This window comes from Schistocerca cancellata, chromosome 1 (assembly GCF_023864275.1).
Source record: "Schistocerca cancellata isolate TAMUIC-IGC-003103 chromosome 1, iqSchCanc2.1, whole genome shotgun sequence".
NCBI lineage: Eukaryota > Metazoa > Arthropoda > Insecta > Orthoptera > Acrididae > Schistocerca > Schistocerca cancellata.
Window position 1 is genome coordinate 1,040,187,146 of NC_064626.1, and position 144,179 is coordinate 1,040,331,324.

The 144,179-nt window shown below is 43.3% G+C and overlaps 1 protein-coding gene across 3 annotated transcripts; it reads right to left on the minus strand.

The window, feature by feature from the left end:
- Positions 1–4,463: 4,463 nt before the first annotated feature.
- Positions 4,464–117,710, minus strand: LOC126090020 (solute carrier organic anion transporter family member 74D-like). 3 transcript variants are annotated; one of them, XM_049906954.1, is made up of 14 exons: positions 117,547–117,710; positions 114,267–114,414; positions 110,574–110,793; positions 95,016–95,246; positions 88,896–89,117; positions 77,553–77,693; positions 71,933–72,061; positions 64,331–64,495; positions 59,747–59,942; positions 51,776–51,923; positions 47,913–48,073; positions 23,193–23,296; positions 11,963–12,064; positions 4,464–6,705 (listed from the first exon to the last, which is right to left on the minus strand). In XM_049906954.1, exons 2-14 carry the CDS (start codon positions 114,369–114,371, stop codon positions 6,563–6,565), a joined length of 2,067 nt encoding a protein of 688 aa, XP_049762911.1. In that variant the 5' UTR covers positions 114,372–114,414; positions 117,547–117,710; the 3' UTR covers positions 4,464–6,562. The 3 variants fall into 3 exon arrangements, with proteins under 3 accessions (XP_049762911.1, XP_049762912.1, XP_049762913.1); XM_049906955.1 differs by lacking the exon at positions 11,963–12,064; XM_049906956.1 differs by lacking the exons at positions 88,896–89,117; positions 95,016–95,246.
- Between the last annotated feature and the right edge of the window lie 26,469 nt (positions 117,711–144,179).

A 144,179-nucleotide genomic window follows, 5' to 3' on the forward strand; every position in this document is an offset into this window, starting at 1 on the left:
CAGCTTTTGACAGTGAGGGAAGGTAGAGTCATTACAGTAGTGAACCGTGATAACAGGTACACCCATGATGGGCAAAAATATAAATCGAAAGAGGAAATACACCCAATGATATTTACAAAGTAGTTAAATCGAGTTTTACCAGCACATCTTGAAGATGCAGACAAAAATCCAATCCGCAGCAGACAGAATGGAAGGCGACGGTTTCATTTGCAGAGTTTAAGAAGAAAGAAGAATTACAATCAGTTTTACGGTAAATTTCTGAGAAAAAGTTCCATCAGCTTACAACACTTGATGGTTCACTACATCGCAAATCTGTTAACACGGGGGGGGGGGGGGGGTACCTTGAGAGAATTCACAGAGCATTTGTGAGAACCGAAAAAAACCTTAGAGCAGATATTAAATAATGACATAATGATATCTACAAGAAACAGGAGGTTGAGTTGAAAGACAGAGAAAAAAATATCTGGCAGCCTGGTTAATTGTACTCTCATTGAGGTGCAGGAAGTTAGAATCTATTATCTTATGAGAAAAGAAACAAACAAACGAACAACCCAGGAGAGAAATAACTATCATTAAAATCGATTTAGTAACACATCATATTACAGAGTGCCAACAGCTTCCCGCAGTGGTAACATCGGTTATTGTCAGATCATCAAAGGCAGGTGCTGTCGGACTTGGCTGGTATTTGGAGGGTGACCGTCCAGGTATACTGAGCGCTACTGGCAAGCAGTGTGCGCTCAGCCCTTGTGAGGCCAATTTTGGAGCTACTTGACTGAGACAGAGCGGCTTTGGTCACGAGAACTGACAACGCCCAGGAGAGCAGCGTGCTGACCACATGCACATATCTGAACACAATGACGACTATCAGCTGAGCAGATACATGGCGGTCGGTCTGTACCTTTGGGCTTTCCAAGACATGTTCGGATGGAATTCAGTTCAGAGTTGTATTAGAGAGGGGCAGATGATTGTCAGTGGTATAGGAAGCATGGAAATGGCTGTTAGTTTCATCACACTCAGAGGAGAAACGAAAATTCAAGAAATTATGTGAGGAGAGTAGACAGATGAGTGCGTAATCAGGTACTAGTCGAGGAGGGAGAGAAACTAGGTTACTAATCAAGATGTGTCGACTGATTGTTGATGCGCTTGTAGACAAATGAAATGAAACATGCGCTATATCTCAGAAATTGTACGAACATACGTTATGTAGAAGCATCAAATTACCCGATCTTCCAGTAAGAGGTGTGAGAAGTTGTAAATGCTGTAGGTGACAAGAATAAACTCATTAAACAGTAAGCGCTAACTATCTTAAGGAGTAGAAGTGAAAGAATATGAATCTACGTTTTTGGTAGTGACAGCTTCGAATATGTCCGCTATTTCAGGGATGCACTGAAGTGGAAGCGTTAGTGAGTTTCAATGAAGGCGCTGTTGAAGTGAAAGGGAGAATAGGAGAGAAGAAGAGATTAACCTTTATAGAAGGGAACGCAGCAGAGTCGTGGGAAGGACCTTCCTCTTGAAAAGGAGCCTGTGATTCGACACCGAAGTGAGGAGCCAAAGGAGAAATAAATGAAGACTTCTGTGGGAAATTAGCACATGGGAGTCAACATTGGAAGCATATGATAGGCAAGAAGTTTTCTCTACGCAGCTGAGTATCATGAAAAGGATGCATTGCAGACTGAAGATAAAGGGCCATAAATCATTCAGTGTTAGACAACATCCCATTTCTCAAGAAGAAAGGAGAGTGGTAGAAGAAGAGATAATGAGGATAATGAACTATGGAGTTATAGAAAGAGCCAATAGTAAATGTAATAGTCTCTTTTTTGTATTGTATAAACGGATGAGAAGCTGAAGATAGTTTTGGATGTGCACGTGGTGGACAGAATCATCGAGCTGGAGTGAAGCAAACCAGAAACCATAAAAGAACTGATCCAGAAATTTCGAGGCGCAAAGATACACAATAGATCTGAACAAACTTTCGGTTGTTAGCAGATAACTTCAGCGCCAGACTCTTCTCAGCACAGGACTCGCATTCGGGAGGACGACGGTTCAATCCCGTCTCCGGCCATCCTGATTTAGGTTTTCCGTGATTTCCCTAAATCGTTTCAGGCAAATGCCGGGATGGTTCCTTTGAAAGGGCACGGCCGATTTCCTTCCCAATCCTTCCCTAACCCGAGCTTGCGCTCCGTCTCTAATGACCTCGTTGTCGACGGGACGTTAAACACTAACCACCACCAACCACCACCATCTTCTCAGCACAGAAACTTTACTTACGCTGGAAGGAGCTGTTAATTAAAAGTTCGTCATTTGGACTTAACGAGTCTGTCTCTGACTTCATCAGGGCTTGAGATAAAATTCTAGGTGACGAAGTACTTAAAAGTCACTTTCTGCCTGTATGATATGTCTGTTTCAAGGGAGGAACATTTGTACAAATTAGATGCAATCATAGAACAATTCAAGCGGCAACGTGGGTGATGGCAAATTTGGATACACTGGAATTTGGTAAATCACAGTTAAAGTTTCTGGACCACATAATTTGATAGGAAGATATTTACACAGGCCCAAGTAAATTGGAAGCTATCCTACATTTTCCCATCTTCAGTAATAAGGAATTCAGAGAACTTTTCAGTATGTGTAAGTTTCCACACGTTTGAGGAAGCTAATGAAGGTATGACCCTGGAATGCGGAATGTCAAGAGGACTTTGAGAGAATTAAAGAAAGTATGAGTAATGCAGCACTTGGGCAAAAAGACTGATTCTGAAGTGATATACACACCTGGTAAATCCAACCTAATACCCAGTATTTAAGCAAGACTGCTGACTTATTTCTGGAGAGTGACACTGAGCAGGCTGCAAGATGAAAAAATTAGGATCAACCTAATGGAAGGAATACGAGACAAGGAATTCATAAAAAGACTCTTGAGAAATATACATCAAGAGCCAAATGAAGATGCAAACTAGAAGTAATTAAGAGTAAATACAGATGTGCTGGAGAAGAAAATATTCGTACCTGTTACTACACCTGCAACAGAATTCTATACAAGAGGAACCAGGAACACGAAGAAATCTGGAAACTTTGTGTATCAGAATATGTAGAGGATAAATTAATTTGGTGTATACATTATAGTAACGCCCAGTATGGACCAAAGAAGTGTCTTTAGAAACTGAAATGAGTTTGTCCTTTTAATAACATGACGAACCACATGCTTAAATTACTGAATGCTTGTGACACCTGCCAAAAGACTAAAACAACCAGACTCCAATATAAGCATCATGTGCACCCAATCGCACTTCGTATGAACATCAGTTAAAGATATTGTAGCCATAGATTAGTTTGAGCTTTTGCAAAGAGCATGGGGGAAATTCATATTTTAGTTGTTGAATAACTAGTTTCTCAATTTGTTTTAAAAATTTTACCTGTTCAAGAAATCTACCTGCAAAGCAAGCAAGAGGTTACCTAAATAATGTATGTACATACACGCGTATTCTGAGTTATAACGGGTCACAATTTCGATTCAAACTGTGGGCGTAAATGCTCAGTAGATATCAGATAGAGCAGACTTCCGTGTCTTGGTAAAGGCCAGCATCCAACCCTGCTGCATGAAAGATGAAAGTGATGAATTGTTTCACAGGAAGCATGGTTTATGAAAGGAGTATTTAGAGAAGTTTGAACATGTTATGAACCATCTATCACATAATTCCATAAAATATGTGCCATGTGAGATATTACTTAATCAGGAAACTGGTAGCATTTTCTGATAATTTTTGTAATACCCACCTGGGAATGGTACAACTTGGGAGGAGTTACAACTAGTGGACCTGAGCATGAAGGAAAAAGCAAAGAGGAAATAAGAGAGACATGATAAAGCAAATTGGGTGGGAGATATAATATGAAAGGTACACAGCAGGTTAAAGAAAATAAATTCTGAGATACATAAGTTCAGTCATGTCTATAAAGGACTGCATAAGATCGAAAAGACTGAAAATCTGTACACTGTGGAAGCAGAGTATATGTAAACAAAGAGAGGTCATAGTGAGGAACATGTTGAAAACATAAAAGGTTTTATATACATGAAGATGGTGGAATATATTGAGAATAAGGAACCAGCAACTCCTGTGTTGTTATACCAACTGGCTATTGGTATATTCAAAGCTAACTGAGACCTTACTTCCTGTTTCAAGTTTGACTCCTCTCCAATCACTGAAATTCTTAGGCTAAAGTTGTAGAAATTGCTAGGTAGATTAAGCAGTGGTTGTCCAAACATTTCTGTCGGAAACAGTTTTAATAAGACATATGACATATGTGTCACAATTATATGAAGGTAATATTAATGTAGTACTAATATTATCTGTATCTCTATATAAGTACTTATATGTAAATCATGAAGGAAAAGGTATGTTGATAACAAGGAAAGTTATACACTGGAAGAGCAGAGGAATATTGATTTAATGGTCTATCTAGCTACTGATATTGATAATGGATGTATTTAGAAGAGGCTTAAGTAGAATTCTGTCACTATTTAATGAGTAATCAATACCAATATTGCAGATCCTGAACTATATATCAATAAAAACGAGAAAACATTATACTAGCCTATTGGCAATAACAATAACTATTTAAATACAATAAAATACCCTATGACAGAGTAAAATCGCTGTTTCTGCTGAAATTTCTCTCTGGGCAATGACATTATTCATAATTGTGTACATTGTTGTCTGAGATATACTTAGTGGGCTAACTTAGTATCTACATTTTTAACTGACTTAGAGGTAAGTATGTAACTGTCAACTAAATGTAAAAGCTGATATACTAAAAGTATGATGTGTTCCATATCAATAATATGATAGAGATAAGAATGGAACAGTTACTAGATTGTTGGATTTCTTCTCTCTCTTTAATGTGAGCTGAAATAACGACTGTCTGAAAGGTAGCAGGATCGACAGCAAAAAAAACCTGCTGAAACGAAGGCAAACCAAAGGGGCCAATGAAATAAGTGAGTGATTTTACAATGTGCTGCAAAAAGGTGACCATCAACGAATATTTGTTTGATGGCCCACACTAACTTTTGAGAGAAGAGACTCATTACAAGTGAGTGTAAAACAAAAAAACAAAACAATTCATCTGTGAATACAATTTCCTTTTTATTAAGATTTCTTTTATAATATTTTTGTAGAAACAGTTCACTACTGTAGTGAGAGGTAATTTGTGCACAAAACATTGTAATTTTATTCCTTATTCTTAAATTAATGTTCTTTATCTTCCTTTTTGTAATAATTAATAACATTTTCTATTTTCTTTTAAGAAGTCTTTTAGGGTGGGAAGATAAGGGATCCATGATCCATTACTCAGAGATGAGTCAATTACACATGTCACTAATAGGAAAATGATTGTTGAATGTCGAGAACACTAAAACAGTGAGACTGCGCTAGAAGGCGAATCGTTGTTGAGGTGGTGTAGTGGGAGGTGGTGTATTTGAAGTCATGTCGGCTAAGTATGTCCCCATCGCTATGGGTTGATCCTCAGTAAATCGTTATCATTATACCAGTTAATGACAAAAAGCACTTGGTTTTACAAAATACCAAATATAAAAGTACTAAGTTCCGATGCTATGTGTTCGCGACAACTGCGCCAGCAAACGGATTGCAGAGTGGACTAAAGGTACCCATCAGCACAACAGCACGTGACAAAATTTCGATGTACTGGAAGTATGCTGAGTTTATATAGAACTGAATATGTAAACGAATGTGGCAGGTATCTTCCATTGTGTTTAATAAGAATATATCATTTTATACAGCGCAAATTCGCAGTGATCTTGATTATATCAAAGCCTATATTTTGCCGAGTGTAATACCATCAAGCAGCCAAAACTGGTTGTAACATCTCCGTTGCCAAAATTGATCCTCTTAACCATTGGGTAATGGTCGCATTGGTCAAAGGCTAGGTTGATATGTTATTTCAGAACTTAACAACCTAAATTTAAACGGTGCTGTTACAAGATGACGGATTTGTTCTTTGTAACAGAGATGTGGTCAGTCTGTGAATGGGCACCATTACTGGAATGCTTTCTGCAGCTGGTCAGTCCGTCAACCTATCCCTCAGGGAAGCAACTATGAAGTAGATCTTCTTGCCACTGTTGACACTCTCAGCTGGTACGCTACATTAATGAAATAAGTTAGAAAAATTTTGGAAACTGATGGGTGTAAAAATTTGAACTGATTTACTAAACTGTTGTTTGACCTGGACCTTAACACGCATGACTCTTCACTTGAACCCGCGACTGCTTGTCTAGAAAGCAAGTTAGGAAGCCCTCTTCCAGATGACCAGTACTACAAGGGCAGAAGAACATCAGTCTTTTGAGGGAGTCACGACGTAACATTTTTCGTTAAAGGATCAATTCGTCATATCTATCAGCTCACAAGACACCATTACCTTTCCTCAAAGTCTGGAAGGGATTTTGGAACCCACTTTGGACGAAACCCTAGGCTTTGTAACAGCACGCTCTCGTTGACAGTTACTATGAGCGAGGAGTCCTTCAGGAAGTGACATCATCTGTCTGGAGAGGCTGTGCTCACGACAGTGCAGCGGCAAGGGTAGACAGTTTCAAGTCGCGGTCTTCTCCACCGGCGACATTCTCACCCTCGTCGTACAACCGTACGTCCTTAGCGTAGTACCACACGCCGATGTCCAGAAACGTGCCCGAAAACAGGAAACCTGTGAATATATGGTACTCATCAAGCGTTCCGCAACTCCAAAAATAAAATCATTTTAATTTTGCCAAGATTGGAAAACGTACAGTACAACCACATACTTGATTCTCGGTCCCTAGAAATGATTTTATTACACAGTATAAGTACGAATGATACTATACATCCGCTTGTGGTAAACTAGCTCATTACAAGTGAAACTAACTTACCTCTTCGTATTATTGCCCCAATCATCAATCACTCCATATATGAGAAGACACTTAATAAACAAACACAAGCTTAAATTCTACCAATTTATCCACGTTCCTTATTTATCCACCTCCAAAAGAAACAAATTCACACCATGAATAATAATCTGAAAAATCTTGTCACTAAGATTCTCACAAGAGCCTTCCCCGACAGACCGTGCTGCGCTCGCACTTCAACTCTCGCTCTCTTCGTTGGAACTAAAAGACTGTCAACAATACTTAAGACGTTGAGAGCTCGCAAAAGCATAAAGCACTCTCGAAACTTTTAGATAACAGAGATACTAGAAGACGCGCACAGCTTATAAAGACTCTGCAGTCAGGGAACAGCCGCTTGCGATGTTTCAAGGGCGTCTCTTTTGTAAGAAATTCTTAAAAAGTGACGTTCGTAGTGATGAAAATTTCTGCTACAGTCTGGGCAGAAAATATGTCACGGTACATCAATAGCATCTATATCAGTGCTTTTTGATATGACGTCATCAATACTTGAGTAAACTAATTTACATATTTCTCGGTGCATGTCTGCTTAAAAGTTGCACGGCGAGGACAGGTTCAGTTCTACGTTGAGCAGTGTGCTAGGAATGCCAGATCTTTCGAGAGATTAGTAGAGAGGAAGCTTATCGAAGAAATTAATTGTAATTTGTTTTATGTGAAAGGTACGTAAGATGAATTTTTTGTATTCCATTTAACTAGTATTACACAGATACTAGAAAACGAACACAACAAGTGTGGAAGTCGGGATCACCATCATTAGTTATTTCAAGGGTGTCTCTTTACTAGGGATTTCTTGAAAACTGATGCTCGTAATAATGACGATTTCTAACACAGTCTGCGTAGAAAAGATCCCATGAAAGATCGGAAGCATCCATATCAGTGACCAGTACTTGGTACTACGCCCAACGTAAGCGTGATAACCAACATTCTCAACTAATATTACGAAACATTGACGTTTTTCAGGACACTCCGTCCTAGTATATAGAAACCAAACAACAGTGGGCATAAAAACGCATTCCACTTGTGCTCTTACTAAGTATGACAATTAATGTAATATCTTCACTTTTATGTCACTTCTAGTCCGAAGCTTTAGATATATACGAGAAGACTGCAATATAACGAATAATTCTGCTTTCACATTGCCAAGCCTCTGCAGGCTTTGATTTTCAAAGTTGAGCAAGCTACTCACATGGCACAAGTCAGTTATTTTCCTATTACCTCTTATTCCAGCGAGTAATCAAGGGTCTGGTTTGTCCCCTCCTGTATACCATATAGTCATTTATTTAGTTCTACACTACAAGCCATTAAAATTGCTACACTAAGAAGAAATGAAGATGATAAAAGGGTATTCATTGGACAAATATATTATACTAGAACTGACATGTGATTACATTTTCACGCAATTTCGGTGCATAAATCTTGAGAAATCAGTACCCAGAACAACCACCTCTGCCCGTAATAACGGCCTTGATACGCCTGGGCATTGAGTCAAACAGAGCTTGGATGGCGTGTACAGGTACAGCTGCCCATGCAGCTTCAACACGATGCCACAGTTCATCAAGAGTAGTGACTGGCGTATTGTGACGAGCTAGGTGATCGGCCACCATTGACCAGACGTTTTCAATTGGTGAGAGATCTGGAGAATGTGGTGGCCAGGGCAGCAGTCTAACATTTTCTGTATCCAGAAAGGCCCGTACAGGACCTGCAACATGCGGTCGTACATTATTCTGCTGAAATGTAGGGTTTCGCAGGGATCGAATGAAGTGCAGAGCCACGGTTCGTAACACATCCGAAATGTAACCAATGGCACCCCATAACATCACGCCGGGTGATACGCCTGTATGGCGATGACGAATACACGCTTCCAATGTCCATTTACCGCGATGTCACCAAACACGGATGCGACCATCATGATGCTATAAACAGAACCCGGATTCATCCAAAAAAAATGACGTTTTGCCATTCGTGCAGCCAGGTTCGTCTTTGAGTACACTATCGCAGGCGCTCCTGTCTGTGATGCAGCCATGGTCTACGAGCTGATAGTCCATGCTGCTGCAAACGTCGTCGAACTGTTCGTGCTGATGGTTGGTGTCTTGCAAACGTCCCCATGTGTTGACTCAGGGATCGAGACGTGGCTGCACGATCCGTTACAGCCATGTGGATAAGATGCCTGTCATCTCGACTGCTAGTGATACGAGGCCGTTGGGATCCAGTACGGCGTTCCGTATTACTCTCCTGAATCCACCGATTCCATATTCTGCTAACAGTCATTGGATCTCGACCAACGCGAGCAGCAATGTCGCGATGCGATAAATCACAATTGCGATAGGCCACAATCCGGCCTTTACCAAAGTCGGAAACTTGATGGTACGCATTTCTCCTCCTTACACGAGGCATCACAACGACGTTTCAACAGGCAACGGCGGTCAACTGCTGTTTGTGTCTGAGAAATCGGTTGGAAACTTTCCTCATGTCAGCACGTTGTAGGTGTCGCCACCGGCGCCAATTTTGTGTGAATGCTCTGAAAAGCTAATCATTTGCATATCACAGATCTTCTTCTTGTCGGTTAAATTTCGCGTCTGTAACACGTCATCTTCGTGGTGTAGCAATTTTAATGGCTAGTAGTGTATTAACTGTACAATATTAACATATGTAGGAGTTATTTTACAACAGACTACCTAACAAGTTTATTATAAACCTTTAGATTTATGTCACACGGCGATTTATACATTTAAGCGTTTTTCACACAGCTATTACTATTTATACATTTCAGTCCTTTGCACAGGGTCACAAGACGAGAAGTTACTGTAAAAGGAACTCCTATATGACATACAGCTCATTTTCATTAACATCTATCCTAGTGAGACATTTTATTAACATAGTAACGTATTTCTTGCGACTGCTTGTCCTCCCATTTCAAAATGGCTCGAAGTGGTTCCTGTAATAATGCTGAAGAATTCTTTTCAAGTGAGCATTCTATAGACTCAATTCCCGGTCTTTTTGTGTTTTAACTCGTCACAAGCTCTCTATTCCCCACACACTATTCTCTTCAGGAGTACCTAAAGTTTTGGAATGACATTCATTATTGTGATGCAGTCAGCTGTGCCAGTTACTTTGTATACCGTCCATTCCCCTTATGTATCGAAATATACCTCTCGATAATTTAAAAGATTCAGCATCTACCGTTCTCTAACGTAAGGGAGCAGATAGCCAATTCTCCCTTTGTGATTCTTCAAATTCTTCCGTCGTGTTAATTGATCGAACAGTTCACCGGTGAACGGCCGGTTCATAGTGTCCAACGGGCACAATATTTCGGCAATCAGACATTTCGCCATCGTCAGGTGCGCTGACGAACTGAGCTGCTGGGGGCGCGCAGCCAACTAATATCCCTTGTCTCCGAGAACCCTTCCGTCCACTGTCCGCCCATGTCCGCGGGTCGGCAGTTGCGGCGTCTGTGATGGCGTTGATGTACGGTCTCTGTCAGCTGCGGTCGCCAGATCGTTGCATTCGCTGAGAGTCTTCTTAATTAAACTCAGCGCTTGAACCAATCCTTGCTTAGATTATAGCCGCAGTCACGGTTGATGAGATCGTCCCTGGTAGAGAGTCCTAGGTATCTTTAGCGACGCTGTCCCAGTATTTGAAAGTCTGTGCCACAGTCCGGTAAGTTCGTATTCCATGACACGATTGTCGGACAAACAGTGCCCTGCTACCGCTGACTTGTTGGGATACATCGGGCGAGTGTGCCTCTGGTGTCCTCGGCAACGGTCATCGACGGTGCGCACTCTATAATATATGTCTTCCCATGCTGACATGGAATTTGGTATACATCGGCCTTCCGCAAAACTAGGTTTATCTTTGAGCCTTGCCAATAATGCTCGTGTTTTATTGGGTGGGCAAAAGACGGTTTTTACTCTGCGCATCTTCAATATGCGTCCGATTTTTCCCGATACGGCGCCAGTGTATGATATAAAGGCAATGGCTGCCTCATCCTCCGTGACTTCTTCCATCTCCACAGACTGCACTGTTATGGCGGGGCAGAGAGCGCGCATAATCTGCCATTCTGGATACCAGCTTTTTCGGAATACAGTTCTGAGGTGTTCCAGCTCCTGAGACAGACTCTCTGCGTCTGAAATGGTGCGCGTCCTGTGTACCAGTGTTTTTAGTCCCCCATTCCTCTGCGAAGGGCGGTGGAAATTTTCTGCATGCAAACACAGGTCAGTGAACGTTTTCTTCCAATGCACACCGTGGCCCAGCTCTTCTATTGACAATGGCGTCCAGGCATGGTAATCTTCCTTCTGATTCAGTCTCCGTAGCGAATTTTATAGGGGATATATGGAGTTCTAATGTGTGAGAAAGTCAAGGAGTTTGTCCCTTCCATGGGACTATATGACGACTGTGTCATCCATATTGCGGATACAACACGTGGGTTTTCATTTGGAGGACTTCAGGACTTCCTCCTCGAAGTATTCCACATACAAATTCTCGACTACAGGGAAGAGTGGGATGTCCATTGCGACTGCTTCTGTTTGTTCGTAGTATTCTCCACTAAACTGGAAACACGTGGAGGTCAGGATTTCCCTGAAAAGGTCGGTAGTCTTCTCGTCATATTTCTGACCAATAAGTTCTAAACACTCTAGTAGAGGTACTGTGTTGAGAAATGAAACGACTGGAAAACTGACCAGTATATCTAAGTCTTTCACCCTGAAGCTGTCGAGGCGTTTCAAAAAATCCACAGAATGGCTGATACCATGAGCGCACCTGTCTGATCGTCACAATATTGTGCCCGTTGGTAATATGAGCCGGCAGTACATCCTTGGACAGTTCGATCATTTCTCACGTTAATTTTCAGTACCCCTTAAGTCCGCTATTATCCTTTGTCGTCCGTACTGTTACCCACTTCATACGTGTTCTTAATTTGCTTCTTGTGATCTGACCTATGTTTGCTATATTACCTCTATAAAGTCCTTTCCGATAGTTCTTACCTGAAGCAAACAAGAAATCTTCGAGCTTTTAGTTATGACTCACCTGCCGCCAAGATGTTTGGGGCGTGACGCATGCGGGCCATGTCGTAGAGCCAGCAGTTGCCGCGTGACCCGCACGTCTCACTCCACACCCAGCAGCTAGAGTCTGCGAAAGTAAGATGGGCCCTCCAGCAGCAGAACTTCCATCGTCATTGTAAACAATCTGATTTGTATTAACAACAAAAATCAATAATATTTCTGCTAAACATAAAGCAATGCACACTGAAGTTGGGATGTTGTCGAATCTGCACGATATGAAAACCTGCTCCAGGGTAGTCTTTGAACAGCAGACCGGTGTGTGTATGAAGCGAGGACGGTATTGGCAGTTGGTGCAATGAAAATTACGGAAGTCATCCAACACATTTTGCAGGCATTTCAAACACGGAGGTGTCCAGGTGATCTAATGTGATTCCTTCTCTTGTTACCCGATCGCAGCAGCAATTTCGAACCAAAGTTACGGCGCGTTCCCCTTACTAATGCACTGAATGTCCAGTTATGAACACCAAGGGAAAAATGACTCACTCGAATCTTTTAATTTAAGTTGTATTGTGTTTGCAGTACAAGAACGAAGAAAGAGAAAGCGTCACAACTGAAACTATTAAACCAATACATGAAGACCTTAATCTCGACAATGAAACTGGTTAGATTCCCTACTATAATACGAGAGAGACAAAGAAACATAACTGTTCCGCAGAGCCAGAATAACAATTCTTTCTCGTAGAAGGTACTTTTGCCTATGAAGTCTACAACTGGTAATTAAAAGTTGCTAAGTGAAGTCGTGAAATGTTAAGAATTGCTGCTTGATAATAATTAATAGGTCTGAGTAGTTCCAGCAATTTTTTAGTTCGTGAAGTCACCATAGTTCTTCGCGTCGATTCCCTAAGAAAAGCCGAAAAATGAAAATTAGAGCTGCATTGTAAGAACGTATCAGATTACTACGAGGAAACGTAGGATTTCTTAATGCAGCTACATGGGTAGCGGAGGCTGTGTGGTGTGGGCTAGGCGGTATTTTACGCTAGAGCGTCTCTGGAAAGTACAGCAACGAATTCAGGCTCAAACGCTACACGCGAAACACAGGATGAGCGTCAACCTAGGAACCAAAGGCATAATGGTCGTAAATAGTCGTAGCTGTGTTGGGAAAGAACCAGAGCTACAAGCACTAATAGAAAGCCCTGTAGCTGAAACCGCTGTAGGCATTGAAAGCTGACTAAAGTCGAGGATAAACGACTCAGACGGTGTTCACAAAGGCTACACTAAATAGAGTTTGTGGCTGCGTGTTTGTTGCTTTCAGTAGCCAGCAGTTTATCTTCTAGTAAAACTGAAGTACATAGCTCCTGTGAGTTAGTATGGGTAGAGGTTATAATAAATTATTAATTGATTCCTTTTACATGACTTCCGACTCAGATGATACAGTTGCTGAACAGTTCAAAGAAAACATGAGTCTCACTTCAAATAGTACCGCACTTATACAATTGCAGTTGGTTGCGACTTCAGTCTTCCCTCGATATGTTCGCGAAGATACATGTTTAAAATCGGTGTTACGCATAAAACACCGTCTGAAATCATACTAAATAATTTCTCCTAAAATCAGTTTGAACAATTACTGCAGGAACCCACTTGAAGTGTAAATGGTTGCAGAATGTGCTGGACCTCTGAGCAACAAATAATCCTGGGCAAATAGGGAGCATCATGAGGGATACAGCGACTTTGACCGCAAGGTTGTTGTAGCGAAGTTTTAAACTGTGTCATCAAAAACCACAAAAATAAACGCAACTATATCACTTTAAAAAAGCAGATAAAAATTCACTTCTCACCTCCCTAAGGGAAAATCTCCAGTCCTTACAAACTAAGCATAGACCAGATGTGGTTTAAATTCAATGAAATAGTGTCACCGGCAAATGAGGGATTTTGAGGGGTGGCCAACCTGGCCTACTAGCTACCATCCTTGAATAAAGATAGGACAGATGAAGACGCTAGTGACAGACAGGGTATAGCAAATACACATAGAATCACAAGGTCGGTGAAAGAAGTGATTTATTCACTGGGAATGTGGTGATGGAGGTGTAGAAAGATGAACAGCAGGCAGTTCGTGGCAGACGGTAACGAGGCAGTACTGTACTTCGCCGGGACCCGCTCATCGTCGTCTTTCGGAGCACGCTTGTGAAGCACAGCGACGAGAAAGTGGCCATGCCAGCTGGACTGGCGCAATTCACGGCATTGCCCGACACTGGACAACGCGCCCACACCGCGCTACAGTGGTAAGAATACGAACCCCGCCACTGTCTTCTCCAGCCCTGCCCGCAGACAACATAGGAGTTTGAGAATGGACGAGCAAAAACACGACACTGACGAAAGGAAGTCCGGAGAAAAGTCCTTTCGCTGTAGAGACGTATGGGCTACAGCAATTGCGAGAGCATGGGCGGCAGCATAAGGCAGGGAACAGAGGATGCGTCGAGAAGTAATTAATGAATGTGATATCAGGTGATGGATTCTGGACCTCTCGACGATGCACAAACCGCTGCCCTACCATAATTTGCATATAAATTTTATTTCGAAGTGTCTAAGGATACAACTGCGAATTAAATCAGCTAAATAATTACAGAAACGAAAGAAACCTTGTAGTAGTACTTACCTACATACACAGGAACGTACATCAGTAAACAGATCTCTGATGCCTTCATTCTGAGAAGAATTAATAAGTTGCAGAAAATGGCGGTGGCCGTTAGAAAGATTCAAGTATAAACGGAGCGACTTCTCTAAACTGAGGCGCGTACGAACGCAGAACATCCCGCAGTTCCAACGGTCGAGGCTGCGCCAGGTTAGAAAACGCCTGGAGCGAAAAGCAAGCAGCTTGTCTACGGCCCAGCAGGCGACAGCTAGCCGCTTGACTACCAAACGAGTAGGCACTGGAACTACTTTCTTCAGGTGTAGACACACTAGTGTGAGATGCTGACCAGCTAAGAAGAAAAGAAAACCCCAAGCGTTGCCACTCCAGCCATTCCGGAACGTCTTCTTGGAAGGTCCACTACCTGCCGTATCGTCTGCCATCGCCAATTGTCCATACGTAAGCACCGCCAAGCGACTGTTGAGCTTAACGGTTCGTGACTTCAGGCACAGTTTAATAATAATGCTCGATTCGATCGCCGTTTTGGTCGTTTGGCGGTCCCGAGTACTTCGCGATAATAAGAGAGAGCAGCAGCGTCGGCCATGCGATAAGGTTCGCCGAATTCTCTCTCTGAGGTGTCCTCAGTTAAACTTGGGTCGCACAATAGATGAATGCTATTTCTATACGTCATTTTGTGAATGTGTCTACATGAGTGGAGGCTGCTCTCGGTTAAGGGGATGCTGTTCTCTGCTAATTTCGAAATATATCTCACTGTACTAGCTTCTAACTCATTTATTTGTGTTTCAATTTCTACCCCTTCCCCCAGTATCCACTCAGATCAGTGCCTCCCTCCAAGTAGGGTCGTAGTCCATGCACTTCCATGTCATACTGGGTAGAATAATAACATAAGGCCCCGATGGCCTATGGCCCACTAACTGGGGTAACCTCTCTGAGATATGAAAACTGTGGCAATCATTTTAGGTGTGGTAGCGCAAGATTACCAAAAAACATTGCTAGCTGGGACATTATAATAATGTGGCCGACTCTCCCAGACAATTCCAAAAGAACGGAACCTATTTTTCCTTTTTTATTCCTGCGGTGGTGAAATCACGACTATGGGAAGAAAACGTCTTATCAGTGGTGGAGCCGGCCGTTGTGGCCGAGCGGTTCTAAACACTTCAGTCCGGAACCGCGCTGCTGCTACGGTCGCAGGTTCGAATCCTGCCTCAGGTATGGCTGTGTGTGATGTCCTTAGGTTAGTTAGGTTTAAGTAGTTCTAAGTCTAGGAGGTCTGATGACCTCAGATGTTAAGTCCCATAGTGCTCAGAGCCATTTGAACCATCAGTGGTGGTTGGGCGGTGACTCAGATATTACGTCACACTTTGGAATGGAAAAACACTCTAAAGAAGTAGACTGGAGAAGGAGGAAGTATATGCTGTTTTAGCATAATAGTGGCAAAGCAGGGATTTGTACACAAGTCAGACTAGAGGCGCGAAAGAGCTACGAACAGTGCAGTCCCTGGACGCAGACAGCAAGAGAGATACGGTCACGTAAAATGGAACATACAGGCTGGAGGTGTAGAGAACAACACTACTACTTGATTTTTGGAAGTCGGTCGGTGAACGAAAAGGAGCGAGACCACAAACGCGCAGAACATTAAGAGTTGGTTTTAGTATGCAGTGGAAGAACACAGAGCGTATTACTCAAATGGGAGATAGGGAGTAGGACAGATTAACATTCGAACCGAGGGAGTGGAGGTAGGTAGAACACACGCCCGGCAGCAGTGACGAAAGGCCACCACGAGCTCTACGGCTCGACGGCAGACGATGCATCTCACGCTAAGAGTACATTGCAACAGCTTCACGCACGTGACAGATAGGCGCAGAGTTTCGCTAGTTCAAGGAGAAGTGGCTGCCCACGCAATGGTCTTTCTGCCTCACTAATAATATTACCTTCATTCATTATCAGTTCAATGCCATGCATTCATTTCTTATCTACTACAAAACATCGTGTGTCTCTGAAAGTTCGCAGTTTATCCTCTTAAAATGCTCACTGTTCACCAAACCTTGCCAACACTTAACGATGATTCTTAATCTGAACTGTTGTTTGAGACTGTGAATCATAAATCCTGGCAAAATATAACGTTATTACTCGAATAAATTTTAGATATTGTAATTGGTGACTGATTTCATAGCTATGTCATAGTAAAGAGTTAGAGAAGAGTTAAAGAGATAACATTCAGGACATGTTGCTTAAGGCCATTAACACCATTCCGCATTATTCATAATCCTTCGCGTAAGTTAATTAATTATCGTTGTACCCCGAGGAGAGATCTAACATTGGGGGTCGGCCTCATCAGATGCGATTGTGCACGCAGCTCGTGATCTAGTGGCAGCCGGCACGGTAGCTCAGCGTGTTCTATCAGAGGCTTAGCTGCCCTCTGTAATAAAAAAAACTGAGTGAATGGAGCAATAATGAACTTCAACGGGCGTCAGAGAACGTCGGCCACGAACAATTGCAACGAACTATAACGAACAAAATGAGACAAAAAAGTGGCTAGCGTTGCTGCTTCTGGATCATAGGGTTCCGGGTTCGATTCTCGGCCTGGTTGGGTATTTTGTCTGCCCAGGGACTGGGTGCTTGTGTTGTCCTCATCATTTTATCTTCATCGTCATTCGTAACAGTGGCTCGATTGGACTATGTAAAAATTGGGACTTTGTACGGGCGCCGTTGACCGCGCAGTTGAGAGCCCCACAAACCAGACATTATGATCATCATCCGATTGTGGAAACCCATCTAACGTAGAAGTTACTCTGTCATCTGGTGTGGTCTTGAAGTTTATACCGAGTAAATTAGTAAGAAACGGAACAGTTTTCCCGTCGTACACAACAGAACACTGTTGCAGAAGCAATGATAAAAGGATGCCAAATTTAAAAGAACGCATATCTCCAACATTGGCGCTGCTGTACTTGAGCTGGAAACTTAGCGTGGGCTTCAGTGCGAGATACTTTTTATAGTTTTCACAGTAAAACTCTGTGTCGAAATCTGACAGAAAAATCCAAAAAGATTCTGGTACACCAGCGGCAAGAGACAGTTCCTTCACTGTGTGACAGCAATGGAAATGTTACCAATGACAGTGCCACTAAGGCGGTCTTCCTATACACGTTTTCCAAAATTTCTTCGCCACGGAAGACGAATTAAATATTTCATAATTCGAATCAGGAACAGCTGCCAACATAACACAGAAATAGATATCCACGGTGTAGCGAAGCAGCTTAAATTGCTTAATAAAGCAAGTCTTGTGGTCCAGTCCTCCCCGAATATGCCGATATAATAGCTCCTAACTTAACAATCATATACAGCCACCAACTCGTTGTAAAACCCTTACCTAAGGAATGGAAAGTTGCAGGTTACAAGAATACTCACGAAATCAAATAGAAGTAATTCCCTAAATTACAGACCCATATCACTGACGTCGGTTTACAGTACAATCGAATATTATGAATTACGACCTACTGTCATGTAGTCAGCATAGGTCCAGGAAATATAGCTCCTGTAAAACACAACTAGCTCTTTTCACATGAAATAACGGGGGCTATCCACAGGTGGTCTCAATTTTGATTGCATATTTCCAGATTTCCATACACCGTTCCTCACAAGCGGCTTCTAAACAAACTGCGTGCCTATGGAGTACCATCGTCTCACTTGTGTGACCTGAATTCGTGGTTTCCTGTCGGAAAGGACTCAGCACGCACTAGTTTACAGTCATCGAGTAAAACCACAGTGATATCTAGTGTTTCACAAGGAAGTGTTGTTGGCTCTCTGCTGTTCCTAGTCTATACTGGCTGTCTCTCCTAAGATACGTCAGGAGCGTATTCTCTGGTATTTCGGCAGATATTTACAATATCGTTTTCACATTGTGTAACTGGAGTCAGACCAAACAAATAATGGTTGTCACGTCTTTCGTGCGAACCTCAGTGTCCACAGAAAGCCTCGGTTTGATTCCCATTCCAAAAAAAAATGATTTTTAAATCGGAAGTTTACAAGCCCATGCCATTGAGGGTTCCAAAATTAGCCTAGTCTAATATTTGTTTCATCGACATGTATTAACAGCGACAGTAAAACTCGAAGAATAAACCACAATCCAGCAGCGACTGAGCAGCGCTGCATTCTTGGCGGTAGCAGTCAGTGGGGGCCAGGGTGGTGCTGCCACTTCTGTTATTCTTCGAGTTTTTCCGTCGCTGTGAATGCATATCGATGAAACAAATATTGCACTAGGCTAATCTGGGGTCACTCTATTGAATTGGCACGTGAATTCCGCTTTAAAAACCGTTTTGATTGTAACGGGAAGTAAACCGACGCTTTCCGTCAAGACTGGGCGTTGTGACAAAGACGTGACTAGCACCATTTGTTTGTGCTGACTCCAGCTACACATTGCAAAAGCTAAATTGCAAATATCTGCTTAAACATCAGAAAAAATGCGCTCTTTAGGCAACAATATGAGCAGACCCCTTAGAGTGTACGCAGATGGTACTGTCATTTACTGTATAGTGAAATGAGAACGAAGGACTTCAGGTAATCCATACAGCCTACGAGATCTAGGAAAACATTAAACAGACTGGAGTTGTCTCAAACGATATTTTAATCAGCCTGGATGTGTTCTCACTATTTACGGAAGCTCCTGAGGTGGACACAGCGAAATTTTAGGAATAGCTTTGGGTTCTCCGTTACCTCCAGCAATGGCTATCCTTTTTATGGAAAATTCTGAGGATTGTGCATTAAATTTGGCTCCCCTCCGTTCATCTTCATTTTATCGTTATTTTGACGACACGGTTATGGTATGGCCACATGGCGTAAAAGCTCTGGAGTACTTGCATGAACATATGAGCGTACGTTTCCAAACATCCAGTTTACTGTCGAGACAGAGAAAGAGGGAAGGCTGCTATTTTTATACATTTTGGTACAACAAAATTCGGATGGCTGTCTCGGCCACACAGTGTTCCTCAAGCAGACGCACATGGGTCTACATCTTAGCGTCCGAGCACCCAGAATTTTCACCATGCAGTCCAGAAGAGAGCAGCTTTAAATACACTTGTACACAGAAGAAAAACTCTTCTAACGAGGACCACTTGGATGCCGAAGATAATCGTCTGAAGTATATGTTCCGAAAGAAAGGCTATGTGTCACGTACTATGAATACAGCATTCTGCAAGAAAAGGAACGGCGAAAACGTGGAATATTCACGTGATGAGCCACCGATTGCATTCCTTTTCTTCTGCAGCGCTGCATCTAGCAAAGTAGACATAGTTCTGGGAAGACGAGGTATCAGGTTTATTTTGCGACCTCCTGTGAAGATAAAGGAGATGCTACGCCCTGTTAAGGACAGTGTCGGCCTCAGGATCCTGAACTGGAGAAATTTGCGGTTCCTGAGCACAGCCTCAGAAACAAACATAAAATACTGTTTGACGAACCAAAAGGTTTGTCCCAGACTACTATATACTTAAGATTCCGTAATTAAAGAGGCTGTAGAGATAAGAATGTGTGAGAACCATGACAGCGGGTATATAGTTTTAGCGGTGCGGGTAAGCAACCTCTCGATGCAGAGAAGACCCACAGATACTCGTCGCAATGTTTTCACTACTGCGGGAGCGGTGGCTCCACCAGCGCAGACGTAGACATCATCTGCGACAGCAGGATGTAATTACCGACCAATCAGGAGCCGTGTTTGGGCAATGTAAGCGGCAGTACTGGCTGTCAGTTGCTCCTGATGAAGACGATGGAGGTAATCGTAGAAAGCTCATGAACTGACACAGCAAGAAATCCGATTACGTCTAGTGAAATCCTCATAAGATCACAAACAACTGAAAATGGCTTAGACAAGATAACTGTATGGTGCAAAGCGTGGCAGTTGACTATAAATACTCAAAAGCGTAAGTACTAAAAGGAATCCTTTACATTTCGTTTACACGATAATTCACACAAAGTTAAAGGCTGTCAATTCAGATAAATAACTAGGAATTACAAATACGAGAACTTCAACTGGAACGATGCCAGAGATGATGATGTTTGGAAGGCGAATCAGAGAGCGCGTTTTATTGGAAGAACACTTAGAAAATGCCACAAGTCTTGTAAAAAGGCTGCCTACGATAAGCTTGTCCGTCCTCTCTTGGAGCACTCCAACACTGTATGGGATCCATACCAGAGTGAATTGATGGAGGACATCGAAAAAGTTCAAAAAAAGGCGACTCATGTTGTGATATAGCGAAATAGGAGAGAGTGTCATCGATATGAGTTCGGGTAGGAATCATTGAAGCAAAGGCATATTTCACTGCGGCGAAATATTTTCACGAAATTTAAATCATAAAATTTCTTCTCCTAGTGCGAAAATATGTTTCTCATATCAGACTACCATAAAGTGAACGAAATCAGAGTTCGCATGTAAAGATTTAAGTGTTCGCTTTTCCCGTGTACTCTTCGAGAGTGGAACGGTAGAGAGTAGTCTGACCGTGGATCGATGAACAATCTGCCAGGCACTTAAGTGTGAATTACAGAATAGTATTTTAGATGTACACTGGTATTACAAACTTAAAGACAAAAGTTACTGTCACATGATGTGTTACTGCTAAGTAACATAGGTCGATGGAACTTGAGCCATACACAGAAATAACTACCACTGAAACAAAAACTCAATGAGAAGAACAGAAATAACACCTTCATTTAAAGACAACAATTACACTCAAGTCACCGCAATTCATAATGGTCCCCTGGACACCACAAAATGCTGGAGTTGGTTTTCAATAGGTATGTGATCACCAAAGACGGCAACGCTTGTTCTGCAAAGTGCTCCCATGCTGTCGGGTTGGTAAGGAGTTCTTGTGGAAAGCCATTTCATTCATCCAGCAGGATGGTTGACAACTGCTAAATGGTGTACATGGTCGTACCGCAATATGTCTCCCCAACGCATCCCCTACATGTTCGATGGGATTTAAGTCGGGGGAACGGGCAGGCCAGGGGAAGGAGTGCAGTGTCACAATGAAGTTGACCGCTTAGTGTGCTGTCTTCAAAACTTTTGAGGTCAGTACGCCCACAACACATGGACCACCATAATGATTATTTTCGAGAATTTTCATGGTTGCGTGTCCCCATCGTTCGCCATATGAGGGTACGTTCAGAATCATGAAGAAAATTACCGATCAACGTTATTGTGACACTGTACTCCCTCCCAATGTGCATCTTTTCTAGGGATACATACAGCCCAGCAGCCTCAGATTTAGCGTGTAATATGCGTGATCTCTTGAAATTTATTGTGTTGAAATCTAAACTTTACGTCAGCTACTTGATATTTTGAATTATTTTGAAACAACGAAAATTTAATTTCTTTTGACTACATGATCTGTCACTATTATTGTGACTGCTACAGGTACGTGTTGTGCATGTTAGTGTGAACAACCTTCTCTGTATTGTTGTTGCTTGATAGTGTTATTCTTGGCTTCATTAGCAATCCTGATATACAGTCAAGATTATAATACACCATTTCGCTCACCTTTTGGAGGTCCTCATTATCCGCTATGATTTATTTCTGTAAATACACACAGAATCATGTTTTTGTCCTCGAAAAAGAAATAAAGCCTCAGTATCAGCTGGAGCTTTACTTAGCTGAGCCATAACAAACCCAAATCCCTAGCCCTTTGATCACTCAGCATTTTTGCAACCAGTTCTAAAATGTAGACTGTGAATTGTGAAAACCACAGCCAAGTTTACACACTGAACAATTTCAAATATTTTTTATAAATCTTTGCGTATGATAGATGTTAATGCACGTATGATCTACTAGATTTCGGGTATGCAGCGACAGAAACCCTATTTCTTCACCCGGTCTGTCGGCCGTGTATCGTCCGACCTTCTTCTGAGTGAGCCGATAGTCTGAAGTACAGCTCCCGCTCCGTTAAACCCATGGACGGCCACAGATACACAAACACCAGAGATTTTTTCCGGCGGCGGCATGGAACAATGCATAAATTGAGCCTGTGGTTACACGATTGATCCATGTTGGGATATCGATGTATCATTGGAAGCTGCGCTGTACCAAAGTCTTTAACACTACTTAAAAAATTTCCGGATTCCATGTTTTGTCGAGGCTGAGACTGCTACCTCTATTGACTAAATTCCTTAACAAACAAATTTCCACTACTTCTTTTACTACCGACTCCCATAAAGTTTAAGTTGACCAAAGAATTTCGATGTTTCATACAGCACAGGGTGATTGGTGTCATTGTGGTGCACCGCCATAGCCAGTTCAATCACTGTAAGAGCCGGAACTACCTTCGGTGATCCGTAAGGCTGCGGTTTACAAAAGCCCTGCGAATCTGGTGTTTTCTTCATCCAGCAGATGCCGCGAACAGGCCATGAAAGATGTAAATGAACCTTGCAGCACCGAGTTGAACGAGTGCTCGAAGGCTGTTCAAACTATATTCACAGGAAGTATTAGACTACAATACAAAGAAAGTGTGACACCCTTAATTCCACGTCTGAGGCCATCGTGCACATTTCTTGAATATTTGACCATCCAACATCAATTACGTAGAAGTAATCGGTAGTGGAAAAATATATACCTCTTATCTATACTAACCAATGATCATTCCATAGATTATTGGTGCTGGAATGTATGCCAAACCAGTCAACATCGCCTCTGCAAAAGCTACTGCCTGGGCTTTGTCAATCTCGTCCACGCACCTGAAAGAGAAATCTATTTTACTTTCACATGTTTTAGATTACTAGGTAACTCGGTCTCTTTGTTAGTAAGAAAGAGCGTGCAAGTTGTAAATGCACTGTAGAGTTTTAAACGTATATAAATTGAAAACACATATTATAAAGATGAATGTTTGTGTATGTGTTATACATCATCTTCACATCACTGGACCGATTTCAATCTAAATTGGTACACATATCACATACTCTACAGAAAGAATCGTTGTGGGGTAAGAAACACTTATCAAAAGTGGCAGGTCTGGCGGTGATAAACGAGTGTAGCCCACGACACACGAATAACCAGACTACATTCATTCAGTATTTGAGAATGAAAGCACTTACTGACTTGCAACGAACTTTACGCATCACTTAAAGCATTTATGAAATTTATCTCGCTGACAAAGCCCTTAACATGATGAAACAATTTCATCACTTACTACATTTTCGGTCTTCATGGACTAAAATTGCCGCATCAGGCATGACACTTCAATTTTTTACTTCTTTACTACTAACTGTATTCGCGATACATTTTGCATACGGTATTCATATACCATTGAATGGGCCTGCAAAATTATATCATAGTAGATACATATCTCAGGAGATATATTATCAGATGCGCTGAGTGTATGAAAAACTGCTGCATCATGCATGACATTTAAATTTATTACTTCTCGGGTATTAATTCTACTCGCAACACCTTGCGCAGACATCATACAAATATGCCGCTGATGCACCTATTAGATTATATAAATCATTGTACGATACATACTTCAGGATATATGACGTCATAAACACTGAGATGTTGAGAAACTGCTTGCGCAGACATCATACAAATATGCCGCTGATGCACCTATTAGATTATATAAATCATTGTACGATACATACTTCAGGATATATGACGTCATAAACACTGATATGTTGAGAAACTGCTGGGCGAAATTCGCTAGAGATACAGGTGTTCTATCTGAACAAATACGTGGAATATGCTTAATATGTGTGAAACATGTAAGACAAGTACATACATAAACAAAGCCACAGGTAAAAAGCTTTTGGATTGATTTCAGTCAAATTTGGTACAGATGCTACTTAGTATCTGGGAAGAGATGAGGGGTGGGATGATAACGGGAGAGATGGGCAGACAAATGGGGGGAAGAAGAGACGAACCCAGGTAGTGGAAAGAGGAGGCGGACAGAGAGAGGGGGGGGGGGCGGGAAATGAGCAGGAAGGGAAGAGGAGGATACGGAGAGAGAGAGGGGAAAGGAGGGGATGGGGAGAAGAAGGAAATAGGAAGAGATGGACAGAGTGGGAGAGGAGGAAGATACGGGCAGAGGCTGATGGAGGCGACGGACCGAGGGGATAGGAGGAGATGGACAGAGAGATGGGGAGGAGGGGATGGACGGAAATAGAGGGGGAGGAGGAGATGGATAAAGAGGGGGGAAGTGGAGATGAACAGAGGGAAGGGGAAGGAGGAGATGGATTAATATAACATTGGAACAGATACATACCCGGACAATGCTGGGTACTCAGCTAGTTTAAGAATAGAATCGTGTGCAAGAATAGTGCAGTGTGGCACATTTTGCGTCACCTTGCTGCACTCCGGCAGTCTTTTAACGTAAAACATTATTCGTGCAGACCCGTGAAAACTGCATGTGTCTCTGCTTGTTTAGTGCTGCCCTCTGGCAGTAATTCGGTCACTATTACAGCAGGCAATACAGACTGCCATATACAACATTATTCCACGCAATTTTACAAAATGTACCATACAGTGTAACTCGTGCACACTCTTCAATACGACTATCGGCTCCAAATGTGCTCCATTGGAGACAGATCTTGTATGTGACCGAGGTTTGTCCTACTGGAAAATACCCCCTGGAATGCTATTTATGAATGGCGGCACAAGAGGTCGAATCACCAGACTGACGTAAAAATTTGCAGATATGGTGCGTGATAATACCAAGAGAGGGCTCCTGCTGTCATACGAAATCGCACCCCAGACCATATCTTCAGGTGTATGCCCATTGTGTCTAGCATGCAGACAGCTTTGTTGCAGGCCACAAATGGCCTCCTCCTTACCAACACACGACCGTCACTGGCACCTATAAACATCAGCTCCCATCATATGACACAACAGAACTCCGCCATGCCCTCCAAAGAACTCTCGTTTGACAACACTGAAGTCGCAAATGGTGGTGGTTTTGGATCAGTGGAATTCACGTTGCAGGGAATCAGGCTCGAAGTGTCCTTGCAGTAATCGATTTGTAACAGTTCGTTTGGTCACGGTGGTGCCAATTGCTGTTCAGATTGCTACTGCAGATGCTGTACGATGCGCCAGAGCCATACGCCGAGCGTTATGGTCTTCTACATCTACATCTACATCTATACTCCGCGAGCCACCTTACGGTGTGTGGCGGAGGGTACTTATTGTACCACTATCTGATCCCCCCTTCCCTGTTCCATTCACGAATTGTGCGTGGGAAGAACGACTGCTTGTAAGTCTCCGTATTTGCTCTAATTTCTCGGATCTTTTCGTTGTGATCATTACGCGAGATATATGTGGGCGGTAGTAATATGTTGCCCATCTCTTCCCGGAATGTGCTCTCTCGTAATTTCGATAATAAACCTCTCCGTATTGCGTAACGCCTTTCTTGAAGTGTCCGCCACTGGAGCTTGTTCAGCATCTCCGTAACGCTCTCGCGCTGACTAAATGTCCCCATGACGAATCGCGCTGCTTTTCGCTGGATCATGTCTATCTCTTCTATTAATCCAACCTGGTAAGGGTTCCATACTGATGAGCAATACTCAAGAATCGGACGAACAAGCGTTTTGTAAGCTACTTCTTTCGTCGATGAGTCACATTTTCTTAGAATTCTTCCTATGAATCTCAACCTGGCGCCTGCTTTTCCCACTATTTGATTTATGTGATCATTCCACTTCAGATCGCTCCGGATAGTAACTCCTAAGTATTTTACAGTCGTTACCGCTTCCAATGATTTACCACCTATGGCATAATCGTACTGGAATGGATTTCTGCCCCTATGTATGCGCATTATATTACATTTATCTACGTTTAGGGAAAGCTGCCAGCTGTCGCACCATGCATTAATCCTCTGCAGGTCTTCCTGGAGTACGTACGAGTCTTCTGATGTTGCTACTTTCTTGTAGACAACCGTGTCATCTGCAAATAGCCTCACGGAGCTACCGATGTTGTCAACTAAGTCATTTATGTATATTGTAAACAATAAAGGTCCTATCACGCTTCCTTGCGGTACTCCCGAAATTACCTCTACATCTGCAGATTTTGTACCGTTAAGAATGACATGTTGTGTTCTTTCTTCTAGGAAATCCTGAATCCAATCACAAACCTGGTCCGATATTCCGTAAGCTCGTATTTTTTTCACTAAACGTAAGTGCGGAACCGTATCAAATGCCTTCCTGAAGTCCAGGAATACGGCATCAATCTGCTCGCCAGTGTCTACGGCACTGTGAATTTCTTGGGCAAATAGGGCGAGCTGAGTTTCACATGATCTCTGTTTGCGGAATCCATGTTGGTTATGATGAAGGAGATTTGTATTATCTAAGAACGTCATAATACGAGAACACAAAACATGTTCCATTATTCTACAACAGATTGACGTAAGCGAAATAGGCCTATAATTATTCGCATCTGATTTATGACCCTTCTTGAAAATGGGAACGACCTGCGCTTTCTTCCAGTCGCTAGGTACTTTACGTTCTTCCAGCGATCTACGATAAATTGCTGATAGAAAGGGGGCAAGTTCTTTAGCATAATCACTGTAGAATCTTAAGGGTATCTCGTCTGGTCCGGATGCTTTTCCGCTACTAAGTGATAGCAGTTGTTTTTCAATTCCGATATCGTTTATTTCAATATTTCAATATTCTCGCGGTAGTGCCACGTGGCCATCTGGAGCACGGTCTGCTTGTGGTTCAGCGTCGTCCGCCAACAGCTAGAGTAGCGACAAGCTGCCAGAGTGCCGTCTACTCTTTAATGAGGAATGCTCACAGCCAGAAGGTTCAATGTGGTGTAAGTGTGTGAAGCAAGCTTTTAACCATGCCACAGAGACACACTCGTGCTTCCCAGAGCCAACTGACTGGTTTCAGACTGTGGCCTTTCAACTGGCTGGAAGGTCCATTTAGAGAATTGCTACACAAGCTGAACGAGCTGCGTCAGTGGTGCTACAATGCTTATATCAGTAGTCAAGTGAATATTCTCATCCAGGTTCTGGACTTCACGCAGTAAAGACGTCAGCCAGAATCATCGTATTGTAAGCGTATCAGTGGCAGATACCAGAGCACAGTTAAGAGGTCTTTTTGGCCCAGGCATTTCAACATGAACAGTTGTGATCCAGTATTTAGCAGCGGAACTATGGGCATGCACACCTCTAGCCTGTCTTCCACATGTGCACGGCTTGACTGGTGCCATCAGAGGATCACTTGTGAAACGGAACGGCATGCCGTCGTCTTCAGCAATGGACTCAGATTCTGCGTGCAAGCAAGTGATGGTCGTTTGCATGCACGATGCAGATCTGCAGCGGATAGGCACTTGGTGCAGGGAGTGGCAACTGACCCTTAACATAGACAAATGTAATGTATTGCGAATACATAGAGAGAAGGATCCTTTATGGTATGATTATATGATAGCGGAACAAACACTGGTAGCAGTTACCTCTGCAAAATATCTGGGAGTATGTGTACGGAACGATTTGAAGTGGAATGATCATATAAAATTAATTGTTGGTAAGGCGGGTGCTAGGTTGAGATTCATTGGGAGAGTCCTTAGAAAATGCAGTCCATCAACAAAGGAGGTGGCTTACAAAACACTCGTTCGACCTACACTTGAGTATTTCTCATCAGTGTGGGATCCGTACCAGATCGGGTTGACACAGGAGATAGAGGAGATCCAAAGAAGAGCGGCGCGTTTTGTCACAGGGTTATTTGGTAAGCGTGATAGCGTTACGGAGATGTTTAGCAAACTCAAGTGGCAGACTCTGCAAGAGAGGCGCTCTGCATCGCGGTGTAGCTTGCTGTCCATGTTTCGAGAGGGTGCGTTTCTGGATGAGGTATCGACTGTATTGCGTCCACCTACTTATACCTCCCGAGGAGATCACGAATGTAAAATCAGAGAGATTCGAGCGCGCACGGAGGCTTTCCGGCAGTCGTTCTTCCCGCGAACCATACGCGACTGGAACAGGAAAGGGAAGTAATGTGAGTGGCACGTAAAGTGGCCTCCGCCACACACCGTTGGGTGGCTTGCGGAGTATAAATGTAGATGTAGATGTACACCTGCTGAGAGATATCTCGTTGAGTGCCTTCGTCCAAGACAGAGTGCCCCATGTGACGTTACACGTATTTCAGAGAGCTGATCAGCCACCCAGAATAGTATGAGGTAAGATGAATTTATTATGTGGTTTAACGCTAGCGATCCCATATCTCAGGCCGTGCCACGGCAGTTCAAGCTTCCAGATAGGTGACCGTTAAAAGCAATTATAGGCGCAAAGACCAGCAGCGTCGCCAGAAATGGGGAAAAACCCAGAAGGGGGATTTTGACAGCTGCCTGCCGCGTGGCCTTTGTGTAGGAGACAATGCTCCAAGACATGGCAGAGCGCTAGACAAGGTGAAAGATAGCTTCTTACACTTCTCTGACATTCAACAATAATTGACATCAAATATTAACGCAGATCTGAAGACACATGCGATCTCAGAAAAATGAGGCACATCCAGTTACACTACATTATCTCAATCTCTTTAAAACTACAGAAGTCAATACTTCACAGTGAATTAACATACTCATATTGAACCTCTGAATTAACATCTTTTTAAATGCTTCATTTCAACAAATACCAGATGATAGCATTGCACTGTAGCCATCCTCCCTGACAGCTCCATATCTGTACCTATTTTGTTTATTGTTTATTGATTCACAATACCTTTTATATCTTTTGTCATTACGCTAATGTTTGTTAGGACATCGTAATATCCACATTTACACAGCTAATGAATACAATGTGAATACGTCACATATTGTCAATTGTGGTTATTTAATGAACAGTTTCCTATTTTGCAAGTAATTTTATTTAAATGTTTACTGCAAGTGCTATTAAAAACTGTGCTAATTCAAAAACGGTAAATCGCGTTGTTGAGAAGAGAAACAAAAGACCTTGTGTCAAGAACAAACAGTTGTTTAAAAGATATTTAACAACAATCTGTTGTGATTTATCATGAGCACATGTGCAAGAATGGTGGCTTTTTTTATTTATAAACCGATTATTACTTATATTTACTGTAAATGATCTCAGTGTGACCGAATGCTTATAACATTTCTTCATTTAAATATGGTTGCAATATTTTAGTTTAGTACAGGAGGTGGTTAAGATGAGTCAAGTCATGTCTGTCGAACCTGAGAATGACGTATTTTTGGTGAAGATAGTCTTCAGCCAATGGAAAAGCAGACGGTAGCCAAACTATGGGAGTCAAATGGACACAGACCGCCGGCCGGAGTGGCCGAGCGGTTCTAGGCGCTAGTCTGGAACCGCGCGACCGCTACGGTCGCAGGTTCGAATCCTGATGACCTCAGAAGTTATGTCCCATAGTTCTCAGAGCCATTTGACCCATTTTTGAGACAGACCTTTTCAGTGGAGAGCTCAAGGGAGCGATTCTGGGCACTTCTACATTCGTTCTTAAAGAAGGTAGACCTGCCTATGATACAGTGTTTTATTTGGTCGTGTGGCTGCAACCATACTTTAACTTTGGAAGTGACTTTATATTTTGGGGTGTGTGAATGTACTCCACAGTAGGACTATTTCCTCTTGATTTGTGTAGCTGATAGTAGCCAGAGTGTGAGTTACTAATCTCTGCATCATGTGTGTTAATTCGTGAATTTCTGATCTGTTTCAAGCTGGTGAATATTTCGTGTACAGTGATTACGAAATGAAGTTTGTTTTTGCGTATCTTCGACGAATGTTTAATTTGGGAATTTTGTTAGCATTCTCGTAACACTCTCATCATAACTTTACTGCATCTGATAGTACTTTATGTCTGTATTCTCAGTGTATATTGTGGTACAAATTCCCGTTTATTTGTGATGTCATGTGTAGAATAAAAATTATTCAATATAATTCTATGTCATTTACTTCAACTACAGACGTTAGAACAGAACCCTTGTTATTAGATCATTCATCTAACTTTTATTTTGTATTTCTGTATATTTTATTAACTCGCAATTCTAGCCAGTGTGTAGGCTATTTGACTGTAGGATTATAGTTACATATTATTATTTATAGAGAATTAGTTGCGGGGAATGAAAAGAGGCTAGCGCGCCTCGGTCCTGTGACCACATAGAGCTATTCTCTTCGCAGAGCAGTGCATAGCCCAAGTACCTAAGGTGCTAGTAGCCACAGGCAAAGCCGCAACTTGTTCTCCCACGTGGGATGTTGTTTAGAAGAGCAACTCAATAGGTACCGTCACAAATTGGGTATTATCGTCCAGGATGCGAGTCTAATCCCTTTTAATTGCGAATTTTTTCTTGCAATATTTTGTTATTCACGTCCGAGATCTGTTGCATGATAGCCAGTTTGAGTGGGGCGCAGAGTATACGATTTCGCAGCAGCTGCGTGCGTGAGAATCGGCAGCAAAAGCTGGGTGAGGGGTAGTTCGACGCAGAACTTCAAGAAGGAAAAAGAAAGCTACGCAGAGGCGTGCTGAGTTCGAATCTCCAGCGGCCCGCAGCAGCCTAGACCTCGATAGCGCCATAGCAGGAGTGGCGGCGAAGACAATGCGGGCTCAGCGCCGACTTCTAACTCAGCAGCATCGACACTTTCGGCAGCAGCAGTACAGCAGAAGGAGCCTGCATGGCCGACAAATTAAGCAGTTGCGCCAATAGAGTTAACATATGTGAACCCGCAGAGTTACCGTCAGCAATGGAGCTTCCAAGATTAAGCCGTCACCCAGAATGTATGTTTCGGATAATGTTACTAGACGAGGTAGTCCAAAATCTTGGCGTGGTGGTAGGGATCTTGATAGGAACGATATTAGTGGGGCCGGTAGTCGAAGAAAGGAGATTTCGAGTGATTCAATGGCGTGGTTAAGGGGAAATTCTGACAAACTTGAACTCTAAAATGAGGGTACTGGGTACAGAGATATCTTCAATGGAAAGAGAGAGGTTCAGTACAGGCAAGTGTGGCAGGAAGTGTAAAAGGCGAGGCGAGGAAAATTAAATCTACTATAGAAGGGGTGATAGACTCAAAATTAGAATCTATAGGGGCAAATGTGGGCATAACTCCTGAAAAGGTTGGCCTGCTTAGCACCAGGGTCGACACCGTGGAAAAAGATATCGGTGACAAGTTGGAAAAGATACACAACGAGCTGGGTGACGATATTAAGAACTGTGTGCTGAGGCAAAATTTGCTTGAAGAAGTGAGCACTAGGTTTGACAGTATTTTGTCCGCTAGAGTGGTTGTGTGTGAGAAAGAAGAGCATCAGAATAGAGAACATTTTTAATCGTTATTACTTAAAGAAGCAATGCAGCATGAGCAGCAATTTAAACACATGGGGACCGAATGAAATTCCTTATCAGCATATCAAGCACAACTATGATAGGTGCTCTATGGTTTAATTCAGGAGCGCCAAAGTGTTTTGCATATAATGGAAAATACCATCCAGTTGATTTTCTTGCTGCGTGTAGAGAAAGTTTCTGAGAGGAAATTCTGAAGGGGTAAAGATTAAATTAATTAAAAGACATCTTGAGGGCAGTGCACAATCCTGGGAAAAATTAGATTCATTTACTACCTGTGAAGTGTTTGAGAGTTGTTTGCTGAACATTCTGGAGTGAATCAACGCAAAACACGACTTCAGAATGAATTCCCAAACGGAGAAATGCCTCTTATATCTTTTTCACTATGCAAATGTTCGTAGACTATTGGGAATATTGTAATGTATACATTTACACAGCCAATTAATATAGCGTGAAATACCACACATATTGTCGTACTTTTGTAGTTATTACAGTTTACTATTTTGCCAGTAAATTTATTTAAATGTTGATTACAAGTGTTATTAAAAACTGTGCTGATTTCAAACTAGTGAATCGCGAGTGTTAGTGGACACCACAGTTGAAAAGAAATACAAAATACATTTGTGAAGAAGGTATAAATAATTGTTTAAAATGTATTTAACGACAATCTGTTGTCATTTACCATGAATACATGTGCAAGAATGCTGGCTTATTTCTTTAAAAACCAATTACTGTATTTGTTGTAAGTGATCTCAGTGTAACCGAATACTTACGGTTTCTTCATTTAAATATTGTTGCAATATTTTAGTTTAGTTCAGGAAGTGGTCAAGATGGATCAGATCATGTCTGTTGAATCTGAGAACGATGCATTTTTGGTGAGGATGCCCTTCAGCCAATGGGAAAGCAGACAGTAGCGGAACACTACGGGAGTGGCTCGGAGACTGAGACTTTTCGAATGAAGGGCTCAGGGGAGCGATTGTGGCCACTTCTACGTTCGTTCTTAAAGAAGGCAGACCTGTCTGTGGTATAATGCTTTATTCAATTGTATGACTGATAGATTCTGGGCGGTGAACGGCCGCTACTATACTTTAACTTTTGGAGGGACGTCGTTTTTCGAGAGGTGTGAATGTGCTTCAGAGTAGGACTCTTGACTATTTCCGTAACTGAGAATGTTTTACTATTCTTTGTATCACGTGTGCTGATTTGTGAATCATCATATTGAACTCTGAACTGTTCTGAACTGGTGGAAATTTCGTGTATTATGATTACGAAATAAACTTTATTTTCACATATCTTCGGTGACTGTTTAATTTGAGGATTTCGCTACCAATGTCGTAACGCTATCAACGTAACTTTACTGCAATTGATAGGAGTATTTTCTGTCTGTATTTTGTCTGAATACTGTAGGACCACTTCCCGCTTATTTGTGATATCCGTTCATTGATAATCATTATTCAACATATTTCTCTGTAGTCTACATCAATCAGAGATGTTAAAACACAACCCTTGTTATTAAACTATTCATTTAACTTGTTTTTTGGGTTTCTGTGTATTTTATTAACTCGCAATTCCAGCCAATGCATAGACTATTTAACTGCAGGACCACAGCTACACGTCATTATTTATAGCGAATTAGCTGCAGGATATGAAAGCAGTCGTACGTGGCTCGACCCTAGACTACGTCGAGCTATTCTTTTTAAACAGAGCCGCGCATAGGCCAAGTACCTAAAGTACGAGTAACCACAGGTAAAGATGGAACTTGTTTTCTCGCATGGGAGACTGTTTAAAAGAGCAACTCTAGCCAGCAGTAACTGCTAGTTACCGTCGCACCCATCCCAGGGGTTATGGTATGGGGTGCGATAAGCTACAACTGTTGTTCACATTTGGTGTTCCTAGAGGGGAAGTTAAACAGCACCTATGTGCAGAATGTTCTTAGATACGTTCTTTTGCCGTGTTTGCAGCAGGAAGTTTCTATGTTGTTCCAACAGGATAATGTTCGACCACATACCGCCCGTGAAACTAAACATGTCCTGCAAGACACGCAGCAGATTCTCTACCCAGCTCGATCTCCAGACCTGTCTGAAAATGAGCATTTGTGGGATATGATGGGCAGTATTCGCCTTCAGAACGATCGACTGGATGCCGGAGATATTTCCCGCATTTCCGTCCCTGAAGGCATACTAATATGGGTGTTCCACCGTGGGTTGGTACCTCAGAACTGCATGTGCTATTGATCTGTATATGTAATCACTTCATGTTCTCGATATACACTGTTGCAACAATAAATGCCAAGTGAAGAAGACGAAGTAAATATTCCAGAATTCGAGTAGAACAGCTGCCAACATGAGTAACGTAGAAATAAATATCCTCGGAGTAGTGAAGCAGCTTAAAACACTTAATAAAAGCAAGTCTCCTGGTTGCGTGCTTTCAAACAATAATGAATGAAATGAATGGCCCTCAACCACCTACCCTCCGACTCCGAGTTGCAATATTAAAACTCTTGGCTGGTTTCGTTGTCTAGGGGCTGGGATACGTAGTTGCCGTATTACAGGCCAAATACTGCTGCGTCTACAGTATACAATATGAATATACACATGAATCGAATGGTCGAAGCTCCTATCACTCGGCAATTACGAATTTAGAATGTAACAAAGACGTTTATAAATGAAAGTTTGCAATTAAATAATATCTGCAGGTACTTTCTTAACAATTTGAAATGATGAGCACGACAGTAGTACTTTTGAGAATGCGGTATATTTCTGCAAAACACTTATTGGCGTCGATGGTCCAGCAATTAAATAAAATATAAGTTGAATAACAGGGAAACAATAGATTCCTACAGCATGTAATTAGTTATGAACAACCACACAGCTCGCGAGATATTCACTTCTAAACGCACACTCCGTCTTCACTGTAGAGGCCACGCAAATTTCACAAGTTCACAAGTCGGCACTACGAAGTACTTCTATCTCTCGCGACCACGCGCAAACCGCTCCACTCTCTCCAAGTCTCTCTCGCGACCATCGCGCCGTCGCGTCCAGCCCTTTTCCGTCCTGCGAGAGTGTCCCTCGCGCCACACTCCCCAGAACTACCCCCGTGTCCTCTTTCGAAAAACCTCCTTCCCCACTTCCATACAGTCTCACCTTTAACGAGCGCTGTGATTGGCTAGAGCGCTCCCTCCATCTCTCCAAGCTAATGTACACTCACAAACATATTTAAGCACATACAAAAAAATAAATATTCCTACGGCTGGACCATAAACACGCTCTAACACACATTGATAAATACATAAACAAATTAAATAAACATATATCAAAGGAATAGTAACAAAAGGTAGGCCAGTAGCCTAATGTCTCTGTGCTTTCTAAAACACGGTAAATATTTAACCAATTTCTTCATGAATAGTATATATTGGATATAAACAAAGGCATAGATGAATAAATATGTTTATAAGCATGCTGCTACCGTTTTTCCGTGTAACTGTGGAGTACTTATGGCCTGACGCGATCGATAGTAATCGGCTACTGTGACCTCCAATAACTCATGTACTATTTAAGTTACATGTCTGTAATTCATACCAATTTAGGTTTACACTAATAGCTTTCTAAAGCCACGGCGATTGACAAAATCGGATGAAGCGTTTATATTTTGAAAATTCGTTTCTGGGTGTTACTTGTATAATTTCCCGTCGGATAGTAAACTTTAAGCTAAAAGAGATATTAAAAATCTGATTACACCATCAGAATTGTCGTGCAAGAAATAGTGATGTACATGTTTCTGGAACACATGAGGCAATACTGACCTTACGACTAATCTTAGAAGAAAGATTAAGGAAAGGCAAACCTACGTTTCTAGCATTTGTAGACTTAGAGAAAGCTTTTGACAGTGTTGACTGGAATACTCTATTTCAAATTCTAAAGGTGGCAGGGGTAAAATACAGGGAGCGAAAGGCTATATACAATTTGTACAGAAACCAGATGGCAGTTATAAGAGTCGAGGGACATGAAAGGGAAGCAGTGGTTGGGAAGGGAGTAAGACAGGGTTGTAGCCTCTCCCCGATGTTATTCAATCTGTATATTGAACAAGCAGTAAAGGAAACAAAAGAAAAATTTGGAGTAGGTATTAAAATCCATGGAGAAGAAATAAAAACTTTGAGGTTCGCCGATGACATTGTAATTCTGTCAGAGACAGCAAAGGACTTGGAAGAGCAGTTGAACGGAATGGATGGTGTCTTGAAGGGAGGATATAAGATGAACATCAACAAAAGCAAAACGAGGATAATGGAATGTAGTCGAATTAAGTCGGGTGATGCTGAGGGAATTAGATTAGAAAATGAGACACTTAAAGTAGTAAAGGAGTTTTGCTATTTGGGGAGCAAAATAACTGATGATGGTCGAAGTAGAGAGGATATTAAATGTAGACTGGCAATGGCAAGGAAAGCGTTTCTGAAGAAGATAAATTTGTTAACATCGAGTATAGATTTAAGTGTCAGGAAGTCATTTCTGAAAGTATTTGTATGGAGTGTAGCCATGTATGGAAGTGAAACATGGGCGGTAAATAGTTTGGACAAGAAGAGAATAGAAGCTTTTGAAATGTGGTGCTACAGAAGAATGCTGAAGATTAGATGGGTAGATCTCGTAACTAATGAGGAAGTATTGAACAGGATTGGGGAGAAGAGAAGTTTGTGGCACAACTTGACCAGAAGAAGGGATCGGTTGGTAGGACATGTTCTGAGGCATCAAGGAATCACCAATGTAGTAATGGAGGGCAGCGTGGAGGGTAAAAATCGTAGGGGGAGACCAAGAGATGAATACACTAAGCAGATTCAGAAGGATGTAGGTTGCAGTAGGTACTGGGAGATGAAGAAGCTTGCACAGGATAGAGTAGCATGGAGAGCTGCATCAAACCAGTCTCAGGACTGAAGACCACAACAACAACAACATGTTTCTTTTTGAGGTATCATGATTCATCTGGCTACTATTGATTTCTATACTAACTGTGAAATGTCTGCCATTACGGTTTCACAAAGTGCGCCATCTCTGGCACTCCCGGCATAGACACCTCCTTCGTCGACACAAAGCACCGTCCTCGTCCTAGCGGAATTCCCAGCCACACGGCTGGACCATGCTCTGGGGCTACCCCTCTCGTCCGGCTAACGTTTGTCACCACGTGTTTGCTGCCGGGCCGCGGCTTTGGCGAGCGTCCTGTGCGGCCGCCCCAGTTCCGAACATATAATATTTCCAGGGCGCCACAACTCACCCGTTACCTCACATTATCCAGCCTGTATATCAGTCAGGTTCCTTTCGGAGTATGCTGATGCATTAGCTCCATTCTTAACAATCATATACAACCGTTCGCTCGACGAAATATCCGTACCAAACGATTTGAAAGTTGCACAGGTCACACAAACATTCAAGAAAGGTAGTAGGAGTAATCCACTAAATTACAGGTCCATATCGTAACGTCGATATGTAGCAGGATTTTAGAACAAATATTGTGTTCGAACATTCTGAATTACCTCGAAGAAAACGGTCTATTGACACACAGTCAACATGGGTTTAGAAAACATCTTTCCTGTGGAACACAACTAGCTCTTTATCACATCAAGCGTTGAGTGCGATTGACAAGGGATTTCAGAACGATTCCGTATTTTTGGATTTCCGGAAGGCTTTTGACACAGTAGCACAGGAGCGGCTCGTAGTGAAATTGCGTGCTTATGAAATGTCGTCTCAGTTATGTGACTGGATTTGTGATTTCCTGTCAGAGATGTCACAGTCACGTAGTAATTGACGTAAAGTCATCTAGTAAAACAGAAGTGATTTCTGGCGTTCCCCAAGGTAGTGTTATAGGCCCTTTGCTGTTCCTTATCTACACTCCTGGAAATGGAAAAAAGAACACATTGACACCGGTGTGTCAGACCCACCATACTTGCTCCGGACACTGCGAGAGGGCTGTACAAGCAATGATCACACGCACGGCAGAGCGGACACACCAGGAACCGCGGTGTTGGCCGTCGAATGGCGCTAGCTGCGCAGCATTTGTGCACCGCCGCCGTCAGTGTCAGCCAGTTTGCCGTGGCATACGGAGCTCCATCGCAGTCTTTAACACTGGTAGCATGCCGCGACAGCGTGGACGTGAACCGTATGTGCAGTTGACGGACTTTGAGCGAGGGCGTATAGTGGGCATGCGGGAGGCCGGGTGGACGTACCGCCGAATTGCTCAACACGTGGGGCGTGAGGTCTCCACAGTACATCGATGTTGTCGCCAGTGGTCGGCGGAAGGTGCATGTGCCCGTCGACCTGGGACCGGACCGCAGCGACGCACGGATGCACGCCAAGACCGTAGGATCCTACGCAGTGCCGTAGGGGACCGCACCGCCACTTCCCAGCAAATTAGGGACACTGTTGCTCCTGGGGTATCGGCGAGGACCATTCGCAACCGTCTCCATGAAGCTGGGCTACGGTCCCGCACACCGTTAGGCCGTCTTCCGCTCACGCCCCAACATCGTGCAGCCCGCCTCCAGTGGTGTCGCGACAGGCGTGAATGGAGGGACGAATGGAGACGTGTCGTCTTCAGCGATGAGAGTCGCTTCTGCCTTGGTGCCAATGATGGTCGTATGCGTGTTTGGCGCCGTGCAGGTGAGCGCCACAATCAGGACTGCATACGACCGAGGCACACAGGGCCAACACCCGGCATCATGGTGTGGGGAGCGATCTCCTACACTGGCCGTACACCACTGGTGATCGTCGATGGGACACTGAATAGTGCACGGTACATCCAAACCGTCATCGAACCCACCGTTCTACCATTCCTAGACCGGCAAGGGAACTTGCTGTTCCAACAGGACAATGCACGGCCGCATGTATCCCGTGCCACCCAACGTGCTCTAGAAGGTGTAAGTCAACTACCCTGGCCAGCAAGATCTCCGGATCTGTCCCCCATTGAGAATGTTTGGGACTGGATGAAGCGTCGTCTCACGCGGTCTGCACGTCCAGCACGAACGCTGGTCCAACTGAGGCGCCAGGTGGAAATGGCATGGCAAACCGTTCCACAGGACTACATCCAGCATCTCTACGATCGTCTCCATGGGAGAATAGCAGCCTGCATTGCTGCGAAAGGTGGATATACACTGTACTAGTGCCGACATTGTGCATGCTCTGTTTCCTGTGTCTATGTGCCTGTGGTTCTGTCAGTGTGATCATGTGATGTATCTGACCCCAGGAATGTGTCAATAAAGTTTACCCTTCCTGGGACAATGAATTCACGGTGTTCTTATTTCAATTTCCAGGAGTGTATATTAACGATTTGGGAGACAATCTCAGCAGCCGTCTTCGGTTGTTTGCAGATGACGCTGTCGTTTATCGATTAATAAATCATCAGAAGATCAAAACAAAGTGAAAAACGATTTAGAAAAAATATGTGAATGGTGCGAAAAGTGGCAGTTGCCCTTCGGTTACACGATAAATCAGTCTAATCTAAAAGCAATAAATCCAGCTAAATACCTAGGTATTACAATTACGAACAACTTAAATTGGAAGGAACACATAGAAAATGTTGTGGGGAAGGCTAAGCAAAGACTGCGTTTTATCGACAGGACACTTAGAAAATGTAACAGACCTACTAAGGAGACTGCCTACACGACGCTTGTCCGTTCTCTTTTAGAATAGTGCTGCGCGGTGTGGGGTCCTTACCAGATACGGCTGACGGAGTATATCGGAAAAGTTCAAAGAAGGGCAGCCCGTTTTGCATTTGCGCGAAATATGTGAGAGAGTGTCATAGAAATGATACAGGATTTGGGCTGGAAATCGTTAAAAGAAAGGCCCTTTTCGTTGCGACGGAATCTTCTCACGAAATCCAAATCACCAACTTTCTACTGCGAATGCGAAAATATTTTTTTGACACCGCGATAAAATAAGGGAAATCAGAGCTCGTACGGAAAGATATAGGTGTTCATTCTTTCTGCACGCTATAAGAGATTGGAATAATAGAGAATTGTGAAGGTTGTTCGATGAACCCTCTGCCAGGCACTTAAATGTGATTTGCAGAGTTTCCATGTAGATGTAGAACCAGAAACTTGTAAAAAGGTGTACATTTTTTATTTCTTTTTATTTTTATTTTTTATTTTTTATTTTATTTTTTATTTTTTTGACATTGCATGTTAATGGAATATGCTGTGCCGGATCTCGAAATCTGAACTTTACGTTCGCGGGAAAACATGTCACGTTGTATAAAATGCATGCAGAAAGTGACTTGTAGGAGTGAAAGGTAATGATGATATCGAAAAGTATGTGATGGGATCTGTGTCGTTGTCAGCTGCACTTGGGGACAGTCCCATAGTCCGCGTTCGACTCCATGCTTCAGTCCAGTGCACAATTTTAATCTGCAAAGATTACATTAAAAACGTATCATTATATTAAATTACATTAAAAGGTATTACTTCCAACTCAGCAAAGTCATTAGATCTAACAATACGGAGAGCTCAAAAGGTATTACTTCCAACTCAGCAAAGTCATTAGATCTAACAATACGGAGAGCTCAATGCGCTCACATCAGATAAATCTAGGGTTCTATTCGTTCCACTTAGACTTCGTGTATCGTTATAAGATGCCGGGCATTCGTCTGTTATTATCAGTTTACGTGCATGAAATAACATTTGTTCACGTCAAAGATAAAATTGCAGAAACATTACAATTATTTTAAATATTAGTATAGCTCAAGCGATTATTCAGAAACACGGATAATTTGTAATGAAATTTTTATTTGAAATGTTAGGTGAACTGTGTAACGCCATTCAGGATGAGACGAATATAAATTATGTATTTCGGTAGAAACGCTTAAGGCTGCAAGCAAAATAATACAAAAGGAATTTGCAAATTAGATTACGGAGCTCCAACGAATGAAATTCCCCAAAACTAGAACAATGTTGCACAAAAGACTACCTATGTAACACAAACATTCAATGTCTTATATCGTTGTGGGTTTAACAACAGTCTCTGAGCGGTCACAAGCGAATAACACTCTCATTTCTTGAGCAGAAATGTTTTGTGCGAACCACGCCACTGTGTTTGCTTACATTAATTCAGCACAGGGTATAAAATGTAACTGCCGTGTATAGTGTTAAATGCAAACGAAGTGTATGATCTGTTTTCATAGTTCCCGACGAGGGATCTTGTTCATACGTACATGTAAGAATATGTAACACGCTCTAAGACTGGAATTAACGGCACACCGCAAAGGAATTATTCGAATAGGACGGAAATCGGTAGATGTGATGTACGTATACAGGCAAATAAATGACTACAATTTCAGAAAAAATTGATGATTTACTCAAGAGAAAGAGCTTCACAAATTGACCAACTCAGTAACGCTTTGGTTCACCTCTGGCTCTTAAGCAAGCAATTATCCGGCTTTGCTTTGACTGACGGAGTTATTGGATGTCCTCCTGAGGGTAATCGTACCAAATTTTGTCTAACTGACGAGTCGATGGCCGAAGTCCCGAGCAGGTTGGAGCGCTCTTCCCACACTGTCGCACATGTCCCCTATTGGGGACAGATTCGGTGATCTTGCTGGCGGAGATATGGTACGGCAAGCAATTACACAAGCAGTAGAAATTCTTGCCGTGTGGAAGTGGGAATTATCTTGCTGAAATGTAAGCCTAGGATGGCTTGCCGTGAAGGGCAACGAAACGGGGCGTAGAATATCGTCGATGTACCGTTATGTTTTATGGATGCTGCGGATGACTGTCAAAGGGGTCCTTCTATGAAAAAAAGGCACTTCAGACCATTACTCCTGGCTGTCACACCCTTTGGCGTGCGACAATCAGGCTGGTATCCCACCGGTGTCCGGGATATCTTCAGACACGTCTTCGGTCTGGAATCTCATTAACTGGAGTAGAATTACCTTCAGTGATGAGTCCCACTTTGAGCTGAGCCCCGATGTCCTGCGAAGGCGTGTCTGGAAGCGCCCCAGTCACTGATCCTCCGCCATGCGACCCGACAACCAGGACTGATGGTGTGGGGTACCATTTCTTCTGTTAGCAAGACCTGTTTGCTTGCCATCCGCGGCACCCTTACAAAACAGCGGTACATCGAAGATATTCTACGCCTCGTCTTGCTGCCCCTGATTGCAAGCCAACTCGGGATTTTGACGCCAATTGGACAGAATTTGGCCCGATGTCCCTCAGGACGACACTCAAGAAGTTTTTAAATCAATGCCAAGTCGAATAACTGCTTTCATAAGGTTCAGAAGTAGACCAATGCGTTATTGACTTGCTTAATTTGTGAAACTCTTTCTGTTGGATAAATCATCCAATATTTCTGATATTATAATCATTTGTTTCTTTTTACATGTACATCACTTCCACCTATTACTGTCGCATTCGTGTAATTCCTTCGTGGTGTGTCGTAGAGTGTATTTACCACCTACCTTCGCCAACTCGTATCCTACACCAATTCATCCACTTCCCACACCTTCTTTTCTTGGAGCACCTGCGGATCAAATGCATTAGTCGCAAAATCGACTCCGGCACTCAGTATACCAACCAACCAGTTACCCTGCTGCATCATTACACCTGTATACCAGCTTTCATGCACCTTCATGCAGTACCCACCCTCTCCCACTGGAAATTCAACCAACCCCCACTACGCAACGATGAAATCCGTCCTGATGTATGCCCTTTCCATCCTAGTCACAACTCCCCATCTCTCACCACCCACTTCCCAGCCATCCCCTTCCTCCCCCTCGATGACTTTCAGTGGTTACCCATGGTACCAAAAATGGTTCAAATGACTCCAAGCACTATTGGACTTAACATCTGGGGTCATCAGTCACCTAAACTTAGAACTACTTAAACCTAACTAACCGAAGGACATCACACACATTCATGCCCGAGGAAGGATTCAAACCTGCGACCGTAGCACCAGCGCGGTTCCGGACCCCGTGTTACCACAAGCCCTATAGTCGTTCTCACGAATCAACTTCCGTCATGATCATGATTATTAGCGTGATTTACCACCATGACCATTATGTCATAGCAGCTTTATTACCGTTAATGATTATACAGGGTTATTACAAATGATTGAAGCGATTTCACAGCTCTACAATAACTTTATTATTTGAGATATTTTCACAATGCTTTGCACACACATACAAAAACTCAAAAAGTTTTTTTAGGCATTCACAAATGTTCGATATGTGCCCCATTAGTGATTCGGCAGACATCAGGCCGATAATCAAGTTCCTCCCACACTCGGCGCAGCATGTCCCCATCAATGAGTTCGAAAGCATCGTTGATACGAGCTCGCAGTTCTGGCACGTTTCTTGGTGGAGGAGGTTTAAACACTGAATCTTTCACATAACCCCACAGAAAGAAATCGCATGGGGTTAAGTCGGGAGAGCGTGGAGGCCATGACATGAATTGCTGATCATGATCTCCACCACGACCGATCCATCGGTTTTCCAATCTCCTGTTTAAGAAATGCCGAACATCATGATGGAAGTGCGGTGGAGCACCATCCTGTTGAAAGATGAAGTCGGCGCTGCCGGTCTCCAGTTCTGGCATGAGCCAATTTTCCGCGGGCTACGCTTGAAACTTGCCCGCACGCGTTCAACCGTTTCTTTGCTCACTGCAGGCCGACCCGTTGATTTCCCCTTACAGAGGCATCCAGAAGCCTTAAACTGCGCATACCATCGCCGAATGGAGTTAGCAGTTGGTGGATCTTTGTTGAACTTCGTCCTGAAATGTCGTTGCACTGTTATGACTGACTGATGTGAGTGCATTTCAAGCACGACATACGCTTTCTCGGCTCCTGTCGCCATTTTGTCTCACTGCGCTCTCGAGCGCTGTGACGGCAGAAACCTGAAGTGCGGCTTCAGCCGAACAAAACTTTATGAGTTTTTCTACGTGTCTGTAGTGTGTCGTGACCATATGTCAATGAATGGAGCTACAGTGAATTTATGAAATCGCTTCAATCATTTGTAATAGCCCTGTATTTTAAATGTAAAATAAAATCATGTAAAAAGCTTTAAAAATCCACCAAATTGCATTTTAAAAAATGGTTAATTTTTATCTCCTTTTATATACTTCAAAACTTATATTAGATGCGTAAAACCCTTGGCTGAATAGCGGTTTTATCTGGGTGCGTCCCGCCCCTTCACGGGGAATTAAAGTAACAACAAAAGAAAAAAGTAATATTCTGAAGACGACACGTTAATCAGAAATATCTAAGAAGTACACATTTCGTAAATAATGTTGCACGCCGCGGTGTTTTTCACATATGGTCACATTATGCTGTTCATTTAACCTTTTATACATTTTATTTTCATTTTCCTTGTTACACGACATAATGACTCAAAAGCCAAAATCGTAATAGTGGAAATAACGAAAAAGTATAGAGTCAAATGGTGACTGTCATCATTAAAGATGGTATAATTTTTCTGCTGCAGAACGCAAGATACTAAAAATTAGCCCCCTCTCTGCCAAGCACAAAATATTCATTAGTACTATCACTAACTGCATAAAGGAATATTGAGTTCTAAGTAAACGAAGAAACTATCTAGCCTTAGAAGTATATGCAGCACAACTGACTACTTAGAAGTAGTGAATCAAATTACAAATCACGTAATAACTGTTAACTGCTTGTTTTACTAGGGTTTCTTTGATTTTGAAAAAGGAATTAAATTACTGGAGTGAGTTCGCGATCATTATGCATTTTTTTTCGAGCAGTAGTGTCCATATAGCTTAATGATAGTTATGTAGTAAAAATGGAAATTTTTACAAGATATGAAGAGCCAGGAGAAAGTACCAGTTACGTCAATTATTATGAGACTTAAAAAAACGATTTTAATGTATGAATGTGATAACGTCAATATATAAGAACATAAAATACTTTTTATTTCATAAAATAAAAGTCTCGGAAGCATCTAATGTGCAAATAGCTTTATTGGCATCCCGAGTGTTCCCACAAGGAAGTTAATTCCCAAAATCGAGTCAAAACTCGCACTGCAAGTGAAAAGAAACACGTAAGTCAAGCGAAACAGACGCAATAATTCCACTATAATCTCGACTAAACGAATTTATGGTTGTGATATTACAGCGATAGTATACATGTAGTGAATATTTAGCTGTGCTGCAGCTGATTGAAGAACTCCATAGCATCAGGACGGAAAAACTTAATCAATCATTATAGGTATTTTAGTCTGGGAATTGGAACGAGACCTAGAAAAAAGTACAGGTTTGTTCCCGTTAGATAACAGTAACTGGAAGAAAACTACAAAGCTGTTGTGCACTAGACAAGTAAGAAATTATGCAGTCAAATATATTATGGACAGTTAAAACAGCCTATTTGTGGGATGACATTTTCATGGTTTTCTTATGAAGCCAGTTTGCTTCCTTTGTGATAACTCGTTTGATATTTAAGGATAAGGCAGCGTCTGGAGTAAGTTGATGATATCTTAATAGGTCGAGTTTTTAAAAGGCATTATGAAGCGTTCTTTGAATCCAAGAGTGTTTTTCATTTCTGGATTATCACAGACCACAGTCAAAGGAGACGGCTTGTATCTGGATGCTTCGATCTTTTCTTGGAAATCTTCAGGTGTTTCCATTAGTGCCTTTGCGCTCCATGATCCAAAATTTTTATCGCACTCGAAGTTCGGAAGACCATGCACAGGGAATGTAACCTTGATCTTCTTCAGTCTACTAATTTGACAGTGTTATAAAATGAATGATGTGGAAGGCGGCAAAGTTTTTATTTTGACCACTACAAAATGTACAAAAGGTCCCACGGGGAATGGTCAGTATTTGTGGAGATGACAGGAACGACCATTCGAAGCAAAAAATTGCAGTAAACATGAGCTGTAGAACGCATACCTTAAGAGCAACGAGCACTTACACATATTCGCTACTGTGAAACGTTTTTTTCTACTGAACACGTGCTCATATCTCTTAAGGTATGCATTCTAGAGCACATGGTTACTACACTTTTTTGATTCGAATGATCGTTCCTGTAAAATTCCTAAATACTGACCATTCCTTCTCTTTAGTGTCCTAATCCTAGGTATTTGCGATGAACTGAGAGAGGAATGACGTCACTTTTGCGCTTTTCTTCCCATTCATAATAAAGATAGAGTATTTACCTGTTGCAAGAACTTGCGTACTAAACGAATACATAGCATACCCCCTTTCTTTTTATTTTTTTCCTTGCCTCCAATTTACTGGTGGGGGAAGGGGGGGGCGTTGGAGAAGGTACATCAGAATTTCAGAATACTGTTTGCTCTAAGCTCTCGTAGCCGTATGAGTCACCACTTATTTACCTCTTCTTTGCCCTGAAAAATTAACTTACCTGCTTCTTTCCCCTCACAGTAACACCTTGGATGTTCATATCTCTGAACTCGCTGTATATTTCTTTGTTCAGTTTAAGCCTCTCAGCTGATGCATATGACGAGTGTAAATCGAGTTGTAGCAATAACTCACTTTCGTAAAAAAAATGACTTACCATGTTTGTTTCCCCCTTGACCTATATTGAAGAATAGGTGCATCAGTGTCACAACTGCCATTACAGTTCTTCAGTACAGTAAACCATTGGCAACTGAAAAAGGAATCAGACAGACAGCTTCAACTACTGTCAAAAGATGTAGTGAATATCTTCAGATCAATGAACTGAGAAAAGAAAGAGTAATTACGGATAAGTACAACCATTAGATACTTCTACACTTTGTTCCTGACATTTCACTTTTTGGTTGTGCTATGCACAAGCTTCAACAGGTAAAGGAAAGTAACAGAGAATATTCAAAATTAAACGTGAAAATAAATTACTATCAGACTCAAAAAATGAGCTGTAAACTAATAGGTAAGAAAATAACAGTCAAGTAACTGCAGCAATTGATTTTTGGTATCTGAACAGAGAAAGTGAATGGACGGAAACAGAAATAAACGGAAGAATAAGAGTAGCATGGACAGTTATAGGCAATCCAGATAACGCTTTCAAAATAAAGCTTCTGTTGTGTTGCTCAGTGCTCTAACTTGTTTGTGTGAGAGATGGAAATTAAATTCGTCACCCCTCAAAAACTCAGTTTTTTTTCAACGGAGAGAAGCATATTGGAAATTAGTAGAAGAGACAGAGAAGGAGATAAATGTATGAGAAAAACAGTGGAAGACACAGTTATGAACGCAATGAAAATAAAATTAAGGTGGGCAGGGCAAAGATCGCGTCTACAGTCTTAAAACAAGAGGGTAGGTGACATACACAACATACACGAAACTAGCATGGATACGTATCGTCTATCGCAACGTTTGAGAAAGTCTGGTGGAGGCATTTATCCATCATGGGATTTCAAAAGGGATCTGATGATTATGATAATAACAATAAGATTAATAATAGTAATGATGGTTCAAAAGGGTCTGAACGCTATGGGAGTTAACTTCTAAGGTCATCAGTTCCCTAGAACTTAGAACTACTTAAACCTAACAAACCTAAGGACATCACACACATCCATGCCCGAGGCAGCATGCCTGAGACAGTAGCGGTCGCTAGGTTCCAGACTGTAGCGCCTAGAACCGCTCGGCCACCCCGGCCGGCTAATAATGATGAACGATGATAATCGATGATAATGATTATCCACAGGTTAAACGCTACTGCCTTTTAAATCTACGATCATACACTGAACGTGTGTGAGACATGTTGTTTATCCCTCTTGTACCACTACACTTTTCCGATTTACTGTTCCATTAGCGGATGTTACCCGGGACGAGCGACTGTAGGAGAGCCAATGTGTAGATCGAATTTACCTGATTTTTCCTGCTGTGATTTTTCCACAAGATGCGTGATGGAGGAAGTAACAATTTCAGAAGACCGAATTAAGTATTTCTGTCTACCTTAGGACGTCTTCCATGGATGTTACAGATGCACAGGGTGGCTGAACCACTAAATGATAGTAGAAGCGTTTCTAAAGGTTTCGTTGCTACCACCTTCGTTTTATTGGGTCATATGATAGGGTACTAACCACTTGCCCCAGATATGGAAAATTGCTTGCCGCCACTACGTACGAGATGCTTGGTGCGCGCAGCCTCTGACTGACCTGAAGTGCAGCAGTGCGTTGCCCGCGCGTCCGCTCGCCTCCAGACACTGGAGGACGCTCTGAGTGACGAGGAAGGCAATGAAGACGGAGGCACAGTCCGTCGGGCAGGGACCTGCCGTCGCTGTCCCAGATCCCGGCAAGCAGCTGCAGTTGCCAAACACCTGCGCGGCAGATATAGTGCTGGTTTCGCTAGTAATGTATAGCTCCTACTACCAGAATTCCTCCAGGTAGATGTACCACCAAAAGGAAATAAAAAGAAAAGGTGAAAAATATAATTGCTAAAGTAAACTACTGGACATTAAAATTGCTACACCACGAAGATGACGTGCTACAGACGCGGAATTTAACCGATAGGAAGAAGATGCTGTGATATGCACATGATTAGCGTTTCAGAGCATTCACACAAGGTTGGCGCCGGTGGCGACACCTACAACGTGTTGACATGAGGAAAGTTTCCAAGCAATTTCTCATACACAAACAGCAGTTGACCGCCGTTGCCTGGTGAAACGTTGTTGTAATGCCTCGTGTAAAGATCAGAAATGTGTAACATCACATTCCCGACTCTGATAAAGGTCGGATTGTAGCCTATCGCGATTGCGGTTTATCGTATCGCGACATTGCTGCTCGCGTTGGTCGAGATCCAATGGCTGTTAGCAGAATATGGAATCGGTGGGATCAGGAGGGTAATGCGGAACGCAGTGCTGGACCCCAACGGCCTCGTATCACTAGCAGTCGAGATGACAGGTATCTTATCCGCATGGCTGTAACGGATCGTGCAGCCACGTCTCGATACCTGAGTCAACAGATGGGGACGTTTGCAAGACAACAACCATCTGCACGAACAGTTCGACGACGTTTGCAGCAGCATGAACTATCAGCTCGGAGAGCATGGCTGCGGTTACCCTTGACGCTGCATCACAGACCGGAGCGCCTGCGATGGTGTACTCAACGACGAACCTGGGTGCACGAATGACAAGACGTCATTTTTTGGGATGAATCCAGGTTCTGTTTACAGCATCATGATGGTCGCATTCGTGTTTGGCGACATCGCAGTGAACGCACATTGGAAGCGTGTATTCGTCATCGCCACACTGGCGTATCACCCGGCGTGATGGTATGGGGTGCCATTGGTTACACGTCTCCGTCACTTCTTGTTCGCGTTGACGGCACTTTGAACAGTGTACGTTACATTTCAGATGTGTTACGACTCGTGGCTCTACCCTTCATTCGATCCCTGCGAAACCCTACATTTCAGCAGGATAATGCACGACCGATGTTGCAGGCCCTGTACGGGCCTTTATGGATACAGGAAATGTTCGACTGCTGCCCTGGCCAGCACATTCTCCAGATCTCTCACCAATTGAAAACGTCTGGTCAATGGTGGCCGAGCAACTGGCTCGTCACAATACGCCAATCACTACTCTTGATGAACAGTGGTATCGTGTTAAAGCTGCATGTGCAGCTTGTACACGCCATCCAATCTCTGTTTGACTCAATGCCCAGGCGTATCAAGGCCGTTATTATGGCCAGAGGTGGTTGTGATGGGTACTGATTTCTGAGGATCTGTGCACCGAAATTGCGTGAAAATGTAATCACATGTCAGTTCTAGTATAATATATTTGTCCAATGAATACCCGTTTATCATCTGCATTTCTTCTTGGTGTAGCAATATTAATAGCCAGTAGTGCAGTAAACATTTAACAATAACTTAATTTAATTTAAGTATTTCCACGGCAGCAGGTAAGACAAAGCTACAGTACAAGTTCGCTAATCCGACTTCGGATGTTGCGTCTCCCCGCTTAGTCGGACCATCCCAATTCCAGCGTTTGTGTGTAAGTGCTCGGGCCTCTGTACAGTCAGCTCTGGACTTGAGGATGACGCATCGTCCACGATATTGGTCAATAGCCCATTGACAGTTGCTGGGTGCAATAGTTCAGTCAGATTTCACATTAAATATCTTGTTTCTAACTTGATCGGTAAGCGTTATTGTACATGAACTACATGAATTTATTTTACAAACTAGTCAAGGTGTTCCTCTAACATACTAAAGTGTGTAAAACTAAATTATGGCATCAACTAAACCAAAACGTGTGGCGTCCTATTTTGAATCGGACATTGAGCACAGTTACGTGAGTGAATGGTACAGGACAGCTGACGTTGGACGCACAACGCAACTGTTGACCAAATCATAAACGATGTAACTCGAACAACCGGTAACAACGAGAAATATGTCGACGACATTGAAGACAATGAATCTATGGCTCGAGTACTTCATACAGATGCTAAAAATGCGTTGATAGAGCCATTCACATCGAGCAAAGATCCACGTCTATCTCAACAGACATTTTGTCGCTTAGGGGCTGGCAGAACATAGCGGCAAATGAAGGTCGTCCTTTCTTGAGCAAAAGAAAATTACAGACTTTTGTCGTCCTGACCAAGAACACAACTTTTTACCGTGTAATTTCTCATGTTGTAATCAGGTAAGTGCAAATCAGTTGTGTGTCAATGCAGTACTGCAGTAAGGTATGTATAGATGTCAAACTTTCACTCACAGAAAGAGTTTTTTACCATATGGCAGAGATGTCTTTTACAGTGCAGAAGATACTGTACGTTACACTTTGGTGTAAGAGTTTTTGGTATGGCTACGTTTTCTTTTCATTCTGGTACTGTTTTAACACGGAACTATATTTCAGACAGTATGTCTATCTGTAATTTAAAATTGTACTGTGTCGTATTGTGAAGTTATGGGTCAATAAAAGGGTTCCTCTGACAATCCGAACATCTTTGCGTTCCGACCTTGCTCCCGGTCCTGTAGGAAATGGGGTAGTGAGGCTCTACTGTACTGGGCTATTTATCCAGTCATTACATTTGGCCTACTTAAAGAAAATTGATAAAATTTAAAACTCATACACAAAATATATGAAAATGAAAATAACACATAAAAACGATTTACAACGGTATATACAACAAATTAATTAGTGCTCCAAGGGGCTAAATTGCTTTGAGGAACTTCAGTACATAGTAAAAACACTGCGCCATTACATTTGGAAATCTTGGGCTCATCACTCAAATTATTTTTCGATACCGCTGGAAGCCGTTTCAAAATGAATCTTGCTCTATCTTTCTGAACAGTGGTTCAAAATGTATTGTCCAGATGCAATCTTTTTTTCGTCTAGTGACCACTGAGGGAAAATGGAAATTCCTTTTGAAGGAGTCCATATTACGTACCGTAAATCTCATGAACTACGTATACTCCAGTGATGACACAGAATTCGCAGACGCTGTAGCAATTATTTGCAAGAAGTTCGTGAGGTGACGCCGCAAGTCGTTCTGTTTGTCTGTTCTCGTGCTAAGAATACTCTTTTTAAATGCCCTGATTTTCCCTATATTTTGATAACATTAGATACACTACAATGAACGCAGTCAAAATGAATGAGTTTTCGCGTTTCAGTGTCAGACTTTGGTGACAACGCTTGTAGTAAAAATCAGCATTTTGCATTTGCACGAGATCCAGAACACGATATTTCCAAGAGCGCTTCTCATCTACTTTTAGTCTCAAGAAATTTTTAAATCGACCTCACTGAATTGGGTGACCTAGTAACAGTACAATATCGCTTCTACAACAGTTCATTTCCAGAAAGTTTAACCACTGCGTTTTGTTGCAGGCAATCGCCATTAAATTAAATGTAATGAGATGGTCTATTACGCTTATGCAGTCCTTCTCAAAAGTCTTCAAAAACACTGATAGTAAGATTATCGAGCTGCAATTGACTGCATAATCTTTCCTTTTGCCCCTCCCCCCCTCCTTTTTGATCACTGGAACACCTGATGCGTATTTCTGAAGAAGTCTCTGCAATACTCACCGTTGTACCATTGATGACGTAGCCGTCGTTGCAGCCGGCATGACACGGGGAGAAGTAAGTGTCGCCGCTGCCCTCGTCACACACGGGAGAGAACGTCACGTGTGGTCCACAGGAGCACGCGTTGTTGCAGTCTGACGTCATGTTCCACCTGCACAACATAAATACGAAAGTAACCTTTACCCCATATTACAAGTGCACATTGACGCTTCTATTTCCTTTCATTTAATGAACGATAATTCACCTCCATCTTCATATTTTAACTAAAGTTCAGGCTTGATCACAACACTTATGTTTCAATAACATAGGTGACGGGTTTCGGTTATATTTATATAACCATCTACAGACCCATGGCGTCCTTGGAGGATGGTAGTGGAGCTCTCCTCAGCTGCTACGAAGTCAACGTAGCAAAAAAATGTTCAAATGTGTGTGAAATCTTATGGGACTTAACTGCTAAGGTCATCAATCCCTAAGCTTAAACACTACTTAACCTAAATTATCCTAATGACAAACACACACACCTATGCCCGAGGGAGGACTCTAACCTCCTCCGGGACCAGCCGCACAGTCCATGACTGCAGCGCCCTAGACCGCTCGGCTAATCCAGCACGGCTCAACGTAGCAGCTGAGAAGAGCTCCGCCTACCATCCTCCAAGGAAGCCATGGGTCTGAAGATGGTTAAATAAATATAACCGAAACCGTTCACCTATGTTATTGAGACATAAGTGTTGTGAGCAAAACTGAACTTTAGTTAAAATACAATACTCTATTGATCACTGTTTCCAAAAATGCTTACCAAAATTGTACCTACGTCATTCTTCATCCTAATCTTTAACCATCAAGTTTCTTTAGTACTGTACCGAAATACACTGACTCGACAAAAGTCATAGGATACGTACTAGTATCACGTCGGATCTCTTTCTGCCCGGCGTAGTGCAACAACTCGACGTGACATGCAAACAACAAATCGCTGGAAGTCCGTATCGCATATCCACTACTTTATTAATTATATTCAAATGCTTCAAATGGCTCTGAGCACTATGGGACTCAACTGCTGAGGTCATTAGTCTATTAATTATATGACGGTGTATACAGGGTGTCCCAGCTATCTTGTCCACCCAATATATCTCTGGAACAATAACAGCTATTGGAAAACGAGTATCACCGGTATCAATGTAGGGCTGGGGCCCATGAACGTACATATTTGGAAACATTCTAAAACGAAAGCATATGTGTTTTTTAACATAAACTTATGTTTTTTTTAAATGGACCTCCTATATTTTTTCTTCAGCAATCCGTAGCATGACAAAGCTCATACACAATGGCGTTGATTGCATCGCAATATTCCCATTACATCCCGAGATATTAAGACGCGAAGTTGACGCTTGAAACACCCGACATGCGCTGCAGGCGCCTAGAGCTACTTCATATATTTTCTGTACAAAGGCACATTTTTAATATTTCCATCAAATCTGGTAGGATGCTGTAGATGATGTTGCTGCACTGAAAGGACTTAGAGGGGGGTTCTTTTGCAGTTTTATTCAGGTACGCGTTCAAACTGCGTCGAATAGTTTTGAACGATCCCTAGATCTTCCACACTGTAAACCAGATTAAAAATTTCTGCGATCATGTTCAGCGGAGATCCAGCCCACGTATTCTCAGAGAAGAGTTGAAACGTCCGGAAGTGTCAGATTGTCAAGAATGCCGGCTGCATTACGCAATACGAACTGTCGTTGTCAACCGCGAAGTGTGTGGACTCAATGGCCCAAGGAAAGGGTTGGTTTCGTTGACTCACTTTATGCTACCCTGTGAGCCCTTTTCGTGTCGACTGGGAGGTGGCAATATTTTCCTGGGCCACCCTTAAGAAAACAGCGTGATTTCAGTATATAGGCTTCACTGTTCTCACCTCCATCGCGAAGCGGCAAAATAAGAGGTAAAAGTTGGGTAAGAGGGGGATGTGACGACCTTCCCATCGTATGGCATATCCATGGTGGCACAGGGCAGAAGTGCAGTGAAATTTGATGCCAATGTGGCATTATTAACCCACCTTACAAGTCACATGGACTTCCGAGCTCTGGTCTTTTCTTGGCATTTGGGGACAGCTTCTTGTTTGAAGCGTTGTCGAGCCCGAGGGCGATTTTGCAGGGCGTCACGCTTTTCGACCACTACAGAGGAAGCTTGTAGACTCCTTTAAGAGAAAATTCGAAATTAGCCGCCGCAACGGGGTTTCGAAAAAGAGATCCTTCAACTGTGTTGCGCAGTGTCAGAGCGCTCATATCGCTCTCTGCTGCCCTAAACACCTTCCTCTTATCTCCGTTAATATCATAGTTATAGAAGCTGTTCGTATGGGACATATTTCGAGAAAATTTATTTGATTTGCTTTGCATCCCGTGAGTAATTAGTTTTAAAGGAAAATTTCGTACGACACTGCTGTAAGCAAGAATCAGAGTTCTAAGGCAACTAAATTAAAGCGGACACTGCATTTGATATAATTGCGAAGAAAACTGCTAGCGCACAACGTAAGACTCATGTTGGAACAAGTTTCAGATGAATTTACCACAATCTGTGCATGTGCTTTATTATTTTGAATCAGTTACAGACCTGACTGAATGATTAAAAAGACGCGTTAGATCATTTACAGGGTTTGAAGGACACATGGCGGCTTAGACAGCACGATTCTTTTTCCTTCAGTCTTTTGACTGGTTTGCATGTTGCCCCAACCCGGTGTCAACATAATTAAATCACTTAAGCTCACTTAATTTTCATCAGTCTCTGTAACATCACATCTCAAACGCTTTTCTACAGACATAGCTTCATTTTCATTCAATGATGTGTTCCAAGTGTACCTTATCAGTAATTTCTCTACAAAATTAAGGCCACGCTTCATACTAATAAACTTCTTTCGGTAGAAAGTGCGCGTTGCAGCAAGAAAAATCCGCTACCAACATGTACGACAGATTTATCCCAGGCTTGAAGCACCTGAATGAATCCTCCGTTATTAGTCATTCAATCAATGCTGTCTCATTTTAAGTGCTACGTCATTACAGCAATAAACGATAAGCTACTGGGCAACATGAAGACATCTGATAATAAGGAGGCGTGTACAGTTTAATCAGTTTCATGAATTAATTTTCATTTGCGATAAATAGGACCAGAAACCAGACGACTTTTCACGAGAAGTGATCCAAGCTATTCCCAAGGACATTTTAATCAATTTACGATGCAACTGGTTATGGAATTTAGGCACAGAAGCGGTTTACGTGTGTAAGCAATGTAACGCACACCTGTATATTATTCTCCACAGTGGAGACAGAGCTAATAACTTTGTAATAAAAGTGTTATAAGCTGGCTCTAATCAATTTGAGTTCTCTTTTACATCAAACTGTGTCGAAATGTCTTCTGTGTGACAGGAAATTAATTTATCCATTTTGTAACAGTTATTGCTGGCTTCGACGTTACGCCCTTGTTTTTGTAACTATACCACAATAGAGTATGCTCCATTAAAATAGAATATATTAAGATTTCCTGTTTCGGTTCCTATTAACTAGTGTAACTGGCAGGGCAATTTTTATCACATTAATGCTTCATAATTTTCGACCTAACATAAGCTTTGTTTCATGTTTTGAGCAGTTTTGGGACCCTAAATTTGCAGAACACTCAAATATGAGGGATGGAAAAGTTATCTGAGAATTTCAGCACACTTCCCAAACGCGTTGTGTTAGTTCAGTTAGTTAATAGTGACAGAGAAAACTTTATTAATTTCTTAGAATTTATCGGAAAATTCACATACCGTTCATTGCCCTTCATGTGCAGAATACACTTATACAACTGTGTCTGATAATTCATTTCAAGAATAATTTCATGCTCAATGCTTAGAGTGCCGCACTTGACAACCAAAAGGGTCTTTCTATGAAATGACATGGCACCCCAGACCAGTTGACCGGCCTTATGGCGACCGACAGGCACTTTGGTGTCCTACTTCTGGCTGCTGGGTCTCCAGACACGCTTTCGCTGGTTATTGGGACTCAGTTCGAAGCAAGGCTCATCATTGAAGACCGTTCAACTCCAGTCAATGAGATTCCAGGCCGAAGATGTGTCTGAAACCCCTGCCATACAGCCGACAATCAGGAGTGATGGTTTGGGGTGTCATTTCTTTTCATAGAAGGACCCTTTTGGGTGTCATGTGCAGCACTCTTATAGCACAGTGGTACGTCGACGATATTCTCATCCCCGTTTCGTTGCTCTTCAAGGCAAGCCATCTAGGCTTACATTTCAGCAACATAATCTTTCTCGTCACACGACGAGAGCTTCTACTACCTTCGGCAGCAAGGTCGTCAGGTCTCTCCACAGTTGAGAACGTTTGGAGCACAGTGGGAGAGGGGGGGGGGGGAGGTCCTACGCGCCAATTGGACAGAAACAGGCACAATATCCCTCGGGAGAGCCAACGGCCTTGCCGCGGTGGTAACACCGGTTGCCGTCAGATCACCAAAGTTAAGCGCTTTCGGGCTGGGCTAGCACTTGGATGGGTCACCATCCAGTCTGCCGAGCGCTGTTGGCAAGCGGAGTGCACTCAGCCCTTCTGAGGCCAGTTGAGGAGATACTTGATTGAATAGTAGCGGCTCCGGTCTCGTAAACTGACATACGGCCGGGAGAGCGGTGTGCTGATAACACATCTCTCCATATCCGCATCCAGTGACGCTTGTGGGCTGAGGATGAAACGGCGGCCGGTCGGTACCGTTTGGCCTTCCAAGGCCTGTTCGGACGGAGTTTAGTTTTCTTATCTCCCAGGAGGACATCCAACGACTTTATCAATCAGTGCCAAGCCGAATAACTGTTCGCATAAGGGCCACAGGTGGACCAACGCGTTATTGACTTTTTCAGCTTGTGAATCTGTTTCTCTACTTTTACGAAACTGTAATCATTCGTTTATCTGTTGATGTACGTAACATCTACTGATTTTCGCTCTTTCAAATAATTAATGGTGCGTCGTTTCAATTTTTTTCTTAGAGTGTACTTTATACAAGAAAAATTAAGGATTAACATGTTTTACTGGGGCATTATGGAGTACAATGACATTCATTACATTTCATTTTCCCAAGATGACAATTCTGGCGTAATTCAGCCCGACATAAGCCCTATTACTAGTTGAAGTGAAATTTAGCTCTTACTTTCCGATGTTTACGAATCTTTTACCCTCCGCCACACACCGTTGGGTGACTTGCGGAGTATAAATGTAGAATGTAGAAATGTAGTCAATTTCTTCATTCATTGCAACCAACCATTCCGCTGCCTCATCAGAATAACTGCTTTGATACAATAACGGTTCATCATTGTTCCTTCCCTGCATGAAATTTATTTGTGCTTTTTCAGCATACACCCTCTCTTTGGAAAAAAGTGTCATTGGATGACATTTGCTTAAAACTATTTTTTTTTCTTTTTTTACATCCTTTCTTGACTTGTATGTACTTTGTGAAGTTTCAGCATGTTCCACAAGTTCCTGATAATCTTCGGTTTCTTCCAAAATTTCCTTCTGATTTGAGAAACCATAAAATTGCTTGTCAGTGTTTGAATCTTACCTTTCACTTCGTATCTCATCTTCAATAATTGGAAACGATAATGATCCATTATTGTACAGTTCAATAGATTCTTTCTGTTTCTTATTTTGAGTTGAGCATTTTCCACTCAAAAATTAGTCCGTTGATTTCACAATATGTTTCATTTCTGACATCCAAACCTTTCATCCATTACCATATAGGGAATATCCTATAAGAATGCCATTTTCTGCACTTGTGGATAATTTAGAACAATGTCTTTGTTTGGGCATGTGAACAAAACCTTTGCATCCTATAACCTGTAAATGATTCAACTGGGCTTCCTATCTGTTCACAATTCATGAGGCATTTTTTCATTGTTGTGGCTATTTGTAACACAATTTCTTATGTATGCTGCAGTGTACATCAGCTCAGCCCAAAAACTCTTCAGTAAATTACTTCCTTACCACAGTGACCTTACCATATCCATTAATGTTCTGTTGACGCATTTAGCAATATTGTTTTGCTGAGATGTGTATGTCATTGTTATCAGATTCATAGAATGTAGATCGTAAATATGCGTAAGAGACGCTTGTTTATTAACTATTACTTCTTTACGGATACAGCACACGCGTTCACCATGTTGTTGCATTTCACACTGGTTTATCTTTCTGCAGAAACATATTTACTTGATGGATTATTGTTGTTGTTGTGGTCTTCAGTCCTGAAACTGGTTTGATGCAGGTCTCTATGCTACCCTATTGTGTGCAAGCTTCTTCGTCTCCCAGTACTTACTGCAACCTACATCCTTCTGAATCTGCTTAGTGTATTCATCTCTTGGTCTCCCTCTATGATTTTTACCCTCCACGCTGCCCTCCAATGCTAAATTTGTGATCCCTTGATGCCTCAGAACATGTCCTACTAACCAGTCCCTTCTTTTTGTCAAGTTGTGCCACAAACTCCTCTTCTCCCCAATTCTATTCTATACATCATCATTAGTTATGTGATCTACCCATCTAATGTTCAGCATTCTTCTATAGCACCACATTTCGAAAGTTTCTATTCTCTTCTTGTCCAAACTATTTATCGTCAATGTTTGACTTCCATACATGGCTACACTCCATGCAAATACTTTCAGAAACGGCGTCCTGACACTTAAATCTGTACTCGATGTTAACAAATTTCTCTTCTTCAGAAACGCTTTCCTTGCCATTGCCAGTCGACATTTTATATCTTCTCTACTTCGACCACCATCAGTTATTTTGCTCCTCAAATAGCAAAACTCCTTTACTTCTTAAATGTCTCATTTCCTAATCTAATTCCCTCAGCATCACCCGACTTAATTTGACTACATTCCATTATCCTCGTTTTTCTTTTGTTGATGTTCATCTTATATCCTCCTTTCAAGACACTGTCCATTCCGTTCAACTGCTCTTCCAAGTCCTACATCTACATCTACATCTATACTCCGCGAGCCACCTTACGGTGTGTGGCGGAAGGTACTTATTGTACCACTATCTGATCCCCCCTTCCCTGTTCCATTCAAGAATTGTGCGTGGGAAGAACGACTGCTTGTAAGTCTCCGTATTTGCTCTAATTTCTCGGATCTTTTCGTTGTGATCATTACGCGAGATATATGTGGGCGGTAGCAATATGTTGCCCATCTCTTCCCGGAATGTGCTGTCTTTGACAGAATTACAATGTCATCGGCGAACCTCAAAGTTTTTATTTCTTCTCCATGGATTTTAATACCTACTCCGAATTTTTCTTTTGTTTCCTTCACTGCTTGCTCAATATACAGATTGAATACCATCGCAGATAGTCTACAACCCTGTCTCACTCCCTTCCCAACCACTGCTTCCCTTTCATGCCCCTCGATTCCTATAACTGCCATCTGGTTTCTGTACAAATTGTCAATAGCTTTCGCTCCTTGTATTTCACCACTGCCACCTTTAGAACTTGAAAGAGAGTATTCCAATCAACATTGTCAAAAGCTTTCTCTAAGTCTACAAATGATAGAAACGTAGGTTTGCCTTTCCTTAATCGTTCTTCCAAGATAAGTCGTAGAGCCAGTATTGCCTCACGTGATCCCATATTTCTACGGAATCCAAACTGATCTTCCCCGAGGTCGTCTTCTACCAGCTTTTCAATTCGTCTGTAAAGAATTCGCGTTAGTATTTTGCAACCGTGACTTATTAAACTGATAGTTCGGTAATTTTCACATCTGTCAACACTTGCTTTCTTTGGGATTGGAATTATTATATTCTTCTTGAAGTCTGAGGGGATTTCGCCCGTCTCCTGCATCAAAAATCACTGCATGTTTCTACACCTGAAAACTGACTTTTAGAAGCACCAGGAAGTCATACATTGCCTTTACAGTCCACTTGCGACTGGTCACAGTACTTCTGCTGCGTATTGTCCTGAGAACTAGGAGGATACGCACCGTCCATTTGACGTCCGGACGCCGGAAATGTAGTCATCTGCGCATCCTATGAAGGCCCAGCTGACACGCACAAATGCGTCGATGAGTTCAACAACAACATTCCAGGCTGCCAGAGAGCGAGGACGGGGCTGGAACCGCCAGATGACGACGCCCGATGCGGCCAGACCCAGCGCTGTCGACACCAGGCCGAAGGACCCTGCAGGCACCCCAATGGCATCTCATAGCAAAGCTGCCATAGCAAAGCTGTTGCGTCTCACACACCACCACAGCAAGTGTAGTGCATTACGTTCCCTGTTGTTACCTCTGCACTGTAGCTATGTATGGTATTCATTCGTGTTTTTAAGTTTTCATTTTCTTTGACAAAATTCTCTGGAGTTTCCAGTCGCGTCACGTGATTTACACTACAGGCCATTAAAATTGCTACACCACGGAGATGACGTGCTACAGACGAAATTTAACCGACAAGAAGAAGATGCTGTGATATGCAAATGATTAGCTTTTCAGAGCATTCACACAAGGTTGGCGCCGGTGGCGACACCTACAACGTGCTGACATGAGGAAAGTTTCCAACCGATTTCTCATACACAAACAGCAGTTGACCGGCGTTGCCTGGTGAGACGTTGTTGTGATGCCTCGTGTAAGGAGGAGAAATGCGTACCATCACGTTTCGACTTTGCTAAAGGTCACATTGTAGCCTATCGCGATTGCGGTTTACCGTATCGGGACATTGCTTGCCGCGTTGGTCGAGATCCAATCACTGTTAGCAGAATATGGAATCGGTGGGTTCAGGGGGATAATACGGAACGCCGTGCTGGATCCCAACGGCCTCGTATCACTACCAGTCATCTTATCCACATGGCTGTTACGGATCGTGCAGCCATGTCTCGATCCCTGAGTCAACAGATGGGGACGTTTGCAAGACAACAACCCTCAGCACCAACAATTCGACGACGATTGCAGTAGCGTGGACTATCAGCCCGGAGACCATGGCTGTGGTTACCCTTGACGCAGCATCACAAACAGGAGCGCCTGCGATGGTGTACTCAACGACGAACCTGGGTGCACGAATGGCAAAACGTCATTTTTTTGGATGAATACAGGTTCTGTTTACAGCATCATTATGGTCGCATCCGTGTTTGGCGACATCGCAGTGAACGCACATTGGAAGCGTGTATTCGTCATCGCCATACTGGCGTATCACCCGGCGTGATGGTACGGTGTGCCATTGGTTACACGTCTCGGTCACCTTTTGTTGGCGTTGACGGCACTTTCAACAGTGGACGTTACATTTCAGATGTGTTTCGACCCGTGGCTCTACCCTTCATTCGATCCCTGCTAAACCCTACATTTCAGCAGGATAATGCACAATCGCATGTTGCAGGTCCTGTACAGGCTTTTCTGGATACAGAAAATGTTCGACTGCTGCCCTCGTCAGCACATTCTCCAGATCTGTCACCAATTGAAAATGTCTGGTCAATGGTGGCGCCGGCCGGTGTGGCCGAGCGGTTCTAGGCGTTTCAGTCTGGAACCGTGCGACCGCTACGGTCGCACGTTTGAATCCTGCCTCGGGCATGGATGTGTGTGATGTCCTTAGGTTATTTAGGTTTAAGTAGTTCTAAGTTCTAGGGGACTGATGACCTTCGATGTTAAGTCCCATTGTGCTCAGAGCCATTTGAACCATTTTGTCAATGGTGGCCGAGCAACTGGCTCGTCCAATACGGAAGTCACTACTCTTGATGACCTGTGGTATCGTGTTGAAGCTGCACGGGCAGCTGTACTTGTACACGCCATCCAAGCTCTGTTTGACTCAATGCCTAGGCATATTTAGGCCGTTATTACGGCCATAGGTGGTTGTTCTGGGTACTGATATCTCAGGATCTATGGAGCCAAATCGCGTGAAAATGTAATCACATGTCAGTTCTAGTATAATATATTTGTCCAATGAATACCAGTTTATCATCTGCATTTCTTCTTGGAGTAGCAATTTCAATGGCCAGTAGTGTAGAATCCACGAGCTGTAGACCAGGTACTCCTCGGCCATTGTCTAGTGGTGACTGTCTTTTGGTTGCTGCTACCGTCCTTATGTGGCCGTGCTGTCTTCTGTGACGTCACTGGTACACCCTACATCGCCATGTAGGGAATGTTTACTCTGTGCAACCGCAGATACCGCTTCAACCTTCCGACGGCCGGGTCCCAATCCGTACTTAGCTGCAGCCCGCCGTCTTTATTGAGGGTTATGTCGCAAGTTTTATCTCGATCGCTTTTTTTATTGCTCTATCCCGGAAACTGTTAGTCCGTGCAATCACATCCGTCGAGAAAACTTTTTGTACTGAGTACCTTGCTACATCGAGCGGAAGTCCTCTGAGACGATGAAAACTTAACGAAGGAACTAAGCCACTTACGGAAAGAATTCTAGGAAATCGACTACAACAACCACCACATTTAGCAAGCCATCTTTCCGAAAACATGTAAGCAGGACTCGAAGAAGCTTGTGAATTTGCATCTCTATGGCTAAGTGACAGAAAAGTTTAGCCGGCTCCTGAAGAAGCATAAAATCGATTCGGTCTTCAGAGCTCCAGTGAAAAGTCGGCAGCTGATGAGGCCTGTGAAAGACGATGTAGGCTCAAAATGGCTCTGAGCAGTATGGGACTTAACATCTGAGGTCATCAGTCCCCTAGACTTAGAACAACTTAAACCTAAATAACCTAAGGACTTCACACACATCCATGCCCGATGCAGGATTTGAACCTGCGACCGTAGTGGTCGCGCGGTTCCAGACTGTAGCGCCTTGAACCGCTCTGCCACCCCGGCTGGCGACGATGTAGGCCTCAGAACGCACAGAGTATATACAATACAGTGTGGTTGCGGACAGTTTTATGTGGACAGACTGTGCGTATACTATATAGCCCCGTGTAGAACATTAGATGCTTTCGCCTTGGGTATCCTGAGAAAATGGCGACAGCAGAGCATGATGTAGAAAACGGACGTCGTATTACACTCGACGAGACGTCTGTTATAACACGAATTAATAACCTCTGGGATAGCATAATATAAGTGATCTAGATAAGAAACTGTGACAACCCGCACATCGGAAGGCTGCGGCAGGCGCGCAACGAAAACATTACCTCATCGGGTGCTGAAGCAAGCACCAGTGACTTCACAGACGGCACACCAGTTATATAAGGACAGCAGCAGCAACCGAAAGGCAGCTATCCCTTGACAATTTCCCAAGATTACTCGGCTGAAAGCTCGTGGATTTTAAAATCACATGACATTACTGGGAGCTCGAGACACATTTGTCAGTAGATATCATAGCGAAACCATTTTTTTAAAATAATATTATTTAAATTTCTATATAAAATATATCACCTCAAAATCATTGTCCCCTTTAGATATTATGCACTTTGGCCAGTGTTTTTTTCCAACTCTCCAAACACTTATGGGACCCTATCTTGGGGATCTCATCTATACTTGTAAAACGGCCGCCCTTGAGGTATTTCCTTCTGAACAGAAAAAGGTTACATGGGGCCATGTCTGGTGTATATGGCATCAGGGGCACCATCAAAGTATGGTTTTTGGCTGAAGATTCATGAACAGGCAAGGAAGTGTGAGCAGGTGCATTATCGTGGCGTAGAATCAGTGAGGTGTTTCGCCGCAAATCCGGAAGTATTAACAACTCCACCTTCAAAACGACGCTGAACCTTGCAAGTAGCACTCGTTTTTTAATTTTAGGACACGTTGCTGTTAAAACAAAAGAACTCAGAGAGTATAACTTTCACATTTGACCGCACGTATAGAGCTTTTGTCACTGTGAGTGAGCCCTAATCCTACCGATGGCCTATTCGGCCCTAGCTCACGTTTCATCACCTGTAATGACATGTTTCGTTGTTCATATAGCGACTTCTCAGCATCCTGCATATGTTGCTTTTTTGTTCGAGATGATGTTGAAATTTCATGCTGAAACGCCACTTTAATATCAGTTACAACATTTTACAAATTTTAAAAAATATAAACACTGCCTATGGTTTAAATGTGGTCAGTATATCTAAATATATAAACAAAACCGCTGAGTTCATAGTCTGGTGCATCAACATTGTGTGAGAAATTAAAGGAATCGTATTTTTGGGCTTAGGACGTATACATTTACGGGTAAACATGACTGTTAATGTATATCCGTAGATTTTTCCGTTAAATATGCTGCTTGAAAGTCTATCGGATATGGTGCCACATGGACTGTTCACTCAACGAATTTTCTATGCCGTAACCCTCAATGATCATCAGACTTCCTCTGTCAGATACCTTCAAGAAATTAACACTAAATCACTAAATTAATAACCCCTGCTTTTTGAATGACTGACAGCAGATTAAGCCATCAAAATTTTTCGTGGAAATATCCCATTTACCCAGTGGTGACCTGTACACTGCAGTAATCACAAGTATTACATTTCCCAGAGCACAAAAAATTTAAGGTTCTGTGAGAGAGAAAAGAAAATCGTTCTTATTAAGCATGTGATCTTGATGTGCCTGTCCATTTGGGATGGAGCTCAGGCCGTCGTCGTCAGCCAATAGAGACACTATACGTACCTAATACGAGGCTCGAGGTGGATGCGGACTGCTGGAAATGCGTCTCCATGTACTTGGGCATGTACGCCCAGCTGCCTGACATGCCGAACATGAACAGTACACTGCTGAAGGTGTTGCACATCATAAGGCGGTTACCTAGCAGGCGCCGTGTACTCTTCCAGAAGTCTACAAAAATTAACACGATAATATAATTAGTATTATCACAGAGAAAGAGAGAGAGAGAGATAGAGAGAGAGAGAGAAAGAGAGAGAGAGACAGAGAGAGACAGAGGCAGAGAGTGAATGAGAATGCTTACAGAGGAACCAATGAACTACTGCTGACGAAGTCTGTAGACAAGGTGTCACATGAAATACCTCTAATACCGCATAAACTCATCAAAATATAAAACAATATTTTAGTACAATAAAGTATGCGAATGTGGACAGCGAAACATGTACTTTTCTTAACAGTATTCGATATCTCTTGAAAATACAAACACAGCAAAAGCTATAGACATTGTAAACTCCATACTGAGCAGGACAGTCCTAAAATTATTTTCAGATGAGTGAAATTAAGTCGGAACTCATCAAATACAGTGGAATGTCAGGTCTTATATGGCTACACAGGATAATTGAAATGGCCTGGGAGTCGGGACAGGTTCCATTAGACTGGACAAAAGCAGTAATCACACCAATCTTTAAACATGGAAACAGAAAAGATTGCAACAACTACAGAGGTATCTCTTTAATCAACGTTGTGGGTAAAATCTTCTCAGGTATTGTTGAAAGGAAAGTGCGAGCATTAGTTGAGGACCAATTGAATGAAAATCAGTGTGGGTTTAGGCCTCTTAGAAGTTGTCAGGACCAGATCTTTAGCTTACGGCAAATAATGGAGAAGTGTTATGAGTGGAACAGGGAATTGTATCTATGCTTTATAGATCTAGAAAAGGCATATGACCGGGTTCCTAGGAGGAAGTTATTGTCTGTTCTACGAGATTATGGAATAGGAGGCAAACTTTTGCAAGCAATTAAAGGCCTTTACATGGATAGTCAGGCAGCGGTTACAGTTGACAGTAAATTGAGTTCATGGTTCAGAGTAGTTTCAGGGAAAAGACAAGGCTGCAACCTGTCTCCACTGTTGTTCATATTATTTATGGATCATATGTTGAAAACAATAGACTGGCTGGGTGAGATTAAGATATGTGAACACAAAATAAGCAGTCTTGCATATGCGGGTGACTTAGTTGTGATGGCAGATTCGACTGAAAGTTTGCAAAGTAATATTTCAGAGCTAGATCAGAAATGTAAGGACTATGGTATGAAGATTAGCATCTCCAAAACGAAAGTAATGTCAGTGGGAAAGAAATATAAACGGATTGAGTGCCAAATAGGAGGAACAAAGTTAGAACAGGTGGACGGTTTCAAGTACTTAGGATGCATATTCTCACAGGATGGCAACGTAGTGAAAGAACTGGAAGCGAGGTGTAGCACAGCTAATGCAGTGAGCGCTCAGCTACGATCTACTCTCTTCTGCAAGAAGGAAGTCAGTACCAAGACTAAGTTATCTGTGCACCGTTCAATCTTTCGACCAACTTTGTTGTATGGGAGCGAAAGCTGGGTGGATTCAGGTTACCTTATCAACAAGGTTGAGGTTACGGATATGAAAGTAGCTAGGATTATTGCAGGTACTAGTAGATGGGAACAATGGCAGGAGGGTGTCCACAATGAGGAAATCAAAGAAAAACTGGGAATGAACTCTATAGATGTAGCAGTCAGGGCGAACAGGCTTAGATGGTGGGGTCATGTTACACGCATGGGAGAAGCAAGGTTACCCAAGAGACTCATGGATTCAGCAGTAGAGGGTAGGAGGAGTCGGGGCAGACCGAGGAGAAGGTACCTGGATTCGGTTAAGAATGATTTTGAAGTAATAGGTTTAACATCAGAAGAGGCACCTATGTTAGCACTGAATAGGGGATCATGGAGGAACTGTATAAGGGGGGCTATGCTCCAGACTGAACGCTGAATCAGTCTTAAATGATGATGATGATGATGATGATGATGAGTGGAGGATAAGATAATGGAGGCCTGAACTGGTATAATTACAAAGGCACAGTCGTAGATAAAGCAGTAGCAACTTTCGATTCACTGATAGAATATTGGGAAAATTCGGTCAGTTTTCGAAGGAAAAAGCCCAAATAACACTCGATTGACCCATCCCAGCATTTTGCTCAATTCTGCGGGACCCATAGTGAATACGAGGTGTAGTCAAATAATTTTGTCGCTTCGAAAAAATAAAGAGACTTTATTAATTTTTTGACTGTTTCCAGGTACAGTGTCGGGAAAAAATAATACACCTGGAAGTCGATGTTGATCTGATGGCGGCATATGCAACTCGGGGAATGGTAGATATGCTATCATATCCAGCAACATACAGAATAGTGGCATAGCTACCAGGGCGCTGTCTGCGTCTATCCTTTAATAGGGAATGCTAACAGCCGGAAGGCTCAGTGTGGGGAAAACTTGTGAAGCAAGCAGGCAACTGTGCCACGGAGATGCTCTCATGCTTTCTACAGCCAACCAAGCGAGTTTGACAGGGGTCAAACTGTAGCCTTCCGAGTGGCGGGATGGTGCTTTCGGAGAAATGCCACACAAGCTGGACGTGCTGCGCCAGTTGTGCAACGATGCCGGTATCGGTGGTCACGTGGATTAAAGCGTTTTAACGATATTCGTCTAACTCCGATGTTTTTTCTGAACGAGGAAAGTTATTAATGTCAAAACGGCCCTCCTTAAATCGAGAAAACTATTTTCTTGCCATGCTCTTTCCAATGGCACTGCCTCCATACAGGCGGAAATTTTTATGGCTGCCTCCGCTGCCGTCTACCCTCTATTGAACTCAAACAGAAGAATATGTCGGGAATATGACGATTTCTCCAGTTGACACTCCATTTTCTAACGTCCACAGTTCCACTCACTATCTCCAGATGACAAAATGACACTCTGTAAACTCAAATAGCAACGACTTACGTGCAAAACAAAAGCGCTACGAAATTAAGCAACAATGTAATATAAAGAGAAGCATAAATAAACGTCTGTTGATGATGATGGCATTTGGTTTGTGGGGCGCTCAACTGCCCGGTCATCAGCACCAGTAAACGTCTGTCGGAATACATGACTCTTTTTGACTAGGGAAAGTAGAAAAACCAGCTGTAGCAGATCATGCTGTTTAATCTGTAAATCATGGCAATACTTTAACAGAAAAAACTTAGTGATAGGGACGTTGGTCAAAAACAGTCAGAAAAGCTTGTAAGGGTGTTGCATGGTAGGATTTGCTGAGAAATAGTTGTTTAGAGAAGAATTCGATGCGTTGCACCGTTTCCGAGTTCATTAGTACCGAATTTAACGAATGAAGCTGCTGGGCGCGCAAATTCAAGTGGGCCGCCAGTCACAAATTGTAACAGTTGTTCTCATAGCGTAAACTGTAGCGCTTTTAGGAAGCCAAACGACGAACACATTTGGTGACACCGTCTCTGGTGGGCCGCTTGAATTTTAGCGAGCAATGGCCTCATTAGCTAACTTCAATGCTAATTAATTCGGACACGATTCAACGTATCGAATTTTTTTCTTAACCATTATTTCTCAACACAACCTACCCTGAAACACACTTAAAAGAGTTTCAGACTGTTTCTGAACACCCTGTGAGCACAATAGCTCTACAAATTCGATAGATAAGTTTTATCTTTCACAGATGGCAGCTCTACAGTTAAGTTTTATTTCTGACAACGATTATCTCTACCGACCATGTGCGAACTTCTACCACGCCCCTTTTTCGCAGTATTTATGTCGCTCACCGACTACGGACCGGACAGTCGGCGAGACGCAGAGGAATCAGGACCAGCTCTAAGGACGTCCAGCGCAGCTCTGGACGAAACGCCAGGAACAAAGAAGTTTCATGGATTAGGCCACACGACCCGGAAGATTCACCAGCAGTTAAGTCAACCGCTCATCAAATCCTATATTGTATAATGGTACAACATTGTTTTCGTTAGATTCATTTTGGTTTCAGGCAGGTGACGTTCTGTCACAAGCGAATTTCTGTACTCACATTGTAGCAGGTTTTTTATGTTGACTGGTAAAATGACAAAGTATGTCACGAATTTAAGGTACGGCGCTGCTGGAAGGATCGTACTGGAGTTTTTGTTGCAAAGACAGCAGGGGGGAACAGTGAAATAGTCTTGGGATTTCACAACAAACTGCTTTGGATGAACTTGTTACTTGACAATTTCCATTACATTTTCTGAGTTTCTTCAAGCTGGTACCGAACTGATATCCCCTTCGATGAGGCGGGGTAGAGTCCGTGTTTGATTTACGAAGATATGACGACCATATCTTTCTTTTCTGGGAAGCTAGTGACGACTACACCCTTCCCTCCGTCACTGTTGTGAGCGCGGCCGCCGGCAGGCCGAACACGTGGTGCCGGACTCCGGCCGGAGTAAGAGGGGTCCAGCAGCCGCGTGGCTGGGAATTCCATGTTGACGCTGTGACGAGGACGGTGATTTGTGTCGATGAAGGAGATTTCTATGCCGGGAGTGCCAAAGGTGGCCGACTTTGTGAAACCTTAATGGCAGACATTAATAGTAGCCAGAGGAATCATGATACCTCAAAAAGAAACATGTAGATTACCATTATCTGCACGACGATTCTGATGGTTTAATCAGATTTTCAATATCTTGATGAGTTTAAAGTTTATTATCTGACTGTAAATTAGACAAATAACACACATCAAAATTTCCAAAATGTAAACGCTTGATTCGATTTCGTCGATCGACATGTCTTTAGAAAGCTATTAATGTAAACCTAAATTGTTATAAATTACAGGCATGTAACTTGAATAGAATATGAGCTATAGGAGGTCAAAGTGGCCAATTACTATCGATCGCGACAGGCCGTGATTACGAGGTGCATTCAAGTTCTAAGGCATCCGATTTTTTTTCTAATTAACTACTCACCCGAAATCGATGAAACTGGCGTTACTTCTCGACGTAATCGCCCTGCAGACGTACACATTTCTCACAACGCTGACGCCATGATTCCGTGGCAGCGGCGAAGGCTTCTTTAGGAGTCTGTTTTGACCACTGGAAAATCGCTGAGGCAATAGCAGCACGTCTGGTGAATGTGCGGCCACGGAGAGTGTCTTTCATTGTTGGAAAAAGCCAAAAGTCACTAGGAGCCAGGTCAGGTAGGTAGGGAGCATGAGGAATCACTTCAAAGTTGTTATCACGAAGAAACTGTTGCGTAACGTTAGCTCGATGTGCGGGTGCGTTGTCTTGGTGAAACAGCACATGCGCAGCCCTTCCCGGACGTTTTTGTTGCAGTGCAGGAAGGAATTTGTTCTTCAAAACATTTTCGTAGGATGCACCTGTTACCGTAGTGCCCTTTGGAACGCAATGGGTAAGGATTACGCCCTCGCTGTCCCAGAACGTGGACACCATCATTTTTTCAGCACTGGCGGTTACCCGAAATTTTTTTGGTGGCGGTGAATCTGTGTGCTTCCATTGAGCTGACTGGCGCTTTGTTTCTGGATTGAAAAATCGCATCCACGTCTCATCCATTGTCACAACCGACGAAAAGAAAGTCCCATTCATGCTGTCGTTGCGCGTCAACATTGCTTGGCAACATGCCACACGGGCAGCCATGTGGTCGTCCGTCAGCATTCGTGGCACCCACCTGAATGACGCTTTTCGTATTTTCAGGTCGTCATGCAGGATTGTGTGCACAGAACCAACAGAAATGCCAACCCTGGAGGTGATCTGTTCAACAGTCATTCGGCGATCCCCCAAAACAATTCTCTCCACTTTCTCGATCATGTCGTCAGACCGGCTTGTGCGAGCCCGAGGTTGTTTGGGTTTGTTGTCACACGATGTTCTGCCTTCATTAAACTGTCGCACCCACGAACGCTCTTTCGACACATCCATAACTCCATCACCACATGTCTCCTTCAACTGTCGATGAATTTCAATTGGTTTCACACCACGCAAATTCAGAAAACGAATGATTGCACGCTGTTCAAGTAAGGAAAACGTCGCGATTTTAAGTATTTAAAACAGTTCTCATTCTCGCCGCTGGCGGTAAAATTCCATCTGCCGTACGGTGCTGCCATCTCTGGGACCTATTGACAATGAACGCGGCCTCATTTTAAAACAATGCGCATGTTTCTATATCTTTCCAGTCCGGAGAAAAAGAATCGGAGGCCTTACAACTTTAATGCACCTCGTATTGCACAGTTACACGAAGGATCGGTAGCAGCATGCTTACAAATATACTTATTCATCTATGTCTTTGTTTATATTCGATATATACTATTCAAGAAGAATTTGGTTAAATATTTACTGTGTTTTAGAAAGCACAGAGACATTAGGCTACTGCCCTACCTTTTGTTCTATTCCTTTGGTATATGTTTATTTAATTTGTTTATGTATCTAATAATGTGTGTTAGAGCGTGTTTATGGTCCAACCGTAGCGACATTTATTTAATTTCAAGTTATTTAAATATAACTCCAGTATATCGTATGTTTCATTATGTTTGTGAGTGGGCGTTGCCTTGAAGACAGGGCGGGTGCGCTCCAGCCAATCACAGCGATCGTCTCCGGGGAGGACACGAGGTAGTTATGAGCAGTGCGGTAGTTCTGGAGAGTCCCACAGGAGACGAGGAATGCGGGATGCGACGGCGCGACAGACGCAAAGTCGCGGGAAGCACTTGGAGAGTGGAGCAGTTTGCGCGTGGTCGTGGCAGATAGAAATAGTTCGGAGTGCCGACCTGTGCTCTTGCGTGATTTCCGTGGCTTCTGCAGTGAAGTCGTAGTATGCGTTCAGAAGTGAATATCTCGCGAGCTATGTTAGTGCTCATAAATAATCACGTGAAGTAGGAATCTGATGTTTCCCTGTTATTCAACTTACATTTTAAAATGAAATTTTCACTCTACAGCGGAGTGTGCGCTGATATGAAACTACCTGGCAGATTAAAACTGTGCCGGACCGAGACACGAACTGTAAAGCTGTGAGGACGGGGCGTGAGTCGTGCTTGGGTAGCTCAGTTGGTAGAGCACTTGCCCGCGAAAGGCAAAGGTCCCGAGTTCGAGTCTCGGTCCGGCACAATTTTAATCTGCCAGGTAGTTTCAACTTATATTATATTTGATTGCTGGACCATCGACACCAATAAGTGTTTTGCAGAAATATATCGTATTCTCGAAAGTACTTCTACTATCGCACTCATCATTTAAAGTCGTTAAGATAGTACCTGCAGGTTTTATTTAATTGTAATCTTTCATGTATAAATTTGTATGTTACTTTCATAATTCGCAATTGCCGAGTGACAGAAACCTTCGACCATTCGATTAATGTGTGTATTCTTATCATATACTGTAGCCTCAGCAGTATTTGGCCTGTAATGCGGCAACTACGTATCCCAGCCCCTAGACAACGAAACCAGACAAAACTTTTAATATTTAAACTCTGAGTCTAAGGGTCCTTAGTTGAGGGCCACCACCACACTATCATTTCCTATCGTTTGAAAGCCCGCACTGGGTGTAGCCTTTACTAGTAGACTGTGTGTACTAGGATGACGTACCAGCTAGTGACCTCTCCAGGACTCGACGTGGCGACTTGGACGAGCGTTGCCGCGTGGCCGGCATCTCGCGGGGAAACAGCATCAGCGGCACAGCCAGCAGCAGAGCAAACGCCGACAGCGGCGCCCATCCTGTGGGGCCAAGAGCAGAGTCAGCCAGGTAGAAACATGATGGTTTGAAAAATGAAAAAGAACTGCAGGATAGCGGCTTAATCCACGATCTTTTATTGGGTACACGACCTTTTTCGGAACTGTTACACTTCCATCATCCGGTGTAAGCTGTAATAGTTAAAATGTTATGTTACGTGGGAAAGAGAGAGCACCCCAAGTCTGAAATATTAGATAAGGAACTATGGGTCTAAGCTTTCAAAATTAAAACAACTCAAGCGAGAGGAAACAGGACGTTATTTACAGACAAAATCACTTAATCATCTGAGGTAATCCTCACCCCAGTATTCTCATGGAACCAAAGATTTCGTGTCAAAAAAGTAAAAAGGGAACTAAGACAATCCGAAAAAACCCGAACGGACACGAAACGCTACTAATATAATGAAACATGTAAAATGCAATAAAAAGGAAGAGGGAGAAATCACATACTCCGTGGAATTACTTACAAAATTTCATAACAGCCATTCCCTCGTGCTGCGCGACCGGGAACACAAACAGGAAAACTGTGTAATAGTGAAAACTAGTACTGAAGACGACACGACTCAAGTGCAGGCGTGGTACGAAACAGACATACAATTGGTGAATCGTTCAAAATGGAAAAGTGGAAAACAATAGCAGAAACGAAACGGGACCATCACTACATTAAGGCAGTTGAGTTATTGCTGACCAGCTGCAACTGATGATTGTTGTCAATGAAATGCATACTTATGCAGACGTTATTCGGTGCAGTAACATCGCTAACTTCTTCGTTATTCTTAGTTTTTAGGTAATTGCTAAATGCAGTAAGACTTAGAAGGAGGAGCCAGGATTTAATCGTTCATGATGGTAGAAGTGGCCTAAACTGAAATATTTCTTGTTAACTGTCGTGAGTTATCTTAGGTACGTAAGAGAAATTTCACGTTTGAAGTTAAGTGGAAATGAAAGTATGTCACACGTATGGAGAATGCTATAAGAAGATTACCCAATACATGAATGAAATTAAGGTGCGTCTTCAGAACTAATTTTTGACTTACCAAGCACCGTTATCATTGAGTGGCTGCTACTGTATAGACTGGAGTTGCATATAATTCGCTTATGTGGAAGAATATGCAATTCCACACAGTCTTATTATTCCTCTTGTCATCAATGGACAATTTAACTTGTAAATCACACTGATTCTACTCCATGAACTCCGAATTTATTTGTGACAATTCACCATGGCACCCAGGTAGGCCCATGATGTATCTGCACGGCATGCATCGCACTAAAGTATTTCAGGGGGCGCAGCAGCTTTTTGAGATCAACGTAAAATATTATTGAACTTCATTAAATAAGTGAAAACTGTGTGTCTGTTATGAGAGTTCATGAGTTAAAACTATTCGACGGATTATGTAGTTACACAATTCTTTCGCTCACAATTAAGGATAGGTAATTGCATCTTTATATCAAGTCAGAATTTTATCTTTGGACAATCAACGTAATTATTCGTGATTCATGGAAATGGTTTCCACCAGACAGAAGTCAAGTTTATACTCGAGGGCTACTTTAAAGGTCAAATTTGTTAGTTGGTGTTACCAATTCGTAAACTATTAATTCAAGAGTTCAAATATCCAGCTACTTCGAACTTTACAATTTTCTCAGCATTAACTAATGCGGTCTGTGTGAGTACGTGCTGTGTAGTCGAACTCATTGGGTTACACCACTTGCAGTCCAAACCACTTGGCCTTACGCATTGTATGTAATCTGTTATACACTCCTGGAAATGGAAAAAAGAACACATTGACACCGGTGTGTCAGACCCACCATACTTGCTCCGGACACTGCGAGAGGGCTGTACAAGCAATGATCATACGCACGGCACAGCGGACACACCAGGGACCGCGGTGTTGGCCGTCGAATGGCGCTAGCTGCGCAGCATTTGTGCACCGCCGCCGTCAGTGTCAGCCAGTTTGCCGTGGCATACGGAGCTCCATCGCAGTCTTTAACACTGGTAGCATGCCGCGACAGCGTGGACGTGAACCGTATGTGCAGTTGACGGACTTCGAGCGAGGGCGTATAGTGGGCATGCGGGAGGCCGGGTGGACGTACCGCCGAATTGCTCAACACGTGGGGCGTGAGGTCTCCACAGTACATCGATGTTGTCGCCAGTGGTCGGCGGAAGGTGCACGTGTCCGTCGACCTGGGACCGGACCGCAGCGACGCACGGATGCACGCCAAGACCGTAGGATCCTACGCAGTGCCGTAGGGGACCGCACCGCCACTTCCCAGCAAATTAGGGACACTGTTGCTCCTGGGGTATCGGCGAGGACCATTCGCAACCGTCTCCATGAAGCTGGGCTACGGTCCCGCACACCGTTAGGCCGTCTTCCGCTCACGCCCCAACATCGTGCAGCCCGCCTCCAGTGGTGTCGCGACAGGCGTGAATGGAGGGACGAATGGAGACGTGTCGTCTTCAGCGATGAGAGTCGCTTCTGCCTTGGTGCCAATGATGGTCGTATGCGTGTTTGGCGCCGTGCAGGTGAGCGCCACAATCAGGACTGCATACGACCGAGGCACACAGGGCCAACACCCGGCATCATGGTGTGGGGAGCGATCTCCTACACTGGCCGTACACCTCTGGTGATCGTCGAGGGGACACTGAATAGTGCACGGTACATCCAAACCGTCATCGAACCCATCGTTCTACCGTTCCTAGACCGGCAAGGGAACTTGCTGTTCCAACAGGACAATGCACGTCCGCATGTATCCCGTGCCACCCAACGTGCTCTAGAAGGTGTAAGTCAACTACCCTGGCCAGCAAGATCTCCGGATCTGTCCCCCATTGAGCATGTTTGGGACAGGATGAAGCGTCGTCTCACGCGGTCTGCACGTCCAGCACGAACGCTGGTCCAACTTAGGCGCCAGGTGGAAATGGCATGGCAAGCCGTTCCACAGGACTACATCCAGCATCTCTACGATCGTCTCCATGGGAGAATAGCAGCCTGCATTGCTGCGAAAGGTGGATATACACTGTACTAGTGCCGACATTGTGCATGCTCTGTTGCCTGTGTCTATGTGCCTGTGGTTCTGTCAGTGTGATCATGTGATGTATATGACCCCAGGAATGTGTCAATAAAGTTTCCCCTTCCTGGGACAATGAATTCACGGTGTTCTTATTTCAATTTCCAGGAGTGTAGATACATACAGTTCAGTTGCCAAATAAAAAACTAACAAATAAACAGACACATACCCCCACATGTATTTTGGTAAAGAAAGAGATAATTTAAATCATACAATTAAGTATAAGCCAGCAGTGCAACAAGCCAACATTGATGCCCCATTGCCCCTTACAGTGGGGCCAGACACAGACCAGAAAGAAAGCTTATATTTTCAAATAAATGCAGAAAGGAGAGCGTAGAGGGATTTCACGTAACGGTAGCTCTAAAAGTTGCAGACGTGCAATGGGAGCCGATCTTAAGACACGCAATGCATACTTGACAGGAGGTCCACATACATTGTCTCTAATGACCTTGATGTCGGCTGGACGTTAAATCATAATCTTCCTTCTCTCCTTCCAAAAGCAAAAGTTCAGAACTCTAGACTTGGTCCCGCATTTACTGTCAGCCATTAACGATGTCGTCATGACAGAAACTGAGGCCAAAATTCCTGCTTCATCATGGGCACTAGGGAAAGTCGCGAGTCAAAGCCTTAGTGAGAAAACATGTTTACTGGCCAAGTTTATATAGGAACGTGGAAGGCATAGTACACAGCTGCTCAGCTTGTGCCCGGCAACATGCAGTTTTACCCTAATCTTTTGCCTCTGGCCCACCACCAGCCACTCTTGGAAAGAGTCATCTGGACTTTTCAGGTCCATTTCAAGGCTCTATGCGGCTACTAACGACGGATGCCTACTCCAAATAACCGTATTGGAAGCACTCTAGCGATTGAAGGGCTTCCGAAACTACAGGTTCGGACAATAGTACCCAATTCTGGACTTTAAAAGGCATAAAGAACCTTCTTATTCCGCCTTTCCACTTATCCTCTAACGGTGCTAGTATTTAAGTAGCGAATGTTGAAAGCCGTGGGAAATGTCATAACTAAAGCAGCACTCACACTTTCCTTGACCACGTACAGAACCACACCAATCCAGGACTGCATCGCAGCGGAACACCTCTATGAGATACTACCACATACGTTTCTCCACCTCTGGGTTCCACATTCCCAGGAAATCCGAGCCCAGCCTTCTGGGCGCTACTCACCAGGAACAGTGTGGATGAGCTCGTACAGACCAACAGCAACATGGATACCTGCTGCAGTGGTAGACACCGATGGTCAGGGATTAACCTTGGCCGACTCAGCGAAGGAATTCGCGGTCACCACCACCGAGAATGGTACCCCCAGAACCAGAACGCCCCCGCTGACAGTTACACAACCACACATATACAACATCTGCTCAAGACAACCAGCAAGAATATCAGTAGCCATCGACAAAGAGACGGAGACGACCAATTAGCCTTCCGAGTACAGTCACCAACGCCCTCACTGCCGCGATCCAGCATAACTCAAGACGTTTCCACTTCCATACACCAGATAGTGGGCTTTGTTTCCGCAAAACCACCAGTTCAGCTGAAGAAAGATCGTCGCGGGCGTTTCACGCCGTACGGGAAGAATCAAGTATCTCTGCGACTTAAAAACCAGCAGAAAGCATGGAGCGGGTCTTCGGTTGCTACATGGAGTGGTGACTACGGCCATGGTCTATTGACTCTTGCGATCATGCCCCCAACCAGCACTTGCGACAGGTATCGTACATTCGCTTCACCATCGTTGTCGTAGCTCACTGTAGGTTCTTGATCTGGTCTTCGCTGCGTCTTTCTGTTACTCGTTGGACTTTCTTAATCAGTCCTTCCATCTTCACTTGCCGATTTCCTCATTGATTTGTCTCACCTTTTCACTTTCTATGATTTGCTGCTTAGTGACCGAGACCTGTCAGTCGCTTCCGATATTTTTTCGTGTCTCAGTCACAGTACCATCGGTAACTTCATTGTCTTGAAGATTGGATTTTGACTATACCACTTCTATTAAATGTTTTTCGTTAAGGGCATCACAAACACTATGGAGGCACCAGTTTCACAACTGTAGTGAGCCTAATACGTAAATAAAAGCGCAACACTCGGTGTTGCTGTTAGAGATAACAGGCAATCAATTTTGACAATCTGTTATTTTTACGTCACCATGGATGTTGCTATTCAAACTATTCTAATTACGCCCTATTGAATGATAGTGCTCCGACGACTAGAAAGCGTCTGTTAAACAGATATATGTATCTCCTATGTATCTTTTCATTTTGCTTGCTTCAAACACCAAATTCTGAATACATTAGAAGTCCCAGGGCTGTACTGTTCGGTCTGGTTTAAAGTGTTTCGAATTTTATGGTCACCTGTATAAATACAATAGTGTTACATATTGCTTGGACCGACAGAGTTAATATTTTACTCACCGATCCACCAGGCGCCAATCCAGCGCGGATCTGTCTCGTCGATAAGTGGTGTGAGGCCAGGTGCAACGAATCTGCTCAGCGAGTAAGACGCCAACAGGTAGCCCACGGTCGGTCCCAGCATGCGCACGAACTGCGACGCCGCTGCGAACATTGCCGAAAACATCATTGGCACTGGGTTCCAGCAACTCTGGCAACAAGTAATAAGGTAAGCCTTCTGTCGTTTCTTTTGAAGGACATCATCTTTACGCCAGTGACTGTTATAAGTTTTTATTAAATTACTGCAATTTCGGCCTTAGGCCGTAATCAACTGTGGCCTAAGGCCGAAATTGCAATAGTGTAATAAAAACTTATAACAGCCACTGGCATAAAGATGATGCCCTTCAAAAAATTTGTCATGACTTTGAATCCCAGCTACAACAAGCTTATTACTTCTGGCGCTGTTCGGCCACTCGTAAGCCTTACAAGAGCTCGATGATAGCAGTTTTACTCTATTTTGTACTGCGTTAGGCGATCGTATTTATAAAATCAAAAATGTTATTCGACTTCACGCTGTTTATCCATAACTCATTTTCCATTAAAGAAAGCCAAATACATAAAATTAATTCATCGTCTTTTATAGTGCTTTCTGATTAAAATTTTATGATATTTGCCAAAACATGGGATATTTATTTTTCCACAGATCTTTCAGCAAACAGTATATTTACTCTCAGAAGTTCCCGTATTCGAATAAACTGGCGCCATTTATGCTAGAGTCTTGACACTCCCTTCTCTATGACAAGGCGTGAATCGTCAACCTTACTCTAACATTTCCAGGATGAAAAATTTGGGACTCTGAGTCGCAGATACGACATGAAACAGTATCCCACCTGAGTTCACCTACCAGTTAGAAACTATTCCTGTAATTATATAAACTGTTATTATTATTATTATTATTATTATTATTACGTTATTGTTAATAAATGATCAAAGCGCAGGATGACTAAAAATTGAGGAGCTTAAAAAAAAGGCGGTGCGCTTTATCATGGGTTTATTCACCCAGCTCGAGAGCGTCGTTTAGTGTTCAACCAACACCTGTGGGGCATTCTAAATGAAAGATGTTCTGCAACGCGTAGAGCCTTATTTTCAAAATTCCGAGGTCCCACGCCCGAGCCGAGGAACAAAATTGCTCCCTCGAAGTTCTGTCTTTCAAAAAGACCTAAAAGAAAAAGAAATTCGGACATGTACCGAGTGTTTGCGGAAATCTTCCATTTGGCACGCCATTTGCGAATGGAGCAGGTAGGGGCTGGAGTATGATTGCGGTACACAATGTACTTTGCACAAGACATTACATCGTAGCTTGTGAAGTACATATGCAGGTTTATACCCTTCAGCACCCTTCGAGAGTTCCAACACTAGGCGCGTTATGCACCTCCTTAGGGAAATAAACAGCAGTCTGCAAGGTGTTGCTTGTATCAGCTTGCAAAATACTGCACCTCGCACCCTCGCACCAATGACGCAGGTCGCTTGGGTTCTGAGACCATCCTCAGTTCCCATGTGCGGCTGGTGGAAGTGTGAAGACTGCTGGCGTCTCTCATAGGACGCAAACAGAGTTCACAACATGCAGCAACGTACCCCTGGTAGATTGGGGACTTTTGGTTTGGAGCCGAGTGGAGGTTCTCAGCCACAGCCAGTTGTGACGGTCATTGCGGTAGATTTCTGGGCTTGCGTTATGGGGTGGAGAACTTGACTTCAGTGGGTCAGGGATGCACTACATAACGGAAGCAGTTACCCAGAGGACAGCAGAGAACTTCCGTCTCCCTTTTCGTGGGCCGGAGCGAGGGTAGGCAGTAGGTTGAGGATATCTGAGGAAGTATTCATAACAGCTCACTGCCATCCAGGAAAGCTGTTGATTTCAAATTGTTCTCGGAACATATTTAAGTGATTAACATAGCAAGACCAGAGTTTAATATAAGTGAGAGAAAAGCAATTGAAAATGTAGAATGCTGGTATATTAATAACGGGTATAACCGCCAGAATGTTAAATGAAAGCACGATTTTTTCCCACATTTCACAGCACTATGAACTAAACACTTGTTTTGATACAATGAAATGGAAACCAAAACATTTGCATCAAAACAAGTGTTCAGTTCCTAGTGCTGTGAAATGTGGGGAAAAAACCGCAAACTGGCATTTATAAGAAGAGGAACAACACTAAAAATGCAACAGGAGCGTAATATGTAGAAAATCGTCCATGCAATCTGCCACTGAAGATGCCTTGCAGAAAATAAAGGCGAAACGCGTATGGCACGAAAATTGCGTTTCATTCAGTTGTTCATAAAGTAAAAACTATCAATGTACCATAAGTATAATTAACTTTAATAATTAGAAACCCAAAGAGGAGAAAATCAAGTGCTCCAAGAGCAGTATCAAAGTTACTAACAATAGCACTTACAAAATAACAGCTGCATCATAAATAAGAAACCTCAGAATCAGTGCAAACCACCTTAGCTGCCCAGGCGGGAGTATATTATCTCAACCGGCGCGGCGTGGCCAACCGACCCGCCGCACTGACCTTTAGACTATGTACGGAAACAATACATGTCCATAACTCGCAAAATACTCTCTCAAAAACACCCACAACAATTAAATACCAATTCAAGGATCCGACAGCAAAATCGGGAATATCTTCAGGTGAGCGAGGTAATAACGCGATGAATAATTAATTTTAACATGTTACCGATCTCCTTTTTCCGGAATGGTAAACGACTCTCGAGGAACTGCGGAAAGAGGTCAGGTTAGACTAACGACAAAATTTAACATGGGAAAAGGCAATTAATTTTAACATGTTACTTGATCTCCTTCCCCCGGAATGGTAAACGACTCGCAAGGAACTGCAGAGAGAGGTCAGGTTAGACAACGACAAAATTTAACATGGGAAAAGGCAGCGTACAAAAGTAGCAGACAGTGCCAGAAAATTTCAGAAGGCTCGCTCACATCGCTTTTAAAATTGAACAAGCACAATCCAGGACGAACGCGTTACCATTTTACTAGCAAATTTGCACTTTAATCTTCCCGCGGAAAGGAAATAAGTTACACTGCAGAGCGGCCCCAAGCAAGTAGTCCCGTTCGGTTTCACAGTTTAATATGTACAAATACAACAATAAAAACAATATCCACAGCACAGAAAATAATCAGCTACGTTAATACAACCGGGACCCTCAGTTAACGGCCAAGAAGGCAAGGGTATTGTGACCTGTCATAAACAGAATACCTCAGAGTGGACACAAGTTCCGCTAATCCGGTAACACAACACAGGGAGGCTGAGCAGAACCACTCTATAGAACTTGGTCAAATATCGGCTACTGGCAGTGCAACTAGCGACCGTTGTGATTCTGGCGGGAACCATTACCGTGAAGTCATGAACTAGCCGTCGAATTAACCTGCATCGACCACCACTTAAATACTGCACAGAAACGGAACCGTAGTTCGAACCATTCCACATCAAGTACGTTCTCACCTGATTCTTTGTCGGCGTTGAAAACAGTTGATCTGGGTGTCTGCAGCAGGTAGGTAATCGGACGTAATTCCAACATGTCACACCTTCAACAGCCGATCCTACTGCAGCAGACGAGACCCTTCGGACCGCTCTGCTCCATTCCCACCAGACGTCCCAACCAGTCTCACAATCTCCACGCCCCGCGTCCTCTGTGACAACGACGTGTTCTACCGGGCTCAGCAGTCTTGGAAGGCAGAACGCCACGGAATGACACCGTACCACTTCAGTCCACAACCGCCACTCGGCTCCCTCCGCCCTGTCTCGCGCCGTCCCTCCAAAAACCGCTTCTTCAGCACACGGCTCTCTCGCTGACCAGTGCCGCACATCAGATTATTTCTCTCAGAGACGTGCTACGATACATCGATAGGTCGTGGCAACGCTCAGTAGTATCTCGTACATATTGCATTCGAATCGTAATATGATAAAAAGATACGTGTAATTTGAGTGAATTTTTACCGAATTTCTGATGGTTGGAATCTGGTTTTACAGGACAGAGCGGATCAGGTTGTCGAAAGGGGCCAAGATCAGTTAGTGTTAGTTACACAAGAACGAACAACTTTATTCCTCGAATGTCAATGCACAGTTTTCTCTTTAAAACAACAAGGATCAATTCACGGCTGAGGGCCCAAGTAACTTCTCAATAATAAAGTTTAAATAATTCCTTTTAAAATACAAGGATTTAGGGGAACGGCTGAAGGCCTTACTTAAGTAAAATTAAAATATCTCCAAATAATTCCTTTTAAGGGATAAGAAATTAGACAAACGGCTGAAGGCCTTACTTAAGTAAAATTAAAGTATCTTCTCAACTAAAGGCCCAAATAATATTTCAGATCAGCAAAGGAAATTCTTTAAAAGGCAAGCACTTACTAATTTCGGCTAAAAGCCGTATTAAGGAATATTTGAATTAATTCCTCGGCTGAAAGCCCAATGATATTTCAACATAATAAAGGGGAACCTTTAAAGACAAGCATTTACACAGTACAAAAGAAAACCATATTACGAAAACTTAAAATATCTTGACAGCTGAACGTCCCAAACAAAATTATTCAAAATAATTAAAGACAAACCTTAAGACTCTCACAGTACAACTGAAGGCCATTTTAAGAATTTAAGACAATTAAAGAGAAACCTTACAGACAGAAATTTACACATTATGGCTGGAAGCCACAGATTCTAAAACAAACGTGGCTGAAGTGCTAGATACAGAGCAAACAAGAATTTTAAATAAAACACGGCTGAAGGCCTAATCTTAAAATACTTCACATAAGGTTTGGCTGAAGGCCATATACTGAATATATACTCCTGTAAATGGAAAAAAGAACACATTGACACCGGTGTGTCAGACCCACCATACTTGCTCCGGACACTGCGAGAGGGCTGTACAAGCAATGATCACACGCACGGCACAGCGGACACGCCAGGAACCGCGGTGTTGGCCGTCGAATGGCGCTAGCTGCGCAGCATTTGTGCACCGCCGCCGTCAGTGTCAGCCAGTTTGCCGTGGCATACGGAGCTCCATCGCAGTCTTTAACACTGGTGGCATGCCGCGACAGCGTGGACGTGAACCGTATGTGCAGTTGACGGACTTTGAGCGAGGGCGTATAGTGGGCATGCGGGAGGCCGGGTGGACGTACCGCCGAATTGCTCAACACGTGGGGCGTGAGATCTCCACAGTACATCGATGTTGTCGCCAGTGGTCGGCGGAAGGTGCACGTGTCCGTCGACCTGGGACCGGACCGCAGCGACGCACGGATGCACGCCAAGACCGTAGGATCCTACGCAGTGCCGTAGGGGACCGCACCGCCACTTCCCAGCAAATTAGGGACACTGTTGCTCCTGGGGTATCGGCGAGGACCATTCGCAACCGTCTCCATGAAGCTGGGCTACGGTCCCGCACACCGTTAGGCCGTCTTCCGCTCACGCCCCAACATCGTGCAGCCCGCCTCCAGTGGTGTCGCGACAGGCGTGAATGGAGGGACGAATGGAGACGTGTCGTCTTCAGCGATGAGAGTCGCTTCTGCCTTGGTGCCAATGATGGTCGTATGCGTGTTTGGCGCCGTGCAGGTGAGCGCCACAATCAGGACTGCATACGACCGAGGCACACAGGGCCAACACCCGGCACCATGGTGTGGGGAGCGATCTCCTACACTGGCCGTACACCACTGGTGATCGTCGAGGGGACACTGAATAGTGCACGGTACATCCAAACCGTCATCGAACCCATCGTTCTACCATTCCTAGACCGGCAAGGGAACTTGCTGTTCCAACAGGACAATGCACGTCCGCATGTATCCCGTGCCACCCAACGTGCTCTAGAAGGTGTAAGTCAACTACCCTGGCCAGCAAGATCTCCGGATCTGTCCCCCATTGAGCATGTTTGGGACTGGATGAAGCGTCGTCTCACGCGGTCTGCACGTCCAGCACGAACGCTGGTCCAACTGAGGCGCCAGGTGGAAATGGCATGGCAAGCCGTTCCACAGGACTACATCCAGCATCTCTACGATCGTCTCCATGGGAGAATAGCAGCCTGCATTGCTGCGAAAGGTGGATATACACTGTACTAGTGCCGACATTGTGCATGCTCTGTTGCCTGTGTCTATGTGCCTGTGGTTCTGTCAGTGTGATCATGTGATGTATCTGACCCCAGGAATGTGTCAATAAAGTTTCCCCTTCCTGGGACAATGAATTCACGGTGTTCTTATTTCAATTTCCAGGAGTGTAGAACAGACAAAATTAAAATACGGTTGAAGGCCTGGTACGGTACTTGCTACAAAAGATAATCACAATCACAAACAACAGAACAGTAGTGCTCAGAAGTGTTCCAAGGGTCGACCTGGGAAGGAAACTCTAACAACAGTTTAGGTGAGACAGGCAGCCAAGCTGTAATCGGGTGGCAGCACGATCTAGGGACGGCTGAGGAACCAACCAACAACCTAATCAATTCCCTTCAACACCGTTAGTTATGTTAGCACATCTGAACATATAAACAAATACGTAATCAGTGCCGTTTGTTGCATTGTAAAATGTTAGTTTCATCCGGAGATATTGTAACCTAAAGTTGACGCTTGAGTACCGCTCCTCCGCTGTTCGATCGTGTGTATGGGAGAGCACCGAATTACGTAGGGATCCAAAGGGAACAGTGATGGACCTTAGGTACAGAAGAGACTGGAACAGAAAATTACGTCCACATGCTAACACCTTTCTATTGGTCTTTTTCACTGACGCACATGTACATTACCGTGAGGGGTGAGGTACACGTACACACGTGGTTTCCGTTTTCAATTACGAAGTGGAATAGAATATGTCCCGACATGTCAGGCCAATAGATGTTCAATGAGGTGGCCATCATTTGCTGCACACAATTACAATCTCTGGCGTTATGAATGTGGTACACGCCGCAGTACATCTGGTGTAATGTCGCCGCAGGCTGCCACAATACGTTGTTTCATACCCTCGTGGGTTGTAGGCACATCACGGTACACATTCTCCTTTAACGTACCCCACAGAAAGAAGTCCAGAGGTGTAAGATCAGGAGAACGGGCTGGCCAATTTATGCGTCCTCCACGTCCTATGAAACGCCCGTCGAACATCCTGTCAAGGGTCAGCCTAGTGTTAATTGCGGAATGTGCAGGTGCACCATCATGCTAATACCACATACGTCGACGCGTTTCCAGTGGGACATTTTCGAGCAACGTTGGCAGATCATTCTGTAGAAACGCAATGTATGTTGCAGCTGTTTGGCCCCTGCAACGAAGTGAGGACCAATGAGGTGGTCGCCAATGATTCCGCAACATACATTTACAGTCCACAGTCGCTGTCGCTCTACCTGTCTGAGCCAGCGAGGATTGTCCACAGACCAGTAATGCATGTTCCGTAGATTCACTGCCCCGTGGTTTGTGAAACCCGCTTCATCGGTAAACAGGTAGAACTGCAACACATTCTCTGTTAATGCCCATTGACAGAATTGCACTCGATGATTAAAGTCATCACCATGTAATTGCTGATGTAGCGACACATGAAACGGGTGAAAGCGGTGACGATGCAGTATGCGCATGACACTACTTTGACTCAGTCCACCGGCTCTCGCAATGTCCCGTGTACTCATGTGTGGGTTCATGGCAACAGCAGCTAACACACCAACTGCACCCGCTTCTCCTGTGACGGGCCTGTTACGGACCCGCTTGCGTGCTACGACCATACCTGTTGCATACAGTTGGCGATAGATGTTTTGCAATGTGCGGCACGTTGGATGCTCTCTGTCCGGGTACCGTTCTGCATACACCCTGCAGGCTTCAGCTGCATTTCGTCTACACTCGCCATAGATAAGTATCATCTCCGCCTTTTCAGAGTTCGAATACACCATGGCCACAGTTCCTACGACACTACACTATCACAGACGTCTGGTAACACGGTGTACTACAGTTGGTCTGCGTGCGGAGACGAATGCAGAATAACAATAGCAGCAAGCGCTACATGCGGACACTGCGACAGCTAGACTGCGACAGCTAGACCAAACCACAACAGTGCACTACAGTCACACTCGTAAACACGGTCGTCATCGTAAACATGTCCCTGCAGATGCTGCTCGCCGACCGTGGCCCGTGTTTGTTACAAAACGCAACTGAACGTCGGAGGTTTCAAGCGTCAACTTTAGGTTACAATACCTCCGGATGTAATTAACATTTTGCAATGCAATAAACGGCACTGATTACGTATTTGTTTATATGTTCAGATGTGCTAACAAAACTAGCGTGGTTCCATTTAAAAAAAAACGTAGGTTGCAATGAAGATGCTTTTGTTAGTTGTTCATTTGCGACGAGTTTCGCCTGTATTGAAAGGCATCTTCAGACAATCGAACTATGGGTAAATAATCATTTCATGAAATGAAGAATAAAACGTATACAATTAATCACAAGCAAGAATGGGCCAAGTGCACGTATAATGCTAAAATACAAAACAAATACGAGGTTCGCAATTTGTACCTTGTGAAGGTGTACAGCAGTGTGGAGACATATCATAAGCCAATTGTGGTAAAGAGGAGAACTCTCGCATGCTAAGACGAGAAGTGCCATTTTACAAATACAGGTTCTGTCAATAGCATAAAAAATCACCATATGGAGACGAGGCATCTTAAACACAAGGTCACGCCAGTGCTAGCACATCAGGTTGTGCGTGTATGACAGAGGTAAACAAGCCCTACTTTGTGTCTGAGGGGCGTTGTCTCCATATGATGATATTTTATGTTGTTGAAAGAACCAGTGTTTTTAAATAAACTCACTTTCTGTCTTACCGTACGAGAGGTTTCGTTTATTACCATTATTGGGTTGTGTGTTACCACAGTACTGTAAAGCTTCACAAGGTACAAATTCCGACCATCGGCATTGTTCCTTATTTTAGTGTTATACATGGACTTGGCCCATTGTTGCCTGGAATTAATTTTATACGTTTGTCTCCTCATTTCAAGAGATGATTCTTTATCCATAGGTTGATTGTTTGAACACGCCTTTCAATACAGGCGAAACGCGTCGCAAATGAACTAATAAAACCATCTTTATTGCAACCACGACTGAATTCTCTCTATAACATTACAACTGTTGCTGTACCAGTGCCACATAGTGAGAATGGAGTGGTAGTAATTTAGTCGCTTAAGATTTGTTGTAATAATAAAAATTAGTAAACAGCAAAATAACAATGGTAATTCAATAAAGGTTCATGCGAATACACGTGTCTTTTCATCATATTACCTTTCAAATGTAATACGTATTAATGTTGAAAAAATTTGAATTTAGAAAGAAGATGAGTGGGGTTCGATCCACATATTATAGACCTTTAATGCTAAGCACATGATCGCCGCCATATCATGCTGATGGTGACAATGTACAAATACATCACTGACGGGTAAAATTTCTCTTGAAGTTTTATCAAAACTGCATAAGCAGTACTCCATATTACTTGCACATTTAGTTGTCCTAATGAACTACTGTCAGTGTGCGAAGTCTGAAGTAAATCTGTGATCGGACTGCCGTGGCCTCCTTTTATCAGTGGAAATGGGAAGAAAGTGCACTACTGGCCATTAAAATTGCTACACCGCGAAGATGACGTGCTACAGAAGCGAGAGGAAGAAGATACTGTGATATGCTAATGATTAGCTTTTCAGATCATTCACACTAGGTTGGCGCCGGTAGCGACACCTACAACGTGCTGACATGAGGAAAGTTTCCAACCGATTTCCCATACACAAACAGTAGTTGACCGGCGTTGCCTGGCGAAATGTTGTTGTGATGCCTCGTGTTAGGAGGAGAAATGCGTACCATCACGTTTCCGTCTTTGATAAAGTTCGGATTGTAGCCTATCGCGATTGCGGTTTATCGCATCGCGACATAGCTGCTCGCGTTGGTCGGGATCCAATGACTGTTAGCAGAATATGGAATCGATGGGTTCAGTAGCGTAATACGGAACACCGTGCTGGATCCCAACGGCATCGTATCACTAGCAGTCGAGATGACAGGCATCTTATCCGCATGGCTGTAACGGATTGCGCAAGCACGTGTCGATCCCTGAGTCAACAGATGGGGACGTTTGCAAGACAACAACCATCTGCATGAACATTTCGACGACGTTTGCAGCAGAATGGACGATAAGCTCGGAGACCATGGCTGCGGTTACCCTTGACGCTGCGTCACAGGCAGGAGCGCCTGCGATGGTGTAGTCAACGACAAAACCTGGGTGCACCGATGGCAAAACGTCATTTTTTCGGATGAATCCAGGTTCTGTTTACTGCATCATGATGGTCGCATCCGTGTTTGGTGACATCGCAGTGAACGCACATTGGAAGCGTGTATTCGTCATCGCCATACTGGCGTATCACCCGGCGTGATGGTATGGGGTTCCATTGGTTACACGTCTCGGTCACCTCTTGTTCGCATTGACGGCACTTTGAACAGTGTACGTTACATTTCAGATGTGTTATGACTCGTGGCTCTATCCTTCTTTCGATCCCTGCGAAACCCTACATTTCAACAGGATAATGCACGACCGCATTTTTCAGGCCCTGTACGGGCCTTTCTGGATACAGAAAGTGTTCGACTGCTGCCCTGACTCCAGATCTCTCACCAATTCTCCAGATCTCTCACCAACTGAACACGTCTGTTTAATGGTGGCCGAGCAACTGGCTCGTCACAATACGCCTGTCACTACTCTTGATGAACTGTGGTATCGTGTTAAAGCTGCATGGGCAGCCGTACCTGTACACGCCATCCAAGCTCTGTTTGACTCAATGCCCAGGTGTATCAAGGCCGTTATGACGGCCAGAGGTGGTCGTTCTGGGTACTGATTATTCAGGATCTATACACCCAAACTGCGTGAAAATGTAATCAGTGTCAGTTCTAGTATATTTGTCCAATGAATACCCGTTTATCATCTGAATTTTTTGTTGGTGTAGCAATTTTAATGGCCAGTAGTGTACATTTATGGAGCAACTCGACTAAATTGAGGTATCGGTTGATAAGTCACGTGCTGAAGCATAGAGGAATGAAATTAGCTAATGGAGTGAAGTCTGGGTCATACAAATTGTATAGGGAGACCAAGGTGGACTATTCTAAGCAATTTCAAGTGGTTACATCTCGCAGTGTATAGATTTATGTGGGAAATTCCAGTCTTCGGAGTGATCACAACAACAATACCTGCTGCCTAGGTGGACAACATTTAGTAGTTCTGTGTAACTCAATATACTGAATCAGTCTGCACAGGTATTCAGCTACAGACTACATTATCATTCTGTATTTCTTAGCGCAGGCTGCGTGAATGACCTATGAGCAGCGGAGCTTTGTTTCTGGGTGCGTTGTCGTCCATGTAGGCGAGTCCCAGAGACAGCGGCAGGGAGGCCCCGGCGCCCATCAGCAGCTGAGAAGCTACCAGCAGCAACGCCGGTGTGCCCAGTGTATCCGCGGCCGCTGCTGTGACGTCAGCGGCGCTGTCACGCGGGCAGTCGTCGGCAGGCGCTGCGGCTCCGCACAGCTGCCACGCTGGAGCTGGAGCGAGACGCGAAGGCTGAAGGACGGGCGTCAGCCGTCTCACTATTTGCACTTTCAACTATTAAGGTACTGCCAACAGGACAAACTTTAATACTTTTTTTACCCCTTCTTTTAACTGCTGTGTTAACAGATATCTACGAAAATTCATCATAAAACATTAGCACTGATATATTTTTCGATCATTTGTGGATATATGACAAATTAAGAAATTACCATCAGTGATGGCAAAGTCAGCACGAAAACGGGAATCTGTGTAGCTGTGTTAAAACACGTGAAAAATTCGAAAAGATGTGAAAGAACAGATTATTTAATGTACAAAGTAATTGGTATGAGGGGTCACCGCAGCTTTGAAGACACATTTCAAATTATGAAAACCGCAGCAGCTACGTCAAAATTATTTATTAATCACGAGTAGTTTCATGACATTTGCATACTGTTCTTAGTATCTCTTTAAGGGTGTCCATTCGTTCCGTTTTTCCCCGGACAGTCCCGTTTTTTACCAAAATGTCCTGCTGTACCGAAAGTTTTGTTGGGGACGCTCAAATGTCCCGTTTTGTTATGATTCCGCTTGGCTAGAGTATTTTACGCTACTGGTTGTTTGACTTGCTATTAACTGAGCAATTATTTACGCTAGGAAGCGTGTGATGACTTTCAGCAAACCCCAAACATGTACCCAACTGTCAAAAATCGCAAGTAATTTTAAACGCACTATAGGTTACGAATAACAACAAAGATTTTTCTCTTCTAAATCGATCCACTGAATCCGTCCTTTCGGTCCAGAGATACTCTACATCACTGATACATGCTCTCTGGCTTTCGTTACCACACTGTTAATGTTTTGCACTGTGCAAACACTGTTTCATTATGCCAAAATGAAAGTGTAATTTTAACAGCAATATAAAAAGCGAGTTTCCTTCTATCACTGGTAGTGGAGAAACTGAAGAATGTACGTTGTGCAGATCAAAATTTGATATTGGTCATGGTGGAAGGTCTGACATTGTGAATCACATTAAGACGAAGAAACATCGCATGAGTGATCAAACGAAAAGAGCAAATAAATGCGTAAGTGACTACTATGTAAACTTAAAATCAGTAACAGAAATGGACAGGCAGTTGTCAGCACAAGAAGCTACGTTTGCATACCACAGTGCAATGCATAACCATAGCTTTAAGTCAATGGACTGTACTACAGCAGTTGTTAAAAAACTTTTCAATCCTAAATTCACATGTGGACACACAAAATGTAATGCAATCATTTCAAATGGGTCCGTCCCCGGTAGCTGGGTGGTCAGCGCGATGGAATGTCAATCCTAAAGGCCGGGTTCGATTCCCGGATGGATCGGAGATTTTCTCCTCTCAGTGACTGGGTGTTGTGTTGTCCTAATTATCATCATCTCATTCCCATCGACGAGCAAGTCGCCGAAGTGGCTTCAAATCGGAAGACTTGCACCCGGCGAACGGTCTACCCGGCGGGAGGCCCTAGTCACACGACATTATTATTTCAAATGTTATTGCACCGTATGCAGCTCAGCAGGTTTTAAATGAACTGAAAAGTCCTCGATTCATTTCTGTAATGATTGATACATCGAATCATTTGGTTTTGAAGTTGGTTCCTCTCCTTATCAGGTATTTTCACCCTGAAAATGGCATCACGGTGAAAGTGCTTGAATTTCTTAATTTAGCTGGAGAAACTTCAGATTTACTCCAGAATTATGTGCTGGAGGTTTTAAAGGAATATGATTTTGAGGGAAAGGTGATTACAGTTTCTGCAGACAACACTAACACCAATTTTGGTACCGAGCGAGGTGGCGCAGTGGTTAGACACTGGACTCGCATTCGGGAGGACGACGGTTCAATCCCGCGTCCGGCCATCCTGATTTAGGTTTTCCGTGATTTCCCTAAATCGCTCCAGGCAAATGCCGGGATGGTTCCTTTCAAAGGGCTCAGCCGACTTCCTTTCCCGTCATTCCCTAATCCGATGAGACCGATGACCTCGCTGTCTGGTCTCCTTCCCCGAAACAACCAACCAACCAACCAATTTTGGTGATTAGCAGAGGAAAGGAGAAAACAATTTGTTCTATAAACTTCAACAGAACACAGTGAATAATGTAGTAGCTGTTGGCTGTCCAGCACATGTGGTGCACAATTCTTTACAAACTGGCTCAGATTGCCTACTCATCGACTGCCAATTAATTGTAAACAAAATCTACCAGAATTTCCACATATATACAGTAAGGGTTGAATCTATGAAGTCATTCTCTAAGTTTACTGAAACTGAATACAAAACTGTACTTGGGCACAGCAAGGCAAGGTGGCTATCTCTGCTACCAGCATTGGAAAGAATTGCAGAGATATTTCCTGCTTTGAAATCATGTTTCATTTCCCTTGATAAGTGTCCTGTTATCCTTAAACAATTCTTTGATAACCCTGTGTCTATTGTTCTTCTACATTTTCTTGTTAGCCAGCTAAAACCTTTTTCCACAACAATTAAATGTATTGAGAAACAAGAAATCACAATAGTGGAAGTTTATCAAGAAATAAAGAAATTATTGGGCAAATTACAATGTAGAAAATCTGAAAGATTTCTCACATCCTTTATACATGAGACTAAGAAAGCTGGAAGAGGACGGTGAAATTAGTGTAGAACAATTTCATATTTATGCTGACATCTTCTATGACTCTTGCATTGAATATATTAAAGTATGGTGTTTACCATTTCTCACACCTTTTAAAGCATTTGACTTGGTAAATACTGAAAAGGAGCCGCTACAGTGGAAGGATATTCAGGACTGTTGTGTTTTTGTTAAAAGTATTGTACCAAATTTTCCTATTGATGAAGACGAACTGTTCGATGAATTTTCATGTGCACAGATCTTCATAAAAAGTGAAGAAGGAGACAAAGAAAGTGTTAAAATATTTGCTTATTTCAAAAGTAAAAACATTAACATGAAAAACATGATTTATTTGGTGTTTTGTCTGGAAATTCCTGGGTCAGATTCTGCTGTAGAACGTGTGTTTTCGTTAGTGAACTCTTTGTGGTCAGATGAAAGAAACAGAATGAAAGTTGAAACAGTGAGGGCCTTGCTCATTGTCAAAACACACTTTAATGGTGTATCGTATACTGACTTTTATGATACAATTTCAAACGAAAATGCAATTCTTGATAAAGTATATAAAAGTGAAAAGTACGGTGATAGTGTGGCAGAATAATTGTAAAAAGTGATTTGGGATCATGTGAGTGCACGTTGTAAAGGTCAACTTGTATATGTATTAAATTTAGTCAATACAATATTTATGTCCCGTTTTTTTACTTCATTGTCCTAGGTTTTTCTCTAATTTATTTTAAATGTCCCGTTTTTCAATGAAAATGAAATGGTCACCCTACTTTAAGGGTAAAGAGTACAAGTCCCCTATCATTTCTTTATTCTCACTGAGATTTGAAGGACATTATGTATTGAAAGTTCAACAGTCTGTTACCTGAAGCCATGACTATAATGTCGTCAAACCTGTCCTAGTTAATAAATCATTTTCTTGCAGCTGTTGCGGCTTTCTTCACTTGGAATTATTTAATCCAACAGAACTCTCAACTGGAAAGACATGTACAGACAAATATTCAATACATTTAAATTCGCAACTTCAAATTCAGCATTTCGGACTTCAATGAAAAATGCAGAAATTTCATCAGAACAGGCAAATTTTCCCAAAAATTCGTCGCAAGGAGGGTCAGTTGTATACATAACGCCATGTACATTACGAAAATCATTACCAGACATGTCTGGAAAGTGAAAGCTATTCCCTCTGTCAGTTGTTCGAAGATGCGAAACCTCGAATTCATAGTCTGCACAGAACCAGTGGATTTATTTCAGGTTCTCTTCTTCAGTGCAGTCGAGCGTCCTGCGTCTTCGAATAGAGGTACTTTATTTTCAGTGGTACTAAGAGGAATATTATACCTTTCAGTTACTTCCCCATTCCTGATTTCCTTGTTGGTTGGTTGGTTTGGGGAAGGAGACCAGACAGCGTGGTCATCAGTCTCATCGGATTAGGGAAGGATTGGGAAGGAAGTCGGCCGTGCCCTTTCAGAGGAACCATCCCGGCATTTGCCTGGAGTGATTTAGGGAAATCACGGAAAACCTAAATCAGGATGGCCGGACGCGGGATTGAACCGTCGTCCTCCCGAATGCGAGTCCAGTGTCTAACCACTGCGCCACCCCGCTCGGTGCCTGATTTCCTTCCAGCCCTGGAAAAACAGCCAGCTGCAGAGTGACATCGTCATAATTTTGATACCTGCGACCTACCAGTTTGGTGCTATGACTCTCAGCTTTTAACAATACGTAACACAAAACGAAAAGCGTAAGATCTGAGAACAACTACGACAAAAGGTGAGAAAATTACGAAATTCAGCGTTGGTAAAATTGTCTCATTTTTACCAAGCTTCCTAGAGCAACAATGCCAATGAAAGTGCGAACTTTGTTTTATACATGGAGTGTGCTCTCGTTATGGCTGTGTGGGTCATGCACAGTAATATTATTTCCAGAAGATCCGAAGATGACAGGTAGACTTTGTCACTGAGGAAATAAAAATATTTCAGCACGCGAACTTGGCTGCAAAAATTCTTTCTTAACTCCCAAGTGATATTATTAAGCCTAAATGCAACATAATATTTATACCTAAAAGTGACCTAAAAAGAGTCTGATAAGCAAAAAAGAAGTTTTTATCCAGATATGAATGAAACAGTTCGACAAGACGGTTTTGTAAATTATCGAAAATGATCTCCATTACGACGAAAGTAGAAACAGGCGAACAGTGCTAACAAAGCTGAAAATAGCTATTACACATTGTTTTCTGCGTTTGATGCAGTGACGTCTCTAATGGATAGGTCAGGAACTTGGCAGAGTATCTGAAATAATTGTTATCAAAAACTGAATAAAGGACTATAAACTTGAGACAATGTAAAGAAGTCTGAAAATAGTCATAGCTAAATATCTTCTGCGTGCGGACCAAAAAGTGACATCTCTGCTCTTTAGTTTAGGATCTTGGTAGAACACTAAATACAATCGTTTTCAAAAACTGGCAAAGTAATCCCACGTGACAAAGTCGCCACAGTCGACCGTACTATGTCGAGCCAAATTAGCGCTCACCTAAAGTTGTCCTTCGATCATCCCACATCCAGTCCGATTTAGTCTCATCCGAATTTCATCTGTTTCCAAAACTTACAGAATGCCTTCGCGAACTTTACTTTGATAGTAATGAAGCGTTGTAAGCAGAAGTGAGGTAGTGTGTCCGTCAACAAAGTTAAACATTCTACAGTGACGGTGTCAAAAACATGCTTTTCAACGTGAAAAGCGCCTGTATCAGCTGGAATTGTCGCCGTCGAGTGCATACTGACCTTCAAGGATGCTGTTTGTCATCTCCATGTAGTTATTGAACAGTATGTGGTAGATCACTTCTGTAGTAAACACGATGACTCAAGTTGTCTTGGAGAAGTGAAAATGAGTGAAGATACGAGAAATCAGGGAGTCTGGGAGATATTTTGAAGTCATCACACCCACTTCCGGTCACTTGTGACATTATCTTAGCGGAAGAGTCTATAAAAACTCACAGCTACCGAATGCTTGGCACTTGTGACCATAACGGCCAATGTAAAGACCCCAATGTCATCGGCTGGAATGAAATGTTTCACCGCTGCTGTGAGGTAATAGCGCCGTTATGCCAAAGTGTCTGCTGAGCCCATGAAAGGAGGTTGAATAATTCGAAATATTCTTAAGCCAGCTGAAACTATAGATTTCGTCAGTACATATACAGTGTAGTGCATATCATGATATCAAAGCGTAACGTCAAATTTAGTACAGCACTATATGGACTTTCGTGATGTGAGAGAGACGTGGATGAGTTCACCAGTGCTGTTGGTAGACAGGTGGTCCTCCAGCACGCCGTGCTCCCTGGTGAGAGCGAGTGCTCGTTGGCCTGGCCCCAGGGCCAGGTAGAGGACAAGTCTCGAGACGCAGGCGACGCCGAGCACCGCCGCACCCGCTGCCACCCAGCGCGGCTTGTGCCCGCGGCTGCCCAGGTAGTTCAGCACTACCGTGCCCACCAACATGGACACCTCGAAAGCCGCCAGGATCACACCTGCAACCGGCAGCGCAACTGGAACGTACACATTCTGCCAGAAACCAGATTATGAGAAACGGGAATGCAGAAAGAGGGGCGATTAGAAACTGAAAGACACACACACATACACACACGCATGCTCACAAGCAACGAAAGAGGGGAGGCTAAAGCAGCGAGGGAGGATGGTAGAACCAAAGAGGAAGTAATAGAGAGAGGGGGGCTATAAGCGAAGAACAGAGAGAAGGGAAGATGACAGGTACTGACGCAAAGGGCGAATGGATGGAAAAAGAGTCGTGTGAACTGATCTACGCCAGTTTATATACGTCAAGCAAAATAACCTAAAAACGTGTAACGCAAGAATTGTGCAATGAGTGTCGTAAGGTTGCTTAGATTTGTAGACCGCACACCACCAAAAACGAAAATACTGCCGAGGAAAAATATTTTTTTATACTAACTTGGATGATGTTTGAAATGTACAGAATGGATCTGTCAGCATATTATAGCAAAAGTAAAGTCTGTACGGAGAGGTTATAGCTACAAGCAGAAGTGTTAGGTCTAGCGAGATCCGAAATGGATCCGACTGTGAAATAAAACGGATAAGATTAAAAAGAGTCGATGGAATTAGATTAATAATCTGTGGTTTCTATCTTCTACCAGATTCAGACACGTTGGACGTAGTATAAACTCAACCGCAAGGATATACCCCGTGAACACAGTAATAGTAGGTAGTGACTTCATGCTGCCCATTATCGACTGGGAAAACTGTACTTCGTTACCAGTGGTAAGAATAAATACTACTGCAAAGCAACGCTGAAAACATCGTCTAATAAAACTGCCAAGCACTACTACGCCGATAACATTCACAGAAAGTAATGTTTCAGGCCTCTTAGTTACAGACAGGGCCGATCTTTTCGAGAGTATCAGCAATGAGTGATGGATTAGCGAGCATACTGTTATTGCAGGAACAACGGTCACCAAAACAACAAATGTCCAAGAAAGCAAGGACGGTCGAACTAACAGAGCACCACTATCAAATTTCTTGAAGGACAGACTGAGAACAATTAGTGGACATCTCACAAACGTTGAACATATGCGGTTAAAGCTGAAAGACGTTGCAACCTGTCGTAGGGATAAGCACGTACCAAGTAAAACAATAATAAATGGCAAAGACTCAATCTGGTTTGGTGGTACGAACTATTCGCAAAACGTTGCGAATTTATTCTCGCTGAAGAAGAGGCTACAATTAAACTAACAAGGAAGAGTTAATACCATCCATAACAACGTAAAGAATCAGACAGTATCAGATTATGAAATAAATGGTGAACATCTTTAAATCACCACATCATGTGAGGATTTAGGTGTAACATTTGAAAGCTGCTTGTCAGAATGTCAAATTTCAAAATTACCCTTTCTGACACGTATTCTGATTCGCAAGCAAATTGCAAAGATATTTGGTACCAAATGATCGATTGCCGAAGATGTTACAATCTTTGACTAGCTGGAAAACGGAATGTCGGCCGAGAGGTACTTTGGCGAGTACAGGTGTGAGCGAATAGTAAGCTAGCGCGGCCGCGTGGTCTGAGTCTTGTATCTCGTTTGAACGACACAAAGCATGGTAGTTTGTTCCTTTTAGTGTTCCCGGGTGACGTTCCGCGAACGGCTCCAGTTGTTGGTTGCACGTTTTTGCTATGAAAAACTGATGCAGTAACTTCAAAGTTGCTATGGACAACTGATGTAGTAACTTTGAAGTTGCTTCTGTTACTTATTCTCACTAAAAGAGTTACAAGAATATGGTGAGATTGCTGCTAGCATTCTGACAGCTACGTGTAATATTTCTTTGAAGGAGCCTCAGCTTTTAATGCGTTTTAGATCTGTTTAGACGTAACGTTGGTTGTTCAGTTAGCAGCCTGTTTTCCAAGCATATGTTACACCATCAGGTTTCATTAAACCATCCAAATAGTATGCATGCTCAATATACTCAAGTCTATTTAAACGATTCGAGTATTTTCTAATGGGTCTGTAATTATTATTAGGTCAATCCATTCTTATTTGGTTGCCTTGTCTCCCACGTGGAGCATTCTTTCCTGTACTCATAATTCTGGATCAATTCGTAATAATTAAACATTGCACTGAAGCTTACATTTCCGTGTTACCGATGAATTAACGTTTGAAGATTCTACTATTTGCTCTACCTTGTATGGGTTTTCCACTCTGTACTTAACTTAAACACTCATTTTTCTTCTGTCCTCAGCAGAAATGTTAGTCAATACGAGGCACAGTTGCAATGAATATAAACTTTTTTCAATGCTGCGGTCAACGAAAACCTCTTGGTACATCTTTCCATCTTTTACTAATTAGAAGAAAAGTGACAAAGTGAAAACTTCGAGACTGGCTGCTGGTGATGTGATAAACGATGAGATTCTGTTGGTTATTTGTATTTCAGGTCTAGTGCAGAGGGGTATTAGGTAATGAGGTGGAGCTACAAACATTCGAAGCAAGTGCTTCACCTAAAAGGTGGAGCGTATGTACGTTGTCAGAATCAGATCATGAAAGTGCTAGAAGTAACTTCTTCTTCTACTTTCGCCTCGTCCCGTTTCTTCCATAGGGTCCGCATTGTTGTGTTGGTTGAGGCAAAGTTAGTAGCACGTGGTGGCCGGAAGCCATCCTAAGACCACCACTCCCCCTAGGACGGACTCTGGGTATGCCCGGTGCAGTGCACCAACTCGACATGGCATGCACTCAACAAGTCTTTGTAAGTCCCCTGGAGAAAAAATGAGGCAAGTTGCCTCTGTAGCCGTCCACAACCGCAGAACTGTTGCCAGTGCAGGATTTTGTTCATCTTCTTCTCGTCTTGGCTGGCGCCACTCGTTTCGCAAGCGTTGCCTGTCCGGTAGTGGCAGCAGCGGGGGTTATCCATATGTAGTAACTGTTGCCCTATCTTTGGGGCGACGTCGTTGTTTTTCCATGTCGTGTGAGTGTGGCAGTTCGGTTGGGGACTCAGGAGGAGCCAGGTCCGCACATGGACTGCCGGATGGAAGGGCTGTGGTCACGAGCGTGCACGACCTCGTCGTAAACCGGATCCAGCAAGCTTTAAGATGAATGCATTTCATTTCAAGTAGATAAACCTCCACCATTGTGACATCTCGCGATTCTCCAGTGACTTGGCTTCGTGTTGCTGTTCGTAGTATCGCCGAGGCGAAGAGCAGCGAGTGGAGGGCTTGGGGAAAGAGGATCTGATTATATTTTCTCGAATTCTTATTACTATTTACTGCGTTCAGCTTGTTACAATTTGTTAAGTTCAACCAACGGTGTTTTTCCTGCCTGGTGGCCCCTAACGCCCCAGTTACCTTCCCTGGGGGTTATTGTATGTTACGGCAGAGTACGTTTCCTCACCTTGCCGCTGCTGTCCGGTAAGGTGTGTAGTTTTCGCAGCTTTCTTGATTGTAGGCCGTTTGTGATTCTTCTACTCTGGTGGTAGTGATTCCTTTCTCGTTCCGCGCGCTCTAAGCTCAGCATTCTGGGGGCTTAGTGCAGTCTGCCGGTTCCGTCTCTAGTGTGTTGTTCCATTCTTACATTTGGCTTATTGGACGTCAGGTAGCTTCAGCAAGATTATCATTAGTCATTCTTTAGACGGCTACAAGTCTGAGTTACCATCGTGTGAAGTGAATGCAACTCTTGGCTGCCTAACTGATCACTCGCGAAAGTGTTTGTTACCGGACCTTCGCAGAGGTCGATTCTTAGAGCACCTTCTGTTACTGGTCCTTGTGTTTTATTATTGTACTAATTATTACCATACTTTGTAATGCCTACATTAAAGGTTATGTATGTCTTGTTAATAGTTCCGGTCACCTTCTGGAATAAATCTAGCAGTGTAAGGGTTGTGTTACGAGGTTACCATCATCTTATTTCGCCTGTTTGGTGGTCATTTACTTGTTTGTTTTAGTTAACCTTTGCTTGTATTTGCTGTTTTACAGCAAGTTTCTAAACTTTTTTATATAATTGCCGTTCCTGGCGTGTAAGACCTTCAGCCGTGATTGTGGTTATTTGCTTTAAAAAATAACTCGATATTTGTATTTTAGCAGTAAGCTTAAAACATTACTTACTGCCATTCCTGGCGTCTGATACCTCTACAGTGTTTTTGGCCACTTACTTTTTTATATTTCAATACCTGTAAGTTGTAATTGCAGCGATATCTTAAACATCCTTAACTTATTGCCATTCTTGGCGTGTAAGGCCTTCAGCCGTGATTACGGTGGCTTGTTTTTTAAATATTATCTGTATCTGTATTTTATGGTGATTTGTTAAATTGTAACGCACTGGAAACACTATTATTTACAAAGTTGTTTATTCCTTCATTAATAACGTGTGGTATTTTTTATTTATTGTTGAGTCCGGAATTACTGTTTTAAAAATAAATGCGTGTAACTAGAAAAGGCAACCAATAGTAATTGATTACGGCCCCGTCCACAATCGTAAACGAATCCTGCTTTCCCTTCGCTACCAGGTTTCACCCACCAACGCCAAATTTCGCCGCACTGTCGTAACTGATACTTTCGTCCGTCCCACATTAATTTCTGCGATTTTCCAAGCAGTGTTGCTTCTCTGTTAGCACTGGTAAGTCTATGCAAATGCCCCTGCTCTCGATCGTTAAGTGAAGGCCGTCGGCCATTGGGTTGCCCATAGTGACAGGTAATGACTGAAATTTGGTGTTCTCGGCGCACTCTTGACAACGTGGATCTCGGAATGTTGAATTCCCTAACGATTTCCGAAATGGAAGGTCCCATGCGTCTAGAACCAACTATCATTCGGCGTTCAGAATCTGTTAATTCCCGTCGGGCGGTCATGGTGTCGGAAATATTTCCACATGAATCACCTGAGTACAAATGACAGCTCCGCCAATGCACTGTCCATTTATACCTTGCGTACGCGATACCACCGTCATTTGTTTCTTTGCGTATCACTATCCCATGACTTCCGTCATCTCTGTATATTTTCAAGTGTGAGAACATTTTCTAAATCTCTCCGGAACATATATCTGAGACGAGACGTGGTTTCCAGCCCGCTATTCACCTAGTTGGATGTGGAAAAAGGGCCCAAATAACACATGCAGGTTGGCCGGCTAATCAGTCTCGTCGTTAATCCGCGAGATGGATTCGAACCGGTATAGGTTCACCTCCCTGTTACTGGAAAGCAGTGATTTAACGCTCTCGGCTGACCTGGAGGGCAAGATACTAGAAGTAACTGCATACATTTCACTCAAATAAACATTATTTGTAAATCTTTTCTTGGATCAAAACTTCATGCAAAAAGAGTCATGAATTTAGAACATTGTTGTGAAGAGGTAATTCCGTGTACTCAGAACAATACGCGTCCGATTATGGCTCGCGCACTGAGGGTTCAATAATACACATCCAAAAATGTTTTGCACTTTTTCTAACATATTTTGCATCACCTTGGTTCCGAGAGTTCCGGAACCTGTACAGAAAATTGGTATAGAGATCAACATAAACATCATTTCCGCCCTTCTTATTGCTCAAGAAAACGACACAATGGATGTTGCATCACCACACAGCGAGACCTTCAGAAGTGGAGGTCCAGATTGCTGTACACACCGGTACCTCTAATACCCAGTAGCACGTCCTCATGGATTGATGTATGCCTGTATTCGTCGTGGCACACTATCCACAAGTTCAACAGGGCACTGTTGATCAAGATTGTCCCACTTCTCAAAGGCGATTCGGCGTAGATCCCTCAGAGTGGTTGGCGCGTCACGTCTTTCATAAACAGCCCTTTTCAATCTATCCCAGGCATGTTCGACAGGTTTCAAGTCTAGAGAACATGCTGGTCACTCTAGTCGAGCGATGTCGTTATCACGAAGTCAATCACAAGATGTGCACGATGGGGTCGCAAATTGTCGACCTGTAGATGAATGCCTTGCCAATACGCTGCCGATATGGTTGCACTGTCGTTCGGAGGATGGCATTCGCATTTCGTAGAGGTGTTACGGCGCCTTCCATGACCACCAGCGGCGTACGTCGGCCCCACATAATGCCACCCCAAAACAGCAGGGAACCTACAGTAGCTCCTTTGGCTATACTGGATATTGAAAAAGTAACGAGCAGAGGACTTCAGTTTATATATGTAGAGGGAAAAATTTTAATAAAAGAATTTTTTATTTACTTAATAGACCATGACTATAACTCACATGTTAAGTTTTCATGCTGTAAACTTCGTTTATTATGGTTTTGACAGTGATGGGTGCAGCGTGCATTCATATGGTAAAAGATTTTTTTTGTGTGTTACAATGGCCTATGACTATGGCCCACCAATGGTAGCCATATGAATTTTAACCAATACTATCACTTCTCCAGCACGAACGCGTGAAAACTCCGTCTTTATAATAGGACGCGACACTCGTCTCTGACAGTGTTCTAGCAGTAGTGGACACCAGTAGATCCTGGGGAAGATCCCAGCAGAGGGGTCGAACCGACGATATTCTAGAAGAAACATGATGCGGCCTAATAACACAGAAGATTTTAACTTCTAAGATCTTCATATTTTTCAATTATTCTAGATATGTTGAAAGAAATTAAATGAGAAATGACTTATACAAATTTATTTTGTTACAGGTTCAATACGATAGTTTCGGGAAGTCCCGCCGGTGAGCGATATTGAGGCTGCAATGGCTCTTTGCATCTGGTGCAGCGGTTACAGGAAGCGTCCGATGTGGACACCAAAATGATTTCTTAAAGACAAAAGTGTAAGGAATAAAACTATACTATCATATTTCGCATTAATTTTTATTTTTATTGAAAAAATTACGAAAATCATTTATTTTTCATGCGTTCAAAGGCCGCTACCTCCTTAAATTTTTTGGAAAGTTTCTGTGAAAATTTGTAGATCAGTGAAGTAAATCACAGACAAGACACTTGTGCGGCAATTTCTAGGAGTTTGTACTGTGGTGTCTTTCTTGTTTTGCCAAGATCGCTTTGTTAACACAATTACTGGACCACTAGTTTCGCCAGTATGTCGCCAGTATGTCGAGGTTACAGGCTTACATTCAGATAAAAATGTATTAGGGCATACACCACAGTTCAATGACAAAAATTACGAGTACGTACCTTATGAAACCAGGCATATGATGCTTACACAACTGTGTCACATATATGTAATACAATATGTTGTAGAATAATATCTCTCACAAAATTTTACCATATTGAAGGATACAGTCCACAGTCAACATATAGTAACGAATACCTCTACTCTGCGACAGAGTAAATAACGACAGGATTTGACATATAACGGAAGCTAGTGCTGAGAGGTACCACCACATAGCAGTTTACACTACATGACGTCAATTACGGCTAATTTAACAGGGTCACAATTTTGTTTAACATTGTAACTAACCGGAGGAAGGCAACATCAAAGTAATAAGCGCCAAGTTTACATTAAATTCTATATAAAGGAAACAGCATGCAGTGAATTGTCATGGATGGCCACCTACGCCATCAGATAAAAACCGAAAGCATTTCGCGACGTAACGATGTATATTACATACATTAGAAAATTTGTGGCATATAATATGCGAAACAGAATTAGTTTAAGGGTAAAGTTACAAAGTTACAAGTTACATGGAGTTATGAAATAGAGTTTGACCTTGTTGGTTATTTTCGCTGCAAGCGAAGGATGACGGTTAACAGTTATTTAATAGGAAATTCTATAACAAGCCCCTACACATTGTAGGACAGACATGCACCAGTTTAAAACTGCTTAAAAATATACGTGATAATGGTTAACTTTTCATACTGAGATCAACGGGCCATCACTGTATAAGTAAAACTGTGGTTGGTTTATAACCACTAGACACCATTTCTGAGAATACATAGTAATACTGTTTATGAGGAAATTTAACAACAGTTTCACTTATCAGCCGATTTTCTACCAATTTATTGGAATAGCACCTCATCTTCGAATGAAATGTCTAAAACACTGGAACAGGTGCTTCAATGAAATGAAACTACATGATTTCCGAGACGTTTTCAAGTCTCAAATATCTACGATATATTCAAAGTATTCGAAAATTCCCGTTACAAACTTCTAAAATTTGTAGGGAGGAGTGAAAGTGAAAACGAATTACGTAATATACTGAATGGTATGGACAGTCTAATGAGTGCAGAATGTAGACTGAGAGTAAATCGAAGGAAGACGAAAGTAAGAGAAGTAGTAGAAATGAGAACAGCGAGACACTTAACGTGAGGAATAATGGTCACGAAGTAGATGAGTTTAAGGAATTCTACTACCGAGGCAGCAAAATAAGTAATGATGGAAGGAGCAATGAGGACATAGAAAGCAGACTTGCACGGACGAGATGGGCATTCCTGGCCAAGAGAAGACTTCTAGAATCAAACACAGGCCTTAATTTGAGGACGAAATTTCTGAGAATGTACGTTTGGAGCACAACATTTTATGGTAGTGAAACATGGAGTGTGGGAAAATCGGAACAGAAGCGAATTGAAGCATTTCAGATGTAGTGCTACGGACGAACGTTGAAAATTAGATGGACTGATAAGGTGAGGAACGAGGAAGTTCTGCGCAGAATCGGAGAGGAAAGGAATATGTGGAAAACACCGAAAAGGGGTGGGATGACAGGACATCTATTAAGACATCAGGGAATGACTTCCGTGCTACTAGAGAGAGAGCTGTAGAGGGCAAAAGGTATAGAGGAAGATAGAGATTGGAATACATCCAGCAAATAACTCAGGACTTAGGTTGCAAGTGCTACTCTGAGATGAAGAGGTTGGCACAGGAGAGGAATTCGTGGCGGGCCATCAAACCAGTCAGACGACTGATGGCTCAAGAAATAAAATCTGAGAATCCATGTCTAGAAACGTCATCCAACGATGTTACAAAGCGTCAAAGTTATAGGTGCCGGCGCCTATAAAAACCACTACCCATCGCGACGCCTGATGCCGCTGGTGGCGTTGCGGGCTGGTGACGCCCTAACACAATCTACATCTACATCTACACATATACTCCGCTAGCCACCAAGCGGTGTGTGGCGGAGGGCACAATTCGCGCCAAAGTCATATTCCCCCCCCCCCCTCCCCCCCCCCCCCCTGCTCACCACTCGCGGATAGCGCGAGGGAAAGTCTGAACGCCTCAGTACGAGCTCTTAATTCCCTTACCTTTGAATGATGATCATTAGGCGATTTGAAAGTTGGTGGTAATAATATATGCTCTACATCCTCGGCGATGATTGAATTTCGGCATTTAGTGAGCAGTCCCTTCCGTTTAGCGCGTCGTCTATCTGCAAGTGTGTCCCACTTCCAACTTTCTATGAGATTTGTAACGCTCTCGCGATGGCTAAATGTAGCAGTCACAAATCTTTCCGCTCTTCTTAGGACTTTCTCAATCTCTTGAATGAGACCCAACTGGTAAAGGTCCCATACAGACGAAAAATACTCTCAGACTGGACGAACTAACGTATTGTAAGGTATTTTCTTTGTTGAAGGACTGTATCGCTTCAGGATTCTACCAATAAACCGTAATCTAGAGTTCGCCTTACCCGTTACTTGTGTAATCTGATCATTCCATTTGAGATCATTTCGAATAGTCACACCCAGATACTTGACTGATGTTACCGCTTCCAAAGACTGATCATTTATTTTGTACTCATACATTAATGGGAATTTTCGCCTTATTATACGCAGTAGGTTACACTTACTAATTTTGAGAGATAACTGCCAGTCATTACACCACGCATTTATTTTCTGCAAATCCTCATTGATTTGTTCACAACTTTCGTGTGATACTACTTTCCTGTAGACCACAGCATCATCGGAAAAGAGTTTAAGGCCGCTGTCAATACCATCAACCAGATCGTTTATGTAAATCGTAAAAAGCAGAGGACCTATTACGCTGCCCTAGGGCACACCTGAAGTTACTCTTGTTTCTGTTGAAGTTACCCCGTTCAGGAAGACATACTGCTCTCTGTCTATTAGAAAACTTTCTATCCTACCGCATATGACATCGGATAGGCCGTAAGCGCGCACTTTTTGTAGCTGGGAGCCGGTATCCAGAGCCTGTTGTATATCATGCACAAAGAGGGCCAGCTGGGTCTCGCAAGACCGCTGTTTCCTAAAACCGTGTTGGTTTCTGCAGATGAGCTTCTCAGAGTCTAGAAAGGTCATTATGTCTGAACACAAAATATGTTCCATGATTGTAAACAATTCGATGTCAGTGAAATTGGTCGGTAATTATGTGCATCCGATTTTCTACCCCTTTTATAGATTGCTATGACCTGGGCCTTCTTCCAGTCCCGTGGAACTTTCCTCCGTTCCAATGATCTCTGATAGATGACGGATAAGAATAGTGTTATATTTGTAGCATAGTCAACACAAAATCTTACCGGGATACCGTCTGGGCCAGATGCCTTTCTGGCGTCTAAGGATCTTAACTGTTTTACAATCCCAGATATACTAAACACAATGTCAGCCATCCTTTCGTTTGTTCGTTAATTGAAAGGGGGAATGGTGCTGCAGTCCTCTATCGTGAACGAGTTTTTGAAAGCTTGGTTTAGAATTTCGGCTTTCTGTTTACCATCATCAGTTACATTAACCGTACTTCAAAAATGGCTCTGAGCACTATGGGACTCAACTGCTGTGGTCATAAGTCCCGTAGAACTTAGAACTACTTAAACCTAACTAACCTAAGGACATCACACACATCCATGCCCGAGGCAGGATTCGAACCTGCGACCGTAGAGGTCGTGCGGTTCTAGACTGTAGCACCTTTAACCGCTCGGCCACTCCGGCCGGCATTAACCGTACTGTCAGCAACACTGTTGTGTAGTGTATAAACGGAGCAGACACGGACGGGAGATCACCCTGACGAAGAAATATCCTGCATATTGAGAAATACATGAGATTAGCGACTTTGACAAAGGACAAGTGATTATAACGCTAACCGTGTGAACGGCGAAGCTGTTCGAATATTCACGTGCTACTGTAAGAAAGAGGTAGAATGACAGTGAAACTACCACTAGGCACCAAATGGTTGGAGGTCCACGACTCTTCATAGAACATGGGGTTCGGAGGTTTGACTGCTTTGTAAATTAGGATACATGATGATCTGTAGCATCTCTGCCGAAAGAGCACAATGCTGGTGCACGCACAAGTGTTTCGGAGCACACATTTCGTTGTACATTGTTGATTATGGAGCTCTCCAGCAGACCACCTCGACGTGTTCACATGTTGAGCCAACGTCATTGTCATCTACGACTGCAGTGGGGAAGGGCTCATCGGTATTCGATCGTAGATAAATGTAAACATGTCAGCTCTTCCGGTGAATCACATTTTTGCTGCACTAGGTCGATGGTCATTTCCACAAACACCATCATCGAGGTGAATGGCAGCTCGAAACGTACAGCGCGCCACGGACGCAGTCTGGTGAGAGCAGTAATATGCTTTGATAGACATTCTTCTGCATTTGCCTCCGACCTGAGACAGTAATTAAATACAGGCTGAAACTGCGAACCACTTACATCCCATCACGCTTGATGCTTTCCCCGACGGTGATGTCATAATTGTCCACATCTCGGGGCCAGAATCGCGCTACGGTGGTTTGAGGAGCATTATGGTGAAGTCACTGATGATGTCTCGGCTACCAGATTTTCCTGATGTAAATCCTGTGGAACCCAAGTGGGTCGCTATAAAGTGCCATCACCGCGTGCGTAAATCAGCGGCCCGTTTTTTACGTGAATACGTGACCTCTACGTAGACATATAATGCCACATACCTCCATAAATCTGACAACAAATTATTTCTCTTTATCAGCATACACAATAGTGTCCAAAATTAAAGCACCAAACTGCTATTTCCCCGATCTGTGATTAATTTACGACATAATCACACAAACTGTCAGCAGATGTCGCTACGATCGCGTTTTGCACGGAAGAGGGCATTACGATCAACGGCTAACCACGCCAGCGATGACGTCAGGGCACCTATCAAGTAGGTTAGTGTTTTCAGGGTAGTCCCGCAAACGCTGTGTACACTGTCACTGACGGTGCAGTATGGTACAGAGAAGACGCCTATAGACTCTCTGCTGTGGAGGGCCATGGGAAGAATGGAAGCAGGAGAGTCGCAAACTGATTTGTCCTGATGGCTTAATGTGAATCGATCTGTTGTTTCTCGAATGAGGCGACATTGTATAGAGACCGATACTGTATCTCGGAGATTAGGACAGGTCCGACCACATGTGACATCAGAATGACTGGACCGTTATTTGGCTGTAAGGGCACGACGGTACTGCCTTAGTACTGCACTGTAACTGGCATTTGATCTCTCAGCATCCACTGGACATGTTGTATCGAGGCAAAATGTGTTCTGAAGGCTTTAGCAGAGTGGCCTTTATTGTTAGAGACCTACCGTCCGTTTATCTCTGGCGTGTCTTCACAGAAGGGAACGTCTAGAGTGGAGCCGTCAATGTGTCACCTGTATGGTCGAACGGTGGCCCAAAGTTCTTTTCACAGATGTGTCCCGATTTCTCGACTAATTTGCATTCTGATGGCACGTGGAACACGATTTCGGGACCCAAGCATTGTGAATGAGGCCGATATCGAGGAGAATCCTTAATGGTGTGGGCAGGGACTATGTTGACCACTCGAACAGCTCTTCATAAAGTTATACAGCACGATTTAACTGCTCTCAGGTACCATGAGTAGATCTTGGATCTCATGCGTGGTTATCGCGTGGTGTTGTGGGCCCAGACTTCGTATTAATGGACGATAATGGTCGACCTAACGGAGCACGGGTGGTTGATGCTTTTTTTGGAAACGGAAGATATTGAAGATATTGAATCTCCCGATCTGAATCCCATAGAGCATGTCTGGGATGCGCTAGGGAGACGGGTTGCATCACGTCAGCATCAAACAATCACTCTCCAAGATTTGTAAGCAGTTCTGCAGGGAGAATGGGTATTATTGCCTCTACATAAGACAGATGACATCATTAACAGCTGTACCGTTGCTGCATTGGTGCCAGAGGTGGTCACACCCCATAGTGAGCACATTAGCGAACTTCCCCCCAGGAAGGAATTAGTGTACCCCAACTGTCTGCTACTAGTGTAATCCATGGAATAGTCTGAAAGTGTTCAGATGTCTGCGAGCCGTGTAACTGAGGCGGACCGTGGGGACCAGCCTGGTATTCACCTAGGGGGATGTGGAAAACCGCCTAAAAACCACATCCAGGCTGGTCGGCACACCTGCCTTCGTCGTTAATCCGCCAGGCGGATTCGATCCGGGGCCGGCGCGCCTACCCGAGTCCAGGAAGCAGCGCGTTAGCGCGCTCGGCTAACCTGACGAGTCATTGTTTTTACTTCACTATCACCTGTTATATTGTTTTGGCCAAAGTAAACACAACTTTGCAAAATTTCTGTTTGCTATTTTAATTTTGGATACCAGTCCATTTGATGAATTTTATGTATAAATGATGTAGGTAATCGAGCTGAACGGAAAAAAAGCAAAAAAAAAATTCCGACCGAAACGATACTCGATCTAGCAACTACAAGTTCCGTTTGCTTTACATACTCTACGTTTCACAATTGTTTAAAAATTTGATTCCACGTGCAATCTAAAACAGGCGCACACAGAGAGCGACCACTCTACCACAGAGCCAGCACTAGTAGAAAAATATGTACCGTACTGAAACGTGACTGATGAACTTCAAAGTCGATTTTCTCGAGAATTTTTGAGATTTGGATCGGACTTCTTCGGAAATGGAGTATATGAGTTTTGAACTCCACGTACCATAAATAAAAAAATACAAAAATCCTATTGTTGTGTTGTCTCTTTATATTATTTGGAAGAATATTAATAAAATTAATAGGTTTATGTGGTGGCATCTGCATTGTTACTAATCTTGCTCCGACATGAAACCTCCCTGATCGAAATTTTTTTTACTTATTTCTCGAAAGAAAGAAGAAAGTCCAGACAACGTATGTCCGACTTTTGTTTTTTGGTGTGCTTGAGTTATTAATTAGAGGATTTTACAAATTCCTCAAGTCTGACCACATTTTTCGCGTTCAGTCTGTTGTATATAGTCATGGAGATATAAGATCTGTGACAGCTAGTGGAACCTTGTTGGTGTACGATTCGTCTGTCACTCCCAAAAATGTTGAGTTTTCGTGCGACATTTCTAAGGAGTTGTTATATTTGTTTATGTCCTCGCCGACTGAGAAAAATCTTGTGCATTAAGATTTTACGAATCCCAACTCTGGTCATCAAGCTTTTTTTAATCCTTGTATGAGTTCGCGGACTTCAAATATTTTCCGCAGGTTGTTTAACGGACTTGGGAAATACTTCGTGTAACACTACAAGTTGTCAGAACTTTCAATCATTTTACAAGTAGCACACTCGTTACTAGTTTACTGAAATGCGTATAAAAAGGGAAACACATTAATCTTTTGTTGCACTCCTAGCCTATAAAAATGTGTGAAATAAGCTTAGAAAATCGTAACTACAAGTCGTCGAGCATATTTGCTGCTTTCCGGCAGTCGTATCTTTCCTGAAATTTAAGCAAATACCACGAAGTGTCAAAATAGCAATTAGGCGATCCGATGGCTGTAAGCTATATACTAGACACATACGTAATTAAGGAAAGTTAAACCAAGTTACACTCTTTTATTAAGGCCTTTCATTATCATCATACAGTCACAAATGGCCTGCCTCGTTACGAAAAAGTAGGACGTAGAAATTACTCTCGTTTCCATTGATGTAGAGTAGTAGAAAGGTCAACAGCGATTTGTTAAACACCAGAGCCAGAGAATTCTGCCATCTATGAAACAAAATTATGTATCAAGGTGAAAGTAAGGGACACAGGTAAAAGATGTAGATCCAAGCCATAGGACTGTATCGAAGTGGAATGAGAGTATAGGAACACTTGACAAGAAAAAACTAATATTTGAAATGTGGTGTTACTAGTAAGCCGACAAAAATCAAGTGGACATACAATGTGCTAAATGCAGAGGTACCATACTAGAAAGAATAAGCAAAAAAATTCAACGTTAAAATCCAATCAGTGAGATGTACGAGTTTTAGGACATCTGCTATGGCAGACAGGAATGGTTAACTTGGCGATGCAACAGGCATTATTAGGTAGAAACTGTACAGGTAGAAAAATACGCATAACATACTATTAAGGATACTACTGAAGAAGGTACGCAGATAGGGTAACAATAGCGTAAGATAACAGATGGAAGACCGTAAGACATTAAAAGCAGTGATGATTTCAAAGTTAAGCACATTCGTCTGTCTTTCTACTTTGGATCAACAGTGCAAAAACGTACCTGAAGTAGTGGTGGTCAGCTCGAAGGATTTCTCGAGAGTGTTGATGATAGCGCCGAGGTAGGAGTTGATAGCTATTTCGGCCATACCGAGCAGCCCCCATAACAGAGTGTACGTGTTAACAGTGGCGAAGCGTTGGAGCCAACTGGGAGTCCACCCAGCTAAGCCACACACGAGGCCGTGCTCGTCTTGATCTGGTGAATGTGCCTCGTGTTCCGAAGGCTGCGCAACAAAAGCAATCTTGTGGCGACTGTCAGTAGGAACACGTGATTAACACGTGTCTCATAACGATTCTAGGCTGATCCTCATGTAAACTAACAGGAACAGCAAACAAATTTCGTAAAACAAGGGCGACATTGATAGTTTGTATACCGCTATACAGGGTGTCCCAGGAGGAATGGTCAGTATTCAAGGATATGACCGGGACGATCATTAGAAGCAAAGAAGTCGAGAAAAACATGGGCTCTAAAATGCATACCTTAACTGTAAAAAGGCGCTCTAAAATGCATACCTCAAGAGCTATGAGCAATTGTTTACCTTCACAACTGTGAAACACATAACTTCTGCTGAACAAGTGGTCATAGCTCTTAATGTATGCCTTTAGAGCCATGTTTACTAGTCTTCTTTGCTTTGAAAGATCGTTCCTGTCATATCCTTGAATATTGGCCCTTCCTTCTGGAACACTCCATGTGCTGTATTCAGTACTAGAAGTGTTAGATGTACAGTGAGTGTAAAAGTAGTCAATCACTTGCTTTTTAAGCCTGACCAAGTTGCGATCCTTCATCTGAGTGATTAAACGATCTGAAATTTTAAGTTTTGCAACACATATTCCTCAAATGGAGTGAGAAAAATATACAGGGAGTGGCAGAAATCTTGCGACAAAAATCAAGCGGCTGTAGAGGATGTCTTGAGGAACTAATTGACGATAGGAACCCGTGTCCAGCAACGTCATCCAACGACGATACGAAGAGTCGAATTTATTGGACGGCGCCTGTAACTAAGCCACCCGTTCGGCTGCAAATGTGACTCTGTACACTGACGGACCTTACGCGGAACGTCTCGCCATGTTGTTTGTTACTCAGTGATCGCGACTGATTGCCGCGATCGCCAGTGGAGAAGATGGACCCAGTTGTTACGTAATAAGACGCTGTCGCCCATAAATGCGATGCTCTCTTGTCTCGGTGGATGACAGTTTCGGATGAGGATTCCCATCCACAGTTTATTTTTCTCGTGAAACTCTCTAAAATCTCCAATGTTTTTGGTGTATAGTGACGTTAGTGCCAAAGGTGTGGGCTAATGGCAGGCGCTGGCACCAGCGCCTATAATTTCGACGTCGGGTGACGTTTTCAGACAAGGGTTGCCTAAACAACCAAAGCATGGTCTCACATAGTGTCTTTTGGACGTTTCATGTTTTATGGCGGTGAGTTATTCTGCCAAAACGAGCGTTTACGTACAGATATTTTGGAAGTCTCCGGGTTCAATATGTTTATCCTTTCGGTGAAAGAAATGTTCAAATGTGTGTGAAATCTTATGGGGCTTAACTGCTAAGGTCATCAGTCCCTTAGCTTACACACTACTTAACCTAAATTATCCTAAGGACGAACACACACACCCATGTCCGAGGGAGGACTCGAACCTCCGCAAGGACCAGCCGCACAGTCCATGACTGCAGCGCCTGAGACCGCTCGGCTAATCCCGCACGGCGGTGAAAGAAAAATAATAAATATAAGGTATATATGTCGCTAAACAAACCACCGTTATTCGCTTCTAATGCAGAATCAAAAACAAACTCGGAAATCATTAGACAAATGAAACAGGACTAACAGAATTTTCTTACTCAATGACAAGATCCTCAGTTTCAATCCCTGACTGTACAACCACGAATGCTCCAGTTTTCTGGCTCATGTTTGTTTCTTTGCCCGTTTGAGATCGTAACAAAGCACATTATCAATAGATTTTTAGATTGTATAAATGTCGGTGTGGTAGTTTTTCAGTTAAAAAACTTAAGTGGTATGTCATTCCTGTCATCATTCCTGTCGATGTACTGACGTAACAGTTGCCGTTTTGCTGACACTCCAAATTCTAAGGTTCCTCATAAAATTCTGTATTATCTGTTAAGGAAAATACAAATTTATTAATTTTTTTCGGTCCGACAATCGTCATATACCGGAAGTAAACCATCTTGCCTGTTAAGACAGTTCTGCGCTATAATTTATTAACCCAACCTGCTAGTTTCAATCGGCAGAGCCATTTTCAAGTGTCTTCGTCAGTCCTCTGTATACAAGGTAGACATGAAGTCCTGATGTACTTTGAAATATTAGACACTGATAAGACTTTACGTAAAAATTTCTGAAAGGCTGTTCAGTTTGTTTATTTTAAAGATAACCTGAGTGACATGGAGAAGACTTAAAAAAAATTGTTCAAATGGCTCTAAGCACTATGGGACTTAACTTCGGAGGTCATCACTCCCCTAGAACGTAGAACTATTTAAACTTAACTAACCTAAGGACATCACACACATCCATGCCCGAGGCAGGATTTGAACCTGCGACCGTAGCGTCGCGCGGTTCCAGACTGTACGGCCTAGAACCGCTCGGCCACCCTCGCCGGCAAGACTTATCTCGACAGTCGTATATATATATATATATATAAATCAGTTTTCAACTCTAACCCCTTAATCCGAGCAAAAGTTGTGTATTGGCCGAAGTACTTCATTATTAAATCAGTTTTAAAAGGCGCAAATATTAATATTCCTTGCGAGCGCAAGTCAATAGCAATTCGCGAGGACACTGTTACACAGAAGACACCCGACTCTCACGACGCCGTCTTGCGTCGACATCTATAGCTGCATAAATACTCCGCAAGCCACGGTATTGTGCATGGCGGAGGGTACGTTGTACCACTACTAGTCATTTCCTTTCCTGTTCCTCTCTCAGACAGGGTGGGGGGTAAAGTAACTAACCATATGCCGCAGTCGGAGCTCTGATTCCTCTTATCTCTTCTTCTCGGTACTGTATGTTGGCGGCACTAGAATCGTTCTGCAGTCAGCTTCTAACGGTGGTTCTCTAAATTTTCTTAATAATGTTCCACGTAGTCTTCCCTTCAAGGATTCCTATTTGAGTTCATGAAGCATCTCTGAAATACTCGCGTATTGACTGAACCTACAGGTAACAAACCTAGCAGCCAGCCTCTGAATTGCTTCGGCATCTTCCTTTAACCCGAATGGGGTGCCGACAGAAGTAAACAGCTGAACAAGCCGCGCCACCGAACTTCATGCGCCGATCCTAGCAGATTCTTTTCCCAGGCCGTCACCGTGCACTCCAGCCAGCTACGCAACCAATTCCTCTAAACAGTCGAACTTCGGCGTGAGTCGTCTCTAGCGCCAGTAATGTCCACGAAGTTATGGACTCTCATTGACAGTCAGATTGAGGTAGTTTATTCAGTTCTTCTAAGGTGCACAAAATTATCTGTCGGCAAACGAACGTTTTTTGGTAATAAATGGAAGTTGGTTTCATAAGCTTATTATTGCTGGGTCACAGCACTTGTAAACATCGACACACTTAGAATGAGACAGAGATCAGCTCTTGTTGCACTGTCATTGTCACTTTCACCAGTAAGTGTTTCCTTCTGAGCTATGGTATTAAGCCTTTTACAGAGCATTCGCAAGGTAAATACTGCAGTACAGCTGCTGTTACCTCTGTCGCAGACGCATCTCGAAGCTGTGGATCCACTAGCAGCATCGGCGTGCGAGGCGCAGTGTGACCCTCTGACCGGTCGTCGCAGCCACTTTCCGCTGCCATCAGGCCTCACCTCTGCGGCAGCAGTAGCATGTGTTCACTCGACCTGAAAATACAGCCATCAATATACAGTAGCATGCAAAATTCTACGTTAGCCGCTGCCAAAGTTACCTTTAGAATGGTCAGAATTTTTTGAAGTCTTCACTTTCATTAGTCGTTTATTAAATGCTCCATTTTACCTAATATAATGCCTTATTTGGAAATTTGGGGTAAGGTCTTATGGGACCAAACTGCTGAGGTCATCGGTCCTTAAGCTTACACACTACTTAATCTAACTTCAACTAACTTAATCTAAGGACGACACACACACCCATAACCGAGGGAGGATTCGAACCTCCAACGGGGAAAGCCCCGCGGACTGAGACAAGACGCCTCTGACCGCTCGGCTACCCCGCGCGGCACGATGTCTTATCTTCTTCCTTCCACGTTTAACTGATGTCTCTAGATTTGCATTAGATGTAAAAGGACAACGCTACAGTCATCCGTTCCATAAAACTTCTGAAGCTTTTTGATACCAAAAAACTGTAACGTTAGTCAAAAAGGTAAACTAAACGATGCGCGTAATTCTGAAGCAGAAAGATGCACTGAGTTCGATGGTTATCAGGTCACCAGTCATAGGAGTTAAGCCTAAAATTCACTCAAGTGCAAGAAAAGTTAGTCTCATGCTTGTGAGGTATAGTCAAAGCGTACGTAAACTCAAGAACTCTAGGTATTTCTAAACACAGACAAGCCATGTGGACTGGTAACTGTACTCCATTCTGCTCCGTTTCCTCTATGCTTGTCAGTTACTTAAGTAAAAAGTCTTGGTTTCCTAAATCGTTAGTTAAATAGTCTTTGACAAGTGCCAGCTAGCCCATTTATTCGCAGCGATCGACTTAATGTCAAAAGTGAGTTATCAAAGAGCCGATGACAACATGCTGCCTATGGTGGCAGGGAGCATGGTATGAAGATTCTAGGTGAGTGGAAATGATAGTCCTGTAACGGTCGTCTCAAGAGCACATATCCACCTGCAACACCCCACGTGAACCGTAGAACCATTACAGCCAGTCACACGTCGTTGTCAGGAATGTCATATGGCTTTATTTGGTTGTTTGAAAGGAAGTGTCGCAATACCATGAGCAGTCACTTTTTCCTTCGTTTATGTTGTTGCTGCCATTCACGTGTGCCTGGCTTGTTGGGACAGCTGCATGATGAAGTACTCGATACTAGGTTCATACAGAAGCATGTTAAGCGTTTTCAAGGGAATTTTGTGATGCACTCCGTTCTCGTTATGTCTACTTCTATGCTGAATTACGAAATTATACAATCGAAACATCCTATACGTATTTCAGTTCAGTAAGTTTTGTAGTTTCAAATCCAAAAGGAAAGAAATTTGTCTATGCATTGAAATTTTGGAATAAAATACACAAATTTACACTACATATATCTCAAGGAAATAAATTAAAGCGACTTTGTTGATTTAAATAATGAAAACTGCACCAGTTACTTACTTTTTGATGCTTAGAGCAACACGTTTCGAGAATTTATTCTCATTTTTAAGAACATTGCTTACATAAATATGTTTGGCGATATTTGCATGTCTGATAGAGTTCCTCTCTTGCGACTTTTAATTAGAAGGTATTTCGCCTCCTTCATCATATAGAATATATTGTGATATTCTGAATAATGGAGGAGGCATAATACCTTCTAATTTAAAAGATTCGCAAGAGAGGCAGAAAATCACACATGCAAACATCACCAAACATATTCATGTAAACAAATCGAAACGTGTTGTGCTAAGCATCAAAAAATAAGTAACTGGTTTAGTTTCCATCATTTAAATCATGAATGACATAGGTACAGGCTTTTCTGAATCATCTAATATGAAGAACGAAACTAACTCTGGTGATGAGTCAAAACGTAAACATTATAAACTTTTACAATCTTTAGTATGACTTTAAAGATATATTGATGTATAAATTACTACTTCTTCTACATTAGAATTATGTAAACGAATGCAAACTGAAATATTACATATTTTAGTTAAAGTTTACAAATTTCAAAGGCAACTGTTTAAACAACATTTCACAAATTTTTATGAGGTATTTTAGAAATTCAACAATTAAATTATTTCAAATATTTTCTTTAGTTATGTAGAACTTACTGCCACGTTTAAAACTTTGTGATTGTTTAATTCGCCAGTAATATTCTGTAAAAATCCTAATGGCGGTAGTGTATGATAAGTTTCTCGTCGTTTTTCGTTTATATAAGGACCAGTGCCAAGCCAGTTTGTAAACCAGTTTGGTTTGTAGCATCTTCTGTGGCAATTTTGAAGCACTTGTCTGTTCTTGACGAAAATATGTACGTGAGATATAAGTCATTCGGCAGTTTGCCTTACGTCTAGAACCACTCGCATTTTTCCTTTCTAGAAATACTTACCCCCAAACTATGGATAGCACAATACTAACACTTCTTCCGCTTTCTGAGCTCAACATCTCACTCATTATGGAGGAATGCTGACTCAGTTTTTCAGGATAGCAAATGGGAAGTTGCGGTACAGAAAATGGGCCAGAGATCACAAGTGTGTGTGTGTGTGTGTGTGTGTGTGTGTGTGTGTGTGCATGTGTAGTGAGTGAAGTGTTATGAAACAATGTTTGTATAGTGTGTTCAGTGACTGGTAGTGAGACATGAGTGAACAATGTGGCATTACATTATTTAATAAGTTATTTGTAAAAAAAGTATTGCATACCAGGAGTAAATCTAATGATTGTCTCTAACTAGAAGTCTGTAAATAAATGTTTATACGAATTAGCTTATTTTAAATTGATCTAAATTTGTAAATAGTTTGACATGTACCATATCCTCGTAAAAAGAGATCTACGGATGAATAAAGCTAGTACTACTACTACTACTACTACCCACAATAAGGCGCCATCTTCAGCTACTAAATATTTAATAAATTCTACTTACTTCTCCTGTCGTAAGTTTACATGCTGCAGTAATTTTAAAAGCACTGTCGCAGCAGTATGTCTAGCTTTAGGTGGTAGGGTATGTCAGAACCTGGACACTAAATAATGTTCGTGTGCATTATTGTAGTGGCATCGAGCTGATTCAGCTTATCCTTATAAACGTATCGTTCAAAGCATGGGCTCTTTCACGCACTACTCAGCTTAAAAAAATAGCAATAAGAAGCACATACCTGAGTTTGTCCTGAACGCCGGTATCAAAGAGACCTCCGTAAACAGCGTCGCAGATTCTGAGAGGCGGGACAACTAACAATCGTATGGTAACAGCGATATGCGTGGCGAATTGGCGCCGTGGCGGAGCGTCATCGGACGCGAAGGCTTCGACGTGCGGCGTGTGACTGGCCCGCGACGTCTGCCGTTGGCTCCGCTAGCCTTGGCACGGTATACGCCTTTAGCCACGTCAGTTAAACGAACTTGGCAGCAACAAGCTCGCACCCACACAGCCCTACAGACTAAACGGTCTCACGGGTAATGCTACAGTTGTCTGACGTCAGACATTTTGCGGGCAGGCGACGAATAAACTTGACACCTAATGAACCAGAGGCGTTCAGCACACTTTTGTCATTTTGGAAGACACGGAAGGGAGCTGCGGCTTAACATCGAACTCTAACGACAATGTAACTAGATATTTTATAGAAGATACTGATTGTCGCGTGGGGTTAGCCGAGCGGTCTAGGGCGCTGCTGTCATGGACTGTGCGACTGGTCCCGGCGGAGGTTCGAGTCCTCCCACGGGCATGGGTGTGTGTGTTTGTCCTTAGGATAATTTAGGTTAAGTAGTGTGTAAGCTTAGGGAGTGATGACCTTAGCAGCTAAGTCCCATATGATTTCACACACATTTGAACATTTGATTTTGATGACTGCGTCCCTAGTTCGAACTGGTTTTCACCGGAGTGTATCAGTTACTGTATGTACCTGTGTCGTCATAATAAGGCTCAAAGTCTTTGTGTAGCGCAGATTTGTTCAAATGGTTCAAATGGCTCTGAGCACTATGGGACTCAACATCTGAGGTCATCAGTCCCCTAGAACTTAGAACTACTTAAAAGTAACTAACCGATGGACATCAGACACAGCCATGCCCGAGGTAGGATTCGAACCAGCGACCGTAGCGGTTGCGAGGTTCCAGACTGAAGTGTCTAGAACCGCTCGGCCACACCGGCCGGCGCAGACTTGTGTTTGCGTCGTTATCCATAACTACAGAGAGAGACGCAGAGAACAAAAACTGTAGATGAAGCCAGTGTTGGAATAAGTCTGTCAAATAATGGAAGACGATGGACTTAAGTGCTACTCCGAGATTAAGTGGTGTAGAAGAGGAAGTCACGACGAAGTACATCAAGCCACTCTCAAAAAAGATAAATTGGAAATACAAAAAAATGACGAAACAAACAATAGGACACTCGACTTATATATCTCCATTTACACCGAAGTACTACTGAGAATCAACATTCCAACCGATAGACGAATCACCATCACCCTTTGAGACCAATATATTGGACTAAAATCTGTTTTTTAAGAATAATTTTCACTCTGCGTCGAAGTGTGCGCTGATTTCAAGCTTTCTGACAGATTAAAACTTTTTGCCAGACTGGGAGTTGAGCCCTGAACCTTTGCCTTTCGCGGACAAATGACGTATGCCAGTACCTCTCGCCTACCTTCCAAACTTTCCTCTCGCCACGATATTATAGATACCGAATTGGTGACATCCTGTCTGACCGCTTTGATCAGGAGAACGTTGTACTTCAGGATAGCGTTTTAAGTGTGACTGTCTTTGCCATCGCTATTAATAGCATTGCCTCTATGGTGAAAAGTCCTGTCAGTGTTCCTTGTTTGTGGGTGATTTCTCTTTGCTTTGCTCTTCTTCAAGCCTTGCAACGACAGCGCGTCAGTTGTAATTTACTCTTAGACGTTTGGATGACTGGGCGCAGAAGAGTGGTTTTTTAAGTTTTCCACCGAGAAGTCCATGCGTGTTCTTTTTCACCGTTCTCGTTAGATTTTAACCTTTCCTGAGTTGAGGATGAGGGACACTGTCCTTACTTTTAAAGACACGGTGAGATTTCTAGAGCTCATTTTTGACTCGAAGCTTACGTGGTTACCTCATCTTAAAGACCTGGAACGACGGTCACTTCAGGCTTTAAGTATTTTAAAATGTCTTAGCCACAGTACACGAGGGGCCTACAGGACTTGTCTGCTCCAGTTTTACAGGGCGTTTGTGCGATCTCGGCTCCATTATAGGTGCACGGTGTATGGGTTTGTGAGGCCTTCATACTTAAAGATGTTGGACTTTGTGCACCATGAAAGGCTTCGGTTGGCCACTGGGGCATTCAGAACTAGCCCCATACTAAGCCTCTGTGCAGAGGCTGGTGAACCGCAACTTCATGATGATGTTTTGGTTTGTGGGGCGCTCAACAGCGTGCTTATCAGCGCCCGTACAATTACCCAATCTTTGCTCAGTCCAATTGCGCCACTTTCCTGGATGATGATGAAATGATGAGGACAACACAAACACCCAGTCATCTCGAGGCAGGTGAAAATCTTTGACCCCGCCGGGAATCGAACCAGGGACTCCGCAACTTCATATGCGGCGGCGGCTACTTACGGTGCGCCAGGCGCATAAAACACACCTGCATACCATACCGTTGCTCAGCCTCCTCTGGCACGAATATTTCATAACCGGCAACGAGCGACGCGGCTCTATACGATTCGTGCACAGAACTGCCTCCCTGCGACGGATATGGCTGGACTTCATGTTTTCCGTCGCGGTTGGAGCAGATTTCTGACTCCTCCGAAGACCCAGACTTATTTTAGATTTGACTAATTTTAAGAAAGATAGTACACTGATCGCTCCAAACAGGAGAATTTCCTTGGCAGTTCTGTAGTGTTCCCTGATCATGTTACCCGGATTCCTTCCCTGATGAAAGTACCCTTTTCGCAGAGGAGCTCCATGCGATCCTGAAGGCACTGGCGCGGATGAATCGTGTTCGGGGCAATCGATTTCTCCTCTGCTCCGATTCTCTTAGTGCCTTACAAACACTGCAGAATCTGTACCCAACTGCGGGGATGGTCCAGCTGATGTATGACCAACTGTACTTGCTCCAACTGCGGGATAAGGTGGTGTCCTTCTGCTGCGTGCCTGGTCATGTAGAAATATGGGACAATGAACAGGCCGATCGAGCTGCCAAGGAGGCCTGCAGAGGGCATGATGTGATCCAGTGTCCTATTCCCCTGCAGTCTGTCATCTCTGCACTCCACAAGAAGTGCACGGAGTTGTGGGAGGAAGAATGAATGGCTAGCGGTGACGGCCAATCAACTGCGGTTGGTGAAGTCAACAACTCGGCCGTGGCGTTCCTCCTGTCGGTTGCTCAGGTGGAAAGAGGTGGCCCTCACGCGTCTTCGGATTGGGCACTGACCTCACACACATAGCTTTCTATTACGGCGGGAGGATCCCCCGTTTTGTGATGCTTGGGGTGTGCACATCTCTGTCCGCCACATTTTAACAGATTGCATTTTATACCGTGATGCAAGGGCAGAAGCACAAGTTGATGGGAATCTGCCCTGTGTCTTAGCTAATGATGACACGTGTGTGTCTAGGGTTTTAAGTGGTTCAAATGGCTCTGAGCACTATGGGACTTAACATCTGAGGTCATCAGTCCCCTAGAACTTAGAAATACTTAAACCTAACTAACATAAGGACATCACACACATCCATGCCCGAGGAAGGATCCGAACCTGCGACCGTAGCGGTCACGCGGTTCCAGACTGTAGTGCCTAGAACCGCTTGGCCACACGGGTCGTTAATGCCTTAATAAAGTGACCGTTCAACAGGTTTTAACACGTCTACTTAAGACCGGCTGTTCACAGTAACCTTTTGAACAGATCGCTATGCATGATCCCATATGGTGAACCTACGTGTATCATACACGTAAAACCACAAGTTACAAAACACTTATACTGCCTCTTACACACCAGCGGTTGAAACGGTTTTGAATAGCATATTTCATGACAGGTGGATTGGTCGTCGAAGCACCATACAATGACCCGCACGTTCATCGGATCTGACGTCCCCGGATTTCTTTCTGTGGGTAAAGTTGAAGGATATGTGCTACCGTGATCCACCGACAACGCCTGACAACATGCGTCAGCGCAGTGTCAATGTATGGTCGAACATTACGGAAGGTGAGCTACTCGCTGTTGAGAGGAATGTTGTTACACGTATTGCCAAATGCATTCAGCTTGACGGACATCATTTTGAGCATTTATTGCATTAATGTGGTATTTACAGGTAATAACGCTGTAACAGCATGCGTTCTCAGAAATGATAAGTTCACTAATGTGCATGTATCACATTGGAACAACCGAAATATAATGTTCAAACGTACCTACATTGTGTATTTTAATTTAAAAAACCTACCTGTTACCCACTGTTCGTCTAAAATTGTGAGTCATTTGTTTGTAACTATTACAACGCCATCTATCACAAAGCGAACCGTGGTCCAACTAAAACATTCAAAAAAATGGTTCAAATGGCTCTGAGCACTATGGGACTTAACATCTTAGGTCATCAGTCCCCTAGAACTTAGAACTACTTAAACGTAACTAATCTAAGGACATCACACACATCCATGCCCGAGGCAGGATTCGAACCTGCGACCGTAGCAGTCCCGCGGTTCCGGACTGCAGCGCCTAGAACCGCAAGACCACCGCGGCCGGCTTAAAACATTCATATTTCTTTATGAACTACACGAATATTTAATAAAAAAATGGGGGTTCCTATTTATATAAACGCAGTTGATATCCGTTTGACCTATGGCAGCGCCAGCTAGCGGGCCACCCATGGTGCCATCTCGTTCCCCCTTCAAGCTAGACAAGTTTTGTTCTTCGTAGTTTTTTCGTTTGACGCTTATTTCGAGAGATATTTGTCCCGGTCAGGATCAATGGACCACCCTGTATATTAATTGTAATTAATTAATTGTAAAAGTAAAGAAACCATAAATATGAGGGCTATTTTTTCAACCTCCGATTGGTCGCAAAGTGGAAACTACAGCTAAAATCAAAAACGTTTCATTTGTAACATTTAGCTGTACCTTCCAGCGACTTCTCTAGACAGACGCTGCTCCGACTTAGACATTTCCACAAACCTCCTCACAGAAGACAGCCGCCTGTGGCTTCTGCCAATTCCCTTCGCTGCTATGCAATTCGTAGTCTGTGCCAAGGTGCTGTCTTCATAGCCAGCGGTTCACGCGAGCGAAGAGATGAATATAAGAGGGAGCCAAACTCTGTGTGGTGGGTGACCTGACACTTCCCATTCAAACCACTGCAGCAGCTTCTTCGCTGCCCCTTGCGGTATGCGGCCGAGAACTGTCATGAAGAAGGAAACGCAAGACAGTTTGTGGGCTGCAAGAAACCAGGCGAAATATCTCAGCAGGACTTCACACTTCGAGGGAGACTCTATTGTCTAGGCATTTTTATGTGCTCACTGTGCGCTCTGAACCGTAAACTGATGCATGGCGCTGTAGTCCGGCATAGCAGAGAGACTTCGCAACATATCTGCACAAAGTTTCACCGGAATTTCACTGTGGTTTTAATTTCACGACCGAACGGAGGTCAAACAAAAAGAAACGTCGCAATTCTTGCCTTAAAAATTATTACTCTAGGGCTTCACTCTTTCATTGAAGAGGGAATCAAATTCTTGTGAATCTAAATCTTTTTTTCTGTATCGTGATGCCACTTCGGATTTCAGTTTCAGAAGAGATAGCCTATATTGATCCTGTCTCAGTAACGGGTGTTCTCTGCTCTGGGTATTTAACCGTTCGCCCGCCCTGTAGCTGGAGCTCTGGTAAAGAATCAGCTCGGCATTTACGTGAACTGTGAACTACGCAATAACACGTCCCAGCTATCTGGTGATCTATGAGAATAGCCCCTGGAATGAAAGAGGTGTTCGTTTCCAGTATGGCTAAATTCCTTGCGTTGCAAGCTTACATTTACGTTTCATGCCTTAAATAAAATGGTTGAAATGGCTCTGAGCGCTATGGGACTTAACATCTGAGGTCATCAGTCCCCTAGAACTTAGAACTACTTAAACCTAACTAACATAAGGACATCACACACATCCATGCCTGAGGCATGACTCGAACCTGCGACCGTAGCGGTCGCGCGGTCCCACACTGAAGCGCCTAGAACCGCTCGGCCACACTGGTCGTTCATGCCTTAATAAAGTGACCGTTCAACAGGTTTTAACACATCTGCTTAAGACCGGCTGTTGACAGTAACCTTTTGAACAGATCGCTATGCATGATCCCATATGGTGAACCTACGTGTATCATACACGTAAAACCATAAGTTAGAAAACACTTATACTGCCTCTTACACACCGTAGCTTAGCAAACTTTGACCGACAGACGATAAAATGCTGCACTTGCCGCAACAGAAGTATTCTCGAAACTAGACTAGACGCCTGTCAACGTTTCAGAGCGTTAAATGTAAATGTAGCAGTTTTGGCACTAAGAACACTGGTGCTAATCATCAACGAATTTGAGTCGTTGGGTCGTTTTTGGGGGAGAAGCCCAGACAGCAAGGTCATCTGTCTCGCGGATTAGGAAAGGATGGGGAACGAAGTCGGCCGTGTCCTTTGAAAGGAACCATCCTGGCATTTGGCTGGAGCGATTTAGGGAAATCTCGGAGAACCTAAATCAGGATGGCCGGACGGGGGATTGAGCCGTCCTCCTCCCAAATGCGAGTCCAGTGTGCAAACCACTGCGCCACCTCGCTCGGTTAACGAATTTGAGGAGCTGTTTCTAAGACGTAGTGTTTATTAAAAACTTTTCATAATCTAGCCTTGGATTCTGCCTGAAGATATCTGACCACCTAGTTGATGAGCGTAGTCTACTTTTCTTTTCATCTTTCGGGCGCCATTCAGGCGTCACCCTGGGCCACTTTCGCAGTCCCTCTTTTAAGGCCAATTCTTGACACTTGTCAGTTTTCAAACACCTTATTGTCCTCTGCCACATAATATGTGATCGACCGTCTCCAAGACAACTTCCTTAAGAGGTCTTTGTGACGGAATGCTATGCCACAATCCATCGATAGCATGGACTGTTCGAAACAATAATCGGTGGAGACAACCGAGTAGCTTCGAAGGTGTATGACTGTAAGGTTCTGAAAGCACCAGCAACCCGTTAGAGAAATTTCTCAGGAACTTTGTAATTATCACCAGGTCTCCAGCTGGCTATTAGAGACGTCAGAAAAGCCTTCATCCCTACCGATAGGTCTGAGAAGTTAACCGACAGGACCAGCTGAACAATAACGAATTGTACAAATCTGTCGCCAGACATTATCATCATGCTACACAGAAGACTTCCGTCGCAGATCAGCTGCAGAACAAAGTGGCAGAAAGCACTGTAAAGAACACTGACATCGGTCTGTGGAGCGGAAAGCAAGAATGTTTTGTCAGTGTGACATGGGACTCTAGAGTGGCGTGGGCGCACATGGCGAATGTTTGATGAACACCATCTATTTAAGTGTAATATGGTAACACTTAAGGCATGCGAAGTTTATTTGATATTTCTGGGAATAGTTGGGTCTCGCGTCATTAGTTTTGCTGGATACCACACTGAACATTTTAATTTCTGCACAACTGTACAATTCGAATCTCTGGCAGAATTTTACGAATAAAGAATTTTGACAAACCAACAAATTGCAGTGCGCTCCGTGACGTAACAGAAAACACTCTGAATACTCCTTGCAGTAAAAATTCTCTGGAGTGCAGACTATCCTCTTCGGACTGTCCTATCCGTAGACAACACAGTCATTAGAAACGAGCACAAACGCAGATTTTGGAAGGAAATAGGCCGTGTCTTTCTCAAATGTATCAAATGCCTTAATATTTAGGTAAACCGTGGAAAGCTGGGACATGGATAGCCGGACAGGGATTTGAGCCATTACGCTACAAATGTGGATCCAGGGTCTCACCACTGCTTCACAGTAGATTGATCGCTTTTAAATTTAATTGTAGACAATTCACTGCAGTTCAAAAGGAACAACAATGTACACAATTCCAATACCAGAAGGAAGATAAACGTTTATTCGTCAACATTAAGATTGTCTTTAACACATAAATGGGGGCACAATGCTGCAACTGAAATTTTTGACCACTTCTGCATCTACATTTACATCTACATAGGTACTCCGCAAACCACCGTGTTGTGCGTGGCGGAGGGTACTCTATACCACTACTACTCATTTCCTTTCCCGTTCCACTCGCAAACAGAGCGACGGAGAACGATTGTCTGTATCCAGAATGAGATTTTCACTCTGCAGTGGAGTGTGCGCTGATATGAAACTTCCTGGCAGATTAAAACTGTGTGCCCGACCGAGACTCGAACTCGGGACCTTTGCCTTTCGCGGGCAAGTGCTCTACCATCTGAACTACCGAAGCACGACTCACGCCCGGTACTCACAGCTTTACTTCTGCCAGTATCTCGTCTCCTACCTTCCAAACTTTACAGAAGCTCTCCTGCGAACCTTGCAGAACTAGCACTCCTGAAAGAAAGGATATAGCGGAGCCAGGCTGTGGCTAAGCCATGTCTCCGCTATATCCTTTCTTTCAGGAGTGCTAGTTCTGCAAGGTTCGCAGGAGAGCTTCTGTAAAGTTTGGAAGGTAGGAGACGAGATACTGGCAGAAGTAAAGCTGTGAGTACCGGGCGTGAGTCGTGCTTCGGTAGCTCAGATGGTAGAGCACTTGCCCGCGAAAGGCAAAGGTCCCGAGTTCGAGTCTCGGTCGGGCACACAGTTTTAATCTGCCAGGAAGTTTGATTGTCTGTATGCTTCCGTATGATCCCTAATTTCTCGTATCTTATCTTCGTGGTCCTTATGCAAAATTTACGTTGGCGGCAGTAGAGTCATTCGGCAGTCAGCTTCAGATGTCGGTTCTCTGAATTTTCTAAATATTGTTTCTCGAAAGGAACGTCGCCTTCCATCCAGAGATTTCTATTTGCGTTCCCGAAGCATCTCCGTAACACTTCAGTGTTGCCCGAACCTACCGATAACGAATCTAGCAACCCCCCTCTGCATTGCTACGATGTCTTCCTTCAATCCGGCCTGGTACGGATCCCAAACACTCGAGCAGTGCTTAAGAACAGGTAGCACCAGCGTCCTATATGCGGTCTCCTTTACAGGTGAATCATTGTTTCCTACAATTCTCCCAATTAACCGAAGTCGACCATTCGCCTTCGCTACCACAGTTCTCACATCCTCGATCCACCTTATATCGCTTTGCAACGCCACGCCCAGATATTTAAACGACTTGACTGTTTCAAGCTGGACACTAGCAATACTGTATCCGAACGTTACAGGTTTTTTCTTCCAACTCATCCCCATTAACTTATATTTTTCCACATTTAGAGCAAGCTGCCATTCATCACACAACTAGATATTTTGTCGAAGTGATATTGTCTGTTTCTACAGACACTCAAATTCGACACCTTACCTTACACCACAGTATCACCAGCAAACAACCGTAGATTCAAATGGTTCAAATGGTTCTAAGCAGTATGGGACTTAACATCTGAGGTCATCAGTCCCTAGACTTAGAACTACTTATACCTAACTAACCTAAGGACATCACACACATCCATGCCCGAGGCAGGATTCGAACCTGCGACCGTAGCAGCAGCGCGGTTCCGGACTGAAGCGCCTAGAATCGCTCGGCCACAGCGGCCGGCCAACCGTACAATACTGGCCTCCGTGTCCAACAAATCATTTATGTATGCACAGAACGACAGCGGTCCTATCACACTTCGCTTGGGCGCTCCTGACGACACCGACGTCCCTGATGAACACCTGCCGTCGAGGACGACATACGGGGTTCTATTAGTTAAGAGGTCTTGGAGCTACTCACATCTCTGCGAACTTATTCCATATCCTCGTACCTTCGCTAACAACCTGTAGTGGGGTACCGTGTCAAATGCTTTCCGGATATTTAGAAATATGGAGTCTGCCTGTTGCCCTTTATCCATAGTCATGTGAGAAAATGGGAAGCTGATTTTCTCAGGACCGATGCTTTTGAAACCATGCTCATTCGTGTGCATAATTTTCCCACTCTCCAGAAAATTTGTTATATTCGGATAGAGGTTATGTTCATGTGTTTTGCAGCAAACCGATGATACGGATTTTATATGAGGAGTCGCTTGCGTTTTTTTCCAGTCGCGTGGGGCTTTGTGCTGGGCGGGAGAGTCACGATAAATGCAAGCTAGATAAGGAGCTAATACCGTAGAGTACTCTTTGTAAAACCGAAATGGGATTCCATCGGGACCTGGTGACTGATTTTCTTTCAGATCATTCAGTTGTTTCTCTACGCCAGGGATGCTTCTTACTATGTCGTCCGTAAGGGAGTCTCTCCAGTGGCCAAATGACGGTATTTCTGTACGATTCTCCTGAGTTAACGATTTCTTGAACGACACCAGAATGATCAACAAGGGACTGAATGGAAGCCTTAGACCCGCTTAGCGATTTTATATAGGACCAGAATTTTCTCGGCTTCTCTGCCAGATCTTTTTGTAAGATACGATGGTGGTAGCTGTTGTTGCTTCGCGCATAGATCATTTCACAGGCATACGAATATCTACTAACCTTTGGTTGTCGTCATTTGTGCGTTCTCTTCCGAATCGAGAATGCAACAGACTCTGCTTCTTCAGTCTTCCGAATTTCGTTATTAAACCATTGTGGGTCTTTTCCATCATTTATCCACTTACAAGGCACATAGGTCTCCAGAGCACGATTTACAATCTGCTTGAACTTTGCCCCTAATCCCTCTATGTCCATCTCACTGGAATTAAGTGACGCCGATTCACTCTCTAATAGAGTGCTAACACTGCTTGTCTGCTGTATCTTGCAAAAATACTCTTCTAGCCTTCTTGACTGATTTATTGAATTTCGTTATCATGTTTGCTATAATCACATCATGGTAGCTAATCCCCGTTTCTGTACTGACATCGTCAATAAGACAAGGTGTGTTTGTAGTTACGAGGTCTAAGATATTTCCATACAGTTTTCAGAAAGCGTGTTCAAACGTTCACACGACTGTCTGTCTTTACCCCCCCCCCTTCCCCCCGCAACGAATCGATAGACATCCCAATCAATACTTGGTAGGTATTTACCCAATGATTTAAAATGTCTGACAGACAGCAAAGTAAAATTTGAAAACAAAGTGAAAAAGTTGCTCCTTGAGAACTCCTTCTATTCCATACAGGAATTACTATTGTTCTAATGTGGGTAGGAATTATTAGGCCTAACTCACATCTCCCTATTTAATAATAATAAACGGAAAACAAGAAGTAAATATTCAACGTGTTGCCACATTTACAAATTAATTTCTGATGTGAATATAAAATGATTCGTTCCACCTCATTACGATTTTTCATGTAAATATTCCGTGGAAGATGGACCTAACTGACTATCGAACTGACCAGCTTACCAGTGTGCCTCCACACTCGGGTCTTAGGCTGCCGGCAAGGGCAGTGCGGCAGCTGCTGTACAGCTCGAAATGTCTTCCGAGTATTCCAGTGGATGATATTTCCTGTCTCAGTGACTTCCACATCTCTGGCCTTATATTTACAAACTATATAACTTTTCTCCAGTTCGGATAATTACTTCTCCAACATGCCATTCATCTTAGCCCGGAAAAAAGAAACGTTACAAACTGTCCACTTCTCCTCTCTTCCAGTTAAGAGGTCAACCACTTTTATGAGGGAATCTGAGTAACTGAAAAATTAGGTCTTGCTATGCTTGTACAGCTAATTTAAAAACAATGCTGTCAAGTGAGACTCCAATCTGACTTGAACTTACTAGAAATTATTTGAATGCACTGAACGTATTTCTTGATAAAAATATTTAAATTTAATGTTTATATGAATTTTCTAACAGAATTAAGCCCTGAGGCGTGACCTATGATCGTGCGCAACGGCCTGCCTGATCTTGCACCTCGTAGAGTCGTACAGCGATGAACTTACCTGGTACGCTGAAAGGGAATACCTTTATTGCCCTTCAAAGTAATCACTATTAGCTACGACACGCTTCTGGCATAGGGTGAAACGCTGCTGGAAGCATCGGGAAAGACTTCTTGTGAAGTCGCTTGAAGCACCGTGGTCACGCGTTGTTGGATATATGTATTATTGCAAGAGATGAAACTACTTGCTACCAGTATGACGCAGAGACGAAGCAACAGTCAGTGACATGGTGCTCATCGTCTCCTCGGGTAGAAATTCGTGACTTTCTATCAAATAAGGCTATCAATATCGCCTTAATTTTGAATTTTATTTTCGGAGTCGGTGAGGATGATGAACACCATCCCATTAGTCCGCCTGCTAAGCTGGGTGGTAACGTGCTTGCCTCCAATGGAAGCGGGCCTGGGTTCGATTCCCGGCCGGGTTGGAGATTTTCTCCGGTGGTGCACTGGGTGTTGTGTTGTCCTCGTCATCATCTCAGGCTCATCACCGGCGCTCAAGTCGCCCAGTGTGGCGACGAATGAAATAAGACATGCACTTGGCGGTCGAACTTCCCCGAATGGGGCCTGCCGGCCAACGATGCCATACGTTTATTTCCATTTACCATCCCATTGACTGTCGCTTTGTCTCCGGATTTTATTGCTGGCATCCATCTCCTGTAATGATGCACATATCCAGTAGCACGCGGGCGCGGTCTTTGTGCGACTCCACAAGATGCGTTTGCTGACAGTCTCCAAGAGCTTCACAACGGACACCGGGAATGTGTTGTAGCTAATGGTGATTACTTTCAAGGCCAGTAAAGTTCGTTACAACTGTTGTTTCCTTCATGTTATGAGAGAAATCACTGAACTTTCCAGACGAATCTTGTACTTTCACGCGACGTGCGTAGGATTAGCTGTCACAGAAGTACGTAATTACATACCTGGGGAACCATTGGAGGCATGACGAGGGAAGCGCGGAGTGACCGCGCAGTTAGAGGCGCCATGTCACTAACCGTGCGGCCCCTCCCAACGGAGGTTCGAGTCCTCTCTCGCGCATGGGTGTGAGTGTTGTCCTTAGCGTTAAGTTAGTTTAAGTTCGGTGTAAGTTTAGGGATGGATGACCCCAGTAGTTTGGTCCCTTAGGAATTCACACACATTTGAACATTTGCATGACGAGGAAAACTGTTCGCTTCGGTTGAATAAACCGCTATCCGGTCTTGCACAGATCGTACACAGTAAACGAAATTCGGAAAATCGCTAGGGGTTCCACTTACAGACAAAGCATATGCACACCTGGCCAAAAGCGGGAGAAACATATTGTAGTCCATTAACAAAGCTGGTAGATTACAAAACCATCGTTCTACCAATACTACAGCTCGTCAGTCTGGGATCCGTACCAAATGGAACAGAGGACACAGAAAATATCCAAAGGAGAACAGTACCTTTCGTTATAGTTTCATTCAGTATGTCAAAATGTGTCACGGAGAATCCCGGCCATCTCTAATGGCAGATGCTGCAAGAGATGCATTCTGTATCATGGTGTGGTTTACTGCTTAATTACCCAGGAGAGTCAACCAATATCTCTCTTTTCTTCACATAACACGTGTAAAGTTTATGAGGACAGAGTCAAGGAGATTCGACACCATATGGATACTTATCAGCAATCGTTCTTCCCAACAACTATTCGCGGCTGGGACAAGAGAAGGAGGAGTGACACTAGTACACCGTAAGGTGGCTCCCGAAGTAGAAAAGTAGATCTAGATACCACGTGTTACTAAGACGTCCTACATGAAATTTCCTATTAAACGTGGTGACCAAAGCTTTGGGGGAGTACGTTGAGGGCTACTGCTGGAGATTGTTGCTGTGCGTAGGACTAGCGTCTGCGCAGCAAGTAACCAACATTACTCCCGAGGGAAGCGGTCACAAAAGTAACAGGTGCCAGCCTTCCCGCAGAGTGACGTAATTCGTTTACGGTCCGCCCAGACGCCAATAGAGATCGCTAGCCCGACGGACCTATACTCCTCCGCGGACCACGTGACTGGAAGTAGTGCCTACGGTATCATGGTGCCCTTCTATTTAGGCAAGCGCTCGAGCCACGACGAGCAGTTCACTCCGAGTTGGTTCCTGGATAAGACGCCAAATGTAGTCGCATTCCATCAATCACGAATTCACTTTGGAGCCTCCGCAAAGACGACGCAATGTTTCGTGTCAATGATCAGTTAGTGGACTAACAATATTTCATTACTTTAGAGTGAAATTTTTACTCTACAGCGGAGTGAGCGCTGATATGAAACTTCATGACAGATTAAAAATGTGTGCCGGACCGAGACTCGAACTCGGGGCCTTTGCCTTTCGTGGGCAAGTGCTCTACCAACTGAGCTACCCAAGCACGACTCACGCCCCGTCCTCACAGCTCTAATTCCGCCAGTACCTCGTCTCCTACCTTCCTAACTTGCCCGCGAAAGGCAAAGGTCCCGAGTTCGTGTCTCGGTCCGGCACACAGTTTTAATCAGCCAGGAAGTTTCATTACCTTGTTTCTACCCCGTACAAGACTGTCTTTCATCAAGCTGCAACTTTCAAACTAGGCTGTACTTCTGGTTTTTGGACTTTATCCTGAATCTCAGTGCACCAAACTTTAAATAAGGACTATCTCCTCGAGAAATGAACGTTTACTAGTGTAGTGCATGGTGTATTTACTAGTTAAAGATATTTTCTAATAGTTTTTCTTTACTTCCTAGAGGCCTTCAGCCTTCGAACATACTTGTGTTTATCCTTTCATCCACAGGAAGTGCAGTTTCGTTCCAATAAATGTTGCTGTTCGTTCAATACTTGAGAAGAGAATTTCCTTTCAGTACTGTTTACTCTTCATTCCAGAGGAAATTGACTGTAAAGTTCTTTCGTTGAACTTAACATAAGTTGGAGCAAAAAATTGTTCAAATGGCTCTGAGAACTACGGGACTTAACATCTTAGGTCATCAGTCCCCTAGAACTTAGAACTACTTAAACCGAATTAACCTAAGCACATCACACACATCCATGCCCGAGGCAGGATTCGAACCTGCGACCGTAGCAGTCACGCGGATCCGGACTGAAGCGCCTAGAACCGCACGGCCACCAACGCCGGCATACGTCGGAGCAGACGTATTCTTCCTTGTAAATAATCTTGCTCTAGCGAAATCTAAGTTAACATTTCTTGTCCTTTATACCATACAGACGCAACAGTTAGAATGATTTTATTTATTTATTTATTTATTTTTTTGAGTGATCTGTCTTCTGAGTGGTTTGATGCGGCCCACCATGAATTTCTCACCTGTGCCAACATATTCATCTCAGAGTAACACTTGCAACCTACGTCCACAATTATTTGGTGGATGTATTCCAATCTCTGTGTTCCTCTACAGTTTCCACCCGCTACAGCTCCTTCCATTATCATCTGGGTTATTCCCTGATGTCTTAACAGATGTCGTACCACACTGTTCCTTCTTCTTCTTGTTTTCCATAACATCTATGGTCATCAGTCCCCTAGAACTTAGAACTACTTAAACCTAACCTAACCTAAGGACATCACACACATCCATGCCCGAGGCAAGATTCGAACCTGCGACCGTAGCAGTCGCGCGGCTCCGGACTGAGCGCCTAGAACCGCTAGACCACCGCGGCGGGCATTCTCTTGTGTTCCGGTTTTCCCACAGTCCATGTTTCACTACCATACAATTCTGTGCTCTAAACGTACAGAAATTTCTTCCTCACATTAACACCTGTGTTTGATAATAATACACTTCTCTTGCCCAGAAACGCGCTTTTTGCCATTGCTAGTCTGCTTTTTACGTCCGTTTCGCTCCGTCCGTCATGGGCTATTTTGCTACCTATGTAGCAGAATTCCTGAACTTCAACTACTTCGTGATCATCAGTTCTTATGTTAAATTTCTCTCTGTTCTCATTTTTGCTATTTCTCTGTACTTTCGACTCACTTCGATAATTCTCAGTCCATATTCTGTACTCATTAGGTTGTTCATTCCTCTAATTCTTCTTCAGTTTCAAAAATGGTTCAAATGGCTCTGAGCACTATGGGACTCAACTGCTGTGGTCATAAGTCCCCTAGAACTTAGAACTACTTATACCTAATTAACCTAAGGACATCACACACATCCATGCCCGAGGCAGGATTCGAACCTGCGACCGTAGCGGTCGTGCGGTTCCAGACTGTAGCGCCTTTAACCGCTCGGCCACTCCGACCGGCTCTTCTTCACTTTCACTAAGGATAGTAATATCATCAGAAATTGTATTATTGATATCCTTTCACTTTGAATTTTAATTTCACTATCGAATTTTTTTTTTTAGTCCGTCACCTCTTCCTCGATGCATAGACTGAACGGTAGTGGTGAACGACCACATTCCTGTTATAAACCGTTTTTAATTCGAGTACTTCGTTCTTGATCTTTCACTTTCATTGTCCGTACTTGGCTCTGGTACATATTATATATTACCCGTCTTTCTCTATAGCTTACCCCAACGTTTCTCAGAATTTCGAACATCTTGCATCATTTTCCATTGCCTATTGCTTTTTCCAGTCGACAAATCCTACAAACGTATTTTGATTTTTCTTTAGTCTTACTTCCATTATCAACCGCAACGTCGTAATTGCCTCTCTGGCGCCTTCACCTTTCCTAAAGCCAAATTGATCGTTTCCAACACATCGTCGATTTTATTTTCCAGTGTTCTGTGAATTATTCTTGTCAGTAACTTGTATGCCTGAGCTGTTAAGCTGATTGGATGATAAACCTCGCACTTATCGGCTCTTGCAATCTTCGGGATTGCGTGGATGATGTTTCCGTGAAAGCCAGATGGTATACCCGGAGTCTCATTTGGCTTATTTGATCTTAGTCTTCCAAAGCTCTTTTAAATTTTGATTCTAACTTTGGATCCCTATCTTTTCTACATCGACTCCTATTACTTATTCTATAACGTCATCAGACATGTCTTCCCCCTCACAGAAGCGTTCAATGTACTCATTCCACCTATATGCTCTCTCCTCTGTATTTAACAGCATAAGTCCCGTTGTACTCTTAACATTACCACCATTGCTTTTAATTTCACGGAAGGCTGCTTCGACTTTTATGTATGTTGAGTCAGTCCTTTCGAAAATCATTTCGTTTTTGATTTCTTCATTTTCTTCATGCAGTCATTTCACCTTCCCTGTACTTCCTATTTATTTCATTGCTGACTTTTATTTCTGTATTCCTGAATTCCCCTGAACATTCTTGTACTTCATTCTTTCATCGATCAACTGAAGTATTTCTTCTGCTACCCATAGTTTCTTAGGACCTATGTTTTTCTTTTCAGCTTGTGTGGTTGCGCTTTTTAGAGGTGTCCATTCGTCTTCAGCTGAACTGCATATTGAGCTATTTCTCATCACAGTGTCTATATAGCCTCAGAGAACTTCAAGCGTATCTCTTTATTCCTTAGCATCTCCGTACCCCGCTTCTTTGCGCATTGATTCTTCGTAACTTGTTTCACAAGTTTTGGCCGGCCAGGGTGGTCGAGCGGTTCTAGGTGCTACCGTGTGGAACCGCGCGACCGCTATGGTCACAGGTTCGAATCCTACCTCGGGCATGGACGTGTGTGATGTCCTTAGGTTAGTTAGGTTTAAGTAGTTCTAAGTTCTAGGGGACTGATGACCTCGGAAGTTAAATCCCATAGTGCTCAGAGCCGTTGATCCATCGTAAGCTTTGGCCTACTCTTCATCACTGCTAAACGCTGATGTGCGTCTGTATCTGTTCCTGGGTACGCCTTACAATCCAGTATCTGATTTCGGAATCTCTGCCAGACAGTGATGTAATGTAACTGAAATCTTTCCTTATCTCCCGGACTTTACCAAATATAGCTCCTCCTCTTGTGATTCTTGTATAGAGTATTCGCTATTAGCAGCTGAAATTTACTGCAGAACTCAATTACCCTTTCTCATTTCTCATTCTTAATAACAAGGCATATTCTCCCTCAACCCTTTCTTTTCTACTCCTTTCCTCACAATCGCATTCCAGTCCTTCGTTATTAGATTTTCATCTCCTTTACGTACTGAATAACCCGTTCAATGTCCTCACATACTTTCCCTATCTCTTCATCGTCGGCTTGCGACGTCGGGATATATACCTGAATTATTGTTGTCGGTGTTTATTCCGCTGTTCATTCTGATGAGAACAACCATACCTTCCCGTCCATAGCCAATCACACTCCTATTACACCATTTTCTGCTGCTGTTGATATTACCCTATTCTCATCTGACCAGATATCATTGTCTTCATTCCACTTCAGTTCACAGACCCCCAGTACATCTGGATTGAGGATTCGTGAACGGAAGCGAATTGCAGTTCCGTAACCATAACATACACGAATCGTAGCTTTAGTTTTAATCGATAACTAATAAAAAGAATAGGAGTATAAAACACACAGAAATCGAGAAAAATTTACTAGTTCCGCAATATCGCCCCCTGGAATGTCGTGAGGCGACTAGAATAACAATTTAGTGACCGATAGTCTCGCGAGAAAATAGGCTATTTACATCCTTCTACTAAATGAGAGGCAAGATAAAGGGCGACCACAGCATACATCTACATATAGATCCATATTCTGCAAGCCACCTGACGGTGTGTGGTGGAGAGTACTTTGAGCACCTCTGTCGGTTCTCCCTTCTATTCCAGTCTCGTATTGTTCGTGGAAGGAAAGATTGTCGGTATGACTCTGTGTGGACTCTAATATCTCTGATTATATCCTCATGGTCTCTTTGCGAGATATACGTAAGAGGGAGCAATATACTGCTTGACTCCTCGGTGAAGGTATGTTCTCGAAACTTCAACAAAAGCCCATACCGAGCTACTGAGCGTCTCTCCTGCAGAGTCACATAATGAGTACCGAAGATTTTCCTTACCAACTACATAAAACGCGTTCGAACTGATCTTACTACTGCGACTAGCCATGTGGCGCCTCCTCACACAAAGAAAAAATTGTTTTTTTTTTTTTTAAAGACCTATGTATTTTTTGGCTTAGAATCCGAATCTGTGATGATAAATGGGACGTTCCCTTTGAGAATTGAATATTGTTGAGTCTAACATGGGGGGGGGGGGGGGGCAGCAGGTTGGGAGGGGGCGGGCGGCTACTTGAAGCACAGACAAATGTCTCCCTTGAAATTGTTAACTTTTCATCTGAAACATTTTTTAGTACGGTGCAAATTTTTCGAGATATTTACTTGTTCCCGGTTGAAACAAACGCACTGTATACTGGCTCCTTCCATGGTATTTGGTTGATATTCTTGTTGTTTTTCCCACGGCATTTTGTTTTGATAAATTTGGAAAGACATTGTCTGAGTATGTACTCCTGGGACAGTTAGCGAATTTCAAAATTGCTTTCCTAGTTCAGCAGCTGTTCTGGATATTCTGCACAACTACAAATCACACTTGAAGCCGGATACAGGCAGTGGCTTTACTAGTGTACAGCTGCGGGGCCCTCGGCTCACACGGGAGAGTGGGGTGGACGGGCTGGCCACCGCAGACAGCTGGAGCAGCGAGCAGCGGTGTGCGGCAGAGCCGCGGCTGGGCTGAAGGCGGGACTTATCCATTAGCGCCGGCTCTGCGAGAACCTGTGCCCTGGGGAGGCGGCCGGCCGCTGCCCGAATACCAAGTGGACGCGGATTTCCGCCGCGCTGTCGGTCTTAAGTGGCCGCCGTTCCGGCATCCCCTGGGCCGCCGGATCTACCTGTCGAGCCGGGCAGCGGCGGATGTAAACTATCTGCCGGCCAGGGCAGGAGGGAAGCGGTTCATCCGATACCAGGTGTTCCTTGCTGGCGGAAGAGCAAGCTTAAGCAACGCACAAACACCGCGCAAAAATGGAAATTAACACCGCGATCTTAAAGATAGGCCGGCTTTTTTCTTTAGTGATCAGTCAACCTCCACTCGGAAGGGATAAGGTGGAGAACAAATACTTTGTTCCTATTTGTTTGGATAACTCAAAGTTTCACTTGTTCACTACAGATTTAATTGTTAGGAAGCACAAGACTATGTCAGATATTTCATGCAGCTCTCATGATAAATCTTCTTCTGGATAGAGACTAATTACTACTTGTCTTCCATAAGCATTCCATGAAATGCGTAGAAAATCAGCTTACTTTGCATACATTCCATTCATTGTCATGTTACGGAATAATTTTCTGGGGTAGATCCACTCGTATACACAGAGTATTCACTGCTCTGTGCAGTCCATGGTCGACATTCATGTAGAGAACTGTTCAAGAAATTAGGCATAACAACAACTGCCGTCATATTTCTCTCTTATGAAGTTTCTTTGTCACGAATAAGGAAATCTTCGAAAATAATAGTACCATCCCTAAATATAATAATACTAGGAGCAAAATACATACAGTTAAACTTTCTCCTGCGCAGATATGAGGATCATATGCAGGCACAAGAATACACTAAAAACTAAACTAAACTCCGCCCGAACAGCCCATGAAGGCCCAACGGTACCGACCGGCCGCCGTATCATCTTCAGCCCACGCGCGTCACTGGATTCAGCTCCCCCCACCTGATGTCAGTTTACGAAACCGGAGCCGCTACTTCTCAATTCAGTAGCTCCGCAGTTTGCCTCACAAAGGCTCAATGCAACCCGCTTGCCAACAGCACACGGCAGACCGGATTGTCACCCATCCAAGTTCTAGCTCAGCCCGACAGCGATTGAATTAGGAGATCAGATGGGGACCGGTATTACGACTGCAGCAAGACCTTTGGCCCTTAAAAATACACTGCCTCCATAAACGATGAAGTACCCAGAAGATTTGGCCGCATGTGAGTGTAACACGTATACACCGTCGGCAAGTATTTGAACGATAATTACGAGACTAGAGGTAGACGTGTTTATCATATTTACTGTTATTACTAGCGCCGGTATCGTGATGCGATTTTTAACAACCGACGCAAACAGAGGGGTGTTATGAGTTTTGTGTATGTACACTACTGGCCATTAAAATTGCTACACCGAGAAGAAATGCAGATGATAAACGGGTATTCGTTGGACAAGTATATTATACTAGAACTGAGAAGTGATTACATTTTCACGTAATTTGGGTGCAGATATCCTGAGGAATCAATACCCAGAACAACCACCTCTGGCCGTAATAACGGCCTTGATACGCCTGGGCATTGAGTCAGACAGAGCTTGGATGGCGTGTACAGGTACAGCTGCCCATGCAGCTTCAACACGATACCACAGTTAATCAAGAGTAGTGACTGGCGTATTGTGACGAGCCAGTTGCTCGGCCACCATTTAACAGACGTTATCAGTTGGTGAGAGATCTGGAGAATTGGTGAGAGATCTGGAGCCAGGGCAGCAGTCTAACACTTTCTGTATCCAGAAAGGCCCGTACAGGACCTGCAATATGCGGTCGTGCATTATCCTGCTGAAATGTAGGGTTTCGCAGGGATCACGCCGGGTTATACGCCAGTATGTCGATGACGAATACACGCTTCAAAAGTGCGTTCACCGCGATGTAGCCAAACACGTATGCGACCATCATGATGCTGTAAACAGAACCTGGATTCATCCGAATAAACGACGTTTCGCCATTCGTCCACCCAGGTTCGTCGTTGAGTACACCATCGCAGGCGCTCCTGTCTGTGATGCAGCGTCAAGGGTAACCACAGCCATGGTCTCAGAGCTGATAGTCCATGCTGCTGCAAACGTCGTTGCACTGTTCATACAGATGGTTGTTGTCTTGCAAACGTCCCCATCTGTTGACTCAGGGATCGAGACTTGGCTGCACATCCGTTACAGCCATCCGGATAAGATGCCTATCATCTCGACTGCTAGTGATACGAGGCCGTTGGAATCCAGCACGGCGTTCTGTATTACCCTCCTGAACCCACCGATTCCATATTCTGCTAACAGTCATTGGATCTCGACCAACCCGAGCACCAATGTCGCGATACGGTAAACCGCAATCGCGACAGGCTACAATCCGACCTTCCTCAAAGTCGGAAACGTGATGGTACGCATTTTTCCTCCTATACACGAGGCATCACAACAACGTTTCACCAGGCAACGCCGGTCAACTGCTGTTTGTGGATGAGAAATCGGTTGAAAATTTTCCACATGTCAGCACGTTGTAGGTGTCGCCACCGGCGCCAACCTTTTGTAAATGCGCTGAAAAGCTAATCATTTGCATATCACAGCATCTTCTTCCTGTCGGTTGATTTTCGCGTCTGTAGCACGTCATCTTCATGGTGTAGCAATTTTAATGGCCAGTAATGTATCTGTCAGTGGTATCATAGAGACCCAAACGAAAGGTCCGATTTTAATAGAAGTTTTTTTTTTTTTAATTGAAAGCTGGTTTTATCGACAAGGTTCTTAGCTATGTGCATAAATGTCTTCAGCCGTTTAAACTTCATCAGCTAAATTAAGTAAACATGTTTTCCGCCAAATTGTTCTCTTGATAGGGACTACTTTAATACATGAGAGCTAAATCAATTACGTGACACAATATTGTAAGCTGAAAAAGATCTAAATAAAAGTCGCGAGAACATCGCTGACCACCAATGATGATTTTTGGACTTCGAAGTCAGCCTACAAAGAAAGGGTGACTGTGATTCAACTGTTAGAGAGAAGCATACGCTCTCGTAGACCTTTTTGTAGCTGTTTTTGACGTGTACAATTCAGTACTAAATCAAATGATTTTGCTTTAATAGTTAAGGCAACCTACTGCAAGAGAGCGCAATGGCAGCCTAGTTTCTTCCGACTTGATTTAGAATTATCGTCGCTGTTTATTGCTTACGTTACCTTAATTAGATAAATACATACAAAAATATAGTCATTAAATATGCCTGTATTAAAATAAAGGAACACACAAATCACTTTAGTGAAAAATATCAAAGAAAAAAAAAAGAAGTCGAAATTATAATTTCAAGCTGAAACAAAAAGCCGCACCAGCCATACAGCATTTTCAAAATCTTGCAACTGTAGTGATATGTATGAAAAAGTATCTATTGTCAGAATGCGCAGATTTGGGCGAGACAAGCTCTTGCGTCGCAATTTCGTGTTTCGTTCCGGAAAGTATTTGTTTGGGTGTGGGAATCGACTGTCGATCATCCCGTGTCTACTAATAAAACATAAAGTTTAAAAACCATAAATAATACTGAAATGAAAAATTTAAAGAAACCTCGACACCAAAAATTTCTAAAATGTAAAAAATATGTGTTGCTTCTTAAATTTTAATATAAGTGGTAATATTTTGATCCAAGCAACGTCGCGTCGGGAATCCAAAACTAATAAAGTATGAAATTTAAGTAAAAGTAATCTACCTAGGCACACAGGAAAATATCCAAATGAAAGCAACGATGTCTAATCATTGATTCTAAGTCGTCATTAATTTACTCTGAGAAATTGGCAATACAGAGACAACCGTCAAAGATAGCTGCCCTCACGTGACTGGCCGTTGTGGTCGCACACTTGGTTACTCCCCCCTCGACTCGCGCTCGCGGCTTAATGAAGCGTGAGTTGGTACGCTGTCATCAAACAATTTGCGGGGGACATCGGCCTCATAAGACAGATTAATGCATGAAACTAAGTTAGTTCGTTATTATGTAAAAATATGACATCAAATTATTCCCTTTCTCTATTCTTTAACAACGCTGGTACTTAAACACGGATTTGTTTTCATATTTTATACAATAAGTAATTATAACTTCACTAGCCAGTTTGAGGTGTGGATGCGGGACGAGTAGACTGGAAGAGACAATGCCAAACAGATAAGATTTATACCCTGCAAATGATAGCTGCGTTAACTTTTTTTTATATTTACTTGGCGGTCCCCCGACACGTTGACGCTTGGATCAAAATATTTCTACTTGTGTTACACGTGATGGGTGTAACACGCCTGGGAGGAGAAGGGGATTCATAAGCAGACTGTGCAATACTCCCTAGACACAGGAACGGGGGTGCATATTTAACTACCGTGTGCCTAAATCCACGTATATGGTCCTTCCCGCGGCGGTTGATGTGCTGCTCTCTGCATTGCCTGCTATTGTCTAGCAGGGAGAGGAGCCACACACACCAACAACACCAAGTTGATCTGGTACAATTCACTTGCACATAATGGGGCAACACTGTTCAAAATCAACGTTATTCTACAATGGATGTGAACAGTATTTGCACTCCAAGTGCGTGTCCGTTGTGAGGTATAAGGTTGCGATTTTGAAGGACCTCTCAAAAAATGGTTTCCAGCATGTATCTGAAGACTGGCAGAAACGCTGGGATAAGTGCATCGCATTCATGGGAGGCTTCTTTGAGAAAGACCATCAAAATTGTGAGGATGAGTAAAGGCATGTTGTCAAAAAAAATTATGATCATTCTTTATTGAACAGCCCTCGTAGTAGTTAGATTACACAAAAAATATTTGTACAACAGCGCCAATGTTGACAGTAAGTGCTGTGTCTTGCTTGGAAGCAAACTTGTTCCATTCACTTATGGTACATGCTGTTGGCAACAATAATGCTCACTTTACTCTCCAACCTTACGATTGCTTTCAGTTGGGGTTGTATATTCTGGTGTGTTGGTTATCACGGTTAAGTGATACACATCAGTATGGATATGTTTACCCCTGAAGCATTGGGAAAGTTGCAGACGCAAAAGTACTGTGCTACTGTAAGACGTTCGTTACACAGTCATCTTTCAGCTTATTCATTTTTCCCCAGTTCTGAGTCGCATAGCTATCTGCAAAGACGTTCCGTACCCAGGTCATCGATTGCCAAGTATGCCACTGTATGTAGCTGGTAAAGTGAAGGTACGTTGAGGTGACAAAGTCATGGGATAGCGACATGCACACATATACATGGTGGTAGTATCACTTACACAACGTATGAAAGGGTAGCGCATCGGCGGAACTGTCATTTGTTCAAAAAGTGGCTCTGAGCACTATGGGACTTAACATCTGTGGTCATCAATCCCCCCCATCTTAGAACTACTTAAAGCTAAGGACATCACACGCATCCATGCCGGAGGCAGGATTCGAACCTGCGACCGGAACGGTCAGGCGGTTCCAGACTGAAGCGCCTAGAACCGCACGGCCACAACGGCCGGCTGTCATTTGTACTCAGTTGATTCATATGAAAAGGTTTCCGACGTCGTTATGGCTGCACGATTGGAATTAATTTTGAACTCCGAAAAGTTGTTGGAGCTAGAGGCATGGTACATTCAGTTTCGGAAATCATCAGGGAATTCACAATTCCGAGACCCACTGTACCAAGAGTGTGCCGAGAATAGCAAATTTCAGGCATTATCTCTCACTACGGACAACGCTGTGGCCGATGGTCTTTGCGTAGAGTTATATGTAGTAACAGACAAGCAACACTGAGTGAAATAATGGCAGAAATCAGTGTGGGACGTACGACCAACGTATCGTTGGGACAGTGGGGTGAAATTTGCCGTTAATGGGCTATGGTAGCAAACGACTGATGCAAGTGGCTTTCATAACAGCACGACATCGACTGCAGCGGTTCTCCAGGCTTCATGATCATGTAGATTGGACCCCAGACGACTGGAAAACCGTGACCTGGTCAAATGATTCCCGATTTCAGTTGGTAAGAGCTGACGATAGAGTTCGTTTGTGGCAGACCCCACGAAGCCGTTGATCCAAGTTGTCAACAAGGCAACAATTGCTCGCGATTGGTTTGAAGATCATTCTGGACAATTTGAGTAAATGATTTGGCCACCCAGATCGCCCGACGTGAAACCCATCCAACATTTACGGGACATAACCGAGAGGTCAGTTCGCGCACAATATCCTGCACTGGCAACACATTCGCAATTATGGACGGTTTCAGAGACGGAATGAGGACTTCCAACGACTTGTTGAGTGCTTGCCACGTCGAGTCACAGCACTTGTCCGGGAAAAAGGAGTTCCGACACGATATTAGGAGCTATCCCATGACCTCAGTGTATGTCTTTAGGCGATACGTTCGAGCTAGAGTGAGCTGACCAATAGGATGCCTGCACGACGACCCCATTCAACAGGAGACAAAGCTTTTATTTATTCCGTTTCTGTTTCCGTCTTGCTACGGGCGACTGATGTTTCCTGCTTCCTGGCCCTTGTTGGAGCTGGCTTATGGACGCTGGATATTGGTGTTGAGGTTATTTCCAGTGGTCATTCTTATGCTACACAGTGCGAGGATTATGGTGAGACGGGAGTATGCTCTAACACTCTAACTGTCTAACGTAACATTTTGTTTTCAACGCTGTACCTTCAGTTGTGTTCAAATTTAACTTTTGTTGTTCTGTTGGATAGATCTCGTTCCATGTCCTCGGTAGAATATTAGTATTTCACTTGTCCATGTCCGAAGTTAACGTGTTGGCTTCGTTACTTTCCCACTGATTTAATATCGGCTCTGAGCACTATGACACTTAACAAATGGCTCTGAGCACTATGGGAATTAATATCTGAGGTCATCAGTCCCCTAGAACGTAGAACTACTTAAACCTAACTAACCTAAGGACATCACACACATCCATGCCCGAGACAACTGCGACCGTAGCGGTCGCGTGGTTCCAGACTGAAGCGCCTAGACCCGCTCGGCACAGCGGCAGGCATTTAATATTGTTTAAATTATTCCGGTGTATATGGAGTTTTCTTTTGTTCTGATTTACATATAGCGCGGATCTGTATACCATGCGGTTGATCATTATAAGTCATGTATCACTGATTTGCTTTCTAATAATTAGGAATTTCATTAAGGCATCTTTCATTAAATCTTCTCTGTAACGCACTTACGAAATCAGCACAGTATCTCAATGA

Bases quoted from the DNA above. Each gene is read 5' to 3' on its own strand.
- LOC126090020 (XM_049906954.1), bottom strand. From the start codon at position 114,371: ATGGCAGCGGAAAGTGGCTGCGACGACCGGTCAGAGGGTCACACTGCG. The intron at 23,297-47,912 runs GTCAGTCAGAGG...TTTCTCTTTCAG, and splicing joins AACGCACTGCTGCACTTCAG to GTGCGTGGACGAGATTGACA. The intron at 12,065-23,192 runs GTTAGTATAGAT...TTACTTTCGCAG, and splicing joins AATCTATGGAATGATCATTG to ACTCTAGCTGCTGGGTGTGG.